The sequence below is a fragment of the Sycon ciliatum genome, chromosome 4, assembly GCF_964019385.1.
Source record: "Sycon ciliatum chromosome 4, ocSycCili1.1, whole genome shotgun sequence".
NCBI lineage: Eukaryota > Metazoa > Porifera > Calcarea > Leucosolenida > Sycettidae > Sycon > Sycon ciliatum.
Genome location: NC_088646.1, coordinates 3921268 through 4065446, shown reverse-complemented (window position 1 = coordinate 4065446; position 144179 = coordinate 3921268). Strand labels below are relative to the sequence as shown.

At 48.1% G+C, this 144179-nt stretch overlaps 9 protein-coding genes across 9 annotated transcripts in view; 4 read left to right on the top strand and 5 right to left on the bottom strand.

Moving 5' to 3' along the window:
• The window catches only part of LOC135813981 (non-structural maintenance of chromosomes element 1 homolog), a 14219-nt gene extending 12448 nt beyond the window's left edge, over positions 1-1771 (bottom strand). Inside the window, exon 1 of the mRNA XM_065327027.1 lies at positions 1461-1771. Coding sequence (XP_065183099.1) covers positions 1461-1584 — 124 coding nt within the window. The 5' untranslated portion in view covers positions 1585-1771. The remainder of the gene's footprint in view (positions 1-1460) is intronic.
• Positions 1772-1987: 216 nt separating this feature from the next.
• LOC135813980 (nuclear inhibitor of protein phosphatase 1-like) lies at positions 1988-9646 on the top strand. Its single transcript, XM_065327026.1, has 7 exons — positions 1988-2197; positions 2282-2342; positions 4985-5138; positions 5716-5924; positions 8011-8140; positions 8401-8471; positions 8817-9646. The coding sequence occupies exons 1-7, from the start codon at positions 2172-2174 to the stop codon at positions 9171-9173; spliced, it is 1008 nt and encodes a 335-aa protein (XP_065183098.1). The 5' UTR covers positions 1988-2171; the 3' UTR covers positions 9174-9646.
• Positions 9647-10617: 971 nt separating this feature from the next.
• On the bottom strand, positions 10618-14170 carry LOC135813979 (rap guanine nucleotide exchange factor 6-like). Its single transcript, XM_065327025.1, has one exon. The coding sequence runs from the start codon at positions 14007-14009 to the stop codon at positions 11469-11471; it is 2541 nt and encodes an 846-aa protein (XP_065183097.1). The 5' UTR covers positions 14010-14170; the 3' UTR covers positions 10618-11468.
• Positions 14171-49376: 35206 nt separating this feature from the next.
• LOC135813373 (uncharacterized) lies at positions 49377-53660 on the top strand. Its single transcript, XM_065326472.1, has one exon. It carries the CDS (start codon positions 49377-49379, stop codon positions 53658-53660), a length of 4284 nt encoding a protein of 1427 aa, XP_065182544.1.
• Positions 53661-63085: 9425 nt separating this feature from the next.
• LOC135813978 (lysophosphatidic acid phosphatase type 6-like) lies at positions 63086-64947 on the top strand. The gene has a single exon (XM_065327024.1). The coding sequence runs from the start codon at positions 63275-63277 to the stop codon at positions 64751-64753; it is 1479 nt and encodes a 492-aa protein (XP_065183096.1). The 5' UTR covers positions 63086-63274; the 3' UTR covers positions 64754-64947.
• Positions 64948-67546: 2599 nt separating this feature from the next.
• LOC135813977 (GTPase-activating Rap/Ran-GAP domain-like protein 3) lies at positions 67547-94174 on the bottom strand. Its single transcript, XM_065327023.1, has 27 exons — positions 93789-94174; positions 93643-93703; positions 92081-92149; positions 91006-91108; positions 90032-90147; positions 89295-89359; positions 88092-88152; positions 87780-87806; positions 87484-87559; positions 86579-86677; positions 86344-86447; positions 82899-83004; positions 82570-82615; positions 81499-81611; positions 81114-81217; positions 80368-80454; positions 79892-79963; positions 79542-79605; positions 78918-78965; positions 78468-78557; positions 76998-77099; positions 73950-74113; positions 72819-72986; positions 71999-72062; positions 70394-70483; positions 69421-69542; positions 67547-68533 (listed from the first exon to the last, which is right to left on the bottom strand). The coding sequence occupies exons 1-27, from the start codon at positions 93842-93844 to the stop codon at positions 68426-68428; spliced, it is 2385 nt and encodes a 794-aa protein (XP_065183095.1). The 5' UTR covers positions 93845-94174; the 3' UTR covers positions 67547-68425.
• Positions 94175-94596: 422 nt separating this feature from the next.
• On the top strand, positions 94597-98946 carry LOC135813976 (small ribosomal subunit protein bS16m-like). Its single transcript, XM_065327022.1, has 4 exons — positions 94597-94824; positions 96255-96325; positions 97609-97666; positions 98331-98946. Exons 1-4 carry the CDS (start codon positions 94705-94707, stop codon positions 98703-98705), a joined length of 624 nt encoding a protein of 207 aa, XP_065183094.1. The 5' UTR covers positions 94597-94704; the 3' UTR covers positions 98706-98946.
• Positions 98947-99537: 591 nt separating this feature from the next.
• LOC135813975 (BTB/POZ domain-containing protein 9-like) lies at positions 99538-110913 on the bottom strand. The gene is made up of 8 exons (XM_065327021.1): positions 110302-110913; positions 109275-109815; positions 107945-108299; positions 107610-107722; positions 106749-106938; positions 104465-104572; positions 103136-103214; positions 99538-100427 (listed from the first exon to the last, which is right to left on the bottom strand). The coding sequence occupies exons 1-8, from the start codon at positions 110644-110646 to the stop codon at positions 100275-100277; spliced, it is 1884 nt and encodes a 627-aa protein (XP_065183093.1). The 5' UTR covers positions 110647-110913; the 3' UTR covers positions 99538-100274.
• Positions 110914-119468: 8555 nt separating this feature from the next.
• On the bottom strand, positions 119469-131617 carry LOC135813974 (transmembrane 6 superfamily member 1-like). The gene is made up of 9 exons (XM_065327019.1): positions 131261-131617; positions 128312-128409; positions 127160-127263; positions 126539-126621; positions 125537-125652; positions 124368-124472; positions 123653-123745; positions 120223-120342; positions 119469-119875 (listed from the first exon to the last, which is right to left on the bottom strand). The coding sequence occupies exons 1-9, from the start codon at positions 131460-131462 to the stop codon at positions 119684-119686; spliced, it is 1113 nt and encodes a 370-aa protein (XP_065183091.1). The 5' UTR covers positions 131463-131617; the 3' UTR covers positions 119469-119683.
• Positions 131618-144179: the final 12562 nt, after the last annotated feature.

Sequence of the window (144179 nt, the reverse complement as noted above, 5' to 3'; positions counted from 1 at the left end):
ACGCAGTGCCCATCGTACCAATGCAAAGCTGTTCATGTTGGAAGAATTCATCCTGGTTGCTCAGCTTCCTCAATCGCAAAATGGTGCGAAGACAAGCAAGTGATTGTACTGAAATGCTCCGTTTCAGAGACAAAGTATGTTGGCCTAGCGTACGCGCACTTAGTCGTCACAGAAGATGACTGGAAGCTGTGGAAAGAACTGACTTTTGGCCTGACGGAGTGACAGCTCGAGAATGGCGATTCAAGGCTGACAGAATAAGTACAGCTGACAACACAAAAAAAACCCAATGACCACTCAGACATTGAATCCTAATGCTCAGTCATTCTGCTGCCGTTCTTCCGGGACTACTCTGAACCATAATGCACCCCCGTTCGTCCCAAGCCTCACCAATCACAAAATTGTCAGACGTGATCGTACGTCAGACACAGCGATTCGTGGTGGTTGCGTAGCATTTCTGCTTCACCCTGCTGTTCAATATACACACCGACCTGATCTCCGCCCAAATGACTCCACAGTGGAAATAGACCGTATTCAGCTCGGTCAACCCAATAAGGACACCTTTATCTTCTGCTGCTACCGCCCCCACTATCAGGACATCTCCACATTCCGTGACGGTCTTGAAGCAGTTCTGGCCAAAGTCATCACCCTAGACACGCACATCATCCTAGTTGGCGACTTCAATGCCCGTCACACCGTCGGGACAATAGCTTACTATCTTCGAGCCAGTTTGGCTTTTGGCGCCACCGATCAACTGTTGATCAGATCCGATGCCTCGCTACCACAGCTGGCGAAGCATTTGATGCCAAAGCACTGTGTGATGGGGTGTTTCTCGACCTCTCGAAGGCATTCGATCGGGCCAGCCATGCAGTCATTTTACATGCCCTTTCTGGCTGGTGCAGCGCGTCTGCCCGTGACTGGGTTCAGGACTTTATAGAGAGATAGAGGGATATCTGGTCGTGTCCTGCGTGTTCGTGTCGGCGACACGGTTTCAATGCCTTCTCCCTTATCTGCCGGAGTTCCCCAGGGTTCACATCTTACCACTTGACGCTCGAAAAGAAGTTTGAATTTTCATTCTCCCCACATGTGCAGTGTGATCGCGATTCGAATCCTGGACGCTTTTCTTTTTTCGTCAGGCACCGAAAATCTGCCGCAGTCTGACCAGACCCTTACTCTTGTTTTAGTGTCTTTCCAGTATTCTATTTGCATCTCTGGTTCTAATCTATTGATTTTCTTCCTCTCCTTTGATTTAAATTCTCAGATTATATTCGAGTTTTATTCCTTCTATTTTTCATTATTCTATTGGTTTGGAGAGACTCCCATGATAGGTATCCATTTACCTCTGGAGAATCCATAAATAAACAATACAATACAATACAAAATCTATTCAGAGGTGTACAATCATGTACTTGAATAATCAGGGGAAACTTCGCATCCGCAAAATGCATTTATGTACTCCTTACTATCGTTGAACTGCCGTGAGCTGTCCACAAAGAGCTGTACTGTGTCAGCTTCATTCAGAATACTCCGAGATGTGAACGTCTGCAAAAAGTACCTATGCGAATCGGAGAGTTTGGTGGCAGGCATTGTAGCTCTGATTCGACAGCTGCCTATACTGCTCAAGTACGGCTAAACAAGGAATGGAAACTGCACGAGACGGGAGGAAAGAGCGAACCCTACAGACTTGACTTGTTCTGCAGTCGAATATCAAATCAGGAGGATCTACAAGTAGGAAATGTGTTTGCATGAGAATACAAACCCGTGCATGTCTACACCTTTCCCGCGGTTGATTTTATCTCTTTCCTTTTTTTGCATTTTTGGCGCCGAAATCATGCTTTTTGTGTAAAAGCAACGAAAAAATGTTCCGTTTTTGTGCAAAATGATCTATGATCGACATATGGATATGACGTACTCGTACCGTGACGTGTTTGATCGGGCCGGGGAAAGTGCGAAATTAATAATCAAACGATTTCAATGGTCCATTATTTGCATAAATCTTCCTAAATCATCAGCAATTTTATGGTAGGCTTCAAGGATTGAATTATTATTTGGAGAAGGAGTAGCAGGACATTGCTGGTAGTGAATGAAGATTAAACAAATTCCACAGTCCTATGTGTGAGCGTTAGCCGATCTGGTCGTCGTGTGGAAATTGTGCCCCGACGGGTACTTTTATCATGTCAGATTTCGAACTTCCGAAATGGTATGTCCCACTTGGACAGGACATCTCTGGTGGGTGAAATACCGAGCGTAGATAATAGCAGAATAATTCGTGTTTCTTGCATAGGGCTGGCCAGGCTCCTTCGGGCCTGCATCTGGATGTGTACAAGAATGATCAGCTGATTCGGGTATGTTGGCCTGAGATGATAACATTTCTCAACAATTTTTTTAAATTTACATCTTCAGCCTTTTAGGTATACAAATGAGGACCAGTTAAGTGTATTAAATGGAAGCATATTATCCAAAGGCCAGGGATAGCAGCGATACCCAGTTTCAGTGATAAGGGCACTTCTTCACGCAGCAGTGCACGATGTTTAAATTAAAGCTGTATGTCCACGCTGTAGCCCACGATTACAAGTAGAGACACCTTTGTCTGGAACAGATGCGTATTGATTGACCTGAGGTCTAGATGGCATGTAACTGTGTATACGTGCATGTAATTGTATGCTTCTATATACGTGTGCCACTGCGGTATGTGTGCGCCTGCGCTCATTTGTGTGTGTGTGTGGGGGGGATTAGGTTTCTATAACCCTTTCAGTGCCAGACCACGTACTACATGGTTGGCCAGCACGCGCGCTGGTACTACACGCAATGTTCACATTGGGCACTAAAAATATTGTCACCAGTGATGGATTTTCATCATCTTAGGCTCTCTGAAAAGCTGAGGATCTCCCCTGTCGATCCATGGTGCTCAGTGCTCTGCAGGCACAGGAGAACGGCCTACAAACACATCGAAAGCCGCTCCAATGCGCCTCTGTAGTGCTATTCTACACTCAGAGACAATTTCTTTCGATTTGCAGCTCATACTCAACGCACAGCAACGATTCAAACACCAGCAGAATCAGACTGTTCTAGCGCTCATTTTGGTATTCAGGTAAAACCTGCTCCAAAGACCACCTGGACTCAGCGACCACCTGCTGTGGACGACCGTATTTGTCTGGCACCGTCCGTTTCACGTACATTCTGACTCGCATTCAGCGACCACTCGCTCGACGCGACCAGCGACCGGCTTACAACTGGTACCGATCGCCAGTTCGCCAGTTCAACGACCACTTCACGACTTCAGTACTCGATCTGAAAATCGTTTTCCGAAGTTTTGCGACCACGCCGTTTTTTCTGTTGTACGGTGCATGTACAAAGTACAAAGGTCAAATCGCAGGCTAACAGTAGGCCTAAACATCTGTGCGTGACACGTGCATGCATACACATACATGTACTTGTACACTACAAGTACATGTAGTACAGTGCACTAGTGATGTACATGTATCAGTACTTCAGTATATCACTCCCCCTTATGCACTTCACCAATGCACAGCATGCAGTGCGAGGATTCATTTGATACCAGTTATCACCGTAGGGAGATCACCTGCTTTGAAAGACCACCTGTTTATGAGACCACTTTGGGCTGGAACCATGCGTGGTCACGGAAACCAGGTTTCACCTGTATGTCACGCATGGGCTGTGCAGTGTGCACTGGGGAAATCCCCCGCATTCAAACGCGTCGGAAACTTTAGCATGAAGTGTTTCACAGTCACACGCTTGAAAATTGACCCTCGCCCGTTTCCCGGACTTCGAGCGTCAGCGCTTGTGTATTTTACTTCGTGCTATATCGAATGGTATAGCACGTTGGAAAGCTGCGTTCAATACCTTTCCAATGAGCCGTCATATGTTCAGTTGAATTTGAAGAAGGGAGACCGAAGATATAGCTGTGTGTACAGTGGTCTATGCTCGTTTCCATATGCTCCGTGTGCGTAACGAGTTATCTCGTCCTTGGCACTGAAAGGGCTAAACGCTGTGAATATACCATTGTAGCCATGCATTACGTATGGGCATCGTCAGTGGGCTTGTCCTGGTTGCTGCACTCAATGTGCATGCAGGCCAGAGTATCTTTCCGTGGCAAGTCCCACACTGACAGCACATCAGCTCTCTCATCTAGTCTTGACTGGATGCAGTGCAGGATGAGCCCGCATAGCAAATACTGAGAGATGCGGAATGCACGCATGCTGAAGATACAGGCCAGATTGTGCTATTGGGCTCTCAGACATGCCAGTCACCCAGTGCATCTAGCTATTATAGCTGTGTAGAGCTTTTTCAAGGATGCGGCGCCGTGCCCACCAGGGGCGCTCACCCCAATATTGTGGTGAACGGGTCGCGCAGTGAAAGGGACACAAAATGTGACAGGTCCGTCTCCAACAGCGCTTGGAGCGATTCTGAAGCTTGTTCTTTTTCGCCCAAGCCATGGAAGGGCTTCCTAGCAGCTGCTCTAAGTCAACACGAGTGTCGAACATGAAGTTGAGCGCCATCCTAGTGCTTCTTTCACCTCCATGCCTCCATTCCCATATGAACTGAATGCGACCTGGGCTTTGCCTGTTCACCAGCGATACAACAATTTCTCGCACGTGATCCCAAAAAGCGACCGTTGGTCCGTCCTTGAAAAAGCTCTTTAGACCATAATATCCCATAATTGTAGCTATGCTAGATTGTGTGGTTGCCATGGTTGTATTCAAGTGGTGTGCAGTGCAAAGATGTTGTCCAGGAGAAGGTTGTGTTGGCTGTAGTAATGTTATAATTATGTGTTAGGACTTTAGCATTGCTCCCTGTCTCATAATCTACTCTGTCAGGCTGGTACATGTGATAGTGAGAGTTCATCATTCCATTGCACTGTGTGTGGGTGGGTGTGTGTGGGTGTGGGTGTGTGTGCACGTGTGTGGGTGGGTGGGTGTGTGGGTGGGTTGGTATTTGTCTGCTGGGTTGCATGTCAATGTTGCAGAAAATCATGCTGGACGACAAGCAAAGCTACTACTTTGGACGAAATCGTGACGCTTGCCAGGTGGTGGTTGAGCACTCGTCGTGTTCTCGTGTTCATTGTGTGCTGCTGTATCACAAGCACTTGAACAGGTCATTTCTTATCGACCTTGGCAGCAGTAAGTTTTTCAGATGATTGCCTGTGTGTACTGTGGTACAGTGTCTCCATGTGCGTAGAATGTGCATGTCCACCAGGGAGTCGTAGTAGGGGGGACACCACAGGATCATGGTACCGGAAACGTTGTGCCTTTCAATCTCGCAGTTGGAAGTTCAGCATGAACCGTGGTCTGTACAACTTGCGATCGCCATTGCAGCCTTGACCTACTGATCCCAAACGCGACACAGTCCAGCGATGTCATATGCGGGTACATAGATCGGCCCTGCATAGATAGATCCAATTCCGTCAATTCTGAAGAGACTGCGGAATTGCTAATTCTCCCACCAGAATTGGCGCGCTCGACGTACACGCCATGCTAGGTCCACGTGTGCGCGCGATGGTGTACGGGGTCCCACGTGATCCCCTTTTACGATTTTACGTGTGGTCGTTCGTTTATTTGCCGCAATCCGTTCCTTCTGTTCATTCGAGAATTATAAAACCTGGACCCAATATGTGTAATCGAAAGCACCCAATGTAGCCTTGACTTTATTTTGACTGTTGTGTTTCTTATAATACGAATACACTGTATGTTCCTACAGCGCATGGCACATTTCTTGGCAAAATTCGGCTGGATGACAAGAAGCCAACGCCGGTGCAAATCGGCAGTACGTTCCGACTGGGTGCATCCACGCGCAGCTTTGTCATCCGTGAGAAGCCCAAGCAGGCTGCTGCGGTCAGCGCTGATGGGGAGACAGAGGAAGCGGCTGAGGGCAGCTTCCTGGGCATTAGTGAAAATGTGGACTATGACGTAAGAACTGTGTAATGTGTGCTTGGACATTGTTGGCTTAGGCCTCTCAACATGGGGAATATTGCTCGTTATGAGCTGACATTGCCTGGCCCTCATCTCCACACACGCATTATAATTACTTGGTCCGCGTCAGCGATATTGTCGCTTATCTTTCAGCTTTGTTTATATGTCGCCAATGCTCACTTGGCAGCCCATTTCATCCCAATTTTGGTTAGTAAGTTAGTTTACTAGTACCTGAAAGGTCTAGCTAGATTTCGAGTGGATTTCGAGAGCGACGTGTGGGTGATTCTGATTGATACAGCGCCGCATCAAAATAGATTATCTTAATACACTGAGTAGGCAAGAGCAGCGCAACCCACAAGAAAGTAATCGGCTACTCGGAATCAGCTCCATTTTGCTAAATAGCCGAGATCGCTCACCTCAGGGATCGCTCGTGAAGCTGAGATCGCAGTTCCCTCACCTCCAGCTCAACGCTCGGAGTATCCAGCGCATCATGGAGATGTGCAAGTACTGCACGCGTCGTCGTCGTCGTTCAAAATAAAATCTTGCAAAATACGGCGTCTGATTTGAACCACACAGGCTTTTGTGCTGCCCACGCGAAGTTCTGTAGAGAAGGCGACCGTCACGATCGACTTCTCTTTAGACAATAGCCAGGCAGCGGAGACGAAGAGAGATGAGCTTGCAAAAGCAAGAGTCGATCCCGAGCAAAAATGTTTGTCACCAGCGCCGAGAGCAGCGACGAGGAGGACCGAAAAAAGTATGAACCCTTCCTTGGACAATAAATTCCTCATAGCTAGTTGTCATTCTATACATTATCTTCCATCGTACCAAGTTTTATCACTTCAAGTGCATGCGTTGATGTCCAAAGTCTCAGTTCAAATTGTCGAAAGATAAGCGACAATATTGCTGACCCGGACCAAGTATGAGAAAGGATTATTTTCGCTCGCTAAATAATATTACTTTTGATGTACTGGATTTTGAATTTTTGATTGCGTCAGATCACTAACCATTTCACTGCGGGGTCAGTGGTGAAGGGGAAAGACCATCAGACTCTTCTACGGCACGTACACGCACGCACACCGCACAATCTCAGGACCTGGTGTTTCTTGTACTGGTTCTAGGAAGTAGTGAAACTCACTGACCTAGATTATTATTGAAGACTATTCTAAATACACTGTGAGGTATACCAGTTGCGCAGCAAAAGCCCGCACTCGCACTTGCTATCGAAGGCTAGTAATTAAGGTATTAGAGTAGTCCAACCAGCTGAACACAGCAGCACGAGAAATTACATGACTAGGTAAACACTAGGATCTGACCCGTATGATCAACAATGTTGTTAACAATGATGAGAGTGTGCTCTTAACGTAATTGAGCGGCCCAGATGTTCCAATCAATTATTTCTAACATGCTATCCTTGCAACCCAATCTACTATCTAACATGAACAATGTAATACTTGTACCACAAAGCAATACCGTGCACTAGACTCTAAATACATGACACCACAGTCATCAGTATTAGACCAATGCATGCAAGCAAGATCAGCAGTTATCCTTCATCGGTAATGCCCAGAATGAGAGCACGTGTGCAACTGTACCCGACTACTAGTATTGTGTATGTCCGTAATCCCGTATTCATTCTCTGTGTACTGGCCATTTGTACATGTGCATGCTGTACTGGCCATACGGCCCGGCTACTGACTGACCATGTACATCATTGCCGGGCATGGTGCATGGGTGAACTTGTGAGAAAACATCCTAAGTTAGTCTTGAAATTCATCGCGAGGGCATGAGACAGACCGCGGAGTCATGAGTGTCACCGTCAAATCGAAGAGTGGCTGCGCAGGTGGGGGTGCCTCTGGTGCATCACCAGAGCTGCTGCTACTGTACAGTCCTGCCTCACGTACCCAACGCTCGGTGGAAGCTTGTGTCGTTCAGATCATCTCATGAATGAGAGTGCACTGTGTACGTGTTACAATGGGGACAATTCAATTCGTATAACAAGTTAGGTTCATGTAATCGCTTTTTGGGGAACTAAAAAGTGATTGTTTCTGGCTTTACCCATGCGTGTGCATCCACGTGTTTGCAGGAGATTACCGAGTTCAATACAGCCCATAACCGACGCATTCCCACAGTGATAGATATGGCGGCTGCGCGGCCCAAACGCAAGCGCAGCCTATCATTGCGCTTTGCTGAGGAGGACACCATCATCAATCCAGGTATGCTTATGTTTACCGTCATCACTTTGTTGTAGAGCTCGGATATGAGACTATTTTCATGTGTTGTGGTGTATTGTCTGTAAGAGCTCCAGAGTCTCTCGTACAGGGACACGAGATAGATTGTGTGTTACCAAATGTGAGAGAGATCAGAAGAGGTTACTGGCCCTCACAGGAATTGCATAAGGGACCCATGGTACTGACCAGGAAAAGTCATGACTCGTGCTCTTTTCTTCTTGTTGCTCTCTCCCTGTTTTCTACAGAGGACATTGACCCAAGTGTGGGGAGGTTTCGCAATCTTGTGCAGCAGACAGTTATCATAGGCCCTAACAAGGTTGGCATTCTCTCTCACTCTTTCTCTCTCTCTCTCCTCTCTCTCTCTCTCTCTCCTCTCTCTCTCTCCTCTCTCTCCTCTCTCTCCCTCTCTCTCTCTCTCTCTCTCTCTCTCTCTCTCTCTCTCTCTCTCTCTCTCTCTCTCTCTCTCTCTCTCTCTCTCTCTTCCCCTTCTTTCCAGGGCTGTCGGACCTGATGCAGCCGGTTGGCCGCACCAATAATTTCATCTGCCCAGTGCTCTCCCTCTCCTGTCTTTCTCTCCCCCCCCCCCTCCCCTCTCTCTCTCTCATTTTAAAAGTGGCTTTCCTAATATTGGTTTTTGTGTTTTTCTTTGTTTTGGTTACAGAAGGTGAAGACAGAAGGCCAGACGTCTGCAGGTCGACTTCCATCACCCACTGGAGGTGCAGTTCGACGGAGTTCGTCCGCGTCTGACCCTGGTGCTGATGGCGGCAAGGATTCGGCCTCCCTCTACTCGGACATACCGGGTGCCATTACCGGTGGCCTGCGTAGCTTGCCAAACAGTGCACCGGCTGTCAGTATGCAGCCGGTGAATGCTGTCAAGGAGAAACCAGCCCCGGCGCCCCCTGTATTCGCTGCTGTCTCCGAACCGGAGTCTAAGAGAAAGAAGTATGCCAAGGAAGCGTGGCCGGGCCGTGCCCCAACGGAACGCCCCGCTGTCTCCAACAATTTCCTGATGTCTTAGTCGGGATGGGATGTTGGCGGTTGCCACGCTGTTGTGATGAGGTGATGAAGTGATGCTGCTTGACAAACTGTACATGATGTAGAAAATGTAATGCTATTTTGCTTGTATATACTGCTTGGTGTTAACATTTTATCCGTTGTTACTGCCCTGTCTTTTCTCCCCGGTTTGTTGTGTTGTGGCTGGTTGACTTGTCTGAAGCTTTTTGCCTTTACATAGCCTGTAGTTTGCTTGCCATTTGTCTTTAGACATGTAGATAACGTTGTAGTAGTGAAGGCTGTGCGGGGGATTCCCCTCCCATATTCATTAAAATACTATGCTTGATTTTGGACTGTTCCCGTATCATTTTTGCCGCTTCAAATTCTACATATGTATAGCTGTGTTTCTTTGTGCTATATGTTTTGGTTTACCAGACTGTGTATCTAATGGCCTGGGATTCAGAAACATGCATCTGTAACATTTGTATGCGTCCACTACGGTCTGCTTGCAATGTTGTTGCGCTTCCCGGCTCTGGTGGTGGGTGAGTCCATATGAAGGGAGTTGTCTGTCCGGCATTCGACACCTCTCCAGGTGCAGCCCTTTGTTGGGATTGTGATGTTGACTACAATCAGAGTAGATGGCTGTCAAAGTGCCTACACACAGAAAGTTGCATTTGCATGTTGTGCAAATGCTGAGTGCATGCAATGTTATGCACTCTTGCTACTACAGTCACGGGTAACACCTTCAAAATCCCACCTAACCTGACTTATGCAGACACACAATTGGATTCCACATGAAGATGGCATCGTATGAGAACTACAATAATGTACAGTGTTCTGTCCCCGAGGAAAATCGCAAAAAACGCGGGGTTAAACGCGGCATAATGTGGCATAATTTGCGGTAAATATGCGGTGAATAATATTGATGTGCGGCAATTTTCAGTGAGTACCGGTATGTAGTGAAATCAATCAATTACAAGTCTCTGGTGTAAGCACTCGTCATATTTGAGTAAAAAGCCGCCACGATGAGACGTTGCTGACCGAACAGTGCACTGTGTGTACGTGTAGTGCAACAAAAAAGTTCAAAAAACGCGGGAAAACCGCGGAAAACGCGGTCTTTTAAAAAATCCCAAAAAACGCGGCCACGGAATCGCAATTTTCCCCGGGGACAGAGTGTTACCGGTATATCCGGAGTCAAAACCCCAGCTCATGCCTAAACTTTCCAAGTGCTGCGACAAGTCTTTTGCTGAGGACAGGATGAGTACACATCGATATGAGACACTATTTGGCAGCATCTGACTGTTCGGATAAGCAGGAAGAGGTCAATATTGCCACACAAACTTCAAAACCTGAGAGCTAGCAGCCACTGCTGGGAACAGGTCTGTCTGCCCTCCACACCACATTGTACCTCCAAGCGAGGATATACAGACACACACACACGCGCGCGCGGAAACATAAGAGTTTTGGCACTTAATAGATTCAACTATACAGTTCTTAACTCGACCAAGTACAGTAGAGGATCAGCTGAGAGGAAAAGGGAAATGCTAGTGTTTCGGGAAGGACAGGTATAGACGTAGACAAGATTCTGAACACAAAAAAAACAGCTACAAATATTGTACAATAATATACAAGAGGGGAACAGCGATAGATAAATCAAGAAAGGGCACAGAGAGAAAGAAGGAAGAGAGAAAGAGAGAGAGAGAGAGAGAGAGAGAGAGAGAGAGAGAGAGAGAGACAGAGAGAGAGAGAGAGAGAGAGAGAGAGAGAGAGCGAGCGAGAGAGACAGAGAGAGAGAGACAGAGAGAGAGAGCACAATTACATAGACAGATAATGAAAATAAAACCTATTGACAAAGGGACAACACATGCTAATAACTAAATGAATATAGGCGCAAAAAAAGAACGTGAGGAATAGCGTTACAATGGGATCAGATGAAGCAATCTTGCAAAAAAAGCTGAACTGAATAAATGAAAGCAAAAGGCTGGGTTAAGTCTAGGCACCTGGCAGGCTCAGTAACTGTGTTATGGAGTGCTGGTGGTGTATATGATATGAAGAAAAGTACTATAGATATATAAGGCCATGAAGGTGGCGATCACAAGAAACAATGGCATCTGTATCTTCTCATGATCATGGTCAAAACCATACTCCACTGCAACCAGCTGAGTGGCTCATATTTCGTATGCGCGCAGAAAATATAGAGTATAGTTGTATGCTTTGGTGAGAACTTGGCTCTGCGCCAGGCTTTTGTGTAAAAATATATATTTTGCGTGTGATGCCTTCAGGCTAACTAGTAAGCATACATCAAGCGGCATCATCAACTCTATTTGGATATGTATTTGGAGAACGCTTTGCGAAGTGACGAGTACTGACCTCGTCTGAACGATCCGGGTTTGTGGGCAAAGATCTGTGTGGTGGACTCGGACCGCGAGGTCCCAATGCCGGTGTTGCTGCCATCAGGAGGCTCAAGCTCACGCGAAAGTTGTAGCAGTGTTTTTTCATCCTTGTCGAGATTATCAAACACCTTGACATAGAAGGTAATGGCCTGGTCGGCCATGAGGTACTGGTGGGCTTTCTTCATGGCGTTCATCTCAAACTGCTCTGTTACCAGGTGCGAACCAAGTGTGGGAAGACCCGTCAGCATGTCATTGCCTGTGTAGGAGCGGGACGTGCACTCCACGACTTTGCGCACCTCGCTGGCAATCATTCGCAGCTTGTCGATGTTGATCAGTCCATCCACCTTTGTCTTGTTGCCCAGGTGCAAGAAGGTGAGGTCCTTCTTGATGATGGGAAAGAAAGGAATGAACGGAGGCTTTATGGACTCACTGGACAGTAGCTCACGGTAGTTGGCCATATTGCGGGATGGATCTAATAACTGCTGCATCTCATCGAGATTGGTGATGAACTTCTTGGGAACTCTCTCCCACGTCCTCTTGAGTCGAGATACAGCTGTATATGACAGGCCACTGATAATCGCCAGCATGGAGTTAAAATTGCGCACCCGACGGAACATAACAGCCAACTCAATGAAGGTGCGAATCACATGTGCACGCCTTGCGACATCGGGCTCCAGGCACACTTCATGAACGACCCACATCATCTGTGCATTCACAAGGTCAGAAGCATCCTGCATGCGCCTTTCGCTCGCGAGTGATGACTGCATCTCAAACGTGTCGAAAATGTAGTCTGACGGTGTGATTTTCTTGAAGAGGCAGAAATCGGACATGGTAATGTGCCGCACCAGCTCTTTCAGGTCGATCGTGTGCAGTGATATCTCAGCATTGCGAATCATCTCCTGCGTCGTGTCCTCGGAAGTCACATGACCAGATATGCTGATATCCTTCAGGTAGATGCGGCTGGACGTTTTCTGGTAGCTTGACATCTTGGTCATGTGTGACTGGATGTTGCGTTGCTTGACGATGTCTGGCGGTGCAACGCTGACATTGACGAGAGTGAATTGCTCCGACGGCCGGTCAATAACAAACGCCTTGACAGCCATGGCCAATACCTGTGCACATGAGTAATCATCCAGAATGGGTATGATTCGATAATGGCCTTCAGAATTGAAGATTTTGAGGGGCACTTTATCTCCACACATACGACTCTGCGTCCGCCGCCGAAAGCGTGCACTTCTCCGACTTGACGACGTCGATGGCGAGCGGAAAAACGAGCCGGATTCCTGACCAGCTACTGCCAAACCATGGCCGGGAGACGGTTGCGGTGTAAGGGATGAATGTGTTGTGGGCAGCTGAGCGTTGGGAGTGTTTATCGTTGTAGGTGCAGCAGAAGACACGGTAAGTGCTTCTTCAGGCCCTGTTGTAATTGGCACATGTGCACAAGCAGGCACCTCCTCCTCAAGCAAGTCACCGCCACTCTCACGCGAACAAGTCGAAGTGACAGACTGGGATTTCGTCAGGGAAAATATGCTAAGCGAATCCATCTCATCGTTGAGCAGGCGCTTTGATACTGCCTGCAGGAACCGTGTGTTCGGCGTGGCAGGGCAGGAGTCTAATGACTGTATGATATACTCAAGTCCTTGACGCAATCCAGGGCGCTCTTTGAAGTCATCACTCTGCGTTCGCAACCAGATCGAAAGGATACTGGCTACGCGATCAACATGTTCCGGAATGCTGTTTGTCAGGAATTCTATCAGATCCTCCGACTCTTTCATAAATACTGGTAATGTCATGAGGAAATCCTCAATAAACTGTGGGCCACCCTCATCACCAAGCAGATACTCCTGCAGCTTATGTGGTGCTGCTCGCACAACAACCTGCTGGAATTTCCCTTGGCCAACAGCACGATATGTGGTCATTGCCACCAGATCTCCATTTACATCCTCTACACGACGTACGCTCTCGGTGTTCGGATGGGCTATTCGCAGAACCTCATCACGATTCAACCAGAGCAGACTACTGGAAGTCTTAGCTTTGAAAGTTGAAGGGGATATCATACGATCCTCAGTGGCTGAGCATTCCATCAGAGGCACGCCAAAGGAGTCACCAGCGGAGTGTGCCGTGTTCTTCTCGCCGGAAGTCGACTCGTCCGTGGACCCATCGGCTGATGCTGGGCCATCCTCTACGACAGATCCCTGCATGATATAGAAGAAGTCCAATTCCGTGCCTTTCTCAATAATAACTTCATCGGTCTTGACCTCCTTGGCATGCAATGAAGCACATAGCTGCCTGCGAACTGTCGGTGGCAAGGGTAAGAAGACTGGGGCATACTCCAAAGACTTCATGATCGTGTCTATATCTTCCTCAGTCCTCTTTTCAGGCGGATGGGTTATGGCAACCATCACAGGCAGCTGCCGAGTGGCCCGCTTGGGTCCTGAGTCCGAGTCAACGGACTCAGACTCCTCCATGGCGGATTTTTTCCTCGCTTCACTCAACTAGAAGTCTACATTCCGTGGCCATGAAGGAAATGACTCCTTGCCATGCCATGCCAGGCCAGGAAATGAAGGTAAATTACGCTCTTCTGCCTGATCTTGAACCAATCTTCTCTTGCCGGTCTTGAGGCTCAACAGTTGAGCCTTGTAGCTCCCAGGCCGAGTCGCTTGATCTATCTGGCATATGACCGTTGACGTCTCGACGTCATCACCATTCATACAGCAGTCATGTTGCCATAGTTATGGCAACCAAAAGTAACAGCTCAGGCGGACACATCGTACCGCGTACCGACCCATCGATCGACCGCAACCATGCAAATGTGTCCGCGTGCGTATCCACCGTAGATTACGATCACGATACGGTACGGTTGTATTGACCCACAGAATTTTTTTATGTAGTACGAGACTCGTATGGTGGTGGTTGTTGATCCCTGCCAGGGATCTTGGGAATGATACCCAAACCAGCCTCGTACTCGCTCTTTACTTCTTTACATAGGTTTGCGGTGTCACCAGGTCACCGACACAGGCCCATTAAAAGGCCATTGACCTTCACAGGAGCCCGAACTGGTCCAATTGGGAGCTAATTCAGCCAGTTCGGGCTCCTGTGAGTCAGGAAGCTTCGAAGGGTCACGAAAGAGCTATTTACAGTGTTTTAGTATTTTTCTACGTGTGGTCGGAGCGGTAGTTGTGCAGTATTCGCACTTTCGCATACAACTCGAATACTTCAGCTAGTACTTTCAACAGAGAGTTTACCAGCACCAAGACTACACCTCTCCTCTGGGTACAAGTATTCAGTATTCACCAAGTCGAGTTCATGGACTCTTGGTATAGCTCATAGTACCGGTGCACACAAGTAAAATGTACTCACAACAAGAGTTCACCGGTATGCGGTATGCACATGTACTGCACTGCTGCTGCATCCTTGCGGCCAATACACTCTTGCCGTCTTGGACCCCTCCACCTACAGATGGTTTCCTTCGTATTCCCAATTATTTGATTTACCAATACCGATATTTATTTATTTATTTATTACAGCATCTCATAGCACAGTGAGAACACCGGCCAATACAAAGAGAGAGGGTGTTAGCCAACCACGGCAAGGAAGGGAGAAGGGGAGGAGAAGAAAAGAGGAACCGGCATGGATAAGCAGTGATTGCAACAAAATGAGAAACACAAAAGCAAAGTCAAGGTGCGACAAGGCTCTTAAAAAGGCGGAGGGAAGAAATGTCCTTAGCTTCTTGGGGAAGTGCCAGCCACGCAGAGTACGCAGTGAAAAAGGGAGAGTGAAGTAGAAAGGAGGACTTAGGTTTCGGAAGGGAAAGGGAGTTTCTCGTGCTACGGGAAGAGAACCAGTTGAAACAGTGGAGGTGAGGTGGACACAGATTGAGTTTGAGAGAATGGATAAGGGTGACAAGATGTGAATTACGTCTCTTAGACAAAGGGGTAGTGTCAGCAAGGGCATAAAGGGTGGAAGATGGGAGCATGCGGGGTTTTCGGAGGAGGATTTTGAGAACTTTTTTTGTGGTGAATTTCGAGCTTGGCAGCACGGGTTGTGGAAATTCCAGCCCAAGCAGTATCTGCATAATCAAAAATGGGGCGTAGGTAAGCTGAGTAAAAGAGGAGTTTACACGAGATTGGGAGATGGTAACAGTGAGAAGAGAGGATTCCTAAAGATGAACTTGATCGTTTACATATGTAATCGATGTGGGGTTCCCATGAAAGGTTAGAGTCAATGAAAATGCCAAGATGCTTATGGCTGGAGACTATGTCTATAGGCTGGGGGAAAGTGGGATGGAGGAGGGGCGGAACATCGGGCTGAGAAGGAAAGAGCATGATTTTAGTTTTAGACAGATACATGTAAGATCTACTCTTTTTGGAGCTATGCTGGGCCCCTGCCAACTAACATTTTGCTTGGGAAGTGTCCTCTTCCCTTGCTCTTCCGACAGCCAGTCGCTATGGTTTATTTTCTGTCACTTTCCTTGGCTCTGACCGCTGGAATGCCCTCCCAGCCGAGGTCCGCTCAAGTTCTTCCCTGCATACCTTCCGCAATTCTGTTCTTCATTAACTTAGGCCAAGTTAGAGTACCCTGTCAAAAGGCCTTAGGCCTGTGGGGATTGCCCTATCAATTTAAAAAAAATAATAATAAGTTAGTTCCCACATCGCAAGCAAACGACAGTAGATTATCGTCTAGCTACGCACATCTCATTCAGGGACAACAACAGGTTTGGATGGCGCACCCGGCCGCCTTCCGAATGTAGAATAGTAGTAGTAGTAGTAGAATTTAATATGTTGATACTGATAGGGAAGGGCAAGGCCCGACAGACGTTGCCGTCTTGTTACAGGGAACCCTAGGTGCAATGTCACTGGTAATGAACACCACAACCACAAGCTATAAATCTCAGGAATTCACAACTACATGTACATGTATGGCCAATAGTTGAACGACTGATCCGCGCTGGCGAAACCCAAGCTGAGGGTTTTGGAGGTACCCGCGGCGTTCAGTCGTGTACCGGACTACTGGTACATGTACAGTCATGTATCTTTCCAACGATGTCAGGGATCCCGGGAGACTGGTTGATAGCTGGCTGGTTGCCTGTTGACTGAGTCACAGTGAGTGTTGTCAGTCATAGCAAGAGTACGTCATAACGGTTATGTACTCTTGCTCATAGTCAGTGTGTGCCGTTACCATGGTTACTGGCGTTAGTGGCTTCAACCCCCCCCCCCCGAATTACCGCCCCGTGTCTTTGTTGCCCGTTATGTCGAAGGTAATGGAGGCTATTGTCAACCAGCATAACACCAACTTTGTTGAGAAGCACCACGTCCTCTCGTCTAGGTAGTTCGGGTTTCGCAAGGGTCTCGATACTGCCGACATCCTCACTAAGCTCCACACCGAATGGTCGAAGACAGCCGGCCTTGGAGGAGCTGTCCGTGTACTTGCCACCGACATCGCCGGTGCCGTTGACAAAGTCAGCCACCCTAGACCGGGCCTAGTCTGCTGCACACGGCTTCAGTTTCTGGACTACATGTGACATGGTCACCTCCATGGCTGGCTGTCCAGCTACCTTCGCGACATTCGCCTCCAGGCGGTGGTAAGTGGCCAGCAGTCTTCAGCACAACCTGTGCAGTCTGGTGCCCCGCAGGGTAGCATTCTCGGTCTCACATTGTCATTGTTTCTCCTCTACGTGAACGATTGTGAGGACCATTACATCTCCCTGCGGGCTCCGAACTTGCCACCTATGCGGATGATACGACCCTCTACCAGTGCCTGTCTGCCACATCCGACATCGCCGACTCCACAGTGCAGCTCCAAGCCGCTATGGACAGCGTCGCTGAGTGGGGTGCAGACTGGAGAGTGACATTTGAGCCATCCAAGTCTCAGGCGACGACGATTGACCACCGTAGGCCACTCCCACCCAGCTGTCCTTCTTAATCTACCTCCACTCCATTGCAACCAAGGCTGCCCAGCGGCTCCACTTCCTTGCCAATGTTGCCCCCTCCTAGACGCCAGAGGTCGCACAACTGTGTACAAGGGGTTTGTCCGTCCTCTGATGGAGTACTGCTCCTTGGTGTGAATGGGCTCCAGTACCTCCCGCTTGGACAAGATGCAGCACAGGGCGCTAAAAATCATCGGCCCGGGAGTTTGGCTTCCCAGCCCGCAGCACCGCAGAATGGTTACATCCCTGTCGCTCCTCTTCAAGCCATCATATCTTCCCCCGACGAATCCGCTTAACATGCTACCAGCCCCAGCCGACCCACGCCCTCCGTGCAGACCATCGACCAGGCTGGCTACTAAGACCGCTCAGCAACATCCGAATCAGCTTAAATCAACACTCCCGGCACGAACACGAAGCAGCCTCCGCAATGGGTTCCCCGATTGCGCCATCCCAACGTGGAACAGCCAGCCAGGACACGTCTTACGATCCGCACCGGACCCACAGCAGCTGCAGTCCTTCAAGGAAAGGTGCCATATGTACATGTACCTGCTGCGCCTTGACTGGCAGAGAGCAGCTGACGCTCTTTGATTTTCCTAGTGTCCGGAATTTGCTATAACCAACTCGTTCGCACAGCGGATCTTGTCCATACGAAATTGTCATGCCATCTTACCCTTCTGCAGTGGATGCGTGGGCGCCAATAGTGGGCGCAGCACTTCCGTATACATGTCTTGCTCTCGTCTTGTTTTTCCCTCTCTCTTATGTCCTTTTCTAATTGTCCGCAAATTCCAACGCAGCCACTTTTGTATTTGTATTTGTATTTATATCATTATCTCATGGCACATCATGATGACGGCCAATAAAACTGAGACAAGGGTGAAAGCCAACCACAGCAGTAAAACAGATAAAAGAATACAAATAAGAGGCAAAGAAGGCAAAGGAGGAGACAAACCAGCAGGATATACATGAAACCTATAATTGAGCAGAGATTTTAGCAACAAAATTATCCATCGACGTGCTGGTCTTGGCCTGCGTTGGTAATGTTGCCCAAAACACATAGCCAGCAAAGATCGGGGATCTAGTGAATAGGGTGGAGGCAGCGCGTGGGAGACTGAGTGAGTTCCGAGTATTCCGTGTTTCGGAGAACCAATTATAAGCCTGCATATGCAAGGGTATTTTATTTAGTAATATTTTATGTATGAGAACACAGAGGTGGTACTTATGTCGAGTGGAAAGGGGACTGATCTTGGCAATTTCGTAAAGACTAGCGGAGGGAAAGCGACGATCTTTTCTAAATAAGATTTTAAGGAGCATGCGGTTATGGGTTTCTAGCTTGTTCAATACAGTAGTAGTTATGCCAGACCAAGCAGTATCACAGTAGTCAAGTAAGGGCAATATATAGCAACGATAAAACAAGCGTTTGCAAGAAAGAGGAAGATGTCTACAGTGGGCTTGAAGAGCCCCAAGGATGGAGCTTGTGCGCTTGCAGACATACTGCACATGGGGTGACCACGACAATTTAGAGTCAATAATAACGCCAAGATGCTTATGCTCTTCAACAATACGAATAGCAACACTTGAAGAAGGAAAACAAAGTGGCAGGGAAGGGGGAGAAGGGGAAATGTACATAGCTGCCGTTTTATCAACGTTTGGCTGCAACTTCCAATCATGCATCCAGGTTATAACTTTCCCAATGCTATCTTGCATGGCTTCGTGCAGTCGTATAGGGCAAGCATTGGAGCAAAGCAGAGCTGTGTCGTCAGCGAAAAGGCTGACACCAGGGGCAATATCGGGGAGGTCATTAATATACAGGAGAAATAGCAGTGGCCCAAGGATTGAACCCTGGGGGACTCCAGAAGTAACGGGTAAAGGCTCCGATAACACAGTTGAGAGGCGTACAAGCTGATGTCGGTTAGAGAGATACGATGAGAGCCAGCCGATAGCCTTGCCATCAATGCGATATACTGTTCGCAGCTTAGCTAAGAGACCCCTGTGCCAAACAGTGTCGAACTTACACTTCACGTATCTTCTTTTGGAGTTGAGAAGTGAAGTTTCTTATGCCCTTCTCTATTTTTCCTGGCGCGCTTTGTCTGTGCAGTGTGCAGACGCCGAGACCGCCAAGGTCGGCTGAGCAGCAGGGCCCCGCCACCACTTTCCGCATCATAAGTTATTCGGGAGCATGCATAGTGGACTTAGTAAAAAAAACATAAAACAAAAACAAACAAAAACACTGGTAACTTGAGTGGTAAGTCTAAGCAGCCTTGAGCGTTGAGGGTTATGCGACAGCCTCAGTTCACAGAATCCAATTTCACCATGTGACGTTTCACAGATTCCCAACTCACAGAATGACACTTCACAGAGTGCCAGTCTCACAGAATGCACTATTCACCGACACTCAATTCAATTCAATTCTACCGAACAAGACGGAGGCAATGTACGAGCAAGTACTCCAAGTTCTCCTCGAGACTCGGAACGGACGCTTTGCAGCCGTCCACTCTCATTACAGATTTTGAGCTAGGTGCCATCAACGCATTAAGGGGAAGTTAAGGCAAAAATTAAAATTTCACCAGTTGTAGTCTTCGGGGTGCTGAGTCGAATGGTCTTGGTCCGAGAAAGCTGAGACGCTCCCTTCCTACTTGAATCCCAATCGAACTCGCGCACTTCCACCGAAACTGGGTGACTGCGCCCTACGACTCAGGCTACGAGATGGGGATTTGTATGCAAAATGTCACTAAAAGCGCCATTTCGTTCTTATAAAAGCACGGATGACCGCGATTGGCCCATATGTTGTAGTCTTTTGGACGCTGAGTCCACTGGGTTTGGTCCGAAAAGGCTGCGATGCAGCGTTCCTCCTTTATTCCCAATCGAACATGGTTGAACAAGCGGTCACGTGCTCCTGGGTGCCCAAATCACCTGGTCACCACGCCAGCAGGCGACAACTTTCACACCAAGGTTCAACTCGAGTGACAGGACTGCACCCAAAAAAGGTCAAACAGGCTAGTAAGTAATTAGCCCACCCTGGGACCACTACTATTCACGATCTATACCCATTCCCTGCCCCGTCGTGTTAGGCAGCCGACCACGTTGCTGTACACAGAATGCCAGATGATACTGCACTACTATGCAGCCCATGCACAAACACAGAGAAAGCCGGAGTTCCATGTACCTTAGAAAGAGACATTGCTAATGTTGCCCATTTTTTGTCTGAGAGCGGGGGCTCAAACTCAATACAACAAAGACACTGACATTGCCATTGTCACAGAGAGCAAGCTAACCCCTGAGAAGGCTACTGATTCCGAACTGTCCTTGCCTGGGTACTACTCCCCACTGCGAAAGGATCGAACAGCTCATGGAGGAGGAGTTGCGGTTTGGGTTAAAGCCAGTCTGGCCCTCCGAGAACTCGATGACATCCAGGTCGGTAATGAGGAGCTAATATGGCTGAGTGTCAGAACTGTGGATAAGAAGTCAGTGCATGGCTGTGTGTGCTGCATATCGCTCTGGCTCCTGCCACGACAATGACATCAGTACCCTTGAAGCCATCAGTGCTGGCATAGACCTGGCCCGTAAATCTTGTCAATATGTGGTATTGGCTGGAGATTTTAACGTACACAACGTGGATTGGCTCGGCAGCACCAAGACAACTCATGCAGGTGTGTACACTGAAGACATGTGTGCTTTTCACTGCTTGGAGCAGCACGTGCATGAGCCCACCAGGGGCCTTAACCCACTCGACTTAATAATGACTGACCTACCGGGAGATGCGACCGTCAATACCTTAGCACCTCTGGGAAACTCTGACCATGCCTGTGTCCTAGCTGACTTTCATGTAAGCACAGCAGAGGAACCACCAGTGACCAGAACTGTCTGGCGTTACCAACGCGCAGACTGGGACAGACTCCGCCACTTCTTTAGAACTACAGATTGGCAGTCCACTGTCAGTGATGATCCTGATGCAATGTGTATGCACTTGACCCAGAATATTCTGGAAGGAATGCGCCGATACATACCGTCTAAGCAGTTGTGCATGAAACCATCTAACCCCTCTTGGTGGACACCGGAATGCACTGAGGCTGTAGCACAGAAACAAAGAGCATGGAGGAGACTCTGCGCCGACCGGTCAAGTGCCCAGCTGCAAGCCCGTTACAATGTCGCCAAGCACTCGGCTAACCATTGCCTGGCAACTGCCAAGCAGGCATTCACAGCAAGCCTGGCGCAGAAGTTAGCCTCTGGGTGTATGGCGTCTGGTGAATGGTGGCGAACCATCAAGAAGGCCTCTGGCCACGGAAACAGCCCATCCATACCTACTCTCCGCAGCACCGATGGTACGGAGCACGACACCAACCGCAGCAAAGCAGAGTGCATGGCCGAACACTTCGCCAACAAATGCAGTCTAGGGGCAGACGACCTATCCCCTCCATTTCCTTACGTCCGACCACGTACTGACCGCAACCTCTGCACCGTCCGGTTTCGCGAAACCACAGTCGAGCGAACTCTCCGCCAGCTCAACCCCACCAAGGCCACTGGTCCAGATGGGATACCTGCCCGCGTCTTGAAAGCTTGCTCTGCAGAATTGGCACGGCCGCTTTCTAAACTACTAGCAGCACCCCCGGCCAGCGTTGCCTGGCCGAATGTGGCATATGCGGGTGAAGCAAGTACATGAACAGCACACGTGCTCAGCACGTGGTGGTGGCCAGACCGCTGAAGTCCTGGTGAGCATGAGGGAGGTTCTTCATGGTTGGAAGGAGAAGGAGGGACGTCTGTTACGCCTTCGGGAGGCTGGTCAGGGTTGTCCATCACCTGGTGGCGGATGAAGCGGCTCAAAAAATTCATAAACTTACGAACAAAAGTGCGATGCGCTCTTCACTGCAGATCAGATGCAGAGTGCAGTCAGTGCAGATCTTTTGTATCCTTTTGTTGCAGATGTTTCTATTTGCAGAGAATGGTTCACGTGGTCCGCAGCGCTTGTGCGGCTGCTAGTGCTACCTATGGCCTAGGTACACGATTCGCACGCTTCGCGTGCTCAGTGCTTCTGCGGCCGCTAGCTACACTGACTGTAACTGTGCTACACTGTTCGCACGCTTCGCGTGCTCAGGGCCAGGGCAGCGCTGCTCCGCAGCGCTTCAGCGTGACACAAAAACACACGTCACAGGTGCCTCTTCTAGTATAAGGAGCGTGACACACACACACACACACACAGACACACGTCACAGGTGCCTCTCTTTTATAAGTAAAGATTTACATGCTGTCTTCGCTCCGGTATCCAGCCACAACAGTGGAAGGTTGCAAACGTAGTTCCAGTCCACAAGCGCAAGTCTAAATCGTCGCCATCAAACTATCGACCAGTGTCGTTACTGAGCATCCTCTCCAAGGTCATGGAGACCATAGTCAACAGGGCAATGAGCAACTTCATGGAGACGAATCACGTCCTGTCAGAACGGCAATTTGGATTCCGTCGCGGCCACAGTGCAGCAGACCTGCTGACTGCTCTCCACCACCAGTGGGTGCACACCGCCGGAGATAAAGGAGCTTCTCGAGTGCTGGCCATCGACATTGCTGGAGCATTTGACCGGGTGTCTCACACTGGTGTGTTGCACAAGGCTAGAGTGTATGGCATCTCGGGAGACCTGCATCGGTGGCTCCAAGACTACCTCTGCAACCGCACACTTCAAGTCCTCATCTCCGGCCAGACATCAGCCAGACGCCCAGTTAAGGCTGGGGTGCCACAGGGCAGTATCCTGGGGCCCACCTTATTCTTGGTCTACGTCAACGACCTTGAAGACCACCTCCCAATCGGCTCCAACCTTGCCTCATTCGCCGATGACACAACCCTATACGCCGAAATTGCAACGCTCGCTGCTGTTCCTGACAACGCTAGAGTACTCCAAGCTGCTGTCGACCTAGTATCCAGTTGGGGCTCGGATTGGAAAGTGCAGTTCGAGCCAGCCAAATCTCAGGCCCTTACAATTTCCCACCATCGTCGGGACTGGCCAATACCCCCCATTGTCTTCAATGGAACTCCTGTTTAGGAGCAGCCCTCCATCAAAGTACTCGGCGTCACGTTTGACCATCAGCTAAAATTCAGCCAGCATATCCGAACTGTTGTAGTCCGAGCAACGCAGAGACTTGGAGCCTTGCGCAAGGCATTTCACTTGCTGACTATTCCTGCCCGGCTTCGAGCCTACAAAGCCTTTGTCCGGCCGGTTATGGAGTACTGCCCAATCGTCTGGATGGGGGCAGCTCCTTCCCACTTGATTCGGCTGGACTGGGTGCAGGAGCGAGCCATCAAGGCAATACATCCGCAATGCTGGCTTCCTAGCCTCATAATTCGCCGCACCATCGCTGCCCTCTGCCTCCTGTATAAAGCCCTTTGCGATAATTCTCCCGCTCTTCTCTCGAGAATGGCTCCACCCCCGACACACCAACCCAGGACCACACGCCTCACCCGCCAGGCTGTACGACTGTCCACCGCGCATCCCCATCAGTTACAGAATGTTCTTCCTGCCAATTCCCGGAACAATGTGAGCCGAGCCTTTCCCCACTCCGTCATCCCAATTTGGAACCAGCTGCCTACCTCTATCATTCCCCACCCATTTCACCCAAAGAACATCCAAAAGTTCAAGACAGCAGCTTATCACCATCTCCTCAGAACGAACTGGCACTGGGCCACTCATAGCATACGCGAGTAAGAGGGTACAGTGTCCTACCCTGCTTGTACATGTAATCTCTCCTCACGGGCAGTCTCCTCTTGAATTTAAAAGTCTAACAGCGTTCACATCAATACTCAACTTATTCTTTTGCTCACTGAGCAATACAATCTTTCCATTTTCTTTCTTCTGTTTTCTTTTTCAATTCAATCCTCCCCACCCAATATCCCTTTGGTGCGTCCATGGAGCTATGAAGCCGAGACCTCTGGTCGGCGGAGCTTAATGGGCCCCACCACCACACTCCATCATTCACCCCAGTGTCTGGAGATATGTGGATTTTGTAGAAAAAAAACAGAAAAAAAACACAGTGCCGGTACGTGCATATCCGCACTCCGACCACTCCCGCTAGCCACAGCGTCCCCTAATGCTTGACGGCATTCAGTATTTTCCCAACTGTGAGCGTACCATACCTTGGCTTGATCACAGAAGATCACCTGTACTTTAAACTACAAGTTGCAGCCCTCCAAGGAAAGTTGGTGCCAAGCTAAGCACCATGTAAATACCATGTACATATTTTAATTACATGACTATGATTATACCGGTCACCGTCGACTCGTGAAAACCTGACCTAGACATACCGGTGTGCGTTCTACTTATCCACTCTTGCGTACACTGTACAATCACTACTGCAAGTGTATGCGAGCAATCAAGAGCACATACCCCCCCCCCCCCCCCCGGGATTATAATAAATTATTATTATCATACTCTTGGAGTAATGCATTTGCCTTCGCAGTTCGCACCACAGAGTATGATCGCCTGATCAGGATCAGCAAACGTGCATTCAATACGGATAGTTTTTTTGGTTACCAATAATATTATTGTTTTTCGTTGCGTCTTGCGCCAGACCAGTGTCCTTCTTCGGGACCTCTTTCTACTCCGCTCTTCAGCAGCTAACACCGTACAATGGCTGACCCAATGACCTTGTCCTACCCCGCGTTTATTCACGATACGGTTTGTTTAGCTTTCATATGGTCGAGCTGCTGGTTGCCAAGTGCATAACGACAAGTATTACCTTTTTAAATTCCCACCTCAGCCTTCACATTACCTTTCAAACCTCGCAGACGAGTCGCTCAGTGGTGTGGGTTCAGAACCTTTTTATGCTGTGGGCGCTGGCCAAACCATATCTTTCTCCTTTCCTCTCACATATGCACGTTGCACTATTGGCACATATCATTTATTCACGCTGTGTTACCCACAAACATACAAGAATATCCTGGAGCATGGAGAGATCGGGTTTAGCGGACAGAATCCATGGCAGGAGATTCCAGTATTACGGACATAACACGAGTGGATGTAGCCTGGAGAACGATCTGATTGAGGGCATGGTGTCGGGGATAAGAAAGAGCGGACAACCAGCAGTCAAATGGGCGGACAGCGTGAAAATGGCAAATGGAGCAGACAAGCTAATGCAGCATGACAGGCCAAGCGCTGGACAGAGACAAGGACAGAACGGCGTGACATTGTTGCCACAGCAATCCGAATGATAATGATCATAATGATACGATGTGTTACCCACGTTTTGCTGCAGCCTACATGTACATGTATATCAAACACATCCTTAGGATATTGTAGTCAGTGCCGCCTGATGATCGCTAACGCATGAAACTCCGAGTAACGGCAACAACGCTTTACCTTTAGTTTCTCTTCTCCCGAATAATGGAAAAGTTTCCTGGGAGGCAAGAAAGATGTTAACGCCATGTACTCAGCAGAAGGATTGTACTGGCGAAGCCAAAACTAATGAAATACCATACCGGTACTAAAAGGATGCAGTGAAGTAAAGAATGAACTCGGATGGAGAGCCAAGCATTATTTATAAAAAGTAAAAAGGACCAAGGAACTACAAGTTACACTATAATGTCCACTATTAATTAAACACCACTGGTTGGACATTATAGTGTAACTAACTTGTAGTTCCTTAGTCTTTTTTACTTTTTATGAAGTAAAGAAATGCAACACAATCGGAGAGCTAGCTGAGAGTGAGAGATATAGGTGCTAGTGAAAACACGATCACAAGCTATGAGATAAATCAACCTCTTTAGCCTAGTTTAGGAGTGCACGACACAAACTGAGAGAGGAGCTATTACATGACTGTACTGCTATTTGACGGACCTATTGAAGATGGCAACAAAGAAACTGAGAACTACTGATCCAAGTCAAAAGTAGCGCCGCGTTTCCACTTCGATGATATCTTGCATGTTCGCAAAAATGATCCGAGGGCCACAGCGGCCGCATAAGCCTTGGAAGTAAGTTGGCACCGCTTTCGGCACGTGGGTTGAATTTCTTTGGCCACAACTGATGACTGATGTAGATCTACACTGCTGAGTTCGTAGCGCGGTCGCTGATGGTCTAAACAGCATGGACCTTGTTGGCTTGTAACACTAGTACTGTAGTAGTAGATCTACTAGTAGTGTTACAAGGACTTAGCCTTAGGTCCATGCTGTGAGTAGTGACTACTCACTACATCTACGACTCGTACCGTAGATCTACTTCGATAGTAGCCGGCAGTAGTAGATTTACCAGGATCTGCGGGGGTGTGGATCAGCCGGGGGCGTCTGCAAATAATAATTACAAGTAGAGGTCGACCATTACGATGGCAACATAACTCCATAAGGATCGATTGGTGCTAGAGCATTGGCCCTTGCCAGTGCGGCAGTGGGCGACCAAACGGTAGGTAGCAAAAGTAGCACTCCACATGCTAGGCTCAAACTACACTACTACTAGTACTACTAGTCTTGTTGCAGTCGAAGTCTTTTTCTTCCGTCTCCACTCACGTCACGGTGCCTGTTTGTCGAGTCACAGAATGTACTGGTCAGTGGAAAGCTCGAGCTGCTTGAATTCTAGGAATATTAGGACATAATAGTTATGCGGTTGCGCTCGTCCGTATTCAGCTGAGCTACTAGCAGGAGTTTGCGGCCTTGCGTGTCGACCGTGTTGTCGGGTCATTCGTCCGCTCTGGACTCGGGTCCGAGCCATAATGGCCAGACATACATGCCTAGCCAAGCTCGAGTGCCGCGGCGTTGGCGAAGTACGGACGTACACGGGCATGGTGGTTATTCCACGCAGTGCACAGCGCTTGCTTCGCTTCTGAGTTTAGATTGTGTGGAAGCGCTACTAAACTGGAGTCATCTTTCCCAGATTCAGTTGTGCTTGTCTTCAAGCAGCAGTCGACTAGTCATGTCAGCAAAGCAGTTACCAGGTCATCCGCACCCGTGCTTGTTCCAGTCGTGTTTCCTTCACAAGGCTTCGGGAGGACAGACGGCAGAGGAACCTGGGCCTTTGACTGGGCGAGAGGTAGGTACATGCACCGTGATGTGGACTGTCTGTTCAGTGTTATCAAGAGTCCAAAAAAAACCAATACCGGTAACCATGGTAACTCCCCATGGCATGACTGCAGTGCGCACTGACTGGATTGCCCCATGGCCCAGCGCTCGATGAAAGTCCTTACGTCCGCTTCCTGGCCCTCGGGGGGGGGGGGGGGGGGGGGGTATGGCCTCCTGTTGCTGGTTGTCTGTGAATGCTAGTGGCGTAACCTTCATTCTCTTGTTTTCGACCCTTGCCACTGTAGCGAACAAGCACTGTGTACCTTCACACATACATACCGGTGCACCCCTCTGCAGACCTCAGTCAGTGAGCAGTGTGTTGCGCTAATGAGTAATAATAATGTAGACCTCTGCATTCTCAACGTTCTCCTTGGCGATGTAGATAACTTGTACTACCGGTTTGGGGTGCCGGTCCTACTCAGTAACTCAAAAAAATGTAGCTAATAATCAGTCCGGAGGACAGGCTGGGGACAAGGGGCATGACCAGGGCAGGGGCTTATACCCATCTCTTTTCTGTGATGTGTTGACTGTTGACTGTTCAGTTGCAGCAGTGACTAACAGCATGACGTCACCATGTGTGTTGTGACAGTCCATCGCTAGGATGCATACGCAGTGAGTGAGTGAGATGGACTGGACCAGCCAGTGAGATGCTCATCATGCCAGCGTTCATCAGGGTGGGTAGTGGATGTGTAATGAATGTGTAGTGAGTGTGCAATGAAGGTGTACTGGGTGTGTAATAAGGAGTGTTTTACTAGCATGCATTCTGTGCGTCCATGGACACATGTTGTGGCTCTATGAGCAGAAGCTATCATACTAGCTCTCGATCGTCAGGCGAAATAGCACGTCATAGTACATTTGAGATCAGCGGGAAGAAGATGACGACGTCCACTAATTTAGTATCTGTGCACACGAATCTGCTGTGTGTGTGACTCTGTGTGTCAGCTATGATATCATCCCATGTGGTTCCATCATCTTCCATGCCTAGCATGTATGTCTGAACCACCCTGCAAAGTTTGAATGCGTAGGTTGAGCGATCGCTCCGCGGAACATACTTTTTGAAATTCTCTTCATAGTATATCTTCCACCATTGAAATTTCGAATTTCTTGCTGAGAGGGGTGGCTTGCAACCTCGTTATGGCTTGTTCCAGGCATGCTTTGGAGCCATCCCCTGTTGAAGTAGTGGCGGGGCGATCTGCCCTGTAACTGCTACAACAAAAAATGATTCGATCTGAGAAAGGGTGAGACCGCGAATCTCGGCTGAATGTATTTCAAGCCTTTCACGACGAAGATGAAGTTCTGGAGATGGACGTCGCGGCAAAGGACATGGTGTCCGACTTCTGGTGTCTGGTGAAGCCAGGGATCATTATTTTGTCCAGTCAGGTCGGTAGCCTAACCGTCGATAAGCTTGTGTTTGGATCCCGTTCTGCTCGAAGTGGTAGATCACAAACAATTTGATATCACACAAATTGATCTCAGCATCGTGCGTACGGTGTTTTATATTCAGAAAATCCCAAACTGTCTCTGTGTGGCCGTCCTATGCCACGAGAAACTCCAATCAGACTCCTATGTCCTCTGCCTTCATGATTGAATGTCCACTTCGTTTGAACAACGAACACAACAATCGAGGATGGCTTTGCAATGAAAAATACAGCTATACTGGAGCTGAAAAAAAGAAGAAAAAACGTGCTCAGGATGAGACACGAATACTCTCCCAGCAGGTGAAACGCAATTTTTTGTGAAAAATGCGTGTCGCCGACTGACCAGTAATTTCGCCTGACGTGGCCAAATGACTGCTGTCCTAATACTGTCGTGGACATGGAAATCCGTTCGGAGGTCAAGTGGCCCAGGGCGCTGGCCATGCAGCCGTGAGTATGCATATGATCAACATGTGCACTGCATGCAACGTTCTGTACGCACTGAGGACGCCGGCCCCGACCTCGCGTGACTCAACCAGATTTCCACACCCACGATCGGCAGTATAACTATAGTGATTAGCATGCAACAGATGACGATCACCCTGCCTGGCCGACTAGCCAGATGACGATCACCCTGCCTGGCCGACTAGCCATCTCGTCAACGCTTGATGAAATGCATAGGTCTCCGGTCGTTTTGCATCCGGAAATGCTCACCTGTCCGCTCCAACAACCCGATGACGGCTGGGGACAGTGGCTTGTTTTGTCCTCGAGAGCCATCACAGCCTATCAGTGGAGGTAGATCTCCCAACATTGGGCGAAGCTCCGTCTACCCGCTGTGGGTCTGGGAGGGCCAAAAGACTTCGTTCAGGTCAAACTGTTTCCGTCCTTGCAGGCTTTGTGGGCGAGACAAAGACTTTGTCCCGTGACTCTTTTCACTGGCTGCGATTCAAACCGCTGCATCCTGGTTGGTGCCATTGCTGTTACCAGGTTACTGTTTTTGTTTGTCATACATGTGGGTGTAAGACTAGAAATTATTATTGCAGTCGGGTGCCAGTTCTAAGTTATATCAGCAGAAGAATACACGCGCAAATCTGACTTGTACAGGTGAATGTAGATTGCCTCTAAACGGCACATCACAGTGAAACAAGAATCTGAGCAGGACTGATAACATTCAGGATGGGCTACCAACTGCCTGTAAATGCCTGTATGCAGCAGAGTTCTACAGCAACCTCCAGGTCGCAACCACACTCCTCCTCCACTTTACCATCATCCTCGTCATCACCATCCTCTCCATCACCTCCTCTCACTGGCTCATGAGCCCGCTCATCCTCATCTGCTCCCTCCACCGTCCGCCCTGTTCGTTTCAGACCTCCTGCTCCATCAAAGTCCAGAGGCATAGCCAGGATTATGATTAAGGGGGTGCCCACATTTTCTCTGTGAACACATGACCGTGGCAAAGACGGAGCAACACTCATCTTGGAGTACACCTACTCCACTTGCGTGTACCATTGGTCATGGTGCCTGTCCACAGCAGTGCGTACTCCGGCGATCGTTTCATGCACCGTTTGAACGTCAGCCATGTCATGGACAATGTCCTTGGCTTCGGCCTGGAGGCTTGAGGTTATGCCCGAACATAGCCAAGACACTTGTTTGTGATGACGAAAGCACTCCCAAATTCCTAGCTACGCCCCTTGTATGCGGAGGTCGTAGGCACATCTGGTACGTAGCTGGCGGAGTAGCTGGTGGTGGTCACGGGTGATGAGAATGCTGTTGGAGGCGCACAGGCACATCCTCAATGCATCCGGATTGTGCCTGTTCATTCTCCCACATCCTAGATGACTCCAATCTCAGCCTCTTGGATGGTCTCTCATCAGTTGCTGGTGTTGATGATGTTGTGTACCGTATTTTTCCGGTTGTAAGTCGACCTTTTACGTGATCATTCTCCACGGCCTCCAGACTTAGATTGACGCCGGCTCTCACACTACGCCCCAACATCTTGCTGCTTGTGCAGAAGTTGCTTGCTGAGCGGTCGGGGTGTTGCCGCTACTTACTGGAACCCCGGAATTTTTTGTGAAAATCTCTCCACTCATTCACGCGGCCAAAGAGCCCATGCAGGGGCAGCACTGTGAGGTACGTCCATTATTACCGTGATGTGAGATAACTCGCTGGCTAGTTGCAGCTGGCAACATGCGCAACTGAATGCAGTACGCGACATACGGGTACCGACCGACCGACAAAGCAGGCATATACGGATGACCACCAGCAGGAAAATTAGTGGCTGACTGGCTGTGAAGGGCGAATATGGGTGCCCAGCAACATACTGCATTGTGAACAATGTACGAGTGATTACTTATACATGGTCGATGGTTTTACATGTTGACTGACAAACAGCAACATTCACCAGGCCTGCAGCAGATGCCACAATGGTTGGCTGACCAGCTGCACTGGACGAATCATTTGGCAGATTCTCCGCAGATAATACTGTATGTGACGGACTAGAAGTAGTAGCAATGGCCAAATTTGGCATATTCGCAGCAGATGACACTGGATTTGGCTGATAAGACGCAGCAACAAAGTTGGCTGGACAGCATCAATGGACAAACTTGGCAGCCCCGCTGTAGATCACACTATTATTTGGATGAACACTCGCAGCAGGCCGGCCGTACGTAACAATGACATGCTTGGCCGGCCGTTGACGTCCAGGGATCTAGCTGTTCAGCAGCAGAGGTAAAACGGCCGAAGCTGAAGAAAAACTAACCTGCCTACGCCCCGGCAGGGTGAATATTTGACTTGCCAACATAAAACAGCCAAGAAATCGTTCAATCACGTCTTCCCTCTGACCACCAGCATCGATTTTCTTTCCTGCTGTAAAGCTACAGTTGAAGCCCTGTTCTCGTCGAAAGAGCACTCTTCCATGATCATGTTAGACCCAAAATGTCATAGAACTCCAAAATACAAACTGCACCAACGAAAAGCCACTGCGAAGGAGAAAGGGTGGGGGTCGACTTACAACCGGGATTCGACTTATAACCGGGAACTATCAGTATCTTACAAAAAATGACCTGCACTGCATGCACGAGTGCACCATGTTTACACATTTTGCCAGTTTATTGGATTTTTTCAAGGATTGGGACGTTATATCCTCCAATAAGGAATGTTTACATGATTTGTTGATGTGTTAGTAGCAGGAGGTAGTTAGTAGTGCTTCTTTCGGTGAAAACTTTAAAACGCAGAATTGAGACCTCCAGATAGGGAGGTCGACTTATAACCGGGGTCGACTTACAACCGGTAAAATACGGTACATACTTTGAAGTAGCTGAAACTCTGCTCAGTACTCCACTCCACGCCAGAACACAAAGCAGCGCCAGCAAAAGGTGACGCCGCAGGCAACTGTAACGTCCTCCGTCTACCACGTCCCCGGCGCGTCAGGATCGATGTTAGCGGTACAAGTACCCTCTGTAAAGCACACGGTATGTCTGGCTCGACAAACACCACAGTCACGTGTGGAGGTGGCGTTGGCGGATGGAGTAGCGGCAATCGCACAGGAAGCGACTGGGGTGGATGGTTTCTTTCTCGGTCTACCGCGTCCCCTGCGCTCCACCAATAGCGAAGACTCCGTTTCTTGCCCCTGCACTGGCTCGACAACCAGAGGCCCAATCACGGTTATTGAGCGCATAGACACTACCGGATGGCCGGTACTGGAATTCCCCTATCCGAATTTGGCACAGGGTTCTCCTGGGTCGATCACGTCTATGTTAGGTCGTGATGCATGCTGAGATGAAGGTAGAATCCTCACTAACAAGGAAACGTGTTGTTTGATGCGTGCGTACGGGTGTTGAACAGTCCTACCTACATACAGGCTACCACACTGCCGGCATTCGAACTGGTAGACCAGATGGCTCGGTTGGTTGGTTGGTAGAACATCCTTCAACACTGTGAAAGCACGCATCGTATTTAAATACTGGTCGGAATTTGACCGCACAGGAGGTCTTCCTCATCAGCCTAGTTTTTAGTTTTTAGTTGTCAGTACACATTTAATATAGACTCGTGTCCTTTCCATGGTGGACACCCTTCCATGGTGGACTTCCATGGTGGACACAAATACAATATAGGTCAGCGATCAGGACCGATGATCGACTCTTGGTCCATCATCGTGGCACTAGTGGAATATCTTATCAAGCACATGATCTGGGTAGCTGCTTTTAATGAGCGCAGAGCTGAGGAAGTCCAATTCCGTCTGCAGCTTACTCTCAGAGCACGCGGTATGCGCTTTGCGTGGTCCACAAGGTTGCGAACAACATTGAATGTGTATTGTGCCGAGCAGTGGGAATCAAAGCTATCTGCTGTCCTGTGAATATTGGTTTGCGGTAGACACTCTCTGTCAGGATATCAGTATTAGTCTTTTCAACTTACACATACGAGAACAGTTGTTTACCCAACTGTTTGTGCTCACAAGTGAATTACAGAGAAGGATGCAGGCCGGCTGTTTAGTAGCTTCAGAAATTCTTCACTTTGCTCTTTGTTTTGGAAATACATAGTAATTTTGACACACAATAGCCTACAAAAATGTTGGCCTGCTAGGCCCCGTCTAAGCCAACATTTTCGCAGGCTATTGCGAGTCCAAAATTGATGCGTCTATGAAGCCAGATCTCTACATTAGGTTCAAGTGTTGATGATTCATTTACGTAATTCGATAACAAAGAGCAAAGGGAAGAGTTTCTGAAGCTACTAAATAGCCTGCATCCTTCTCTGCAATTGACTTGTAAGCGCGAGCAGTCCGGAAAACTATCGTTCTTGGATGTGCAAGTTGAAAACATGTACTGGTATCCTGACCTCTGTCTACCACAAACCAACAATCACAGGAGAGTATTGTATGGCTTTTGATTCCTACTGCTCAGCACAATACAAATTCAATCTTGTTCGCAATGCGCATAATTATGTTCTACTTGAAGGAACTTCCGAGAGTAAGCTGCCGACGGAATTGGATTTTCTTAGATCTGTGTTCATCTATTTTCTTTAAACGGCTACCCAGATCATGCGCTTGATAAAATATTCCATGCCACGATGATGGACCAAGAGTCGATCATAGGTACTGATTGCTGCCCTATATATTTGTGTCCACCATGGAAGGGACACGAGTCTAAAAATGTGTGCCGATAAATGAGCGTTAGCATGCTAACGCGAGTTAGCAGCCAGCCCAGCGAGCTGGCCCAACCTGCACGCATGCGCGAGTCACGTGGGCACGCGCCCTTCAATATCCTGTACAATGTCTCTTTCATGTCATTGCTGTTTGGACTTTCGAGCGTGCAACTTGCGGAACAGGTGTTCCCTCACTCAACTAACTGGGATCCATTGAATTTAACACGGTCACATGCTAACCCAGATTATATTTCTGCGCAACGATCCGTTTCTTGCAGCAGGCTTGAAACAGCTGGCCGATCCGTTTCTTGCAGCAGGCTTGAAACAGCTGGCCCGTGTTCTTCACCCCCTTTCTCGCCTCTGTGCTGTTCCGGCGTAGATGCGGTTCCTAGACGAACGGGAAGTTACACACGACACACCCTTTGTAAAGCCTGGAGGGTCGAAGTGTCAACGATTACATTCCAGCAGACCGTGTCTCTCCACAATGTCAAGATGACAATGCTGCAAACATGATTAGACAATTGCTCGCCCCGCTGTATCTTGCTAAGCTCAATGTTAAAAGTGCATTCTGCCGAATTCCCGTCTGCCCGGAGGAGTGGCCCTTGTTGAACCGCTGGCAGGATCAATACTGTTATGTGAGCGTCCTGCCCTTCAGACTGTACTACGCTCCAGGCCAGCTATATGGAACTCTGTCGCATCCGCCAGTGAATGGATTGTGTGCGGGCAGTTCGCACTCCCACGCCTGTTGCATTACGGGGAATACCTCAATTAATGTTACTTCCTCAATGCATGCTCTGGACTTGTGTTACCTCGCCAGCAACTCGCTATTCTGCTCCGAGCGTTTACATACCTCGGTGTTTCTCTGGCCCCAGCAAAAGTGGAGGGTCCAGCTCAATTCCTGACGTTATTGGCATCTTCCCATTACGGGAAATACCTCGACTAACGTTTCTGTCTCCATGCATGCTCTGGACTTGTGTTAGCTCGCCAGCAACTCGCTACTCGGCGCCGTGCGTTTACATACCTCGGTGTGTCTCTGGCGTCAGCAAAAGTGCTTCCTCGATGTATGCTCTGGACCTGTGTTAGCTCGCCAGCAACTCGCTACTCGGCGCCGTGCGTTTACATACCTCGGTGTTTCTCTGGCATCAGCAAAAGTGGAGGGTCCAGCCCACGTCCTGACGTTTATCGGCGTCATCCTGGACACCCGCGCGCTCACATCAGTCTGCCGATGGACGAACTTGCCAAGCTTCACGACCTCCTACGGGCCACTCTCAACACAGCTTCAACTACCCAATGTCAACTCGAGTATCTTTTGGGAAAGCTCTCGTTTGCTACAAGAGTGATAGTCCCAGGACGCACATTGCAGATTGTGGTCACTTGCCAACTGGTACCGGCAGCCGTATTACCTGATCAAGCTCTCCGAAGAGTGCCTCAAATACCTTCGCTGATGGCCTTAGCTCCTGGAATAGTAGAACGGCCGGTCCTTCTTCCTACACCCTAAGTGGACGCCGTCCCCCAACTTGCTGCTATTCACTGATGCAAGTGGTGCACTTGGCTGGTGCGCAAACAATTGCAACCGGGGATAGGGCAATGGACAGTCAATCAAGCAGACCAGCCAATCGCAAATAGTGGTTTGCAATTGTGGCAGCACCTGGAAAAGCTAGCGGCACCAGCAGCAGATGCCAATCGATCGGCTTTGCAGCAACTGCGAAAATCTTGCTCATCAGTTGTGGCTATGGCCTGGCGTCATACACCGGCCACTCGTTTCGAATCAGCTGCCGGACTCGATATTCAGAGAGGCGGGAAGGTGGAAAGCCATGTCTGCCCGAGTAACATTCAGAGGCCACCAGCAGCCAAAGCATGGGTGGCTGTGGCAATGGCCTCAGCCCATGATATCGAGTTCCTGTTAGTCAATCGTTACCGAGCTTGCACTGCTTACAAATATCACAGGTAGCTGCACTTTGTGATCCGCTCTGGGAGTGCCGATTTATGGAATATATGCTCTCAACTGGTTATGCATCTCTATATATCTAGCATTTGGCGGCTCTATTCAGAGTCATTGGCGGCTCCATGCGGAGGCATTGGCGGCTCCATGCGGAGTCATTCGGCGGCTCCATGCGGAGTAATTGGCAGCTCCATGCGGAGTAATTCGGCGGCTCCATGCGGAGTCATTCGCTGGCTCCATGCGGAGTCAATTGCCGGCTCCATGCGGAGTCATTCGCCGGCTCCATGCGGAGTCATTCGCCGGCTCCATGCGGAGTCATTTGCCGGCTCCATGCGGAGTCATTCGCCTGCTCCATGCGGAGTCATTTGCCGGCTCCATGCGGAGTCATTTGCCGGCTCCATGCGGAGTCATTTGCCGGCTCCATGCGGAGTCATTCGCCTGCTCCAAGCGGAGTCATTTGCTGGCTCAGCTGCGAGCCATTATACCAGTTGCTCGAATCGGCACTCCCAGCTTAATGCAAAACTCGGTTGCTCTGTTGTGAGGTGGGGGGATGCTAAATGAGCGTTAGCATGCTAACGCGAGTTAGCAGCCAGCCCAGCGAGCTGGCCCAACCTGCACGCATGCGCGAGTCACGTGGGCACGCGCCCTTCAATATCCTGTACAATGTCTCTTTCATGTCATTGCTGTTTGGACTTTCGAGCGTGCAACTTGCGGAACAGGTGTTCCCGAAACAATTTCCTTCCCACCCTCCCACCCACTAGCTCAACTCATGTTTCTGGCGCACACATGACGGTATCTGTATAGTCCATGAGAATATATGCTCTCAACTGGTTATGCATCTCTATATATCTAGCATTTGGCGGCTCTATTCAGAGTCATTGGCGGCTCCATGCGGAGGCATTGGCGGCTCCATGCGGAGTCATTCGGCGGCTCCATGCGGAGTAATTGGCAGCTCCATGCGGAGTAATTCGGCGGCTCCATGCGGAGTCAATTGCCGGCTCCATGCGGAGTCAATTGCCGGCTCCATGCGGAGTCATTCGCCGGCTCCATGCGGAGTCATTCGCCGGCTCCATGCGGAGTCATTTGCCGGCTCCATGCGGAGTCATTCGCCTGCTCCATGCGGAGTCATTTGCCGGCTCCATGCGGAGTCATTTGCCGGCTCCATGCGGAGTCATTTGCCGGCTCCATGCGGAGTCATTCGCCTGCTCCAAGCGGAGTCATTTGCTGGCTCAGCTGCGAGCCATTATACCAGTTGCTCGAATCGGCACTCCCAGCTTAATGCAAAACTCGGTTGCTCTGTTGTGAGGTGGGGGATGCTAACTGAAAACTCTGGTGAGGATGATCGATTACGCGGTGAAATTCCAACCAGTACTAGTATTTACTATGCCGGATGTGTGTGTGTGTGTGTGTGTGTGTGTGTGTGTGTGTGTGTTCACGGTGTTGAAGGATGTCCTACAAACCAACCAACTGAGCCATCTGGTCTACCAGTTCGAATGCCGGCAGTGTGGTAGCCGGTATGTTGGTAGGACTGTTCAACACCTGCATGCGCATCAAACAATACATTCCCCTGAGGATTCTACCTGCATCTCGGTATGCATCACAACATAGATGCGGTTGACCGAGGAAGAATGCTGTGGAAATTCCGAATTCCGGCTCCAACAATCCGGTAGCGTCTATGCGTTCAATAACCGAGTTTGGGTCGCTGGTTGTCGGGCCTGTACAGGGCAAGAAATGGAATTTTCGCTATTGGTGGAGCGCAGGGGACGTGATAGACCAAGAAAAAATCCACCGCCCCAGTCGCCTCCCTGTGCAATTGCCGCCGCCCAGTCCACCCATGACACCTCCACCCGTGACTGTGGTGTATGTCGAGCCAGACCTAGCGTGTACTTTACAGAGGGCACTTGTACCGCAGACATCAATCCTGACGCGCATGGGGACGTGGTAGACCGAGGCCGTTACTGTTGCCTGCGGCGTCACCTGTGCTGGCGCTGCCTTGTGTCCTGGTGTCGAGTGGAGTACTGAGCAGAGTTTCAGCTATGGACACAGCATCTTCGACACTGGCAACTGATGAGAGACCATCCAAGAGGCTGAGATTGGAGTCATCTAGGCTGTGGGCGGATGAACAGGCACAATCCGGATGCACCGAGGATGTACCTGTGCGCCTACAACAGCATTCTCATGACCAGCAGCAGCAACTCCGCCTGCTACGTACCAGATGTGCCTACGACCTCCGCATAATTTTATATCGCTTGACTATGGTGTTAGCCGTAATGGTGGCACACTAACTAGGAGTTGGATGGAGCAGGAGGTCTGAAACTGTGATGAACAAGGCAGTCGGTGGAGGAAGAAGAGGAAGATGAGCCAGTGGGAGGAGGTGAGACCAACGATGACTGGGATGATGATAGCGAGGATGGTGGTGAAGAGGAGGAGGAGTGTGGTTGCGACCTGGAGTGCCGCCGTGCCCCATACGAGCTACGCGCCTGCCACAGCACTCCCTTTGGTTCCGTTCATGCATTCCTGTTCTCTTCACTTACTCGTATTGGTGTTATCTACACATGCTTGTATTCTTCTGTTGGTTTATTTTTTGCACTATGACCATGATAGGCGTGGTGTGTTGTACTATCGTGTTGAACTTTTATCACCTTGTTTCTTCTTCCAGTTGTCGCATTTACGTGGCCATCATTTTGAGAGTTTTTTTGCGATCATGGGTAGTTCCTCTTCCTTTGCTACGTAGTTCACTGAGGATCGTTACAAGAAAACTGTTCTGAACCAATCCTTTCCGTATTTTCATTTTATGTCCTACTCCCCATTCTTGTAGTACAATCATGCATGTTGACAAAGAAAAAAAAACAATGCTTAGAGGCCATCTGGAATTATCGATAATTTTCTCGAAATGAAAAGGTTTAGTTATGACCCTCCCCCACCCACCCACCCCCATGAACGAAAGATATTATTGGCTTGACAGCTAGAATGTGCTGATGCTTCAGCTATCAATGTTTTTCATAACTAAACTCTCCTCAACCCACCCACCCATGAACGAGACTTTTTCTCTTCGTGAAAAAGATCGATAATTTCGGATGGCCCCTTATGGCACATTTTGTCCTTCTGTATTGAAACTTTTGTCTCCACAATTAATGGTGATAAAGGTTTCGGGACCATTAGTCATGTTGTATGGGTGAACTCGTGCTAATGATAACTAGCAACTAATCAAAAGAAGCTCTCAATTTATTGACAGGTGCATACCCAATGCCAGAGTCATCGGGGTAGTTTTTTACAGACTTGTAGTATGCAGGGACCATAGTCCCAACATCGAACGGCTAGTGCAGTGCTCCATGATCTTGCTACTTTTAAGAAATGATCCGCTTGCATTTTTGTATCTGATGACTTTGACCTGCAAGCCTTCTAGCTAAATCCTGTTGCTACATGTTATACTGATATATTTTTTTTGTGGCACAATGATTATAGCCATTATATTTGGTCGTCTCCATTCTTGTGCAATCATGCATATGTAGGTTGGTTCTCTTCATGTTATTGTGACCAATTTCATAGATGTTGGTTGCCTTGTTGCTTTCTCTCCCCTCTCCTCTCACCCAAGCCATTCTGCATAAGCGAAGCTGTGGACGCAGCATCGCAGCATACTGCTGCTACACTTCAATGCGGGAATGCGTATAATAATAATAATAATAATAATAATAATAATAATAATAATATCGTTCCTGGTGAGAACAACATCAATAAGAAAATGGCTGAAAAGCGCTCGAAATATTATGATTTGAAGCGGGAGATTTCGAGGATTTGGTCCCTCAACCAGGTTGACGTGGTCCCTGTGGTTGTCGGTGCCCTGGGAGGCTTGGTGGGGGAGACTCCTCAATGCCTTCGGACTGTGCAGGGAGGAGACCTGGCTATTGTGCAACAGGAGGCTATACAAGGTTCGATTAAAATACTGAGAACTATCCTTAACATGTAGATGCACCTCTGCTGCGTTTGCATGTTCAATAGCTAAGAGACTTGAATAACGACTGATAAAGACTGATATTTCCTTTGTTACTACTCCCTTCATTGGTTGATGTATTTTGCCTGTCGCTGCAAATTCTTTATTATTGTTTTGATGTTGGAGTTCGGATTGAGTTTCTTTCCTTTCTTCCTCTTCCTTCAGCTAGTTCTTGTCCCTTTGGTTTTTAGGTTTTATTTATTTATTTATTTTTGTTTTTGTTTTTTTCTCTTTCTTTTTGCTGTCCCACCCATGGAAATATTTCCCGGTGGGTCTGGCTTATCGCCTTCGAAAGAAGTGAATAAAGGAGAAATAATAATAATAATAATAATAATAATAATAATAATAATAATAATAATAATAATAATAATAATAATAATAATAATAATAGCCACATCTTAAGCCTTGGGCTCCACGCGTCCGTGATCCAGCGGCTGCAGCAATGTGCTATTCTGGGCACCCTGAGAATTGTGCGGTCGGTGACTGGTCATGGATGGGAGAGTGGCATGGTCGGAACGGTCGGTTGACCTTATGTTAGCCTGCCCGTAATGTCTCGATGTGTCTCAGTCTGTGTGTTTTATGATTGTGGTGCATCATGTGCTGTGTGACGAGCCGAGAGGCGTGAATTTCTGCCATATGCCCCCAGTCATGTATTGTCTTTCTCTGCATATGCCGTTTTATCTCGTCTGAGTTTGTCTTGCTTGGAGTGTCCCATGTGCAGCATGCTTGGTGTTTACTACTTGAGTAGTTCTGTGATACATGACTGTGATTTTATGTGAGTATCGAAGTTGGTATACTTGAATTTTTCTCTCATGAAGTTTATCAAAATTTGGTTCAGGATTTTCTTTTATCTTCATTGATTGGTGCTTCACCCTTGGGTCATATGGATCCCGGTGCTGTGCTTCATGCCTCCTTTCAAGCTTTCTTTTTCTGCTTTGGGAGTGAATAAAGTCGTCATAATAATAATAATAATATAATAATAATAATAATAATAAGCTATTTGCCGCTAGCAGTACTGGACTGGACTCCTTGATCAACATTGTGGAGTGCGTTGGTGGGGCGGTTGGCATGCAACTATCTCCCACTAAGTGCTCGAAGATTGTCTGCCCGGCCGCTAACCCAACCCAGGATGCAGAGCCTTCGTCAACCTTGCTAACAGAGTCGATCATTCATCCTCTGCAAGATGGCGCGGCGTACCTCTACCTTGGCCTGCGGGAATTCCTGGGAATCGAGGCTGGTGAAGTTAAACAATCTGCCATCGCTGAGTTCCGTCGCCGTCTTCGCTTGATCACGGATGCTTCACTATGTGCACCAAACCTCATCAGAGCAATCAACACCTACGTTCTGCCAGTGGTGTCCTATGGCCTTGGCACAGTCGTTCCTTGGACTGCGGATGAGCTCCGCTCGCTGGACAGGACAGTGAGGAAGGCTCTGACTGCTAGCAGGGCCCACCACCCACGTGCCTCAATCCGTCGCCTATATCTACCGCGGAGTGAGGGAGGTCGTGGCCTAGTATGCATCGTAGATCTCCATGACCGTACTTGCATCCGGCTCGCTCAGTACCTGAAGGATCGGGAAGATGTCCCTGCCCTGGCCGCTGTTCTCCAGCACCATGAATCACGTCCCTCTAGAAAATCAATACCAAAGCTGGCAAATACTGTCCTGCAGCGCCTTCGCCTGACGAGCCTGGACACCGCTAACAAAGAGACTGTTAAACAGGCCCTCAATGACAACCGCCGCTGTGAACTTCGAGCGATGCCTCTTCATGGTCGCTATTGGGCGCGTGTTGATGGCATCCTGGACATGCAGCTCTCGTTTTCCTGTTTCAGATCCCAGACAATGCGTCCTGAAACGGAAGGCTTTCTCATTGCTTGCCAGGATCAGGTGATTGCCACGAGAAACAATATGCGCCATATCCACAAGAGGCATGATGTCGTGGACCTCTGTCGTGTATGTGGTGCACCCGGAGAAAATATGGACCACATCATCGCCTGCTGTCCAGCCCTGGCACGGAATGCATACATTGCCCGGCATAACTTTGTGGTCCAGGCCCTGCATCGTGCGCTGTGTAAGCAGCATGGATTACCCAGCAGTAAGCAGCTGGTGCAGGTCACAAGTTCTGCCAGTTGCAAGCTGATGTGGGAGATTTCCATTCCCACAGATCGAGTAATAAAAGCGAACAGACCAGACCTGGTGCTGGTTCTGGATGATCGGGCACTGCTCTTGGACGTCAGTGTCCCATTGGACCACAGGGTCAATGAGAAGGTGCAGGAGAAGATCAGCAAATACCTGCCCTTGGCAGCAGAGCTGAGGAGGATCTGGAACAAAAAGATAACTATTGTTCCAGTTATCATTGGTGCTCTGGGTGGTGTGTCAGGAACGAGCCGCAGCCACATCTTAAGCCTTGGGCTCCGCGCGTCCGTGATCCAGCGGCTGCAGCAATGTGCTATTCTGGGCACCCTGAGAATTGTGCGGTCGGTGACTGGTCATGGATGGGAGAGTGGCATGGTCGGAACGGTCGGTTGACCTTATGTTAGCCTGCCCGTAATGTCTCGATGTGTCTCAGTCTGTGTGTTTTATGATTGTGGTGCATCATGTGCTGTGTGACGAGCCTAGAGGCGTGAATTTCTGCCATATGCCCCCAGTCATGTATTGTCTTTCTCTGCATATGCCATTTTATCTCGTCTGAGTTTGTCTTGCTTGGAGTGTCCCATGTGCAGCATGCTTGGTGTTTACTACTTGAGTAGTTCTGTTATACATGACTGTGATTTTATGTGAGTATCGAAGTTGGTATACTTGAATTTTTCTCTCATGAAGTTTATCAAAATTTGGTTCAGGATTTTCTTTTATCTTCATTGATTGGTGCTTCACCCTTGGGTCATATGGATCCCGGTGCTGTGCTTCATGCCTCCTTTCAAGCTTTCTTTTTCTGCTTTGGGAGTGAATAAAGTCGTCATAATAATAATAATAATAATAATAATTTTAAAGGACGCTTCACGCAGCTTCATTATACTTGAATTGTTTGCAGGCAACCTGCCTACACTCAAGAGAGCACTGCATTTCACACAAATCCATTGGTATCGTTACAACGTTCCGCAAACCACCATGCCGCAGGTATGTAGACCCGTCCAGGCCCCGTAAACGGGGGCGGCCCAAAGCTGCTTGTGTCGCCTGCATGTCCGGTTCAGGGGCATGCACGGAGCGAAATGTTGTATACCACCTCGAGTGCAGGTGTGGTGATAAATATGTCGGAGAGACGTACCGCAGCCTCGCTACCAGGACAAAAGAACACAACGACGACGCACGCAACACAGTGAGCGGCACCGCGCTGGGTGAGCATTTCGCGGCCAAGCATGCATCTGACCCATTGCCATTGGGAGCAACGGCTTTCTCAGGTATCCGGGTTCTCGGTTCTGAGCGTGACCGCCCCAGGAGGAGGATCCGGGAGGCCATCAATATCAGGGAGCGATCCCCGGAAATTAACAATAACAGTGGCTGGGATCTGCTATAACACCACCTTACTGCGAGTGGCGCGGGGCTCTAGACACCTCACTGGTGGTGTGAGACTGGAACTGGGCTGTTATCACTGCTGTAGCGCAGTATCTACTTTCCTCACCGTTTGTGCTTGTGTTGTCATGTATATGTAGTAATGCACACCCGCCATGACGCGCTTTGCACTTCTCTACGCGCGCTGTCACTATGTACCGCGCTTTGCTTGCTTGCCTCCTTCTTTTATACTGCTGTTCTTTCCATGTCCACTTCATTCCTGATGATGGTCATAAAGACCGAAACGTTGTAACGATACCAATGGATTTGTGTGAAATGCAGTGCTCTCTTGAGTGTAGGCAGGTTGCCTGCAAACAATTCAAGAATAATAATAATAATAATAATAATAATAATAATAATAAGTGGCAGATCCGATTGACAAAGGAAATCGATCAACTCCGCTCGGATGTTTCCCGACTCACCAGCATGCTACGATATCCATCGGAGAAACATCATGACTTCTGGAGGAGATATGAAGTTGAAGTCGGAAACACAGACGAGTTGGAAATGAAGCTACAGGGAAAGAAAGATCGACTTCTTGCGCTAGCAGCCAGGATGCGTCGATACCGAGAAAATGAAAAGGCCAAAAAAGCCAACAAAATGTTCCAAATGAATGAGCGTGCTTTCTACCGGACGCTTCGGGAGCCTGCACACCCTGTTAGTGGTGCTTCAAATCGATTGGAGACGCCGCAATTTCCAGAGGCGGGTGAAGCCACCGAATTCTGGAGTGATCTTCTGTCTACACCTGCGCCGTTCACCGCTGGTGAGTGGTATGTAAGGCAAGCAGAATATTATGAAGAACACGTCCCTGTGCAGAGTAGCGCAGTTATCACCCAGGACATCCTGGCTGACTGCCTGCGCAAACTAGCCTTGTGGAGGGCTCCGGGCCATGACAAGTTGCATGGGTACTGGTGGAAGAGGCTGACAAGCCTGCACTCTTACCTTCGGAGAGCCTTCCAGAGGGTGATAGATGGCCACAGTGACATTCCGGGATGGTTGACGTCTGGCGCTACTACTCTCCTTCCTAAGACTTCTCCACCTTCGGCAATGCCCAAAGATTATAGACCAATTACGTGTCTTCCGATACAGTACAAGCTCTTTACCGCCGCCATATCGAAGATTATGTGGCAGCACATCAATCAACATGAAATACTTGCAACGGAGCAGCGCGGTTGTGCAGCAGCTGGTCTTGGTTGCAAGGAGCACCTGATGGTGGATAAGATGATTCTGGAGGATGCCCATACGAAAGGGCGAAATCTTGTCATGGCATACCTGGACTTCAAAAAGGCATTTGATAGTGTGTCGCATGAATGGATTCTACATGCTTTGACGATGTATCGATTCCACCCGTCTTTGGTCACAACTATTGCTCGTAGCATGCGGAACTGGAGAACGACAATGCACATATGCGACCAGGGAAGATGCAGGGTCACTACCGGCAACATTTCAATAAGAAGAGGCATATTTCAAGGTGACACATTATCCCCGTTACTGTTTTGCCTGGCGCTAAACCCAATCAGTTTTGAGCTCAACCGATTGCCTTTGGGATACAGAGTCAGCTGCAGAGACGCCGAGTTGTCTATCAATCACTCTTGGTACATGGACGACATTAAACTCTATGGGAAAACTACAAAGGATGTGACTACCCTCATGTCTACCGTGTGTGGCGTTGGTGATGACATCGGCATGAATCTCAACCCGGCCAAGTGTGCCGTGCTGCACGTCAGGAGAGGAAAACCAGATGAAGGATGCTCTATCCAGGTTGGCGATGAGACCATTGCAGAGTCGCTACGACTCAATGAAACATACAAGTACCTTGGAGTAGTGCAAGCAGCCATGATACCTCACCCGAAGCTCAAGACGCAACTCACTGCAGAATACAAAAAGAGATTGTATTTGCTTCTTAACAGTGGATTGAATGCGCGAAACATGATCAAGGCCATCAATACGTATGCTCTGCCGGTTATGACATATAGTTATGGAATCGTAAATTGGACCGAGGCTGAAATCAAGACCACAGATCGAGTGACAAGATCAGCCTTGACTGCGTCTGGATTTCACCACCCCAAAGCCTCAGTCAACAGGCTCTACATGAAGAGGGGAGATGGAGGCCGGGGCTTGGTCTCTTGTGAGGATATGCACGGCCGGAGCATGTGTGGCCTGGCCCGCTACATGAGTACCAGCCCAATAGACAGAATAAGCCTGCTTTATCAGTATCATCAACAAAAACCTACAACAAAAAGCCACTCAATAACTGCAAAGGCCGCTAAGTTCCTGTCGAGTTTGGATCTGCCAGCAGCTGGACCAGCTTTACCCAATAAGCATACCATTAAACAAGCGTGCGCTGAGCGAAAATCCAAAACACTTTCCACTATGCCGCTGCATGGGAGATATTGGAGCCGATTGGAGGAGAATCGCCTAGATAAGGAGCTTACCTTCATGTGGTTGAAATCAAGGACACTGAAACCTTCAACTGAAGGCATGATTATGGCAGCACAAGACCAATCCCTCAAAACGAAAAATTACCAATACGCCATAATGAAGTCAATTCCTCGAACTGATGCCAATTGCAGGCTTTGCAAGGGCAGCTTAGAAACAATTGACCACATTGTCAGTGCCTGCCCAGTTCTTGCTCGGACCAGTTACATTGAACGACATAACCGGATAGTAAAGTATGTGCACTTCGAAATGTGTAAAGCACGAGATCTACCTACTGGTGCTTCACGATTCGACCACCAGCTCAAGGCATTGGTCAAGAGTAATCAGTATCGCCTCTATTGGGAGTATTCGGTCCCAACTGACCTGAAACTATCAGCAAACAGGCCCGATCTGCTCCTTGTTGATGACAAGGAGCGCATCGCCTACATTATAGACATCAGCGTTCCTGGTGAGAACAACATCAATAAGAAAATGGCTGAAAAGCGCTCGAAATATTATGATTTGAAGCGGGAGATTTCGAGGATTTGGTCCCTCAACCAGGTTGACGTGGTCCCTGTGGTTGTCGGTGCCCTGGGAGGCTTGGTGGGGGAGACTCCTCAATGCCTTCGGACTGTGCAGGGAGGAGACCTGGCTATTGTGCAACAGGAGGCTATACAAGGTTCGATTAAAATACTGAGAACTATCCTTAACATGTAGATGCACCTCTGCTGCGTTTGCATGTTCAATAGCTAAGAGACTTGAATAACGACTGATAAAGACTGATATTTCCTTTGTTACTACTCCCTTCATTGGTTGATGTATTTTGCCTGTCGCTGCAAATTCTTTATTATTGTTTTGATGTTGGAGTTCGGATTGAGTTTCTTTCCTTTCTTCCTCTTCCTTCAACTAGTTCTTGTCCCTTTGGTTTTTAGGTTTTATTTATTTATTTATTTTTGTTTTTGTTTTTTCACTTTCTTTTTGCTGTCCCACCCATGGAAATATTTCCCGGTGGGTCTGGCTTATCGCCTTCGAAAGAAGTGAATAAAGGAGAAATAATAATAATAATAATAATAATAATAATAATAATAATAATATACATGTATCATAAGCAGCAGGAAGTAGTACTATACTCGACACAAAGTTTGTATTACAATCAGCACAATGTGAGAACAACAATGGACAAAGAACTCAACAGATTCAAATGTAGTTGAGTCTTGTTTTCATGGTGAGCGTGAGTGACTACTATTGCCAATCATTCAAACGTACATGTCTGTTACCCGAGGCAGAGTGTTACTGCCGACCAGCCCCCAGCCAGCATTCAAACGTACATGTCTGTTACCCGAGGCAGAGTGTTACTGCCGACCAGCCCCCAGCCAGCATTCAAACGTACATGTATGTTACCCGAGGCAGAGTGTTACTGCCGACCAGCCCCCAGCCAGCATTCAAACGTACATGTCTGTTACCCGAGGCAGAGTGTTACTGCCGACCAGCCCCCAGCCAGCATTCGCCTGCGGCGGTAGGATGCTCGAGTGCCCCTGAAGCAAGTGACAGCCCATCGCATTAGGCAGAACGATACCTTGCAGCGCAGGTGATTCATCACCACAGAATACTCCCTCGGCGTAGTACTCCTCCCCAGTAGTAAGAAGGGCAAGTTAGGCATGGTGATACTGATAAGAGAGGTTGCGCACAACAAACATTCGTAAGATTTGGCCTTAACCAGCAAAAGACACGACAACGAGGTAGGCAATGCTGGACAACGAGGTAGGCAATGCTGGACAACGAGGTAGGCAATGCTGGACAACGAGGTAGGCAATGCTGGACAACGAGGTAGGCAATGCTGGACAACGAGGTAGGCAATGCTGGACAACGAGGTAGGCAATGCTGGACAACGAGGTAGGCAATGCTGGACAACGAGGTAGGCAATGCTGGACAACGAGGTACGCAATGCTGGACAACGAGGTAGGCAATGCTGGACAACGAGGTAGGCAATGCTGGACAACGAGGTAGGCAATGCTGGACAACGAGGTAGGCAATGCTGGACAACGACCTGCATCCATGGAGGAACAATAGTGGCATGAACCTTCGTCACCTTTTGACGGAAAAGGAGCTGAACAACGAAAAATAATACTATCGTTGCAATCATCGAACTGCCATGCAATAGTGTATGATGCCTACGTACTGTCTTACACTAAGTCTTAACGCGTGCTTCCCTTAGTGTCAAGTCCTATTTTCCCGTACATGTCCTCTGAAAACGTGGACGTAATCACTTTTGCGCAAGGTAGCACCAGACTGACAAGGAGTACTGAGACATTTCACGGCAAAGAAGTGAGCTTGAGCACTGCTCGATAGCGCTAACCAACGGCCTTCCAACTTGGAAGGTTCACGGATATTGGTGATAATTCCAAAGAAGGTTGCCATAGAATATCTCAGTACTCCTTGTCAGTCTGGTGCTACCTTGTGCACGTCTGACTGTAAAAAGCCTGGTTTAGTTGGTGGACGCTTAACGCATAGCTTGTGTCCCACCGTTTTCCTTGTTTCAATTTAATGTTGAGTTTTTTCACCATTTTTTCTGCAATCCCCCATGGAATGCTCTTCCGATTGCGTTTCTGAAGTCCAATTCTCCGAAAAGCAAGCCATGACAAGAATAGGATTTTGGCCAGGTTTTGTCTTGTAATCATTGAATTGGGATTTCGGCCAGGTTTTGTCTTGTAAGCACTGAATTGGGAAAGGCCATGAAGATCTAATCCGTTTCACTCCACTGAAGAGGAACTGTAACCGACTTGTTATAGTAACAATAGTCCTGCCAATACTCATTATAGTCTTTCTGCTAGTACTTCTATTCTGATGAGTGGTGTTAGTATTCTTGTTGTCTGGCTCTCCCAGAAGTGTTGTTGCCTTATGCTGTCATTCCAGACATATTTGTAGAGTGCTGGAAGCCTACCAGTTATTAGATAGATGAGTCATGACCCGTTCGTGCTGTGCACGTAATTCACTCTATCCTTTAGGTGTCTTGTTTCACCATGGACTGCTGTGTCCATTGTCCACCTGTCACGCTGCATGGCTTCTGTATCCCTACCTGGCTGTCTTTGCTTTCATCCTCGCTCCCGCTGCTTGCTGACGATCTCCGAGTCACGCGAGGAGTTCCCTGTTAGTTTTTCCGGTCTTATCTCTGAGATAGGGGAGTCAGTCTACTGCCTGCTTGGAAGTGTTCAGATCATACATTCTATCTCTCTTTTTACAAACCTTTTCTAACCGAGAACTGGTGTTGTGGTTGATTGCGCATGCCAGAGCGTGAGGACTAGTTCGCTGCATAGTCTAGTAGTAGTTCCACTACAGCGTGGTGCCGAAACCCGGGACCTGGGGGCTGTGGCTGCACTGTCTGGTGTCTGTGTGCGGTCGGTAGTCGGTACTACTAGTGAGCGTATTCGCAGTCCGTGATGTCGCTGAAGGCAGATAACTATCTGCGCGCATTCCGTGGAAAAGGTGAAGATTTCGGTACGTGGTGGCTGAAGTTTCTGGCACTGGCCGATATCTCTGGATGGGATGATGACGCCAAGAAGACGAAGTATATCCCATTGTTTCTCGATGGAGATGCGTTCCTGGTCTTTTCGAGGATGGCGGATGCGGACAAAAAGAAAGTAGATGAAGTAAAGGCCAAGCTATCGTCCGCCTTTGCAGTCACGCCTTCGCAGGCGTATGGCAAGTTCGTAAACAGGAAGCTCAAGGTCGACGAGTCCGTAGATGCGTACGTTGCAGACCTCCAGCGGCTGCTCGCGCTGTCTGGCCACGCAGCCGGTAGCGACACTGACTCAGTGGTGATCGAGCAGTTCATCGCTGGCCTGGGTGCAGAGTTCGCTCGCTCCGTGCGGATGTCCATGGCTGGCAAGACGCTGAAAATCAGCGAGTGCGCTGAGCAGGTACGCGCACTGCGAACGGCTGCGGAAGCGTGTGGTGCTGTTTCCGAGGACGTTTCTGCCGCTGCTGGCCCAAGTGATCGCCCTGCCAGATCAAGTGCGACTGATCGCGGGACCGTGACCTGCTACTACTGCCACGAGGCTGGCCACATTCGTCGCAACTGCCCCAAGCGCAGCTCGAAGTCAGCCAAGACGCCCTTGAACTCTTACAAGGGGAATCAGGTGACATGCTACTTTTGTGACAAGCCTGGTCACACGAAACCCGATTGTCCTGACAGGAAAGCGTGGCTGGACTCGAAGAAGCGTCCTGCTGCTGGCGTTACGGAGCAGCAACCCCGACTTCCCAAAGGCGAGTGGGACCCCAGCGATCCCTGTCTGTGCACGGTGACAGCGCAGCGCGGCGGCCTACCGCGGGTCTTCGTGGAGGCACGCAAGAACAGTGTGAGTCATCATTCTGACGAGTGGCACCGTCTGCGATCAGTATTGGACACCGGTTCAACGCGTACGCTGATCGATAAGAAAACTGCAGAGCGAATAGGAAACTTCGATTCTGACAGTGCGTACTCTGAGAATCTGATTGCACTGGATGGGAAGTCGCTTGACGTATGCGGCACAGTGCAACTTCAACTGCGCAGACTGGATGGCCCAGTGCTGCTACCAGTAACCGTAGTGACAGCGGTGGTAGTGCGAGATTTGACTGCTGTATCGGCTAACATCCTGGTGGGCAATGACGTCGTGGTCGGTAATGGTGGCGTACAGCTTCGCTACGGGGAGGACAACTCCTTGAGTGCCGTGACGTTCGGTACGACGCCAGCAGCCGCGTGTACCACGGAGCCAAGTAAAGATTCGCACCCATCTCCACATGTCAACGTGATCCGCGATGGTAAGGACGTTATCTTGCGGGTGAATGACGGCGAAGTGAGGTGGCACGCGGAGCAAGGCCACTGGAGCCTGAAGTGGTATTGGCAAGATGGTGTCGAGCCCTGCCACCGCATTGGTCCGAACATTGGAGAGTACTCCAGGAAGAAGCTGTCATCCAAACAGGAAGAGCAGTTTTGCGCTGAAGTTAAGAAGTGGATTGATGAAGGATGGCTGGTACGACACGATCCAGATGTCCATGGCGAACCAGCGGCGGTGCTCCCTCTTCTCGCTCAGGTGCAGGAGCACAAGGCTACAACTCCGGTGCGTCCCTGCCTAGACTACCGCTTTCTGAACGCCCAGCTCATGTCACAACCAGGCCAGGATGCCCCGGTGTGTGAAGACACGTTGCGAAAATGGCGGCAGGACGGCGATGCAAGCGACTTCTGCCTCCTGGATGTTCGGAAAGCGTACTTGCAGATCCGTGTCGAACCTGAGCTCGTCCGCTATCAGACCGTGCTATGGCAAGGGAAGAGATACGTTATGACTAGAATGGGTTTCGGACTCAACATCGCACCGAAATTCATGGACATAGTCATCCAGTGGATACTTCAGGGCTTCCCGATGGCCGACAACTATGTCGACGATATCCGAGTTCCGCGCAACAACGTCCCGGCGGTTGCTGCTAGGCTGCTCGAGTTCGGCCTGCCGACAAAGCCCGCCGAGCCGATGGCTTCCGCTCGGGTCCTTGGGCTGCAGCTCAGCACGGGCGAAGGAGGTGACACACGCTGGACTCGACGCGACGGCATCAGCCTTGATCTCCAGCGACCAGCGACAAAGCGGGATTTGTTCAGCTGGTGTGGACGCCTTACCAGCCATGTGCCTGTCTGCGGGTGGCTACGACCTGCTACCAGTTTCCTGAAGCGTCTAGTCGGAGGTGACACGCCGTGGGATCACCTCGTGTCGGAGCAAGTGCTTAAGTTTTGCGAAGAGGTGATGGCCCGGCTAGCAGATGATGGGGATCCAGCCAAAGGTGTCTGGTCAGTGACACCATCGACCAGTGATCCAGAGCTCGTCGTGTACACCGATGCATCCGATGTTGCCTTAGGCGTAGTGGTCAAGGATGGCAGCGGCGTCATCGAGGACAAGGCTTGGCTGAGGAAATCACATGACAAGCGTCACATCAACGTCACGGAACTGGATGCAGCGCTCAACGGCCTTTCGTTAGCAGTATCATGGGGTGCGAGACGCGTCCGTCTTGTAACCGACTCGAAGACGGTGGCCAGCTGGCTGCGCGATACTTTGGGTAACATCCGGCGCATCAGAACAAAGGGTCTCAACCACGTGCTGGTGCAGCGCCGTTTGCAGATCGCTGCTGACATAGTGGCAACAGCCGGCCTGAGTGTGTCTGTCGAGTGGGTGCCGACAGATCAAAACCCCGCCGATGCGCTGACAAGGGTACCGCGTACCTGGATCAAGTACTTCAAGGAGCAAGAGGGAAAGGGTAGCGTCTCCGTGAGTGCGGCTGTTGGCGAGGCCCACGTTGTTAGCCCAGTGCTGCGCGCTAGGATAGTCGAGGGTCAGGCGAGTGATGAGGAGATCCAGTCGGTGATCCACTGCCTAGAGAACCAGCTGCTCGTGCCCTCATCCTACAGCAAGGTGGCAAGAGAGCTAGTCGTCCGAGACCGAGTACTCTTCCGGAGTGTCAAGCTAACCCTGGATGGACAGGTCGAAGTGCCGGTAGTTCCCGACGTGCTGGTCGGCGAAGTTGTAGCCATTGCCCATCACAATGCCGGACATGCTGCCTGGGAGGCGACCTACCAGATGATTCGAGCTCGTTGTTTCTTCAAGGACATGGCCCGTGTGTGTCGCAAGTACATCGCCGATTGTGAGCAGTGCCGAGCCGCGAACCCGTCTGGAAGCGGACAGGCGTCACCTACACGCCCTGATATTCCTGGCCGACCCTGGAGTGAGCTCGTCCTAGACACGCTGGAGCTTGGCGAGAACAGCAGCGGACAGTACCATTGCGTCTTGGTCTGCATAGACACATTCACGAAGTGGGCCGAGATCTGTCCACTTCGTCGTCACGACGCCGCCTCCGTTGCCGCAGCATTCACCTCAATGTGCGTACGCTGGGGAGCCCCCGATGTCGTCAGGACGGACAATGGAACAGAATTCCGGAACGCCATCGTGGAGTCGCTGTTCAAAGTTATGGGGGTTCGTGTACGAACAGGAGCCGTACGACATCCTGAGTCTCAAGGCGCCGCCGAGCGTATGAACCGGTCGCTGCTAGGCCTCATTCGCAAGGTGCTAAGCACGACGTCTGACTGGCAGCAGGATCTTGATGTGCTCCTGTTCTTCTACCGAAACCGGCCTCACCACGCCACGCGACTGTCCCCCACCGAAGCGATGATTGGCTGGTGGCCACGGCATCTTGTTGTTGAGCCAGCTAATGATGATTGCCTCCTAAGCGAATGGGTGACGAAGCTGGCTGATCGCACGGCCGTCGTAAGGGACTTGGTAGAGTCTGAGCTAGCCAGCGCCGACTTCTTGGAGTCTCCATGCCGTGCCAACCCCTACTGCGTGGGCGACCATGTACTGTATCGACATCCAAGTCGCCGTCAGAAGCGCCTTCCGCCGTTCCAGACAGGATGGACCGTGAAGCGGATTGTGTCGCCCTCCACCGTTGTGATCTCTCATAAGCACGGTGCAACAGGCGTGAAGGAGAAGACCGTCAACATTGACCTGTTGAAGAGTGGTGTTCCTGAGGAAGACGACGCCGACGCCGACGCAGAGCTGCACCCAGACGTCGATGATGACAACGATAGTGACGACGGCGGACCTGTCTGGTGGATCGAGGCTGACGCAGGTGATAGTACTAGTGATGTGCCCCGTTATGGTCTGCGCAGCCGCACCAGCATACGACCACCGAGTCGCTACACAACCTAGCTCGGTTTGGACGACAGTCCCTATTGTTACCAGGTGATGGGGTGAAGAGGAACTGTAACCGACTTGTTATAGTAACAATAGTCCTGCCAATACTCATTATAGTCTTTCTGCTAGTACTTCTATTCTGATGAGTGGTGTTAGTATTCTTGTTGTCTGGCTCTCCCAGAAGTGTTGTTGCCTTATGCTGTCATTCCAGACATATTTGTAGAGTGCTGGAAGCCTACCAGTTATTAGATAGATGAGTCATGACCCGTTCGTGCTGTGCACGTAATTCACTCTATCCTTTAGGTGTCTTGTTTCACCATGGACTGCTGTGTCCATTGTCCACCTGTCACGCTGCATGGCTTCTGTATCCCTACCTGGCTGTCTTTGCTTTCATCCTCGCTCCCGCTGCTTGCTGACGATCTCCGAGTCACGCGAGGAGTTCCCTGTTAGTTTTTCCGGTCTTATCTCTGAGATAGGGGAGTCAGTCTACTGCCTGCTTGGAAGTGTTCAGATCATACATTCTATCTCTCTTTTTACAAACCTTTTCTAACCGAGAACTGGTGTTGTGGTTGATTGCGCATGCCAGAGCGTGAGGACTAGTTCGCTGCATAGTCTAGTAGTAGTTCCACTACACCACTTGCATCACTGCGTTGTCCGGTTTGAACCACTGTTGAGGTACCCTTTTTTTGGACCCTTTTCTAACCTCAAATCTTGCAACACTGCACCATGTACGATAAAACCACCAAAAATCGCCGAATACGGGAGCTCGCCAGAGCCAGAGTCAGCGCCCATCGTACCGTACCGTGCAGCGCGCGGCGCAATCGTATACAAATATTTTCAGGAAAAAAATGATTTACATGTTTGATCGTGCCAAGTACGCGTACTATAAAAGTACTATAAAAGTACTTCAAAGTATAATAATAGTACTCATCATCGTGTGCAATTCAGCAAGCCACAGGGAGGGTCCCTCCAACTGTGTGCAGGCCAAACAGAGCGGCATCGAAGCAGCCATCCACGCTATGCTGACACTGAGGCCGTGCTTCTAGTCGATGCATCCAATGCGTTCAATCGTATCAACCGCAACGTCTGCATTCGCAACATCCAGCATCTGACGTACTGGTCCCCATCTTGGCTGTTCATCGGTGGCGAGGCCTTTCTCTCCTGTGAAGGAACTACGCAAGGTGATCCGCTCGCAATGGCGATGTATGCGTTGGGCACCGTGCCTCTCATCCGTCGTGCAGCCTCTAGCAAGGTCATACAAATGTGGATCGCGGATGATTCCACAGCAGCAAGCACTCTCACCGTGGCAAGCTTCATAAGTGGTGGTCCATTGGAAGAAGAAGGTCCATCCTTTGCTTACTACTTCGAAGTACATCAACGCCAAAAAGTCGATACTCTTGGTGAAGCATGAATGCTTAGATCGGGCCAGGGAAATCTTCCAGGACTCCAGCATAGACATCCGGTCGGATGGGTGTCGCCACCTAGGTGCCGTCCTAGGATCACCAACATTCTGTTCGACATATGTGTCGAGCAAGGTGGATGAGTGGTGTCGCGAAGTGGATGTTCTGGCTGAGTTCGCCCGCACCCAACCACAAGCAGCATTTGCTGCCTTCGGCCAGGGAGTTCGCCACAAGTGGTCCTTTGTTGCCCGGACAGTGCCAAATACGGCCGACGTGCTTGCACCCTTGGAGGAAACAATCCATAGCAAATTCATCCCTGCTATCATCAACCGCGTTCCACCAGGAGACTTCAAGCGTGCCATGCTGGCCCTACCATGCAGGGATGGAGGGCTGGGGATCGTCAACCCACCCTCCCTTGCCTCCCAGTTCCAGGACTCCATGCATTTCACCAAGTCTCTTGTGCAGAAGATCCTCCAACAAGATCAGTCCACAGAAGGCGTCCCGGCTGCCACCATCACAGCCAAGGCAGAGATTGTTTCCCAGTCCCGGCGCCTGGCGAAGGAAGCTGTTGCCTCAGTCATTGCCATCTCCACCAGCACCGCAGAGCGCACGTTGCATCTTGCTGCCGAAAAGGGCGCCTCCAGCTGGTTGACCTGTCGGCCCCTTCGACAGTATGGTTTCAACCTACACAAGCAGGCGTTCTGGGACGTTCTCTGCCTACGGTATGGTTGGACCCCTCCAGGCCTGCCAACGGAATGTGTGTGCGGCAAAGCGTTTTCACCCGAACATACGCTGTCGTGCCCAACTGGTGCCTACCCCGCCATGCGGCGTAATGACCTACGGGATCTCACCGCATCTCTCCTGCGTGAAGTGGCCCATGATGTCCAGGTCGAGCCACATCTCCAGCCGCTAACCGGTGAGACCTTCGTCACCGCTCCGCCATCTCCGAGGATGGTGCCCGCCTGGATGTGGCTGCATTGGGTGTCTGGGGTAGACGTTTCGAACGGGCACTACTGGACATCCAGGTGTTCAACCCTCACGCCCGCTCCAACTGCCAGCAGTCCATCACGGCTACCTACTGGAAGCATGAGGCCGAGAAAAGGCGTGCCTACGAAGAACGCGTCCGCGAAGTTGAACACGCTTCATTTTCTCCCATTGTGTTTAGCGCTTCTGGCGGCTACGGCAAGGCCGCCTCCGCTTTCTTCAAGCGTATTGCCTCTATGCTCGCCGACAAGAGAAAGGAGCCCTTCTCTTCACTTCTTGCCTTTATAAGGTCAAGGGTTTCCTTTTCTCTTGTTCGTGCCTCCCATGCCAGCCTCCGAGGTCACTGCAGGCCACGGTCTCAAGATGCCCGCCAGAGAGTCATTGATTCTGATGCTCCTGTGGCGCTTGCTGCTGCAGAGTGCTTTCGGTGACTATCTGTGGCATGTTTGCCGGGCTACTGTTCTGTTTCATTCCCCTCTTCCCCTCCCCCCCCCCCCCCTTATGATTTTGTATGCTATTATTTTCTCGGATTCCGGTTTTCCCCTCCACATAATAATAAGCGCAGTTTAGCGCCGTCAGGCTTATGATTTTCATTTTTTCTTACGTTCGTTTTTACAGTGCTCGACTGGTTCATGGTTATTACCAAGAGTTCATAACCAAGAGTTCATAACTGAGGACATCGCCAGCATCAAGACCTGGACTGTGACCAAAGTCACCAAACCCTGTACAATGGACTGGAGTTGTTCCCCGTCAGCCTCCACTAGGCCACGGAGAACAGCGTTGTTGCTGCGGTCCCGCTTCGCCACCTCATCTGCCATGACTCACGCATGACATGCACTTGCTGTGTGCGCGAAGAGGTCGTTTCGCGAACCAATGTAGCGAGGTCAACCTTATTTGGCAAATTATCTACCACGTCACTGAGTTTGGCAGAGAGGCCGTCAACCTGGCGCCTAAAGTCGACAACAATGGCAGATTTCCCGCCTTTGTCGACATCAGACTTGGCCTTATCACCTGCTGCCTTGCATTTGTTGACATCAGTCTGCAGCTTCTCACTCTGTTTTTGCAGTTGCAATATCTCTCTCTCTAGCTTGCCCATGCGGTTTTTGAGAGGAGCTAGGAGATCTGCAAGTGCAGTTCTCATATCCCCCCGAAATTCCTCTCTAAACGAGTCGAGAAGCTGCAGCACACGCGACACAGGCAATGAGCTGTCGTCAATGCTATCACTTACGTGACGCTCTTCGTGTAGTCGTTTGCTCGCTCCTGGACCTGCTCTCTGCGTGGATCCATTGTCCTTGCCTAAGAGACTCTGCGGGACTGCAGGGCTTCACACTGCGACCGGCTTTTCGGCCCCGCCTCGGACTTGGGCTACTCTGGGTAGAATCCACGATGTTATCATTGCTAGATACACTACTTGCGGATGACTGGTCCCTCCCACGACCAGCATGGGTAGGGGAAGTCATCCGACGTATAAAATTGCCTACTGCTCCCGGCATGATGTACATGTAGGTACTTTGGTTAAAGTGGGTGGTGACTCTGATGAGGAAAGCAAAACTGCAAGTGGTGTCAGTATTACGGATTTTGTAGCACGATTCTGAATTGATGTACCCCTGACAACATGCACGAGCTATTTCAGGACGAAATCGGTCCATTGAAACCAAAGAAATTAGAATAGAATTGCCAAAACACACCCGGATCCTCTATAAGTTCGATACAGTCGACCTACCCTTATAACGATATTTGCGTCCGACCAAGAAATATTGTTATAAGGGTAACTGGTTCATTCATACACATACGTCACAATGCATGAATTTAGTTCGTTTTTTACACTCTTCATAGCGTCAACAACTCTTAAGGTATGTACATGCACATTATGTACACAGCAAGGTGCCCACTGGTGCCCCCATTGCATTTCGTCATGTCCCAGCGACTTATCAAGTGAAGCTTGCCCTACCTTGACAGTGGATTTTACATATTCCCTGCTGAATATTGTTATAAAATGGAAAATGTCGATTGGTCAGCCCATTTTATATTGTTATAGGGGTAATATCGTTATAGCAATATTGTTTTGAGGTAAGGCATTGTATACAAAAGTCAATGGAGTGATTTGGTTTGACAGAAAAATATCGTTATAAGGGTAATATCGTTATAGGGGTTATCGTTATAAGGGTAGGTCGACTGTATTTTGCTCGGAATTTGCCAGCAATTTCTTTTCGTGGGAAATTTCAATATTTTTCTGGAAGCATTGCCGGCAGGTTTGGGCTATGACCAGTCACCCAAAAGCGCCGGTCTCGTTGCACACTACGTATAAGAGTCTACGATGTTTTTCGATTTTGACAGCATGTTACAAGGCGAATAGCAGAGGTGAGCAGTTTCAAGTATCTGGGATCCTGGAAGACAACAAACGGTGATTGCAGCCTCGATATTCTGTCAAGAATTGCCATGGCGAAAGAGCGTATGCTGCAGTTAGTTGACATCTGGAAAGACCATGACATCTCCAGACAGCTGAAAATCCGGATAATGCATGCCCTTGTGTAGTCTGTCCTGCTGTATGGAGCTGAGAGTCGGACTCTCCGGAAGACAGATGAACGATGAATACAGGCAGCAGAAATATGGTGCTACCGACGTCTGCTCAGAGTATCCTGGATGGAGAAGCGCACAAATGACACTAGTATCCTGGTGGAGTTGGGAGTACAGAGACAGCTGCTAGCCAGGGTCAAGATACGCAAACTGACCTATTTCGGGCACACCTGCCGCCCATCTGGCTGCGAGCTTGTACGTGACGTGATGTTTGGTGTTGTGGATGGTAAGAGAAAGCGTGGACGTCCGCCGATTTCCTTTGCTGACAATATCGTTTCGTGGACTGGTATGTCTCTGCATGAGAATTGCCAGTTGGCATCTGACAGAGATGCCTGGCAGTCACACTGTGCATCTACTGCTTACACAGCTGCATAGTGACGTTTATTATTTTATTTTACTATTATTATTTTTTCGGCAACGCAGATGATGATGATACATCGATGATAATGATGATGACGTTACAAGGCGAGGACGCGTACTGCTCCTGACTACAACCATAACCCGGTTGGGAGAGTCCCGGTCTTGCGACCATTTGAACCGTATTGGGAAAACCCAGGTTCGGACCCTCGTTACTCTAGGGGTTGGTAGGATTTAAAAAAGATTCTTTTTTGGTTGTGTTGTTTAAATCCTTCCAGCCCCTAGAGTAACGAGGGTCCGAACCTGGGTTTTCCCAATACGGTTCAAATGATCGCAAGACCGGGACTCTGCCAACCGGGTTATGGTTGTAGTCAGGAGCACTATGCGTCCTCGCCTTGTAACATGCTATCAAAATCGAAAAACATGTTAAACCAAGAGTCCATAACCCCCAGAGTGTGCAACGCCACATAAATGTCTGTCACGACTCGTTTTCAACATTACGTCATTTTCATGTAGCTGCGCGTGCAGGCCGCGACATTCGCTACATGAAAATGACGTAATGTTGAAAACGAGTCGTGACAAGACCCTATCGCGCGTTGCACACTCTGGGGGTTATGGACTCTTGGTTAAACTACCAAGCAAGGCTTCTGTGTATATATAAAGAGTCTACGAGCGCAGTCCAGTATAAGTTGCTCATGAGTTCAGTCAAGAGTACATGAAAACCAGAGTGTGCAGCTTGGGCCTTTTCTGCTATGGGTGTCTGTCACGGCGGAATTCCATGATTACATCATATTTGGTGCAGATCTGAGGCGGTAAATGACGCAGTGCGTACAACTGAGCTGCAGTTAAAGAGGAAGTTAAGGCAAAAATCAAAATTTCACCAGTTGTAGTCTTCGGGGTGCTGAGTCGAATGGTCGTGGTCCGAGGAAGCTGAGACGCTCCCTTCCTACTTGAATCCCAATCGAACTCGCGCACTTCCACCGAAACTGGGTGACTACGCCCTACGAGATGGGGATTTGTATGCAAAATGTCACTAAAAGCGCCATTTCGTTCTTATAAAAGCACGGATGACCGTGATTGGCCCATATGTTGTAGTCTTTTGGACGCTGAGTCGACTGGTTTTGGTCCGAAAAGGCTGCGATGCAGCGTTCCTCCTTTATTCCCAATCGAACATGGTTGAACAGGCGGTCACGTGCTCCTGCGTACACCAGTCACCTCGTCACCGTGCCTGCAGGGTACAACTTACTAGCCTGTTTGACCTTTTTTGGGTGCACTCCTGTCACTCGAGTTGAACTCGAGTTGAACCTTGGTGTGAAAGTTGTCGCCTGCTGGGGTGGTGACCAGGTGATTTGGGCACCCAGGAGCACGTGACCACTTCTTCAACCATGTTCGATTGGGAATAAGGGCCGAACGCTGCATCGCAGCCTTTTCGGACCAAGACCAGTCGACGCAGCGTCCAAAAGACTACAACATATGGGCCAATCGCGGTCATCCGTTCTTTTATAAGAACAAAATGGCGCTTTTAGTGACATTTTGCATACAAATCCCCATCTAGTAGGGCGCAGTCACCCAGTTTCGGTGGAAGTGCGCGAGTTCGATTGGGATTCAAGTAGGAAGGGAGCGTCTCAGCTTTCTCGGACCAAGACCATTCGACTCAGCACCCCGAAGACTACAACTGGTGAAATTTTGATTTTTGCCTTAACTTCCCCTTTAAGTTGTGCAGAAAGAGACTTGCTTGAATCCTGCTTGTACGCACTACATCACTAAAATGATGTAATCACGGAATTCCGCCGTGACAGCAACCCATGCGAGCTGCACAGTGTGGCCTAGGGATGTCCACAAAATGTTTTCGAATTTTTTGGCATTTTGGGTAATTTTCACACTTTTTTGCAATTTGGGCAATTTTCACACTTTTCCATTTTGAGCCAATTTATCCAGCACACTTGCCGCAGGAGTCTCACTCACGGCTTGCCCGGAAGACTCTACGATGGAGATGGTGTCGGATTCTTCCTCGCTCTTCTCATTGGAGTCGGAGTGGACCTCCGTCAACACACTTGGCTCGCTGCACGCCATTTCCACCGATGGTTCTGTAACAGCTGTAGCTATTCTGGCAATACGGCTCGATGACTCGTAGATCTGGCCAGATCTCAGACTGTCAGAGATCTGGTACATGAAGCGCCATTTTGGTTGCCATGGCAACAGTCACATTTTTTCGAGCAATTTGGGTGATTTTTTAATGTTTTAGAGAACTTTCGAAAATATCTCGAAAACATTTTGGGGTTTTTCTGCACATTTTACATTTCCATTTTAGGTGAAAAAAATAACATTTTGTGGACAACCCTGCACACTCTAGTACTCTGGTTTTCATGTACTCTTGGTACATGGTTTTCATGTACTCTTGGTTCAGTGCACACTGCACATAGCTCACTTGCTGTTTACGTGAATCGTCATGACAACGAGGATGCACGGCAATTTTTGCTGTCCTTTTGTGCTGTTCATAGCCTTCGACCTTTGTACTTTGGCGGACTGGTGCACCCTGCAGCTGCGCCTGCGGTGGAGTCAGTGGTTTACTTACTGCTTTTTTCTTCAGTTCAAACCTTGATTTTGTCGCCAGAAGATCGAGATCGAGAAAGAATTGCTAGAAGTCGTGCACACACCTGAAGAAATGAAATCTGGGATGACGGTAGAAGGGCCAAGGCGGAAGGTGGCCATCGCCACGGTGTCCTTGTTCAAAACCTTTCAAGACCAGAATTCTACTCCTGACTCAGGAAAAAGCAACAGTTGCTACAACACACTATAAATATTACCGTAATATTATTACTTACTTCTTGATTTTCCCGCTACATTCCTTTGATTTCCATGGGAACATACAGTGTACAAGTATGCGCAGCATAATTTTGAACGTAGTGCAGTGCAGCTAGTGTGCAACGGCGTACGGACCAAAATTAATGCAATTGCGCAAAGAGACCCAAAACTGGCAAAAAAGGCGAAAGTCGTAAAATCTGCTGATCCTGTCTCTGCTGAGATTGCAACGTTGTTGTTGCAGAAGCTGGCGTTGCCCGTTTTTGATAATAGAGAGGTTCCGGGGTAGACTACGATTTTCCGTGCCAAAATCCATATGGGCGGTACCAAGAGTCCATAACCCAGGGTTATGGACTCTTGGCGGTACGGATTTTTTCCAGGCGTGCTCCATACGATTTTTCGGCACGGAGAATCCGTGTGGATTGGCTTTCACACGAACCATGTTTCGTATGGAGATTTTGCGTCATCGGGTGCAGAAAGATTTTTCGCGTACAAATTTGGTACGAGAAACATCGATTTTCCGCGGGAAGTTTTGATTTCGGTACAAATTTTCAAAATAAAAAGGCATAGCGCGGGAATGTGACGTGTTTGCGATCGTAACCTAGGCAATGACGGCAAACACATAAGTTCCGTACTCCGGAACATTTCACTGCTCAAAAACGACGTATAAAAAATCCGTAGCGCCTCTACGGATTTTGGCACGAAAAATCGTACTCCGGAACCTCCCATGGGCATGTGTTTCTGTGGAGAAGACGGAGAGCCGGAACGCAAACAATATTACTTTATCATTTTGGTCATCTTTTGTATTTTCATGACATGATTGTATCGGTTTATTAATTTTGCCCGTGCAAGAGACGCTACAGTGCATTTCAAAACTATAGACGCGTAGGGTTTTTGAAATATTTCAAATTTGGCTGGAACTTTTTGAGAATAGTTTTCGGAATATTGCTCAGGATCGCTCCACAATTACTCTCGTATAGTTTCTAAAGGATTGGATAACAGACGCCCAATTTGGAAAAATTTATGCACAAAGTGATCACAGATTTTATGTGGTATAGATGCTGGCATAACGGTTTTTGCCTAGGTAGACCTACGCGTCTATAGTTTTGAAATGGACTGTAGCGTAGGCTTCGTAGCAGGGATCCGGGATCGGGCCGCGGGAGTCGTAAAATATTTTCGTAAAGTATTTTATCGACTCCCTGCTTCGTACGCGATCGTAGAATACGGTAGATCGTAGCTACATGTGGGGAAAAAAGAAGAAAAAAAGTCGTAAAATCATCGCGTGTTTTTGGCTTTTTGAATGTGTTGACCAGGGAGTCGATGTACGACTCCCTGGTGTAGACTTTGTCAGAACTAGAAAGGAACCGACGGATACTTATTATTTTGCTTTCTTTGACCATGTACCAGTGGTGGCTCTCGCCTCTGCTACCAACAGCAGTGTAGCACCATGCTGACGTTCGGGTGCATGCAGCAGGCGAGCAATTATTTTTTTCTCTACCATCAAGCAATATGGTAGAGCGCCTACGTTTACTATGCCGGTTTGGACAGCTGCATGCTCGCCGGATGGTGGGCTTATTCATTGCCCTCATGGCTGTTGCTTTGTTTGTCCACCTGGTTACGCTTTCAGAACAATCGCAGCATTTGCTAGATTTGTGTGTTGGAGTTCCTGCTGCCAAATATCCAGAAGCATCACGAATCGATGGATATTGCAACGATGTAAATTCTATTACAGTGGACAGTGATGATGGGAGAGAACTGGCATGCCTAACAGAGGCCGGCGAGTACCACCTGGTGCAAGTAGTAGGATTGTATCGACATGGCCAACGTGCTCCACTCAAACACGTGAAGCATCTTAGCAATTTGGAGAAGTTTGTCTGTGGGCTGCCAAGTATGGGAGGTGGATGGTCCGGACTGGACGACGTCCTGTTGAAACGTCTCTCCTCAAATGGTAAAGGAGTGAGTGGCCAGTTAACTTTCCCATTGCATCCTGGAAAAGGTGAAATGGCTTGCCAGTTGGGGCAGATGACCAGTGTCGGTTTTCAGCAGCTATCAGCACTTGGCGAGCACTTTCGCCGCCGCTATGTGGAGAGCGGTGTTATTGCTGGCCTGGGCAAGAACATGCGCGCATCAAACGTGCAAGTCCGCTCCACAGCTGCAAACCGCTGCATGCGCAGTGCGGCTGCTTTTCTGACTGGCCTACTGACGGATCAGGAGGTTAGCGTCTACGTGCATGTAGACGGTATGTTTAGGGTCTTATCTCACGGTCTTCATACTGCTGCCGACATGTTTAAAGGTGTCGATCTGAAGTGCTCTCGTCACTTATCGACTCTGAGTAGAACAGTAGCCAGTAGCAGTGAGTATCGAGCCATGGTTGAGACGAAGCTAGAACCAGTCATGTCCAGCTACTCCAAGTTGCTCGATACAGCCCGGGAGAGCATGCCACTGTTGATGGAGATCTGTGACAATGTACAAAACCAGCAGTGCATCAAGACCGAGTCCAAGCCATCGGATTGTCCGGACCCTGAACATTGTGTATCGCAGGAGTTGCTGCACCAAACCCTGGCAGCATGTGATGCAGCGTTTGCATTGAACTACTCCTTAGCCCACTCCAAATATCTTGCTCACCCGCTCCTGCAACAAATAGTTCTTGAAATGGAGAAACGTCTTGAGCAGATCCAAGTCAATCCCACTGTTCAGAACTATGACACGCCCTTCGTTCTATTCTTTGGTCATGAAACCACTCTCTTAGCTGTCTTGACTGCTCTGCATTCGTTCGACGGAGTTTGGCCACCCCTAGCCTCCCGTCTTTTGTTTGAAGTTTGGCGATGCCGCCTGCCTGGCTGTGCTCTGCACAAGGTCCGTATTCTGTTCAATGGCAAGGCGTTGCAGGGAGAGCTGACAGATGCTCAAGGCTTCATTAACTTCCCCGCCTTCACAAGACATATTGAGCAGCATCATAGTGACTTTGTTCGTGAATGCAGCGCTTGACGTCACTTTCTCCGACTCTGGTTTTTATCGAACTCCCACAACTACTTTTTTTTTTTTTCAATAGAAACGTTTTCTAGGGATATCTGTCTCCGGCCGTATGTGGTATTGAAAAGGTTCAAGCTTTACGTCGCCGTGATGTAGATTATTTCCTCGTGTTAGTATTGATTATGTGATCCTTGACTGGTCCTATATTACCCATATCGCCGTGTTATCGACTGTTTATAACTTATATTGACCACTTTAATAGGCATTGTGATCTTTCAACTTTGGAGGGACTTAGAAATTTTCTCTCCACTTCAAGAAGAAAAATTGAAAGGAAGAAAGAGAACAAGCAGAATTCGAACGCACAACAGTATGAATCTCAAGCAACCCCAGTAATATGCCACAGTACTGCAGATGCTGAACCCTGTTGTTCTTACATTACAGTCTTGTACCCTAAATAGGCAACATCTTATGTACACTATAGTGCAAATTAGGGGTGTCAACGAGTAGTAGGGTACCCGTGCTACCCGTAATTTGATTGGGTAGTAGGGTAGCAATTTGCTCGTGAGAACCCGATCGGGTACTAGTAGTTGGAGTACGGTGTTTTTGCAACGGTGCATGTGAACAGCACGGCTATGTGCTTATACTGTGCACTTTCTATGTAGCACACGTGCACACTCACAGCCGATAGGGTAGGGTACTCGTGCTGCCCGGATAAAAATACCTGACCAAACCCCCACCCATTGCAGCCCTAGTAGAATCTTCGGCCGGTGCAGTTGGACTCACCTCCCACCTTGGCGGTTGCTGAGGCAGGCATTCGCATTTGATACCATTTGCCTCTGGTTTTGTCTGTATTGGCTTCGTCTGTGCTCTTTTCATCCTACTACTAGTAGTTTTCAGTCCGCTATCGGGCGGCTGCACTCCCAGCTCTGCTTTGCACTTCTCTTAACTTCAAAAAACAAAACCTGAGTATAAAAAAAAAAAAAATTGCAGCCCTAGTACAAATGCTATACTGAAAAGGCTAAAATAGTTCCTTTAATAGGCAAGACCAAAATTAAATCGAGATTCCCGGGCAGGACCCATACCATGTGAAATTGGTGCGGGCGGGCGAATTTTATTTTTTTCCCATGTGTGTACATGACTATATGCGTGCATGCCATGCTGAACCTTTTTTTACAGCATTTTCCGGTAAATTTTTATTCTTTTTTTACAGAAAACAGGTACGCGGTTTACCCGTTCAATTTTTCTACAATTTGGCCAACGATGGCCCTGATCTGTACTTCTGGGAGTCGTGCACTAGAGGGCAATCATTCTCTTCACTTTCTTTGCCCGCTGCTACCACTAGATATGGCATGTTCTCTATTTCTTTCCTTGGCGCTGATAGGTGGAATTCTCTGCCTGTCTCGTGTCGTCAGGTTGAGCATCTATCCGTTTTTGTTTCGCTCTGTAAAGAGCACTTAGGGTTCCCTGTAACAAGACGGCAACGTCTGTAGGGCCTTCCCTATCAAAATAATAAATTCTACTACTACTACTACAAGCTCGGCGGGTTTGTGTGACCCCACGTCACAGATCTACTCACACGATCAGTACTGTACATGTATGAACTGTTCAAAAAAAACAAACTGGCTTTGGCTCGATTTTGGTGCGGGAGGGCCCGGGAATCTCTATATTTTTTGGTCTCGCCTTAGGAGAGTCCAAAAAAAATAGAGATTCCCGGGCCCTCCCACACCAAAATCGAGCCGAGGTCAATTTTGTTTTTGAACAGTTCATGCACATGTATGTACATGTACATGTAGTACAGTACATGATGATTGTGCAGTACTGTTGACAGTACTGATCGTGTGAGTAGAGCTGTGACCATGGTGACAGGGAGTCACTCAAACCTGGGCTTGTAAGACTCCCCGAAGTAGTGGTGGCCTGGCACGAGCGAAACTTATCTAAGCTGGTTGTGTTTCTCGACACAATCGTAAGCCGGCGGTTATGATAATTATTATGTGGATATACCAACTTTGCTTTACTTACTTTTAAAGGGGAAGTTAAGAGCAAAAATTAAAATTTCACCAGTTGTAGTCTTCGGGGTGCTGAGTCGAATGGTCTTGGTCTGAGAAAGCTGAGATGCTCCCTTCCTACTTCAATCCCAATTGAACTCGCGCACTTCCACCGAAACTGGGTGACTGCGCCCTACTAGATGGGGATTTGTATGCAAAATGTCACTAAAAGCGCCATTTCGTTCTTATAAAAGCACGGATGACCGCGATTGGCCCATATGTTGTAGTCTTTTGGACGCTGAGTCGACTGGTTTTGGTCCGAAAAGGCTGCAATGCAGCGTTCGGCCCTTATTCTCAATCGAACGTGGTTGAACAAGCGGCCACGTGCTCCTGGGTGCCCAAATCACCTGGTCACCACGCCAGCAGGCGACAACTTTCACACCAAGGTTCAACTCGAGTTGAACTCGAGTGACAGGACTACACCCAAAAAAGGTCAAACAGGCTAGTAAGTTGTACCCTGCAGGCACGCTGACCAGGTGACTGGTGTACGCAGGAGCACGTGACCGCTTGTTCAACCATGTTCGATTGGGAATAAAGGAGGAACGCTGCATCGCAGCCTTTTCGGACCAAATCCAGTCGACTCAGCGTCCAAATGTGTTCTGCCTGTGCAAGGAAAAGATCACTCCCTTCCATGCGGCTTTCGAAATTCTGCAAAATAAACCGATGCTGTACGCTGCACGTCGTGACTTGATAGCAGCAGGACACGTGTGCACTCAGTAGCCCAATGCAACACCAACATACTACATTCACATAGCCTGCTGCATAGTGGGTTGAAAAGTACCATGTACTGTGTACCTACTGATTGTCGTCACATGGATGACAGCGATAATTTAGGATGGCTGCAAGCAACAATGATAAGTCGAGCATAAATTTCAGAAAAAAGCTCAAAATAGAGAGACAAGTAGTGTAGAGGCATTTGAGCATAGCCGGCACCAAGATTGGACACGACAATGAGAACAGAGTTTAGTAGCACAGTGCGTGGAATGAAACAAAACAAAGCGGATTCCTTGATAACTCTCTCCTACACATAGAATAGTATAAAACATTAGCTTGTTCGCTAGCATCCTTGCCTGCTGCTGGCCGAGTGGCCACAAACTGCAAGTTGCAAGCAACCAAGACTACTATTGTTGTGCGGCAGTGCATGCAAAACATAAAAACACAAAGAAGGCGCGCGGCTGGGTGGCGGATAAGCAAAATATTATCGCAGAAACCGAACCTAGTATTGCAGCAGTTTAAAAAGGGCAGGTAAGTGTGCATTTCGCGACTCAGAAGAAACTTTTAAATTGAGCGGAGACTACAATAAATATAACAGGCTATGATACAGAGGAGTATTTACGTAAGGATGTGGGGAGGGGTAAGCATTACTGGTACAAATAAAAAGCAAGACTGCACGGGGAGGGGAAGCACCAGAGGAGCGTGCAAGTAGCTACCTAAAGTCTCATGTTGAACCTTGAAAACGCAACTGGATCAATGGGCAGGGAAAGTATTTGGAGTATTATTGATTATGTATGTGATGTATGTACAAGCGGTGTGCACCACGGAGAGTGCTGCAGCTGCTGATAATGTGATGAAACCGGAGGAGTAGCAGTAGCAGCACCGCACCGGTTGCTGTCTTCTGGGCTCCCGGTAAAGGAAAAGAATTTTACAGTACTAATGTGTAGATCTGTGAAGCTAATGCCTGACCTTTGCAAGGGCTTGCTTCTGGCGCATCGCCGTTCTGAACATGGGATGAGGTGAACAGGATATTCCTCTGTGGGTACACACACACATATACGCACACACACGCACACATACACATACACACATACACACAAACAAACACCCGTATTTCTGAGAACTTTGAAGCTGCACCCATAGTTGTCAGTGTTTTTCAAAAGAAATTTGACGGGTCGCAGCAGCAGCAAAGCTGGTGTTGGCAGAAGCAGCGGTAGCAGCGGTAGCAGCACCACCAACCACCACCACCACCAGCAGCAGCAGCAGCAGCAGTGGCATGTGCTCCCTAGGGCATAGTTTAGCTACAGTGTATTACACGTACCATCTTGTGGTGGGGTGATCATGTTACAAAATTAGTTTTCCGGCATCCTGAAAAGCTTGATTTCCCTTTTGTAAGAAGATGCACAATGTGCTGCTTGCATTTTGTGTTCTAATAATGTTGTGATTTCTCTTTTTTCTCTTCTATAAACATTGCTGTTGCAATTCTCACTTTAGTCACTTTTACTGTTCTCTTCTTCCATCCTTTTATTTTCCTGCATTCATATGATCAGTGGTTTGTGCGTTCAATAAAACACGCTTAGTAGCAACAGCAGCAGCAGTGGCTGCAGCAGAGGCAGCAGCAGCAGCAGTAGCACCAGTGGTGGTTGTAGCAGCAGCAGCAGCAGCAGCAACAGCAGTTGCAGCAGCAGTGGCGGCAGCAGCAGTAGCAGTAGCAGCAGCAGCAGCAGCAGTAGCAGCAGCGGGTGGGGTGCTTGTGGTTTGTGGCAGTAGCAGTAGCGGCGGTGGCACATCACCGCCACTGGCAGCAGGACCTGAAACAATCCACTGACACCCTCACCAACAGTCCTCACAGCAGCAGTACACCGCTTTGAGCAGCAGTAATGACAGTCATTGTCACCAGCAGCAATGGAATAGGGTACCTACCTTTGAGGAGAGAAGCTTGACATCACGCAGACCCATCATGTTCTTGACGACAGTACCGTTGATGTATAGTCTAATCTCAATGCTATCGCGGCCGAATGCAATGACGTACGGGAACTTGCACACTGCCACAGGAAAAGACATGGCCAGTGGGAGAACATACGTAGTCAGTGAAAATCTGTCACCATGACTAAGTGTGTGCGTTTCGATTTTGAAATCAATTTACCGGGACCTACTAGTACTGTAGAGGCAGAAAATTTCGTCAGTCAAAAATTTCGTCCAACTCCAAAGAAAAGGAGTTCGTCCGGTTGAAAATTTCGTCCATGGGTCATAAGAGTGTATAGAAACGCTGGACAAATCGATATTTGTCCTACATTTAATTTAGTCCAAAAGCTCCTTGGACGAAAAAGACGAAATTAAATTCCAGACGAATATTTCTGCTTATACAGTACTACATACCGCCGGTACATTACTAGAGTGACAATGGAAGAGAATAACAAACTACTGTGCCTTTGAAAGCACACTGTAGCTGGACCAGCATTACCTGGAGAATCACTGTACACCAAGAACGTTTTGTATGCAAACAATTTTGGTACTGCAAGTACATTTTCATCTCAAGCCCGTTTACATTCACAATACTTCGTACGGATGAACAGCCGCACCATGCCATCTGTGCAGCACACAGATCGGTTAAGGTGCATTTATTTCGTACACAGCCTAGAGATATTCAATACAAATTTAGTGAGTCGGTTACTCTTGACATACAAGTACAGTATTGCGGAGTTTGGCTAGTGATGCCATCCCACACTAGCACCCCCCCCCCCTCCCATAAGCATTCTAAACCAGCATCCGAATAGAACGATCCAGGTGCGCCAAAACCTTTCTGAGATGAGATTCATTGGCGGGGGCATGCAAGCAAGCCCAGTCAGTCATGGTGAGCAGATTAGCAACAACAACAGCATTGTCTTTGTCTTACCGATATTATGCGGCATGCATGTCCAGTGGAACATGGTCTGTTTGCGCCCCACACCGTACAGTGCAGAGATGTCCTTGAATTCGGTCATGTCTGCACAGAAGGTAGCACGCAACGTAAATATAAAACAATATTTGCAAGCAGATATTGAGGTGGTGCACGTTGCACTGTATTGTCCCTGGGTCAAGCGCAATGCAGCTGACATGTTAACGCTCCCGTTAATCTGTCTACGTATATAGGATGGGTTGAAAACGCTCGCATAAACACAGCCGGAAGCAAAATGCACAATAGCACGTCTGCCATGTGATGAGCGTTGAGTGATAATTATGCTGATTTTGCATCGCGTCAGGGTCTCTCACGAAACAACATGCACAATGCACGGCACATATCATTATAATTATATTTCCATCGCAAACGGCGACTGAGCTCTATGGCTTGAGCTAACTACCATCAGTGGTTTAGGGAACTGCAAGAAGAGCCGCATCATGCGACTACCGTAAAGTACCGTTGATCCGCCCCCACGCCATGTCGCTTCCCAGCTGGATTTTCGGCAGGGGGCGGGAATTAGATCAAGGCTGTCAAGTGCAGTACGATGTACAACAACGTAGAGGATCAGACTAGATGTGCTGGATTGTGCACATTTTCATCCTGGTTTGGCACGTATTTTGTACAGCAGTGCATGCGTCGGTTCAACATCGTATTTCGTTGTATACGCGAAGTCGCTTCACAGGTAGAAATCGACAGGGGGCGGGAATTAGAGAGGGGGCGGATCAACGGTACTTTACGGTACTGGTACCCTTTATCTGCTGTGCACCATGCCCCGCCTCTCTTTCCTTTATCTGCTGTGCGCCATGTCCCGCCTCTCTCCTTTATCTGCTGTGCGCCATGTCCCGCCTCTCTCCTTTATCTGCTGTGCACCACGCTACATACCCCATTGGCTAGGAAGCGACTACAAACATGTTGGTGCTCTTGGTCCTGGGGCACTCCATGATAATATTGTTACGCACTGAGCAATCTCACATACTCAATGTTACAATACAGCCAGACCTCGCATAACCGCACACATCTGTTTTCCACAAAAAATATCCGGACAGGCGAGGGAACCGGATAATCGAACACACTAACTGCATGACTGTATGCATGGCATCTGCTGTAAATCTTAACCAACGATTTTCTTCCGGATGGCGAGGGATCTGGATAAAAGAGGACCGGATAAGCGAGGTCTGACTGTACCGTAAAGTACCGCCAGAGCGCCCCGTCTCGCGAGAGTGCCCCACCTTGATTTTACAGCCAGAGAAAGGAAAATTGTATGGCAGAGTGCAACGAAGTGTGTACGATGTGAGAATCTTGGTGTACTGTCACACTTGGCAGGTTTTTGTGTGGAGCTTGTGTCCGCTTGAAGGTACGGATTGACTGCAACACGTGCAATATGTGTACAAGGTTCATGTCGTATGACCTACAGACAGCAGACCACCGCCACAATACGACCACGAAAGGATGAGATGGTGGGGCGCTCTGGCGGTACTTTACGGTATATCCATGTATTGGCAGGTGGTCAGTTTCTGAACATTGAAGCCCAACCAGAAAGTGTATATGTACTGTGCTTACTATTATATGTGACGAGAAGTTCCACTTTGTCCTCCTCATAGTGATCAACAATGGGTGAGGTCACCTGCAACAGGCAGTATAACACACACACACACACACACACACACACGCACACACACACACACACATAGGAGACATGTCACCCCACTTCGAATTTGAAACACACTGAAATAGATTGAATATGAACAGCCTGGCTTTTGAGGAAAAACATCTTTGGCTTGCAAATACATGTTGAACCAGGACACAAAACGAAAATGCAGCAGAGAACTGAATGCAGGAGACAAGCACAATTTGCAGGGCATATGTGCAGTTAGATATTACCGTATTATCTCTAATATAAGCACAGTCTCCAATAATGGCACGTCTCCAATAATAGAACACCTTGGGGCGGCATTCAAAAAATAAAGTGCTCAGTCTCCATAATAAGCACACTGTGTAAATTCATTATCTGTACTGGCAAAAAACCATGAAATGTGTGTGTCTGACATGAATTTGGCATGGCAACATGCCTCTGAAATGAGGGTGAAATAATAATGGAACAGTCTCCAATAAAGGAACGTCTCCATTAATAGCACGGGGCGGAGGTACATTGAAAAGATAAAGGACCGTGCTTATATTAGAGATAATACGGTATGCAAAGGGGGCAGGCGTCAGTCTGATAATATTATATGTGTTGTGAGACTTATAGAGTAAATACGTACTGCAGTGTATTTTCAATCTACACAACCATGTACAGAGCTGCTACCCCCCCCCCCTCCCCCTCCCGCAGTGTTGTTTGCGGGAGCAGGGCGAAGTGCATGTGATATGTTCTCGTCCTTACCATTGCGTTTGTAGGATTCTCAAAGAGCCGCTCCACATCGTGTGTGTGCTCATCGACTACATCATGAACATTGCGATAGCTGACAATGACCTTGTTGTGCTGGTAGCTCTGCACTTGATGATGATCAACAAGCAGCATTGTGGAGGGCGTCTCTTGAATGTTTATGGACTGAACAAGAAAATACAGCACACGCACGCACGCACGTACACCCCCACACACACAAATACACACACACACACACACATGGGGAAAACGCACACAAAATTACAATACATACTTTGAAGTAGTTGAGCATCAATTTAAATTAGGGGTGTCATTGGGTAGTAGGGTGCCCATGCTACCCGTAATTACAGTCCATTTCAAAAAGATTAGCAATCCTGGCAATCGCCTGGGGAGTTTGCCGTCTTACCGTATGCGCGCTCGAGAGCTGGCTGGAAAAACTCACTGTGAACTCGAAGAAATAATCCGCGCGAAAGCATGAAAACTGCTTGTAGAGCGGAGCGGGTATTCGGGTAGCAGTTTGCTCCTGAAAACGGGATTGGGTAGTTGGAGTACGGTATGTTCGCAACGGTGCATGTAAAAAGCACGGCTATGTGCTTACTGTACATTTTCTACTACGGCGCATGTGCACACTCACTGTACAAACTATGTCAACAATATACCCGATAGGGTACCCATGCTACCCAAACTCGTTACCCGACCAAACCGCTACCCGTTGCAGACCTAATTTTAATTGAGCAGATGTTTTAGAATACACAGACAGCACGCAAACAAAACACGTTGCGCCATGAGCGTGTAGCTCTAATGTACAACTAATGTACAAGGGTGAAATCCGACCCCAGGTGCATATTCGGCACCCAGCACTTGCATGGCCCTTGGCACCCTGCAAGTAACGAATGCTACCGAATTCGTGCAAACCCTTTCAGTCAGTACTTCCATGCAGTGTGCGTGCTGAAGGTGCGTACAGATGAGAACTCATGCATGCAGTTAGGTGTTGAACTGGTTCGGGGCTGCCATCTCTGTACTCTGGCTCGTTCGGTTCCGGACTTATACTCCTAGCGCAACTGTACACAATCTATATCTCTCCCACGCCAATGCAGACTTGGAAACCTTGCCAGGTTCCGTACTCACTTCGAGTTCAAGGAATCCTTCCGGTCCTTCAAATGCCACCTCGGGTGCGCCTGGTTGATTGGTCGCCGGTGTCTTCCAGACGAACATCTGCAGCCGCCGGCCAATCGCCACAGCCAGCCGCAACATGATGTTCACACCTCTACACACGGCTATAGAGCTTGCTCCTAATATGGATCAACAGCAGCAGCAACAGTATGGAAGAAAAAAGTCAAATACGGCCTGTCCGAAGCAGGAGCATTGGCAACTGGGGGATAAGTACACATGTCATGAATGTATCCAAGCTTTAGACTTTCCACTATTACGATGTAGTAAGGAAGACGAAAATCAATGTTAGGTGCAATTCCTGTACTTGTACATGGACTTGAGTGGTAGTGTCTGAAATGGCGGGTGTACCACCGGGAGCCCAACACGCTGTGGGCAAGACTGTAACTTATTCAGCTCACACACACACACGCACACACACACACACCTGTCCTGTCCTGTTGAGCCACTGCCATGAAGGTTACGTGGGCCCCGGAGGGGCAGCTGAGAGAGAGGAGGAGCACACAGCCCTGTGACGATCCAGGTGATGCGGTAAGCGAAATCGGCGGGAGCAGGCGCAAACACACGTGAAACCCTGACGGTCCTGAACGGTCGGACGACTACAAGTCCGCGAGCAGCGATGACGGGCGCGGCCACGTGTAGACGCAAAGCAGCGGTCACAAGCCTGGCAGTGAGCGACGCAGCACAGCGGAGAAGCAGGCAGCGGCAGGGGCGCACCGACTGCTGACTGGGGGTAAGTACACTTGTGCCTTGCCAGACCTCCACGGGACTTCAGCCAACGGCCACACTCTCCACACTGGCATGCACCTTTCTGCTCCGCAACCGGCTTCGCACGCTCAGCCTTACACTTGTGGCGTGCGCGATCACTGGGGCGTGTAAACTGTCGGTCGCAGGTGTAGCAGGTGACGGGAGGGGTATGCTGGGCATCTACCGGTGCTGAGTACGCCGAGCGCCAGGTGGAACGCGACTCGCATTCAGCTCACCATTCCCCCTCGAGGCCGCGAGAACGAAGGTCAGACATGATACAATCCTTCCAGCGCCGACGAGGGCCATGAGCTGGGCGACGCGACAGAAGCGTGCCAAAGAAAACTTGCTTCGGCAGCCGGTGGTCCGCCATCCGAGCAACATGCCCGAGCCATTCAAGGCGGCGGTGCTCCACCTTCGTGCGGATGGTGTCGGGATCACCCCACCTCACACGTAGTTGGTGATTGGTGATGTGGTCATCCCAGCATTCTTGGCGAGACACTCCCATGATTGAGCGGATGCATCGGTGGTGGAAGACAGAGAGCCGCTGCAAATCCCGTTGAAGAGGCGTCCAACACTCCGAACCGTACAGCAAGAGCGACAAGACACAGGCGTTGAACACACACCTCTTGATGTGGAGGTCCAGGTGCTTGTTGCCAAAGATGGACTTTTGCAAAGCGCCACACGCTCGGGAAGCATTCGCAATGCGGGAGTCAACATCGCAGGATGAACGGCCGTCGCTGTGAATTACCGAACCCAGATACTTAAATTCGGTGACACAGGCAATGTCGACACCAGCTAGACTGAGGGGTACGCGGTCAGCAGCAGACACATCAGCACCAGCAACCAAAAAACTTGGTCTTTGTGGCACTAACCGCGAGGCCAAATTCGGACGCTGTGTTGTCAAAGGTTGTCAATGCGACCTCGGCACCAGCTCTTGATGTAGCGAACAATGCCGAGTCATCAGCGAACTGAGCCTCCGTAGCGTGACAGGGTCGGTGCGGTGAGACTTCCTGTAGAGGTTACCAGTGTCAGAATTGTGCGAGAAACTGAAACCAATACCAGGTACACCACTAACGCGCTGCTGCCATCTGCTTACCACGGCCCACATGAAAATGTTAAACAGCACGGGCGCCATTGAGCAACCCTGGCGTAGGCCATTATGAACGCTAAAGGGATCTACAGTTGTACCACTCATGCGTAATACAGCAGCCATTGAGGTGTGAAACGACTTGATCACCGCCAGCATGGGTGAAGGGACGCCAGCTCTAGCCAATACCTGCCAGAGACACTCACGAGGAACCGAGTCGTAAGCTTTGCGCAAATCGATGAAGACAAAGAAACCCTTGGTTTGATGTTCTACTGTCTTCTCCAAGAGTTGGCGGATGGTAAATATCATGTCGGAGCATGATCTGCCACGGCGGAAGCCACACTGCGATTCCGGGAGGAATTCCTTGGCCAGAGACTGGAGGCGTAGCTGAATGACTCCTGCTAGAGCCTTGCCTACGACATCCAGCAAAGATATCCCCCGCCAGTTATCGCACCTGGAGAGGTCACCTTTTTTGGGTATTGGCACCAGCATGGCATCTACCCACTCCTGGGGGACACGACCCTCACGCCACACATCGCCAAACAGCCCATGAAGGCTGAGGAACAGCTGCTCCCCACCAAATTTCAACATTTCCGGGAGGATACCAGAGGCTCCAGCCGATTTCCCGCTCTGGAGCTTGCCAATAGCACGACGAACTTCCTCCAGTGTCGGGGGACTAGCGAGATCTTGGGCTACCGGCAGTTGTGGGATGGAGTCCAGTGCACTAGGTGACCACGTGCTATGGATGTTCAGCACTCCAGAGAAATGTCTCCGAAAACGGTGACCCTGCTCTTCTGGTGACGTGCATAGATTTCCGTTTTCATCCATGACTGCCGTTGTCCGAGCCGGTTTCAAACCTTCCCCTGCAGCTTGGAGATCGTGAATGCACTTCCATATGATAGCTCCACACACACACACACACACACACACACACACACACACACACACACACACACACACACACACACACACACTCTCTCTCTCACACACACACACGCACACACATTCTGGCAGGTGATAAATTGCTACCTTACATGTTAATAATACAATCTTGCATAATGGCTAGCATGTACGTGTACGCTGACAATCAAAAGAGAACATCCGCATGCACTCCACTGATAGTGTGATGTTGCATCACATCAGAGTATGCATTCACGGACAGCTTAGATTACCTTTCGTGGCCTCCACACGCTGTAGTTTCATCTCATTGCGCCCGATGGGAGGCATATCTGGGTCATTGAGGGCCGATAGCCGAAAGCAGTGAACGTACTTGCCTGGCAACACACCAAAAAAGAACAAAATCCGACGTTAGTATTCAAATATCAAAAGCAGAATCTTGTTTAAAGCTTTTAAAGTTAGAAGGAGCGATTTTGGCGGTGATATCTGACGAAGTTGCTCCAAAGCGGAGCTCACGCTCTCCTCCTCCTCCTCCTCCTCCTCTCTCTCTCTCTCTCTCTCTCTCTCTCTCTCTCTCTCTCTCTCTCTCTCTCTCTCTCTCTCTCTCTCTCTCTCTCTCTCTCTCTCTTACAGCAGTTCATCAAATTACTTTCATGCATTCTTACTGTTGCGTAGTCAGCAACGGGCTCGACTTTACTAGTATACATACTGTAGCATGGGATCTTAGAAAACTTGTAAGTGCGTATATGCATTCTGTGCTGTGCATTCATTTCATCTGTTTCTGCATTGGGCAGTTGTGACTAATCATACAAAGCACCCTAGAAGGATATGCTAGCTGGTGTACTACCCAAATGAGCCAGATTGAAAGGACTAACGAATTTTACCGTCCAGTTTGGGTAGAGATACACTGCTTCACGCCAGTGTATGCCATCATCAGGAGAAACTGTAACAAGCATTCCTTGCCCTGGGCTCAGTGCATATCGGCGTTATGTGAGTTAGCCCTCAGCTTCCACGGCCCATTTCCTACCAGGGAGAACTAACACAAAAGCCCTAATGGCATGCACGCACGCACACCTACCCACCCACCCAATACAATAATGCCCATCCGGAGATGATGGCAGGTCCTAAAAGGACCGACAGTGTTTCAGTCACGCGGAACAGAACTTCGAGTGGCGAGTGAGGTCCTGGCGACGGTGAACATCTCGGCCGCAGTGGCACCTAAAATCCCGATACACAGGTTTAGGCGGCTGGATGGTGTTGCAGGCCAGTCTCCACGCACGACGGTCCTCGGCTAGGCTGTACCAGTCATTGATGTGGCGTTCCTCTAGGTCAATCACGACGTTGTCACGCCAACGCTTGCGTGGCCCGCGGCGAGGGCGCGTCTTCTTGAGCTCACCAAACAATACGCACTTCGGTGTTCTGTCGTCCGACATGCCCCAACCTGCGAAGACGGCGCGTCCTCAGCATCTCCACCACTGATCGCAAACCAAGATGACGGCATTGGAGAGATGCACATTCCATTGTTCTGACTTGCTGACGTCCAGGATAAACCGAGCACAGCGGTTGTGGAACACTGACAGACGGCGGGTGACGGTTGCCTTGACAGCCCATGACTCACAGCCATAAAGTAACGTTCTACCCCCCCCCCCCCTCCCCCCCACACACGCATAGACACACACACACACACACACACACACACACACACACACACACACACACACACACACACACACAGAGCAACTCACTTCCGAGTACAAGGAATACATTGTGCTCTTCGCACACAATGACATGCTTGACCGTTATTGACTTCTCGATGATGGGCCGTGAGGTTTTACCTGAAGACCAAGAGAACGAGAGAGAGAGAGAGAGAAAGAGAGAGAGATAGATAGAGGTAGATATAGATAGAGAGAGAGAGAGAGAGAGAGAGAGAGAGATCACATGTACTGCACTGCAGTGAAGCCAGGACTAAAAAAAGTGTGAAATCTTCAGGCCACAACAGTCAAATGTACACTCTATGCGTCCATGACCCAGTGCCACTACAAGCAAAAACAGGGCCATCAATGGCTGCCCGACAAGGGGTACAGAGAGTGTGCCAGGGGTTGGATTTCATTCACTAGCACTGGACTACTGCACCAGATCTGTGACATTGCAGCAGGTCTAATACACACATATCTCAGCAGCAGCCTCACACTCACCATCCAGAATGAAAGTTCCTTCATCACCGTGGACGACCAAACTGTTACCTGTAGGCACAGAGTGGCAGCAAACACTGTCGATGTGAGTGAAGGCAGTGTTGACAAATCATGCAGCATGATTTGAGGGCATAACTCCAGCCAGAATGGACACTGTACGACTCACTCACCTCATCACACTATATAAGAGGGAATCAGAAGGAGTTGGCGACACGATGTGCAGCACGATGCAATGAACAACCCAGTAGAATGGTGGGAACTCGCGAAATCTCAGGGTTGTACGCCTCCCTGACCGTAACATAGCTGGGGTACACTAGTAAGTACTTTGAAGTAGGACGAATGCAACTCTTTTAGCTGATGTACTACCTTTGATATACGTTATAGAAAACAACCTCTCCCCACAGAGATGACCTGTAGTATCTGCATTACTGGGAAAAGTTGAGTCAAGCCCAACGTCTCGGTACGTTGTTGAGCACAAAGACCTTGATAGAAAATTAGAAATGGGGTTGGCGTGTTTTAGGAAGCCAACAACATGCCAGAAACAAGAGGGAATTAGCCAGTGATTTATTGGAGAGGATGTGCAGACCAGCAAATACTGAATGTGCAGGACAAGTAGCCAACACTCACAATGCTGCTCTGCGAAGTCGATTGGCCGAGAGAATGTCATGAAATGAGATACATCCCAGCTTTGCTGTGAACACAACATAAGCACAAATACACACGTGAATGCATGCAAACACACACACATGCATATGGCAACAACCTGCACATAATACTAGTAAGTAATCTCATGCATGTTCTCCTGTTGTTCCGGAATTTTCGCGCACAAAATATTCTTGATTTACAGTATCAGAAGTTTGGACTTAAAAGTTTAAAAAGAGATTTGGGTCACTCGTGTACCGCTCTTTTATTTGTGAAACACAACATCAGCCAGGCGTATAAGAACAGTCCTGACCAGCCATGGGGTTCACACTCACAGCGGCATCGTTGACATCGGGAACTTCAGCTATTGGCACATCACCTTTCATCATTTCATGTGCCTTCAGCTCCTGAATCGGCAAACACCACAAGCACACAAGCAAAAGCACAAGCACACACACAGACGTTATCATACCAATGGAGAGAGTGTGGAGTTAGATCATTGTGGAGTTTGTGTAATGGTAGACCAGGAATGTGCAGTACAACTTACTTGGGTTTGTGAAGACTGTGTCACAGCTGTGTTCAAAAATGACGCATATGACTGTATACCCCCCCCCCCCCCCACTTTCTTGGAAATTGCAACCAAACCACTTGCAAGTCTAAACAGGCATATTCGAGGTAACATTTAAACTCATGCATATATTCTCATGTATTCAAACATGAGTGTACCACAAAGTACTGTTGATCTCTCCCCCCCCCCCCCCCCCCCCTGCAGCACAACAAGCCGACACGATTCACAAGCAAACTCACTCACCTGACCAATACGGATGAACTCAGACTCTTGCTCCTTCTTCTTTTTCGTACTTTTCGATGACACCATGTCGGACAATTTCGAATGAGACTACACATGGATAGAAGAGAAGAGGTAGTAGACCAATCAGCTTGGTCAGAATAAGGAGCAGGTGCTGCACAACACAGATACAGCTCACGAGATAAGCCGGTTCAGCAGTAAGCGTTGGATTCTAAGGGTGTATGCTAGGTGAAATGCCACCCAAAGTGCAAATTAACGCGCCCTGGACCAGCTCCCATCGCACAGAGATGCTTGTACACGACATGTGTACGTTGAGCAGGATTCGCACCACTTCCAGGGCGGTAAGGGCCGTGCAAGACCAGGGTGCCAAGAATCACCTAGTACAACTGTACACAGATGTACATGTTGGAGACAGGTCTGTCCCTTTGTCTCCAGGATGACGGACGTGCGGCACAACATGTATGCACTTGCAATACAGCGTGACGTTGAACATGTATGCACGTGATACTGCGTGACGTTGAATATGTATGCGCATGATCCACACAGTTCTCTGTTATAGGTGTTGCGCTTCTACAAGAGACTGCACTTGCAATACAGATAATACAGATAATACGGTGTTTGTGTGTGTGTGTGTGTGTGCGCGCGCGCGCGCGCGTGCGTGTGTGTACATGCATGCAAAGTTAACAAGTGACCATCTTCACTGCACAAGGAGTACGTGTACATGTAGCCGCAGCAGGAGGAGCACTAACCTCGCCATACTGTTCCTCATAGCCAGCCAGTAATGTGCTGAGCGTGCGCTGACGCTTCTCGCGGAATGTCTGTGACTGGTAACATGCCTTCTCTCCATTGATAACTGCACAGCATAAGGAGGGTAGCAACAGAGGTTTAAGGAATTGTGCACAACTTCATTCTGTAACACTCACTGGCTGAAAGAATGAATTTCTTGCCAGTTACTAAACACTCTCACCTGAACAACAACTGTACAGTGGATAAGTAGCATGGCATGATGGCAGTCATAGCACATGCACACACACGCACACATGCACGCACGCACACACACGCACGCACGCACGCACACACACACACACAAGCCACTTAGTTCTGCAGACCAGGGCTTCCTTTAAATTATCTTACGTTTGACAAGGAGAAAGGAGCGGAAGAGCTGGAACTTGTCCTTGGTGAATATAGCTGGGTTTGGAAGTGCAGGGCTGAACAGTGGTACATTTCTATCAGAATACAGCTGGAGCCTACAGAGAAAACATCAACACACACATGCACACACACACACATGCACAGACAGGCACACACATGTATCATTTTATGGACCATCAGTACTCAGTGCACATCAAGAAAATTAATCGTAGTACGGTAGGAGAGAGGGCATGATAACACACAGCACCAGAAGCACTGTAGTAGAATACTACGGACCTGGCTCGCTCACACAACGTCGTCTGGAGAGTCTAACTCAAAAACTAATCTTTCATGGATATGTTATGCATTATATCATGTCATGGACTACGGAGCTTAGGCTAGGATCAGTACGGTGCTTGCACATAACAGACAGCAGGCTGACCAGGAATAGAAAGCTACATTACACAATGTGTCGGCAAGAACATCAGCAGACCTAATCGACCCTAATCAACTATATTTCTAAGGGGTCGTCACAAGGAGGGAAATCTGGCGACCATCTGGTGGAATAGCGATACCTACACCTACATAGAACACCAAACAACGCACATCTATGGTTCTAGCACAAGCACGGCAGGGCATGTACCTGTCAGCAGTACGTAGTACAGTCATAGTCATACATAGATGTACCATGCAACTGAGTTACTCGCTAGTCAATGCAGGACATGCAAGGATGGCACCTTGTCCAGTACAGTACAATCACAGCACTCAGCAGAACAGCCATAGGAAATGGAAGACAACTATCGGATCAACAAGTGCTGCAAAGCTAAACGTACAAACCGTGTCTATTACTAAGAGTGATGGTGGGCATGGGGTAGTGGCAGTAAGTAGTGCTGAGTAGTACTACCGTACGGTCTTGTGAATGGGCAGGACTCGTATAGAAGAATGATTGAGACAGAGCCGTCAAGTTGGAAGAGTGTGTTGACACATATACATACCTCTGTGCATCAATTATGTCTAGAGCTGAGATTTCAGTAGAAGCTTGGCTTAGACAACATGCAGCTTCATGGCACTTACTTGTACGCTTCTTCTTTTTTGCTGTAGCAAACGGCGGCGAATATATCTGAAATATTTAGCAGTCAAGGCCACTGAACAAATTTAGATGCTGCAAGAACGTGCAAATTTAGATTCGCATACTCATTTCTATGTACGGTGGAATGAGCGCAACTTTCACTAACATAGCTCTCTTCTGTGCGGACTTCGGAAGAAGAAAATGCGTCAGCATGAAGAAATTCAAAACTCAAGACCATGCCCACTTCAAATGCCATTCAGAGGATGTATATCCGAGCAACGTCAATATACTGGTATGCCATGCATGGGGTTGTAGGCAACATGAGAGAGGATACGGTTAAAATGAGACTTGATCTGGGCTGGCTGGAACTCTGGAAGCTCGTCACCATCAAAGAAGACGATAACAACGATGTCATTGCCAAGATGTCGCTTCCGCTCCAACTGCAGAAGACGCAAACACACGCAAAGATCACATTGAAATACGGTAGGGTGTGTGATCCCAATAGACTCCCAGAAGACCCCTGGCGCAGAGCTATAAAAGGACCATGCGACCATGGCTATTGTTTGGTAGTAGCTAGGATCACGAGTAATACTACAGACGTGTGTGCAAATCCGTGTGTGTACCGCATTATACCACTCCCATGGCAAAGTTTTTGTTTTGTTTCAGGTCATCATGAATGATAGGAATTATAACCCGTCATAATGCAGCTTCAGGGCAAACTCACCCTATCACACAGGGTGATAACAGGAAAACCACTTGGAATAATTTTCCACCTTTTGTACCACATGCAACGATGCGCAACAGAAATTGCGATTAGAGTCATTTTCCTCGGTTCCTTTACTACAGGTCTACGCTTCGCGCAGGCTTACTTTTGCGATTTCACACCCATCGCAAAAAGCGCCAAGTATTCCGGACCGCAAAGGTTTACAGCAAATAAACACTTAGCTGTGGGATCATTCTCCCGGATTTGCACACTCAGCAGTACACATTCTGCATTAAATTTTAAAAGGTGCTTTGTGCATTCAAGGGGTTGTAAAGTATTAATTCGATACCGTAGCTCACACCGTCACTGTTAGTACAATCAGCAAGCTCATCCCCACTCTCTTAGGTGGCAGGACCGTACACTATGGCTGTGTTTACATGAGGCGTTTCAACCCGGGTTGAGTTCGACCCGGGTCAGATTTCAACCCGCCATGTGCACAAAATGAATGGCGCGTTTACATGACGCATTGCGCTTGACCCAGGTTGAAATTTCACCCCGGGTTGATTTCAACCCTCCCCCCCCCCCCCAAGGGGAGGGTTGAAACCAACCCGGGTCAAGAAAATCGTACAAACGTACTTCTGTGCGTATCTCGCGCCAGGTTTGAACAGCAATGCACATGCAATTTTCGCGCGAACGGATTCACGTGACCATACAGGACTCTAGAAGTGGACTTTTGGCGGCATATCAGTATTTGACCCGGGTCAACTGTCTTCATGTAAACGCTCACCTATTTTGTCTATCGTACAGACTTTCAACCCGGGCTGAACTCGACCCGGGTTGAAATTTCTCATGTAAACACAGCCTATGATGAGCGACAGCTACTGGCTCTACCCTGTCGACTTTGATGACTCTGTACAAACATTGTAGTACTTTGACCCCATTTTTGACCCCAGTTTTATGGTTCAGTACATTAGTTCAGCTGGTCCAATGGTCTTACTAGTCTCGTCATCATCATCCCGTAACGTTCGACATTCTTTGTTGCCGAAGTACATAGCTCGTGCATATCTTCGTGGCGCATCCCTTCCTCTCATTGGAACTTTCCGCACCCGAGCCTTCCAAGTTGGAAGGTTGTTGGTTTGCGCTTCGTAGATGCGTTGGAGCTAGGTGTCAGGTCGTCGAATGTTTCAATATCCTTGTCAGTTTTGTGCCTCGTTGTCGCACTATCTGACTGTATATTATCTCGTTACCTTGGTGGACTGTTAGTCATAACTAGTAACTTATACACGTAGGTGCTTTTCTCTTTACATAGTACTATTGGTTCAACATCCGAGTTTTATTGCACAACTTTGTTGACATTTTTATACTTGTCTACAGCTCAAGATTATCGTGCCTTTAAACTTCCTAAATAGCGCATTAACCGCCCAAGCACTCATCTGGCCCATAGAATCAAGCCCTATATAACTACTGGTCTTTATTCATTGCATTCCATCCTTGTCTCTGACGAAGCCCACAAGGCAGAAACGCGTAAGACAATAAATGAATGGATCATATACAAAGACTTGACCTCCTTGCTGTGTCGGGGGACCTTACCATCCCACGTCAAATAAGCAGCAGGTGAGGGCGAAGGCAAAGGCATCGCTCCATGCCGAGACACGTCATCCTGCTGCATCTCCAGAGCCACAACGTACCATCGACTTTGCTTCGGAGCGGGGCATCCAGCTGGCTCACCTGCCGGTCCCTAAAGGCTCACGGTTTCAAACTCACCAAGGCTGAGTTCCGTGATGACGTGCACCTTCGCTATGGCTGGCGCCCCGAACGCCTACCAACATCGGGCCTCTGTGGACAGCAGTTCACTGTCAGCCATGCCCTCTCCTGCCCGTTAGGCGGTTTTCCGACCCTCCGCCACAACGAGGTACGCGATGTGACAGCTCGCCTTGCAAAGCGTGTTGGCCACCAGGTGGCTATTGAGCCACACCTCCAACCGCTCACTGGGGAGCAGCTCCGCTACCGCATGGCTGTGGGTGATGATCAAGCCCGCCTTGACGTGGTGATTAGCGGTATTTGGGGAGGGCGGTTCGAGCGCACCTACATTGATGTCCGGTTTTTTAAACCCTTTTGCGTCCTCGAATCGCCTCATCTCACTTGTTGCTAGCTACACCTGTCACGAAAAAGCCAAGCGCCGTGCCTATGAGCAGCGAATCCGGGAAGTGGAACACTCCAGCTTTGTTCTTGCCGTGTTCTCCACTACAGGAGGCATGGGGAAATCTTCCACTTTTCTCCACAAGAGGATAGTGTCCCTGATCGCCGACAAGACCGGAGAGGCTTACAGTGCCGCCATGGCTTCAATCCGGTGCCAGATCAGCTTTGCCTTGGTCTGGTCCAGTGTAACGTGTCTGAGAGGTGCTAGGCGGCTCTATACACCTGGCGTTGCTGCTGACTCAGCTGCGCTTACTGTTGCTAAGGCAGCTATTCGCGGGTCTGCAGCTTTCTCTTCTCTTCTTTCTTCCCTTGGCTTCTCCAGTTCAGGAAGTTATCTGCATGTATGTGTTTTTCTGTTTTGTTGTTGGTCTTGTCAATTTGCCGCTCTGCTGCCGTAGCGTCAAAGTACAATTGCGCTCACTGAACATCCGACCCAATGTGCAAAGCTGGCGCCCTCAACTTCCATGGCCCTTGACACCCTGGAAATGGAACGAATGCGGCTGGATGTACACATGCACACAAGCAATGATGTAATGGGAACTGGTCCGGGGCGTCAGCTTTGCACGTTGGGTCGGATTTCAGTGAGCACAACTGTACAGTGTTGAGCCGACGCATGCAGTGTCGCTCTCTCTCCTTTACTGTGGTTCTTCCGCCTATCATTATTTACCTTTCCCCGTTTCGAGTTTGTAAACAAAAACTTCTACCAGCCCCACAATCGTGTCATAGCAAACACACACACACACACACACACACACACACACACACACACACACACACACACACACACACACACACACACACACACACACACACACACGGGCACATGAACTGAATTCATATACGCATACACAAACAGCGTAAAACCAAACAAACTCACCTGCTGTTTATTCTGCTTGGAGAATGGTAGCATTGTCGACACATGGAACATGACCTCATGACCCTGGAACTTGGTGTGAATTGAATGTGTGCCCGTTGTACCAGCTGTAACACACAATGAAGAGGGCAGAGTGGTGTGAACCTTACACACACTACATCAAGAGTGCACAGGTGACCACCACAGCAATCAACATTACACGACTGTACACAGTAGCTCTATTGAAGAATGAACTCACTTCGCACATCAAGGCCACCCCGAAAATCTTTGAAACCAAGTAGCTCCACCTTGTCACCGAGGAGTTCCACAAACTGGTCAAATTCCTTGCTGCCCGTTTCTGAAAACACAACAAAGGTAATCAGCGTTGTTAGTTTCTTACATTGGATACCAACTGCAGACTGTTGCACACTATCATAATATATATTATACGAACCTATCCAACAAACATAGATGCGCATGGACGAACGCGCGCACACACGCACGCACGCACGCACACACACACACACGCACACACACACACGCACGCACACACACACACACACACACACGCACACACACACACACACACACACACACACAGAGGAATAATACGCCATGCACTGCTGTACATGCTGGGCAAACCAGCATGTACAGCAGTGCTTCGTGCCACTGTCTTTCGACGGCGACATCTGCGGTGAGAACACACCTGAATGGAGAGGATCTCTGCTGTGCCTGGTAACACAGAGGTTGTTCGGGTGCGAAGGCAGATCCTGTGATCACGGTGCTACCGGATAGACACCCCAGTCCCGGGACCCAGCCCAAAGCTTACTTTTAAAGGCACGGTCGGTGCTGGTAGATTCCCTTCACATAGATCATTTTAATATAGAAAATAAAATTTCATAGCAGACAGTCAGGAGGTTTAGAGTCCCCATTGACGCTGAATAGTACCGCTCCCTGCCTAGACTATTGCACTGCAGTCACGCTGGAGCGAGCTCATGGCTTCGGAAGTGGTCGCTGGCCAATGCTTGATGTACTCTTGGACTTGCAGGGGATGAGATGTAGCCAAGTCTTCGAAAAGAAGAAAAAAACCCAAGATTAATTTGGTGTGCCGCATCGTGACCATGGAGGAAATGCATGCACACATCACAGTGTGCATGTACTCACCGTTGCTAAAGAAGTCATCATCTTCAACCTGATGTGCCTGACAGTACAGCACACCAAACTTGAAGTTCTTGGAGCCCTGCAGACCGTAGAAAGCAAAGGGGAACCGCACGGACTGATCAGCCACTATCACTCGAAATGATGTGTGCATATCGTCAGAATGGGTTGTGAGGATGATTGAATGAATAAACTGCACACAGGTCACTGTATTACAATTTCCCCCATTGAAGTGGATGTTGTTCAAGCGCACACCTGTTGAACTTGTCAGAAGCCCACTTCACAACTAAAACAGATCTTACCTCTTGGTTCTCCAGCACGACTAACTCCTGCATTAGGCAAAGGAAGAGCACAAGATAAAATAGGAAAGAACACCATGGAATAGCTGTTATGACCAACACAACATAGAATTAAATTTATCACGGAAGCTACAAACTGGACTTTGTCGTTCCGGACATAAAACACTGGTAAGCTGCAACCTGGGGGAGGTATCCGCACCTATGTGCGTCCAAAGAGGGGAACAGTTCCAGCACAGTGCGGTTAAGAGTACTACACAGCTCCATACAGTGATCAAAGCTGCCATGACTCGTGCAACTACAATGTACGGGACTTACTTTCTGAAACGTGGGACAGGTGATGGGTTTTGGGTGCTTGACGGCTTGCACCGAAAAGGACCTATAGAAAAGCAGAACACGCACACACACACATACACACATGCACGCACGCATACACCACACACATACACGCACACACATACACACACATACACATACACACACATACCTCAGACCTCAGACATGCCCATCGCGGAAGCGATGATAGCGAACAGCTATGTTAGACATAGCAACTTGTGCTGGGATTACACCATTCAACAGCTTGCAAGGCTGATGAATTGACCGCCACTATTTTTAGCCTGGTATCCACCACACAGCTGTTTGAAGTGACTTTTTCTGGCCAGTGAATCCCTATTTTTCATTTTTTCCATTTTTTCTTTTTTTTCACACACATACACACACACACACACACACACACACACACACACATACACACACACACACACACACACACACATATGCACACACAGGTCACATGAGACAGCCAAAACAACTCTACAGTCACACGTCTTGACGTCACTAGATCAACATTTCGCGCCACATGTAACCAGGTCTGGACATGGGTCATGTCTGTTTATACCTGCCGAGCTCATTGCTGTGAAGAAAAAACCTTTATTAGTCTTTACCACATTGCACCAGCTTTATCTTTCTTAGTGGGAGGTTGTGGCCACTGATGGGAAAGTGCTAAGAGCTTCGGCATGGAACTGATGGGACAGTGCTAAGAGCTTCGGCATGGAGCTGATGGGACAGTGCTAAGAGCTTCGGCATGGAACTGATGGGACAGTGCTAAGAGCTTCGGAATGGAACTTTAAGTCACAACAGATTGCAATAGAATCTATCTCTCTCACACATGTATTCCCTATTTCCTCCTCTTTCTGTTCCCTGTCTGTATTTCTCATTGGATATACTTGAAGTAGAAACCCATACTGGCTATAGGGCTTGAACGTGATGATACCAGAAATCAATAAATTACGACTTCTGGATGAAGTAATAATTGGACCCACTCTGGCCATAGCTTTAGGCCATTTCCTGGAGAACAGCATCGTGGAAGTGAAATTGCATATGTGCATGCACCCGGCTGGCTGTTTTGCGCATGCGAAAATAACTCGCCTCACAGCCTGACCCTGTTCTCCACTGCATCATTCTCCCTGGAGAGTGCAGTTGCGACTGCCTAAATGCGCATGTGGTGGTAAGAGCACTCACTGTAGAAGCATCTTCACTGGGAAAGGTCTTTCACCCTTGCATCGCAGCGCTAGACGAAGACAGCCCTGTAGGAAACAAAGCATAGGTATCCAGTCATACAACACCCACATTCAACACACCCACATTCAACACACACATACAACACGCACATACAACACCCACACATTCAACACACACATACAACACGCACATACAACACCCACACATTCAACACACACATACAACACGCACATACAACACCCACACATTCAACACACACATACAACACGCACATACAACACCCACACATTCAACACACAATACACACATTCGACACACAGACACACATTCAACACCCCCCCCCCCCCCCCCCCACACACACACCATGTATCATGTATACACCTGTCGCAAGAGAAGCACTCAAATCTGCAAATACACTGCCACTGGATATGATTATGATTGCTATTCAATCACGTGCTGTATCTGAAACTTTTCCATCACTGTAGCATAGGTACTATTCTGTGTGCATGCTGTGCAAAGTGCTAGGAGGATCTGCAAATCTTTGACGCAGCTCTGCAACCGTTGTACTTCGAAGTAAGTTGACTTCAGGACAGTGGTTTAGTCGACAGTTCGACACATGGAGTTCATCGTACCGGGATACCTCACTCACACGTACCAAATGACCATCCACCCCCAACAAATTTGGTTTTCATAGTTTTCTATGGCCCATAGTGCAGCATAACTAGCATCACACTTACGGTTTTTCTAAACAGGACACTGCGCAGTAGGAACTCTTCGCTCGCCGTTTTCTCTAAACATGTGGCTACAACAAAAGCATCCTTGTTGATGTCAACTCCGATATAGTAGTTGTGAACTGCAGCAACAAGACATGGCACCGTATCAATCACACATGTCAAAGCGGCATGCACACTGCACACATAGAGTGTTGTACATCTAACACTGGAAACTGTGCACATACATGTACATGTATAGGCTGAAAACTAAACTAATGAATAGAGGGTCAAAGCAAGTTCATATTCTCTGGATCTCCCACCCCTGCCTGGCTCCATTCCAACTACATTTCTGCACTTAGCACATTACGTGTATGCATCAGACAAAATCGCTGTAACCCCAGCTTCCCTTGCTAGCCCTCCTTTGGAAATGCGCTGTGCACATCGAGCAACAAACGCCAAGCCAGCGGCCAGCTGTGTAGCGGTAGCTACTTAGAGTAGTTTCGCCTGAATCTTTATTGCAAAAGGGGGAACATTATCGGACACGGAAAAGCACAACTAACTACAAGGAGAGCAGAAACGAAGAGTGATTCCAAACAGGAATCACTGTGTAGAGAAGACAGAGAGCGGAATAGACTACGGTGCTGAGTGCACACAACAGCGACCGGAAGCAGCGTGCCCAGTACGGGATGCCATGTATAGATGGAGCCCGAGGGCAGTGCACTCAGACATGAATACGCACGCGCACCCGAGTACTGCATTCAGTGCGGGGACTGTGCCATAGCAGGGGAAGGGTTAGTGATGCGCAGCCAGCAAGTGCAGCGGTACATGAATGCATGAGTCAATGGTACAGCAGACAGGGTGCGGTTCTTACACACGTACATACGTTAGATCAATGCGAGTGAGTGTAGGGAGTAGGAAGGAGAAACCAGGAGACAGACAATGCTATGCCTAGGGATAGAGTTCCGTCATGATGCTACTCATTACACTACAAGCTGTACCTTTTCCAAGGAAATGTTTGAAGTACCATCTTGTTTCAGTCTCCGGGTTCTCCATCTGAGCTAAGATCCAGGAATTCTCCAGGCCATCGACGGTCGTGGTGCCCTGAAGTCAATAGAAGAGAACACGCAGCAACTGTTATTAACAATATTCTACGGCATGGGGAAGAGTGAACGTGAGCGAGGCACGGCAAGAGCAAGACAAAACAACGAATGCGTGGAAGGTTGTAAGGATATTGAAAGACTAGAATTTCTGAATAGCACTCCTTTATAAAGAGAATAGCTGTGAAAATGAAGTAGCGCGGTCGAGCGCTTTGACGTAACATAAGTGCTAACAAACGCAGAATAGGTGCAAGATGACACTGATATGCGAAGGTACTGCTGCGGACATAGATGCATGTGATACTGTTAGCACGAAAGATCCTAGAACATTGGAATAACACACTGAACTGTGAACACACCGACACTGGGTGAGAGTTCAGACTTTGGGCTCCAGCACAGCAAAGTACTGCCCTAGTATCTTCTAGTATTGTGTAGTATGATTACCAAGACTTTGTCACCCCCTATGAGATAGCTGGGATCGGGTGATCAGTTAAAAAACCCACCACCCAAGAGGTAACTATGAAGGCAAGGTCGAGAGTGCTCCTCTGAGCAGTGATAAACAACATGAATATTGCACGGCCTTGGTGATAGCGGTGTTCACAGAAGTGGTTTGGGGCCATGCTGGTTCTACAGTTTGATCAACTTGCTAGTCTGAGCAGACGGTGCACTGTATGCCAGCACTGCATGTGGACAATTTAACGTCTAGTCCAGTTGAGTTGAACTGGCGTTTAGGAACACACTCTTAAAAGAGTGCGTTGCTAAACACCAGTACAACTCAACTGGACATGACTATGCCTTGAACACTGGTTATACTCTATGGCCTCCAGATGGCTAGTGCTCTGGCCAAGAAGGAAACGCCAAGTGGGCCAGCTATCATTGTAGCTCTTGATGCACGGACAGGCCTGTCAAGCTGAGGAGGCTTGACTGCATACAGCGACATGCCACACATGTACATAAGTGTACGTGTTGCACTTACACAATCACCAGCTTCCACTCGGTACTTGTGACAGGGACTCGCTGTGCCATCGTTGCTAGCTGATGTGCTCTGCAGCAGAACAAAATGGTGAAAATTAGAAAAAAACAAAAAAAAAACAATTAGGGCTATGTCGGCTAGCAGTTTCTTCCAGTATCTAGCCCTCGTTTCTAAGGATAACATGCTCTATTGTGCACCAAAACTTCAGTTCTATCTGGCCTGCTGAAAAAATGGCCTGAAATCTACCCTGTGGCTTTAATATAAACCGAATATCCATTTCACAAGCGAGCACACAAAGTTGAATGTGACAATTTGCGTCCCATGTATGTGTGTGTGTGTGGGGGGGGGGGGGGGTGCGTGTGTGCGCGCACGTGTGTGTGTGTGTGTGCGATGTGTGTAACGTGTATGGATGGTTTTGCCAGTACGTGCGCAATGCATCTTATTGTATGGATATGACAATGTACAAGTGGTACACGACGGTAAGAATGGACTACACAGTTGTACCGCCATATGCACAATTTTGCACTTTATACATCGCGAGCAGTGAACAGAAAAAAATGTACGTCAAGAAGTATCTTCCCATGAATATGTACATTGTATACGTGTGTGAAAATGTACACTAAACCAATGGCAGCTAGACACCCTTGCATAGTGATCGCATTCTACCGCATAATTGCCGCATAAACTGGTTTCGCCTGCATAATAATGCACAAAGCCCCTAGCGGGGAAGGTTGATAATACCAAGAGTACATAACCCCCCCCCCCCCCCCCCCAGAGTGTGCAAAGCCTGATCCAGCTCTGCATAGGGTCTTGGTTGAGCGTAATCGGATCTTTGCGTCATATTACTGTACACATCTGAGGGGAACCTGGAGAGTCGCGGGGACTCTCGGATCAAACAACATGGTGCCCTGCCTCGAGACCGGCCTTGCGCTGGTGTGGAGTGTACACATGACATCAGAAGATCCGACTATGCTCCACCACGACCCTATGCAGAGCTGGATCAGGCGTTACACACTCTGGGGGGTTTTGTACTCTTGGTAATACTAGTCACTTGATATCACCCTGGGTCAAGAGCAATGCATCGTGAACATGCTCCAGTTTTAATAGGCTGAAACCTTTGTTGTGGCGCACCAGATTCCCAGTTTCCTATCTCATTCAGGTAGGGAGATTGACTAATGGACGGTCTCAGTGTCGAATTAACAGAAAGTCGGAAATCATGGCACTCATGAAAGGTACATGCGCAACATGTCTGCATGCATCCCCTCCCTCTGGGCACACCACAGCCATGTAGTGTACTGAAGCACTGTGGAATACCCACGCCTACATGAGCACTGACTGTCCACTGTGGTGCTGCACATCATGTACAATAATTATGATTATTAAGGTGTTATTCACAATTTCAGATTCGAAGATCAAAGTTATCTGAGTATCAGCTGGTGAATATTCAAAACTCCTTTCGGATAAATCAGTTTTTTCAGATAACCTTCAATCTCCATGTCTGTACATGTACTTGAGGATAGTCAAGATTGTTGCAACAGGAGATTTATTTCAGATAAAGGATGTACCTTGACAAATCCGTAATGTTTTCTTCCTGCAACCTCCGGAGGAAGGAAACCTCGACTGAAGCTGAAAGGAAAAAATGAGCATAAATTGATCTTCGTAACCGTGGGCCATCCGCGAGGTTCTTGTCAGCGATGGCAGTACCACTCACCACTGGCTAACTTTCTGGTTAGTCCGATCGGTCTGGTCTTTCTCCGGAGTCTCCATCAAGAAATAGGATGAAAACAGGCCTCTGAGGCCCGCGACCAGCGCATTGAGGTACTAGTAACACTACAGCTGCGAGGTCCTGTCCAATACCCCTGCGTGGGAGGATGCGAGAAGCTCACCGCCAGCTGTTCGGAGTGAGGTAGAACCCAAGAACTAGTATGCGGGATTTCTCTAGGAACGTAAGTGAGTCTTGGCCGGCTACTACAAATACTTGCAGCAAAACCCACACAGAAAATGCACACAAACTTCGCTACTTGTCTTTTCGTCTCCAGACTCCAGCACTGATCTTGTAGATCTCAGAGTAGATCTACGAGTACGAGTGTCAGTGCATGTGGAAGGTGTAGTGATGCAGGCGGCCGCAAAGGTCGAACGTCTTTTATTTTGACGTTTTGTCTGCTTGTGACCAGTGGTGACGTTGTGTGTTCGCATGATTTCAGGGTCGTGGATCTATGCGTACTGCGTGCTGACCGCGTACAGCGTAGATCTACAGCGCGCCGCTACAACCCGAGTACGCGAGTACGAGGACTCGAGGGACCATGCGCGCTACGGCCGGTGACATGACCAGGACTGCATTCAGCTATATCAGACTTTCAGTGCGTGTCCCCAGCGAATGCAGCGCACGAGGCGCAGCACAACTAAGTAAAGTTACTAACTAACTACGCGTACGTTGTAAGTACTTTTTTGTAGCTACTGTCGTCTAGCAACAAGAGAATGGCGTTTAGATGTGGAAGCCCTTCAAATACAAAAAAATAATCAAAAGTGCACAAAACATTTCTTGTTCATGTAGTTTGATAATGGCAAGGACAATTCTAAGCTTTACAACGTGAGGGAGGATCTCCTCCCATTAGCTCGCTTGAAAGATGCCTCACCAACATAGTATGAGGATTTCCCTGCAACTTTTCGGATGTACGAATCGCCCGTTTTTTATTATTGCCGCTTCAAGAATACACTCGAAACGCAAAGCGAAATTTGTTGAGCAGGTAATAGTTGTGGACCAGCATGTATTGTTTTGTGTTGCACATCACAGCAAAACACTTCCTTATTTCAATAGGTGGATTAGGAGCTTGCGAGGCGTTCTGTATAACTCCATTCCGCTGACTATCCATTGCTGTTTACTCGGTCCCTATCACGATCCCGTATTGGATGAACGTGGGGCTACAGCGCTTCAGGACACCTATCTCCTATCTCAGATTGAACTGGTGACATGCAGATCTTTTGTTGCATGCCTTGAAGAAGAATTACCATGTGTTGGAATATGTCATGGCCACCGTTCAGTACATTCTGTGTGTAGTAGCATATTCATAATTGTTGATTCTTTGAAGGCACACAATTGCAAGATATAAAAGTAAATGAGACTACTTGTGGAAGTATTTTACACCCTCCCAATCCTAGGTTTTCAATTTGCCTTTGTGAGTGTTGTCGGACAGTGGAGTACATCTATTGTTGGTGATCATGAACACTGGTATATCTCGATCCAAACTATCCGGTACAGTCAGTGTAACATCCTGACTGGTCTATGCATGGCTAGGCTGTCTGCAGCACTGCAGTTACTAGCACGTGTACGTGAGAGCGGTATGATCATTTGTGTTAAGAGTGGGACTTATCTCTGGGTGAAATTGTAGCAGGCCGTACTGCATCGCTTGTAGGTGTCACCAAGAGTCCATAAACAAGAGTATGCAACTGTGATCTCTTTTCTATGGGCCAGATGCGCGGCGCGCTGCCTTCATTACATCATGCAGCTGCAGTCCGCGCACTGCGGAAAATCAAACACCGCAATTTCCCTCTGGTTTGAAATGAACTTTCGTACGGAACTGGAGTTCACGCGCCAGAATTTAGAGATCGCGTAGGTACTGGAACGAATCGAGCAAAAACGGATGGGCTCGTACGAGAAATAGTGAGTTTGAATGCATGCTTTCAGAGCGTGATGAAGGAAAGTTACGTAATGAAGGCAGCGCGCCGCGCACTGGCCCATAACCACTGATATCCACAGTTGCATACTCTTGTTTATGCACTCTTGGTGTCACCAAGAGTACATAACCCAAGAGTGTGCAACTCCAGCTATGGGGTCTGCGACGGCAGAACTTAACATCACGTGATGAACCCGTACACATTATTTGCACTCTGTGCATGATAGATACAGGGTTGTACGCAGCCCAGCTTTGGGTACAACTCTCTTGTGGTCACTTTGCACTGTTTGCCAGCATAACCTTTTGAACCATGTCACGTGATGTGAAGTTCTGCCGTCGCAGCACAGCATAGAGGTTGTGCAGGCAGTTGCACACTCTTGGGGTTATGTACTCTTGGTGTCACTGTGTGTGTGTGTGCATGTGCGTGCGTGTGTGCATGTGTGTGTGTGTGCCACCTTGTATCTTTACCAGTATGCCTGTCTTGTACTTTGACTAATCTTCAGCTCGGTTCTTACGATCCCCTCATCAATGTCCATGGGGAGAAACTTGTGTCGTTGAAATTTAGTCGGGTCAAGTAAGTTGTATCCTTTTGTTCATAGTGGTTTGTTATACAGTCAGACCTCGTTTATCCGGTCCTCGTTTATCCGGATCCCTCGCCATCCGGAAGAAAATCGCTGGTTACCGATGTGCAGCATATGTTATGCATACAACATAACCGGACCTCGCGATCCGCATACCGGTGCATGATTTTGTGTACAAACTGGTTAAAATGTGTACAAAATGCTTCGTCGTATCCGGTTGCATGTGGCTGGCTAGCGCTTGCAGAAGCTAGTATCAAGGAGTTGTACAAGCAAATGAGGTCCTTGACCTGCTGGGTGTGTGCGGACAGCACTCAGTTGCATGCACTTGTCATTTTCTCGCTTGTTTTACATAATGCTAGTTGTACTGCATAGGACCTGTCTACATGTACATGTATGTATGATGTCACTGCTTTTGACATGCCACATGCATGTACAGTATGTGCGTTCAGTTATCCGGTTACCTCGCCTATCCGGATATTTTTGTGGAAAACAGATGTGTGCGGTTAAGCGAGGTCTGACTGTATTTCCACTGCGTATGCTGCAAGGCAAGTTGTCTGCAATGTCAGTGCAGAAGTTTGCCTGCTCGTTATGTGTGGGTCCTAATCTGATCATGAGCAGGCTAAAAGTTAAGTGAAGCGTTCTATGAGTCAGCTTCCACATCATCCACATCAATCACTGTTTTGAGCGTGTGGTGGATTTGGTTGCTGCGCTTGTGAAGTTGTGAGTTTTGAGCCTTTGTTCAACTGCCTTAGCTAGAAGCTGAGCAGGGCAGTAGCTAGGCATTGTAGCACACACATACCACCCTGTACACTTGGGGTCACTCGCTCTCATCAGGACAGCTAGTCTGTCTCGACTGACATCACTGGGTCACTGGGTGTAACTCGCTGGAAAACTCCTGTCGCATCACACCCTGATGCTGCTGCCAAGCCACGAAAGTGTGAATAGAATTCTAATTGTGACCGCTTTTCATTTGTGACATGCTAATCTGCACACGCAGCCTGGCATTGCTATCTGGTGCGAAGAAAACTATTTCAGAAAACAGTCTGAAATGCTGGGTAGCCTGTGAGAATGACCTTGATGTTTCAGCCAACAGTATTCATGTGTATACCGTACCCATGGCCAGTTGTGTTCTGCTTGCCTTTTCTCTTTAGTGAGACTCACAAACAACATAATTATGTTGTCCTGTAGGTTTAAAAATTATTCACATCTACTCTTCTCTTCCTTTGCACACATGCCATTGTGCATGTGTGGTGTGGTGTGGTGTGTGTGTACACAGATATTGGTTGTCTGAAGGTGCACGGGCAACACCAGCTATTCATGACATACTCGCGTTTGTAAGTACACTGGATAGAGAGAGAGAGAGAGAGAGAGAGAGTGTGTGTGTGTGTGTGTGTGTGTGTGTGTGTGTGAGAGAGAGAGAGAGAGAGAGAGAGAGAGAGAGAGAGAGAGAGAGAGAGAGAGAGAGAGAGAGAGAGAGAGAGAGAGTGTGTACATGTAGCTCATAAGAAGACAATCCCTTTTCAACTGCCTCAAACTGCATCGTGGTACCCCACATCCTAGTTTGTGCAGGCAGTGCGAGTTTCAAAAGTGGCCATGCTCAACTCCACATAAATCTGTCACCGCTCATGTTCAGAATTGCGTCACTTCTCCTGACTGCACAAAAACTACACTGTGTGCAGCTGTGCGCAGTTGACCTCAGAGGCTCAGGTCTCATAATGATCTATGGATACACTCTATACATAGAGCTGCTTACATTATGGTAGTGTCGTAGTAATTCTGAAAACGAGGCGTGAGAGCCGACCATCAGGAGCTGCACACCTTTGAAAGTCATATACTTTGGCTGTTCACTATTTGCGCTTATAATGATACTGATGTGGATTCTGTAGCAAACATTAGATTTGGTTCCTGAGCAGTTTAGCTGGCATTGTGTGAGTGTATGTTGTTTTTGTTGTTGTTGTAAGTGTTGTTGTTGTAACTATTGTTATCTTCGTCGTACAGGCAGGACTTGAGCCACCGCGACAACACATGGCTGTCGTAGCACCGTACATGAAGGAGGCGCAGGAACACATGAAAACACAGGAGAAACAGGAACTGGACACGTGGAGAGAGTCAATCCTTGACAAAGGTCTGGACCCGGATGAGCTGCTCATCCTTGCATCAATCCCCAAAGCAGACACACCTGCGGCATTGCATAAAAGAGATGTCATTGCCAAGCTGAAGGATGCAGGGTTTGAGGAGTCTGAATTGAGTCCACCGCCGAAGGAATACTGGGACGGCAGTGAGCCAGCGTTCCGTCAAAGAATACATCCGCGCATGCTTAGTGTCATGAAGGATGGCCGCCGTTTGGGCAAGTATGTCACACCGTCATGGTAAAAACACTTTGCTGTGTGTTTTGCAGCTTGGAGTGGTATGCTTGGGAGGTTTCTTTTGCATTGTATTGCTGCATCTGTATATAGACACAACTAACTATTTCAAAGCATTTTCAGGATTTCAATTGTACTTCGAAGTACATGTACTATACAGGGCAACGCAGCATGGTGCTATGCCATTTCTTTCTTTTTTAATCCTGTTTGAGTATCTTGATATTTTGGACTTTGAGGTACTGTACATCTTAGTTCAGTGTGGTTCCTTGTACTCCGTGTGTGTGTGTGCGTGCGAGCATGTTTGAGAGAGAGAGAGGAGAGAGAGAGAGAGCTGAGAGTATCTTGACAAATGACAGTCACACTTCTGAGCAAGACATGACGAAAGCTACCTTCTTGTTTACGACTGCAAGGAGATAATATAGATGATAATCCCAAATGAAGACGACTATCGATATCGTGACTTCAGATCAAAGCAAAACAAAGAATGAAGATTTGCGAAAATAGCTGAAAATAAAGTGTTCCCGTATGTACAGACTTTAAAAAAAGTTTAAAAAACTGACATACCGTATTTTCCCCATTAAACGTACACGTCTCCATTACTAGTACGTCCCCAATTGTAGTACATGTTGGGTGTGGATCGAAAATATAAAGACACGTCTCTATTAATAGTACGTGACGGGCATCAGTGGGGTACAGATACCAGGGTCCACCTTACTTCGTTTTTCTTACCCGTTCATCATCTTTGTGTCTTTGTACAATGATTCTTACCATGGTTGGGTGTATTTACAGCCTTACAGCATCATTATCACGAGTTGTTTGCCACCCAACCCAGGCAATCAATCTTTCCAGAAACAATAAAAGTACACGTCTCCAATACTAGTACAGGTTTGACCACCTTTGAAAAAATAAAAGCACTGTACATTTATTGGGGAAAATACGGTACATGTACCGGCAATACCGTAATTGTCAGTGGTCGCGGCTGGTAATTAATCTATGTTACAATAATAAGATATTAAGGCCCTTTATGTGTTGTCATGTTCGGACAGTTCCATCATATATATAGCAGAACAAAGCAGTGTGAAGAAAAGGAACAAAGCAGATTTAAACAAATTTCTTCGTCGTTGTGCCCGACCAATATCAAGATCTTTTCTGACGACCGGTAGTGAATCAAGTCCTCGTGAGTGCTATCCTACAGCCAGGCAGAGATGGACAGCATCAATGTTGGCCGCGCCGTGCGAAGTGAGAATAAGCACGAGCTGAAGAAGGCACTGCTCCTGTATGCTGCGCACGAGAAAATCTAATTATTACACTACTCGCCTACATGCACCATATCTACATAATGTCTCCCCCTGGGACTAAACCTAATGCTCTATGCACTACGCAAAACTACTTAAAAAAGAAAGAAGAAGCAACTAAGATCTCCCGGCATAATTATATCGACAGTGCACTATAAGGAGAGAGCCAGCTTCCACTACATTGGCTTTTTGAAACGTTTGCAGCACACAGCCATAATTACCCGAGCAGCACCGGTACATCCGCTCAATGTATCCACCATGCCAGCAGATATTAGCTGACGTGGTTATGGCCCCGTGCTGTCCATAAGTTGCTCCGCTTGCTGTTCATTGGCCACAGATTGGGATTTTAAGACGTCTGGTTTAGCCTCGGCACTGGCTACGGCCAGAGCGTTGGTGCTGGGACTTGCCGGGCATTCAAAGTGCACACAGTGGAATACCTGCAAAGAAAATGTGTGCACACATACACACACACACACACACACACACACACACATGCACGCACACACGTCATGTGTATATTCTTACGGGAGGGATTCCCAGAATCGTTTACATTCCAGGCATCCTAATGTGGACAAAGCATGTGAACCTGCAAGTTACAACATTGGATGGAACATGCCGAATAATATGTAGGGCTGAGTCAGGTAGCATTTTCTTCGGGTATCGGGATGCGGATAGTTTTCCACGGGTAGCACGGGTACCCGATCGGGCAATGTTTCCATGGTAACACCACAGTGCGCCCCTTCCCTTGCACACTGGGTAGACATGCGGAGTGTTACATGAATTTGTACACGTGCACTGTACATGATGTCATCTGGGACTTCGGGCTTTCGGGTACTATTCTGTACCCGTCTACCCGAGGTCCTCACGGGTAGCACGGGTACCCGACTACCCGTGCACACCACTAATATTAGGGAGGTTTCGCTCTACGGAATTACGTATGAAAATAACGTAGGAACTGCACGGAATTTTCATACGTAAAAATCAGAGCAGCTGGGTTTCGCTCTACGTGATTTATCCACGACTGCTAAACATGCGTTATTGCTTTGGAGACGCGTTGGCTGCATGCGCCCACCGCATGCACCATGAACCGAAACCGCGTTTTCCATCTTATTTTGCACGTGGTGTAGACGCGACGGTTTCAAATAGGACACAGGTTGCAAACCGGAACGGACTCAATATTCACTTTCTCTCTTGGTATTTTTATTAGAAAACATATGTCACAGTGAGACTACGATGTGTTATACTCCGAGCCAAAATTTCATGGCTCTGCGATGACCAGAAACGCCATAACAAGCAGGTGAGTTTTTGACGTGTTGCTTCGCACTGCGACTTGAGTTTTACGACTTTCGAAAAATCAACTTCTTGTCACAGGTAAACAGCGGCTCGCCTCTCGCCAATAAAGCACCGCATACCAATCAAAACTAATGGAAGCACACACAAGGCTTATTGTTACTCTGTACTGGCCATCGTGGAGCGATAGCAATTACCTAATTTCAGACCCAGAGTGAATTTGACGTGCACTCTAAAACGTGTCCGGTTTGGAGCCACCTCTGATTTGAACTTTTTTGAAGCGAAAAATTGGGCAACTTGGAGGCAATGGGTCAACACAAAGGAGTGGCTCAGTTCGATTGACTCTGGCCCCAGAGCAAACTTCAACATGCCAGTTTCCTTCCACAAACATATTTCGAGTGAAAAATCAACGTTGATGATCGGTTTGGGTCTATACAAATTTGGCTGTCAAGCCGTTCCCGTATCGAACCGTCGCCTCTAGTACGGTGTGTGTACCTTGTGTTTCGTGCGGCTTGAACGTTGCCATGGACAAATGCGAAAAAATATTTCAAAAAGTCCTACGGAGGACCCAACGTAGGAAAGAGCTTTCCTACGGAAATCCGTAGAGAGATTTACGTATGAAAGCTGTCCTCGCTCCCCGGCGCGTACGACATACGGATTTTCATACGTAATTACGTAGAGGGAAACCTCCCTAATAACCCTAAATTTTCTGGGTCTGGAGAAAAAGGGGAACCTGCAACAAGCAGAATAAGCAGGAATGAAAATAAAACGAAGTTGAGTACAAAGAAAAGAGCAAGATGGCACTCAATCTACAAGCTTTAGAGGACTACATGTGTCAAAGCAGTACTCTATCTTCAGGAGAACTTACTTTCAGAACGTCACGTCCAAAACAGAATGTTGAAGAATGTAAAAACATGTGTCGTTGTCCAGAATCGACCCGATTCCCAGTGTGGTGTAAACACACTGCTTACATATTCCACCAAGGAATGCTGCATCACATTGGTCACGAAGCATGACCTACCCATTCTGGTCCTCAGGACTAATACCAAGCGAACATGAAATCCAGAGTGTGCAGCTCTGATGGGTTGCTGCCATGGCGAAATTCCGTGATTACATCATTTTAGTGATGTAGTGCGTACAAGCAGGATTCAAGCGGGTCTCTTTCTGCACAACTGCAGCTGAGTTGCACCCGCTACGTCACTTCCCGCCTCAAGTCTGCACAAAACATGATGTAATCCCGGAATTCCGCCGTGACCCATAGCAGAAAAAGCCCCAAGCTGCACACTCTGGGTTTCATGTACTCTTGCTAATACCGTAAAGTACCGCCAGAGCGCCCCACCTTGATTTTACAGCCAAGGGAAGAAAATTGTACGGGGTGAGAACCTTAGTGTACTAAGGTCACACTTGGGATGTTTTTATGTGGAGCTCGCAGCCGCTCGAAGGTACTGTAATTTCACAAATTTTCGGTTTACTTTAATTTTCGGTACTTTCGGTGTATCTGTTCCGTACCTAAAATTTTAATACACCGAGCGAATACTAACACACATATTCCAATAAGGGACTGCTTCTCTGTACCTAAATTTTCTGTTCACTTAACCCGGCCTTTTGCCCTCACGCCGAAAATATTAAGCATCAAAAATTTCTGAAATTAGAGTAAACTGGATACGGATTGACTGCACCACGTGCAATGTGTGTACAAGGTCCGTGTCGTATGACCTTCAGACAGGAAATCACCTCCACAAGATGGCCACGAAAGGATGAGATAGCGGGGCGCTCTGGCGGTACTTTACGGTACATGACATTGTACTAGTACATGAGGTAGCAACACCTATTGAAGAGTACGCTTCATGCCTACCTCGTTTTCAGAGTTGTAGGTGCCGATAAGTTTGATATAGGAGAATCGCTGAGAGTCAAAGCGAATCGTTTGCCATGACCTGCAGCAGAGAATCAATATACATCACTGTTAGCGTATTATCTCTAATATAAGCATGGTCCTTTATTTTTTCAATCTACCTCCGCCCCGTGCTATTATTGGAGACGTTCCTTTATTGGAGACTGTTCCACTATTATTTCAACCTCATTTCAGAGGCTTGTTGCCATGCCAAATTCATGTCAGACACACACATTTCAGGGTTTTTTTCGCCGGTACAGATAATGAATTTACACAGTGTGCTTATAATGGAGACTGAGCACTTTATTTTTTGAATGCCGCCCCAAGGTGTTCTATTATTGGAGACGTGCTATTATTGGAGACTGTGCTTATATTAGAGATAATACGGTATACTTAGCACGAGATGGTGTTCTCACCATCCAGTTGGACACTGACTCACTACTATCTGGTGTTCATGAGGTGTTTGTCGCGCTGGAAGCGGAGCGTCTCTGTAAGTTTGTATCCCTGGTGATGGTTTGGCCTGGAGAGCACTATAATTATAAGTGTTGCTCTTGAGACACAATCTTCTTCAGCCTACTCAAGCTCAACGGATGAGGGGGAAAACTCCCGAAACACTGTGTGTTGAGCAGGGGGTGATGCTTTCTTGCAGGTGTGCCGAGTCGAATGTTCGATGGACTTCTCGTGTGCTCTGGATGGCAGTTGTGAGTCAGTCAAGTGTCCAGTCAAGTCGGCGGAAAAGCGCGAGCTCCGGTGGGGGGGGGGGGGACATACACCTTTCCTGTTATACTGAGTTGCGAGAGTATTATGATACGGACAGATTGGCAATACGCGTTGTTCTACACCACACACAATTACATCACTGTATTTGTGAATGTAGGTGTACATGTACATCCAGCTGCATTGTACCACTTCCAGGGCGTCAAGGGCAGTGCACGTATAGGGTGCCAAATATGCACCTTGAGTTGAATTTCACCGAGCGCAACTGTACAAGGCTTAGCATTAGTTTAATCAAGCAGCATCCATCTGGATTGAATGAACGTCTACATATGATCATGACAATTTGCACATCATGTCGCGTATATTTTCGTACTGTTGCCAATAGAGAGTAGTGGGTGCTAGTCTCATGAATTGTGCTTGCTGTTTGACAAATCTCAGGGTCTGTGGAGATTGGGGCACGGAGTCAAATGTCCTTGGTCCGAGAAGGCCGCAATGCATTGTACAGTACGTCGGGCATTCCCCACACGGACAGCAACACTGTATGATATGCACACACCAAAGCAAGGCAAGGCCTACCTGCAGAGGTGCTTAGTCTTGTCACAGACACGATGGTAACTCTCATTGTCCAGGCTGACATCCACACAATAGCTATACTGTCGTCCATCACAGTCCCACAAGAGAAGCCTGCATCACACCACAGCAACAGCAGCAGAGAACGACCATGCATAAAGTTGGTGCAAGTCACGGCAAACAACAATGCTCAACGCTCCCGGGCATGTACTGCGCATCAACTCTCAAAGTCCACAGCTACTACATTCATCTACAGCACTGGCCAACAAAATACTGAATAGGCCGTCGAAGTCTGACGTCACAGCTTCTTGACAACGCGTAGTTACTTGGCCGAGTGGTGACAAACAAAAGTCGCGGCACCTGCACTTGTCGTGTTTCCAGTGGCAGCAGCATGCAGTGAACACTGCTACAGCATCATTTTGACTGAGGAGCGCGCGAGCGAGACTATACTTCAAACGAGAGAGCTTGGAAGCCCAGGGCCCTACGGTATGGGAGAGAGCTTGGAAGCCCAGGGCCCTACGGTATGGGAGAGAGCTTGGAAGCCCAGGCCAGGGCCCTACGGTATGCTTTTTTGCCTACATAATACCTAGCTCATCATGCATGTTATTAGAACTGATGGAAATGTTGTTTTTTTTCATCGATTGGCTACATCAACCTTTCTCTTTGCATTCGAGGGTAATACGACACCGTCTACATGGTCTACCACCTTGATGACCTAGGCAAAAAAAGCATAGGGATGTTAACAAAATTCATTTCTTCTATTTTCTTTTTCAAGACATAAGGCCATCATTTTTATATCTATGTTTCGCGTCAGTTCAACTTCCAGAATCATATGCGAGAGGCGGAAAGAAATAAAAATTTGCAAAATAATAAAAAAGGCTCATCAGAGGTGTATAGCACTGTACATACTACATAGCCTATTAATTATTGTCAATAGCTCGTGCATGGTGTACATTAGAAAGAAAAATCGTACATCGAAGCACAAAATCTGAGTTATCAGCAAGAGGAAATATTCGCTTTGGACAGAGGAGGCAACCGTTGGTGCCCATGCTTCGCTGGATTATTGTACTCAGCCTTCAGCAGCGGTGCAAAGAGCTCCGAAACGACGCATCCTCTCAGCTTGAGGCGATCGATGCGGTCTGGTGTAAGCTCAAAGAATTCTGCTCGCAGATGCAGAACAAACGATCTATCAACGCTGGCCTCGAGGCCAATTCTGAATCCCAGCTTCGCCGTTTGCAACCAGTCCACACTGATGACTCGCACGATCGTACACTCACTGTGCATGTTTGATTTTTTGATTTTTTTCCGAAAAAAATCAAAACGTATGCGTGCGGACGACGCGAAACATAGATATAAAAAATGATGGCCTAACCTGGGATTCGAACATGCACTATCGCCCTGCATGCATCCCCCGATACACTTCGCATACATACTAATTCTTCCAAGTTGCTTCACATTATGATCTTGCATTAGAAAGCCCTATTTGAATATTGTGGCCAGCTGTCTTTGATGGTATGGTACGGTACGGGATAGCGCTAGGCGCATGCCGATGGCACAAACAAACAAACACAGAATTAAAGCTGTGTGGACCCTGGCTACCGCCAGCGCCAGCCGTTACTGAAGTAACGTCTTTGCATAGCTACGGGAATAAACTGCTATTTGTCGCAGAGTTTGTAGTTTTCGCTTTGTAGAGAAGGGGAAGCCGTAGCTGATTTTTGCTTGACCACTGCTGTGCCTGTACTGTCGTTTGGCTTTACATGTAGTCGCCGGCCAAGAAGCAATGATGGGTGTCTCTGTTATTTCTATCGCAGCGATCGCTGATTTCTTTTAGTTCTGAGACCAACCAACTCTGGGCTGAGCTCGTTTCCTTGTCCAGCGGCAAGCGAAAATCAGAGCTCCTATCTCTCAGGTGCTGGTGAACACTCAGCAGGAAAACACTGCACGATGGCTTGAGAGAGGAGATACAAAATTTGAAATCGCGATCTGCACCAGCGCGCCCCAGTCAAAGTGATGCCGTGACCGTTGGAAACACGACAAGTGCAGGTGACGCGACTTTTGTTTGTCACCACTTGGCCTTGTAACTACACGTGTACGTGTAACTACGAGTTTTCAGGCAGCGTGACGTAGGCACTTCGACAGCCTATAGGCAATTCTTTGTGGAACTATGCCCAGTGTATAGCATACAACAAGCACGAGGCTGTGGTGCGCCTGGCACTACTCCTCAAGCCGTTTCCAGATTTCATTGGCAAGTGCTGCCTAGCTGTCAGAACAATGTGTGTTCAGAACTCACCGCATCGACGTGGCAATGACTGGTTGTGCCAGAGCGATGATGATACAGCCATTCTCGATCTGGTGGCACGTGTAACCAGCGTCCCAGTTGAAATCGTGATACTGGCCGTCGATCACGGAATTCCTTATTCGGCTTACGCCTTCCAACACAATGGCGTCCTTGTGGATGTGAGCAACATTCTCCTCAGGAACTTCGGTTACAAGCAGTGAATCACAAGACAGAAAATCAAACAATGCCAGAAAATTTATACAAAAGACCAAGGAACTACAACTTACGCTATACTGTCCACTATTATTAAACACCACCAGTTGCTTAACAATCAGCTCATGCGATAACATTGCACGACACTGACCGACGGTACTGACGTTCTACAACTAACTGGCTAACAGCTCTAACACATCTTGGATGCGCACTCCAACAGCCTTCCAACCTTCCAACCTTCCCCTCCTTATGTTATTTCTATAACTTAGAACCTGCCAAGTTGGAAGGCTGTTGGAGTGCGCATCCAAGATGTGCTAGAGCTGTTAGCCAGTTAGTTGTAGAACGTCAGTACCGTCGGTCAGTGTTGTGCAATGTTATCGCATGAGCTGATTGTTTAGCAACTGGTGGTGTTAGTGGACAGTATAGCGTAACTTGTAGTTCCTTGGTCTTTCTCTTTTGTATAAATTAAACCTTGGCTCTCCATCTGAGTCAATGCTAGAAAATGAAGAAAAAACACACGACAGATGCTTGACATTACTAGTGCCATTGACTGTAGACTATTCTCGCTAGATATGGGTTTCTAAGAAAGACGTGGTGCTTGAAATGATATGCAGAGACCAAACAAGTACTTCGAAGTATTAGCACTAGTTCTAGACATACCTTTCAATCCATCGCAGAACGGCACCAACTTTGTCGTGTACATAGCATCTAACTTGAGCAGCTGAAAATCGCGCTGTGAGTACGATGCGGACATCCCAACTACACGGATATACCTAACAAAAACAAAACAAAAAGCAGACCAAGCAAAACTTTAAACAGTCAGCATTTGAGGGAAGGCCCCTTGGCACAAACAAGTTATAAAGCAACAATATGTACTCACTATCCACCAAAGACATGGCCAGAGGGGTTTGACCTCTGGCCGCATAGTGCGCACTTGCATCACAGGCAGTGGCGGTACAGGATCACCACTGCCGACAGTTCACTACACGACCTACCGTGCAACACAGGGTTCAAAATGCAGGTGTTGGTGCGCTCGGCAGTGGTAGCGCGAGTAATCAAACAGCTGCCGATAGACAACCGGCTGCTCTTTGTCGTTGGAGTCCAGGCCCACGAACACGCGGTAGCTTGAGAAGTGCGCCGGCTTGGCTGATAGTTGCAGAGTGACCAGGTTGATAACATGCGGGCATGGCAGACAGACTGTAATGCCTGCAGCAGAGTCCGCCTCCGAGTCAGCTGGAAAGCGATGCATGGGAATCTCAGACGTTGCATAGTTGATATCCGACAGCAACAGAGCAGCATTCTTTCCACTGATCGCCGTACAGCTAGTGTTAATAAGCCACTTGTTGGGAACTGTAGAGTGGAAACAGACATATACAACACAGTAGAAGGAATGAGTACAATACTGAAATGACAACAGGCTGGCATAGTCGAATCCGACAACAGCGTAACCCGGTGTGCTGCTTCTCGTGCTCATGCGTAGGGTCACAGGCCCGCTCTCCTCTTGGGCAACTTAAATCTTCGCTTGCACTGACTTACGCCAATGCACCTAAACATATTGTAATCCCATTGCAATTGTAGTGCACACACTTATCCCAGAACAGCTTTCATGTGATAAAGAGGTTCTTTTACGTGCAAACGTGGCTTGCAGTCAGTGTAAAAAACAAACAAACAGGGCTACAAAAGCCACTGGGACTATTCAAATGCACAGGTGCATACTTTGAGATTTGAGTAAGTAAACATTAGTGGTGAAACGAATATACCGAATATTCGAATATTCGTTCGGTTTGGCACATTCGAACAAATATTTCTCATGGCGAATATTCATTAACCCGGTATGCAGAGTTTACCGGGCGACTTCAAACTTTCGTAACTTCGCGAAGTCTTGACCGAATTGCTTCATCGAAAGGTCTATCGGCATTAGAAAACTCTCAGCTGTCATCTAGAATCAACCCGAACACAATCCGAGGTCCAGGAGTGGAGTTATGACGCTTGAACGAAAAATCACGTCTCAAGATGTTTTTGAGCCTGTGAAATGCACTTCAGCTGGGATTTTGTGAAAATTGACCTAGAAATGATGGAGAAATATGTGCCTTCGTTTGTCATGCCTAAAAATAGAGACAATGTCCAAAAATATGAATGAGAGGAGGGCATGTGATGTCATCCGTCTTAACGAAAGAATATTCATTCGTTCGTTCGTTAAGCCAAAGAATATTCGGCTACTGGGTTTTGATATTCGTTTCACCACTACATTGAGTCACATTGCTTAATTTTTTTCCACATCCCTTGCACAGCATCTACAGAGAAAAACAGCACAGCAAGACATACCCATTCTTCCACGGCAGTGAGGCTTGGCGACATCGTTCGCCAACCTCTTCTCGATGCTGTCCAGTAGGAAGGTGTCACTGAAGAGCTTGCTGGCACGGACTGCACCAAACAAGTCACTGATGCTGATTAGCGGCAGTCGAACGTGACCGAGAACATCCTCATAGCACCCAGTACAGGAGCTAGCTGATTTCTCACTCACCTCCACCGATGGTAACGCGGATTCACTGTTGGCTTTGCACCACTCTGCTACTGCCTTGAAGATGTCAATCTCGGGCGCGAAGAACGAATCACGCTGCAGCATCTCCACCAGTGCTTCTTTAGATAGCTGAAATAGCCCAGAAGTCTTCAGTATGTTCTCAGCATTCCTATCGATGTATGCCGAGCAGCTCTCGCGTACATGCTTCAGTCCAAAGAAGATGGCCATGTCCAGCGTGGAGCAGGCATTACTCACCGTCAAGTTGGACACCAAATAGTCACACACAGCGGTTTGCAGCGGTGGCAGATTGAACTGGTTTGCCAGAGCCACAAGTTCCAGCAGTGTCTGCGACCAAGCAAGTAAACACACATTATTCTTCACTACATGTAGAATGCGTGGACGCATGCACACACAGTAAAGTGACAAACTAAGAACTAAGCTACAGTGCACATGGTTGAGCACATTGAGATTCATGCCACTTGTACGTGAACTGAAACAATCTCTGAAAGCACTCTAGTGCGGAACTCAGTAACCAGCTTGCCATCCGCTACGGCCAGCGACCGCTCGATTTATCTGCGCAACTGCCAACTTGATGCTTGCGGGAAGCCTTTCTTTATCCAGCATGGCCTTGACTGCCCCAAAGGTGGGCTTATCAGGAGGGGACCCAACGACAGCGATGACAAGCAGACTTATCTTGGGCTATAAAATCATGTAAAAATTGTTCCCCATTATTGCTTTATTGACCACAACATTCACTGAAATAAACTCAGCTTTGCTACTAGTTCAACATAGCTCATAAAATTATCAATCTATGTAGCGCTACAAGCTTACCTGGCTGCTAAGTGAAGACAACTGGATTTGTCCTTCATAGACATAACAAAGCAAATGAGAGAATGCTTCAGACGGAGTTTCCTTCAGCTCTACTTCATTCGACGGATCGCGCGCAGACTCGAGCATTCCACCATAAAAGAGGGCTCGAAAATATTCACACCGAGCAGCCAAGACCACTCGATGAACAGGAAATCGCTTCTTCTCAACGATAAGTACTGCATCCGCCAAGGAATCAGACAAACGCAGGTTCTGCAGGTCAGTGGAGAGCTCAGATAGGTGCACCACCGATCCAGTAGGGTCGTCCTCCCTCTCCGAGGAGGGGAGGATTTGTGAATCACTGCTCATACCTCTATTGTTTCCAACTACACGTTGCACATGCACATCTAATTCACTTGAGTGAGACTGAATGGCCCATAACCATGATAACCATTTGTCACCAACACCGTCTCAGCTGCTGTGCAAGGGATGGATGCTCGACTCTACTCCAACTTGTCCAAGCGGGGTTTCATAATGAAGGCAAAGCAGTAGGAAAGGACGCACAAAACTGATTTCACAAAAAGCAACAAAATAATCACAAAGCCTTGTTCGGTCTGATCATCATTGACATCAAAGGCTTTCCTTGCTTCATCTTCAACAACCTTGCCTTGTTCGAGGATTTGAATTACATACATGACATCACCATGACCATGATGACGAATGATCATCTGGTCGATGGTGTACGTCACAGTAGACCCGGGTGCTTGAATGAGAGACAGGGTACCAAAACAGAAACAGCCTGAAATTGTACCTAAACTTATTCCGATTTCGTTTAGTTTTCACAAATACCATCAACATAATGGTAATCATACGGCCCGCTAACGGTATGCCAAATTTCAGCTCTGCCCGGTAAACGGTTTTTGAAATACTCACTGACCATCTTGCTCTCAAAAACGAAGTAGTAAGTTACTACTCCTTGCCCTCAACTGCCATACCAAGCGTAGACGATGGTAGACCCGTGTGCTTGAATCGGAGACGATCTGACGAGTTTGCTGTTTCTGATTCGAGCACCCAATTTTCAAGTAAAAAATCCGAAGGAAATACGACTATTTTACTGCGTGCTGTAGCGTGTGTTGTAGCGCACCCAGGTTCTGAATTCCTGCTAGGTGGGTCAAGCCAGACTCTCTTCCTTGTTCCATCGCCTCTCCGAAAGTATATTCTGACATTGTAGAGATTTACAGATGAGAAATTGCACGCCTCTCAAATCGTTTCTGATTCGAGCACCCGGGTCTACGTGTCTACGTGACGTGTAGTACTAGTACTACGTCGCCCCTGATGTCAGTGATGAGCGGCAGTGATGGGCCATGGCACTGCGATGGCAGGGGACTCGATCGGGACTCGGGAGAGATTCCACCATCGCACTGCGATCCGAGTGGATGGCGCTCGTCTGGAGTGGATGTAGCGGCTATGCTAGCGGAGTGTGGGGTGGCCGGTTTGAGCGAACCTTTTTCGATGTGCGGGTTTTAAGAAAGGGTTTGCTCCCCACACCGGAGCTCGCGCTATTCCGCCGACGTTACTTGACACTTGACTGACTCACGACTGCCATCCAGAGCACACGAGAAGTCCTTCGACTCGGCAAACCTGCAAGAAAGCACCACTCCCTGTTTCGGGGAATTCACCCCTCATCAGTTGAGCTTGAGTAGGCTGAGGAAGATTGTGCTTGAAGAGCACCACTTATATAGTGCTCTCCAGGCACAAACATCACCAGGGATACAAACTTACAGAGACGCTCCGTTTCCAGCGCGACAAACACCTCGTGAACACCAGATAGCAGCGTGGGTCAGTGAGTAAGTACAAGTAAGTTTGTATCCCTGGTGATGTTTGTGCCTGGAGAGCACTATATAAGTGGTGCTCTTCAGGCACAACCTTCCTCAGCCTACTCAAGCTCAACTGATGAGGGGTGAATTCCCCGAAACACTGTGTATTGAGCAGGGAGTGGTGCTTTCTTGCAGGTTTGCCGAGTCGAAGGTTCGATGGACTTCTCGTGTGCTCTGGATGGCAGTCGTGAGTCAGTCAAGTGTCAAGTAACGTCGGCGGAATAGCACGAGCTCCGGTGTGGGGAGCAAACCCTTTCTTACAAATCATCGCCGAAGTCGCAACCACTCAGTGTCTGCTCTAGGATTGTAGGACAACCGGGTACACGTGTACCTGGCGCAACCATTTCAACCGGGTAGGAGCCGGGTACACATGTACCTGGCGCTGTCTCACCAGTCGAGTCACATTTAACTGGTTGGTTGGTTTATTTTAATTCGGACAATAAACGGGAACTAGGCCCAATGATATAAAGGCGAATGGATAAGCCGCACTTAGAAAAGAGAGGACAGGAATTAGAAAATTACGAAAGAAGAACTTAGTATCTGACACATACAAGCCATGTAGTCAGTCATTTCAAAGTTCGAAAGTGTTAAGTACCAACCGGGTCACAGGTGACCCGGTACTATATTTTCAACCGGGTCCAAGCGCCGCCCAACCGGGTGGATTACCCGGCTCACCCGGCGCTGGAGCAGACACTGCCACTACTTCGTGGGGGTTTTATTATAATTATTAATTATTATTATAGACAACACCTCATGCCTGTCATGGCATGAAAAGAAAATCAGCCAGTACGGGAGATGTGGGTGTTAACCAACCATGGTGAATAAAAGAAGAAAAGAAGAAAAGTAATGGTCAAGACGGAGAAGCATGGGAGGGACAGGTTTCAACCCTTTCATTGCTTTGGCTAGCTCAAAGTCAAACCTGGCTCACTCCCTAGGCCCTCTCTGCTACCTACGCCAAACATGAAGGAGAGAAGCGCCGACACTATGAGGAGAGAGTGCGAGAGGTGGAGCACGCTGTTTTTGTTCTCCTTGTATTCAGTGCCATTGGAGGGCAGGGGAAGGCAGCCAGTGCTTTCTACAAACGGCTTGCAGCGATGCTCAGTGAGAAGCTACACAGTGGGTCCATTAGGCATCTGCCTGTTTTGGTTTCTCCACTATAAAAAAAGAATACTACTGTACTAGTACTAAGTACTAAGCGGAAAGAGCCCTTCTCTGTCATGATGCCTGATGCATGATGGCCTACGTCAGGTGCCGGCTCAGTGACAGTACCGCCCTGATTCGTTCAGCCATCGCTTGCTTGAGAGGCCATATCGAGGTCGGCCGCATGCAGCCGTAACCATGGTCTCCGCAACCCTGGTTGCCTCAGAATGTCACTTGCCTGTCTGAAGCTATTCGTGGCAGCATTGTGGAGGACTGACAGTCTGTGTCCAGGTGGCCCCAGAAATCAGCAGTTGCATTTGGTGGGCGATAGAGGCAGCCAACGAGGTGCCGGTGTTGCCCTCCGCCAATAGCTAGGTAGCCTCCAGGTGGCTATTATGCAGATCCGAACGATCGGTAACTGGGAGTGATGTCTTGTAGTAGAGGCATGTGCCCCCACCCTGGCGCGATCGGGCCGGTCACAGCGAACAACACTGAGTCTGTAGCCAGGAATACAAATTTCGCCATCCGAGATGGTACTATCCAGCCAGGTCTCGGCAACGCCAACGACGTCCCAGTTGTGCTGGTGCAGTGGTGGGCAAGGCTGTCCAGTGCATGCAGCTTGTAGCGCAGGCTACAGATATTCAAAAATCCGATGTTGAGGCTCAGAGCAGTTGAGGCGGTCATTGTGAGGAGGCTGGGGCACTCTTCTTGTGATCAGGAGCTGCACTGTGAGGGGAGTCGTCGTGACGTCGTCCCTGTCCCTCTTGAGGCTCAGTGCCTTGCTTGGAAGGACAGATGGAAGTGAGGTCTCAGTTGAAGTGGTTTCAGTCTGGGAACCTTCCGTCTAAAGTAAAAACAGAAACTGTATGATTGACTTGGTCTTGCGCGCGCATGCGACCACCCGATTATAATAATGAATGGTCTGGGACTTGGTCCCTGATACGGACCTTCTATATTCTGATCCGGGCGGAAATTTCGGGGGGGGGGCTGTGGGCCCGCTGTAAGATACCTCAGTGGATTGTACACTACGAGATACTAGTACGTCTCTACACTGTACACTGTACTCTTGCTCAGGTAGTGAATGTGACGGGCATAGATCTCTCCGAGATACCAACCAAGCCGCTTGAATGCTGGAGTGTCGCAGAGCCAACAACTGCTAAGTCCCAGCACCGGGCTTGAGCCGGGTACAACGTTACATCAAGAGTACTCTTGGTTACATCATGTGTTCGACAGACTTGCCCGCATCACTGTAGCATGGCGCTCGCGCTGCAGTGCTGGTAGATCTACGAGCGACTTCATCATGCTTGACATATTGAAGTATCCATCGATTCCTGTCGACGTCGTTGTCCGTCTTTTTGACCGGAATGTTTTGGTTACTTTGGACACCACGTTGTTTTCTTGCCGGGGCCACTACATATTTTTTTATCTTATTATTTTCTTCCTTCTAAAAATTGCACCCTATTGTACACATATTGTACACGTATAATTATTTATTCTCGGAGACTCCCTTGATTTAGGCTTCGGCCTTTGGGGAATCCCTCAAATAATAATAATAATAATAATTAAAAAGCTTCCGTGGAGATAAAAATGTAATCAACGCAATCAATACGCAATCACATTCACATCTTATTTACAACTTCGAGTGCCGGCAATGTGAGAGCCGGTATGTGGGTAGGACCCTTCAGCACCTGGAGGCACGGATCCACCAGCATGTGCCTTTTCACGTTATGCCTGTTGAGGCACGGTCGTCAAGGCCTAGACGAGGTCGTCCCCCAAAGATTGGTACTGCGACTGGAGGTGCACCCTCGCTGGGGACGGAACCAACTGGGGTGTCGTTGTCTTCTTCGTCGGCATCGGCTTGTTCGTCATTGCCTTCGTCTTTACCGTCTCTTCCTTCTATCCCGTCATCATCGTTTGTATCTGCGGTTTCGTCTTCTTTGACTTCCTTTGTACCGTCATCCGGTGTGTCCACCTCCAGTGGCAAAAAGCGTGGCCGGCCACCGAAGAAACCACCGGATGGTGTGTCTGCGGGACCAGTGACTCGCTCTAGGGCGAGGTTAGCAGAGTCTTTATCGTCTCCGTCGTTGTCGTCATCGTCGTCGTCAGCGTATTCCTCATCTCCCTCCTCCTCTTCATCAACATCAACAGCCATTGGAACGTCAAAGGGAGCATCATCGCAGCAGGCAGTGCCAGTAACGGACGTGCCTTTGGTACGGACATCTACATCGGCCTCGTCTGGATTGGCAGTAGCGGCAAGGAATGTCAGGTCGGTTTCATTGTCACGTAATTCCAAAGTATGTACTGGTTCTAGTAGCGTTGTTAGGGTGTATGAATCTTCTATCGCCAACCATCTTGTTCAGAATAGTGATTGTCGTTCTAGTTATGCTGATGATTGCTTTTCTGTTTGGTCTCGTTCACGTAGTCAATGGTATTTGCGTGTATTGGAGTCTATTTACATTTTTACCACCAAGCCGATTTTGTGTAGGCAGAAAAAGAATTTGTTTACGTTGAAATTGTTTGTGAATTTAGATCAGTAGTTCTCGTTTGTGGTTGCATGGTAACTTTCTAGTGGTGAATTTATCGCATCTGTTGTCACCTGATATCGTTGAATGGTGTAATGTTTCTTTCAGCTCTCATTTTATCGCGCTAGTTAGGGTCTAAATTATTACTTTGAAGTACTTGCATTGTGCGTATATATATTGAGTTAAGAGCTTTTGTTGATTTGCCAGTAATCCTCTGATGAGATGGCGACGAAAACGTTTAGGAACAAGCTTCTTTATTTACATGAAAACAAGTTTTGCTTATGGTGTTTGTACTGAGTGCGCAGCTTACTCTATTTATTGCGTTGAATAATGTTTGACACCTATTATGTAATAATAATAATAATAATAATAATAATAATAATAATTTTGAACGGATTGGGAGAACTTCAAATTCAATGGATCAGTTGGGGAAGTGAACTGCCTGAAAAGAGAAAAAGCCGCCAGACCCACCAGGACCCGAACCCGGGACCTTGCTTGTCATGAGCAATGCTCTAACCACTGAGCTATGGGACCGGGCTGAACCTAGAAGGCGCTGACAAGATTTTCACTCCAAAGGCAGCTCACAACACGTGCCACACATACTGATGGCACTTGGGTCTTTCTCCCTCCCCTAGGGGACCAACCACGGTCAGTTTCTGGACCCTACCAGAAGTGAAAGAGAGTGATAAATCTTGTCAGCGCCTTCTAGGTTCAGCCCGGTCCCATAGCTCAGTGGTTAGAGCATTGCTCATGACAAGCAAGGTCCCGGGTTCGAGTCCTGGTGGGTCTGGCGGTTTTTTCTCTTTTCAGGCAGTTCACTTCCCCAACTGATCCATTGAATAATAATAATAAATATAAATTTTAGGAATGGGTTTGCTTCCACACTGGAGCAAACCCATTCCTAAACAAAAATCATCGCCGAAGTCGCAACCTCTACTTCGTACTTAATAATAATATTAATATGTGAAATGTAGTTCACAACAGGGAGTCGTAAAAAATATTTTACGACTCTGGCCTGGTTCACAGCATTAAATGCATCAAGAGCTAGTCAGTGATATCTACTCCATGGTAATAATATCGATAGCAGGCGTCCAAAAACTGGCCCTGAGAATATAATCAAATCAATAACTCTTTTAAAAATAGATCAGGATACGTTTGTACACGTGTGCTAGTTGAGCAACAAATCTACCTAGTAAGCTCTACAAGTCGTTGGGAATCTACATACATCACATTCAGTCCAAACTGGCAAACACTCCGGGCATTGCTAAACAAACCGTTGCAGCATACGTATAGATGCCAGTGCTGGCCAAACCAAGCCAGGGCCCACACAGGCACCTGATCGGAATCCGGCATCGTTTCGGGCAGTGAACCACCACACCACCACAATTAAGAGAGCATGTCTGAGAAAACCAGAACATATGTGCAAGTCGATCTCTCAGATTTCGCTCAAATTTTGCAGGTAGGTTTGCTTTGGGGTGTAGATCGACATTCCAAAGCCCGCACAAAATCTTTTGAAGGGAACCATGAAATTGGCATACCCCTCAATATTGGCCCAATATTGGCACGATTTATGGGTCTACAAACGAGCTACGGCACAGCGTACAAGAACAAGCTACGAACAAAACTCCATCAAGTCAACATTACCTCACCTTAGAAGAGTTCTTGGGGCAGCACCACTTAGCCACACCAGCATCCCAGAAGACGAGGGCAATCATCCCTTGACGCCACAAATGATCGTCTTGAAAATAGCCAAATTACAAGCGCTGATAAAACTGCGAGCTACGTCCTCAATTAGCAAACACTATACACCGGCAGATAGTAGAACACCTCTTCTAGCACTGAGGACATGTCCCCCATCATCCTTTTTGGGTTTTCTTGAAATAAACAATTTTGAATTTTCCACTCGACCATTCTGAAATACGTCCAAACTCATACCTGCGCAGGAAAGCTCGCCCCTCCGCGACGTCTAGTCAGCAATTTCTACTCCAACACCACTCCCAGCGGTGCAGAACAAAGTGTATTGTTGGCTCTGACAAGGAAAAGCAGCGGTGATCACTTGTCACTCCAAACGACAAGCTTCTCCTTGCGCCACCAACATAATTCGGTGCAACATTTGATGCAAAAGTGACTGAATTTTTGCGTGTAGTTTTTGGATTTTACTGCAAGAGGAATGAAGAAATCACGTGCATCGTGACGTAGGATAATGCTTTCTGGTGCACGACACAATGCACATGATCACGATCGTTCCCGAGGCGCTATTCGAAACGGACCATGAGGCAGGAGGTAAGATGCATTATATTTCTTGCATGCTCTGCTCAGAACATTCAGACACTATCGTTATAGCACTAGCAGTATTGCATTGGCAAGAATTCTTTGAGATATTTCCTCTTGCAGTAAGAACAGGGATGCATTTTTTCACACTAACCTCGCTCATCCCGAACATGGTTCAACAGGAACTACGGCTAGTTTACATGCTGATGATCCACGTAGATCTGCAACAGCAAGGAATGACCGTTGTCCATGCCATCAAGGTCGCTTGGAGTTGACCAGCGCGCGGCCTACACTGGTTGCATGGGGTATGTGGCGCGCCCACATGGCAGATTTCTTACGTCATGAACAACGTGATTTGACCCTACTCGCCCTAGTCTGTGTGCTGCATATTGAGGGAAAGTCCCGGCTGGAAGGCCTACAACACGACATGCGTGCTCTTGAGCTGGACATCAAGATGCACTTGATCCGATCTTGATCATCGGGTGATCCATGTAAGTGCGCAGGTGCGCTTGATCAAGGTGACTCGGAACAACTGCTGAACCGTGATCTACGAGACCTGGCATTCTTGTGTCACGAAGCACGTGATTTCATCATTCCTCTTGCAGTAAAATCCAAAAACTACACGCAAAAATTCAGTCACTTTTGCATCAAATGTTGCACCGAAAAATGTTGGTGGCGCAAGGAGAAGCTTGTCGTTTGGAGTGACAAGTGATCACCGCTGCTTTTCCTTGTCAGAGCCAACAATACACTTTGTTCTGCACCGCTGGGAGTGGTGTTGGAGTAGAAATTGCTGACTAGACGTCGCGGAGGGGCGAGCTTTCCTGCGCAGGTATGAGTTTGGACGTATTTCAGAATGGTCGAGTGGAAAAATTCAAAATTGTTTATTTCAAGAAAACCCAAAAAGGATGATGGGGGACATGTCCTCAGTGCTAGAAGAGGTGTTCTACTATCTGCCGGTGTTTAGTGTTTGCTAATTGAGGACGTAGCTCGCTGTTTTATCAGCGCTTGTAATTTGGCTATTTTCAAGACGATCATTTGTGGCGTCAAGGGATGATTGCCCTCGTCTTCTGGGATGCTGGCGTGGCTGAGTGGTGCTGCCCCAAGAACTCTTCTAAGGTGAGGTAATGTTGACTTGATGGAGTTTTGTTCGTAGCTTGTTCTTGTACGCTGTGCCGTAGCTCGTTTGTAGACCCATAAATCGTGCCAATATTGGGCCAATATTGAGGGGTATGCCAATTTCATGGTTCCCTTCAAAAGATTTTGCGCGGGCTTTGGAATGTCGATCTACACCCCAAAGCAAACCTACCTGCAAAATTTGAGCGAAATCTGAGAGATCGACTTGCACATATGTTCTGGTTTTCTCAGACATGCTCTCTTAATTGGGTAAGATTATCACGATACGGTGGCCAGTCGGTGGCACAGTGATTCGTAGGCAGATGATCTGCCATGCAAGTCACCATGCTGACGCCATAATATCACCCAGTGCCGGACATTGCAGGCTGTGGAAACAAACTGTCGAAATATGTTCAGATGTCAACATGCATCATAAAACCGTCGCAAGCACGCCGCAACAGGAAAGCAGCCGTTTCAACAGCATTACGACGTCTTGGTTGACTTTGGAGGGGTAGCAAAGAAGCGTGGCAATAGCATAGTGCGCACTAAGAGGAACTGTGGTACCAGCAGGACGGCAAGGTTGACACACCAGAACACTGGCAATGCATCACCGGGTACCCGGGACAGAGGGTCGGTGCGCTGGGCCAGCGATGAGACAATATACGAGAGCTGACCCTGTACACAGGGCAGCGCATGTCAAAGTAACACAGAGATCGATAAGAGAGTGTGTGTTTTTGCATGTGTGTGGATGTTTGTAAACTTTGTGTGTGCCTGAGAGAGAGAGAGAGAGAGAGAGAGAGAGAGAGAGAGAGACCATTTTTCCCAATGATCTGCCAAATTGAACTTGCGAGTTGCAGCCTATGCACACTTCAGCTCTGTAGCCGGGATTCTCAGCCTGTCAACACATCTGTATCAAAAGTGTACTGCACAGGTCTCCAGCACCAGATCATGCAAACATGTACACACCCTGAGCACGGGGTTATACAGCGGCGGTGGACAAGTCACGTCTATCAATGGCTTACCTGCATGACACCTCCCGCAACGAGAGCCGAGACGTCGGGCAGCCAGGCACAGCCAGGTACGCACAGGCCGTAGATCACCGCAATACACCCTGGTATATAGTACGCTGCGTACTGGAATGCCTGTGGGAGAAAAACAAACACGAAAAAGTTATACACTCCTAACAGTTACCTCGGCAATCAGCCGGACCCCGACTGAAGTAACGGGTATTTCGGTCTCAGTACCGGGCACCATTTGGGCACGTTACAGTGGAAATATTACTACTCTTTCACTTTGTGGAAATAGTGACGCCAGATGCCATTTCTATGGCCTTTCACCATCACAATGTATGTGATTCGGAGCTACGAACATTTCTAAGTTATAGGCAGTGGCCGGTCCCGGACTGCCCGGATAAACGACGTATGAGTGTACGGTGAAAAATCACAGTGAAACTTCAGGATGATGCATACACCTACCCAGGGCGGGATAACATAATTATTTTTCTTTCATAGGATATAGAGAACATGTTTGAGGCTTCTGAACATTCTTTTTCCTAGTCATTCGACTTCGGATAGAGAGTAAATCAGCTATTATTGAAAGTACTGATTTTACGTTCACTGGAGGCATGTTATAATTGGCCAGCGCTCTGCAAATACCTACCTTAGGTGCTATTTTGGCGAAATTGAGTTTGTGCTGGATTGTTGACCCATGACCCTTTCTCCAACTTCTGGTGAAGTTTTAGGTGGATTGCATACATATTCAGTTAGATACAAGGACAATTTCTTTGCACTTTTCCTGTAATATTTTGGGGAAAACAGCAAAAATCCTAGATTTTATGCTACATTTTGGAACCAATGCTGTGAGAATTCAAGCAGCATGATTGCAACCAAACTTTGCAGAATAAATCTGTATGTCATGATCTTCAAAAGGCCGGAAAGGCTTATGATGGCATTGGATCTTCCTGTTATGGAGATAGACACATTCTATCTCTGTTATGTGGATGGTGTTGCTCACGAATCTCCTGGAAGAGGTATTTGGCTCTGTATTAGGATATGCCAGCCGGAGTGATGGGTAGAGGCAGGTGCTAAGTGGTGAAGAAGCTAGGATCATTGCCAGGTTAAAGGATACTGATAGTCTTATCTGGTACTGGTAGTTTGAACATCTAGTTATGTCTACATCTGCCGCACACAGTGTTTCATAATCGGTGATATCATGGCAGTCTCCTTTCCAAATCTTGCCAAACGTACTGTATGCGGCTTTGCCACCAGGCTTTGTGAACGCCTGGTGAACAAGTTTCTTCGTAGTGATACAGGGCAAATACATGTAGGTTGGTACTGGCTTGTTGTGTACATGTGGAGCTGCAGGTTAAGGGAGGCCATGAACTATAGCATAATGCTCTACAAAATGCTTCAGCTCCACATCTTCCACAGGCAGTGCATTCCAGAGTTCATTCCCTTCCTGTGTTGGGCCGCTGATTTCACTTGCACTGACAGCAGCCTGCACAGATTTCAGCACCCAGGGCTTGATACTGGAGGCATACACAAAGACTTCCTGACATGCATGTAAATTGTACAGTAAAACCTGGTTTAAGCGACCACCCCACGTGCAAGCAAAAGCGGTCGTTAAAGCCAGGTGGTCTTTAGAACCAGGTCCCACAGTTTCTGCTTAGAACTGTTGGCGCATGGAAAAACGGTCGTAAAGAGCAGGTGGTCGCTAAACCCAGAGGTTGCTTACACCAGGTTTTACTGTACATGACTTCCACACCAGCCACTGACTGTACTTCAGAGTTCAGTAGCTCAGAGTAGAAAGACTTAGTATTGTTGAGCCCCATCTATCACATCTCCTAGTATGCTGGATGCGCTGGGTAGCCTCACCACGTCTCCTGAGCACGTCTGAGCTTTCCGCCTACACACAAGCAGCGCTCTGACTTGGTCAGGACCTGCGCTGGCTGTGTGCACTGTCAGTCACAGTTAGTGTCAGCAAGGGGGTTTCAAGTGTCACGCTCTTCAAACAGCACCAGTGCGCAACAACTACAGCCCTTGTCAAACTTGTCGCGAGCCTCCTGGATTGTAGACAGTACTTGAACCGATTTTTCTTGGTCTGCACTCTGTTTATTGCCGGCATTGAGGGGCTGGGCTGGTGGCAGAACTGACACCTGATCGAAATTCTCCTCCGCATCACCGTCCAGCTCCGATCAGCGTTGTATCCTGCGATTCCACATCCGACTCTCCTCGGCACTGCTGTCATCAGAACTGCGATTGGACCAGGCCAAAAAAATGACTATTCATCGCGAAGGAGTTCGGATGAAACCTCTGGGGAGAAGCCCACAGCAATTTGAGCTAGCGACCGTCTTCTGCTTCGTTCTGCCATGACTCTCACCTTGTGATCTTCAAAAATCGACAGACCGTGACGTTTTGTTTTTTTCTCGAAAAAATTACGAAGCACCTAAGGTCGGTTTTCGCAGAGCACGGGTCTTATAGTGAAATTACTTACTAGTAATTCCACTGTATAGTAGAACCCCGCTAATCCGGGTAGATTGGGACCGAGCACTGCCCGTAACTAGGAATTGCCCCTAACTCAGAACATACATACCTATTGCATGCAAGCAACATTTTGTTATACCAATCAATAGTTTCTGGGGCCGTTTTCCGGGCCTGAAACGCCAATTTTTGTGCCTCTAGATGAGTCAGAAAGTAGCCCGACGGTAGACAGACGTGCCCAGATTAGGGGCATCCGGATTAAGGAGTTTTACTGCGCATGCAACATTTGTGGATAGGACGCTTTAGCCTGTTTTGTTGGGGTCAACACCATAACACCATAGCAGCTAAGTGCATTGATCATGCTATTGATCATGCTATTGATCATGCTATGATGGTGCCTCCCTATGATGAGCAATGATTACCTGTATATTTAGACAGTTGCAAGTTTCAGTGAATTTTTTCAACCCAGTGCGGATACACACGGCGAATGTAACCGCTAACATACACCTGTAACCGCTCACACAGACCCATCGCAGTGAGTGCGTTGTTCGAATACGCACTTGGATCGATTCATGAATGGAATCTCGCCGTTCGATTTCATGCCATTCGCCCTGGAATCGATTCGGAATCCATTCGCCCTATTCACATGGGGTGATGTGAATAGCCAGGGGCGATTCATGAATAGATTCATGAATGGATTCATGAACCTACTCGTGGGCATAATCGAACGCACTCGCTGTACATGTACAGTGAAACCTGCCCTAACCGGACGCCCTTGGCGCAGCGGAAACTGTCCTGATATGACAGGATTCCGCTTGGTCCAGGTATGCGTGTTCAATCCACAGCATGCATGAAATTTTGTCCGCTCAATTCCGCTTGGTACAGGGTCAGGCAAACACAGGTTTTCTGTATCGTAGTTAAAAAGGAATAACCACCTGGTTATGTGAAAAGGAATCCAGCTGGCAAAACTGACCTGGATTGTGCCAAAGTTGGTAGCGTCCAGTAGGTACGGCTCATAATCGCTTGCATACAGATGAAAGTAGTGGGATGGTGAGCCGCTGGCCGCCTATGTCACAGAACAGCGGGAGCACAGCAACACACAATGTCCCCACATAGGCTATCATGGTAGCATAGCAAGTGTACTACATGCCATGTACATGTACAAACTGATGAACAGCGAGCAGTGCCAAAACGATGGATAGGTTTATGAAGGTGACAAGAGGTGGGGTTCCACCAACAGATTACACCTGGCCGTAGTGCCCACTGGGCACTGGCCATACAGCACACAATAAGGTGTAGCCTGTACTACCAACCAAGTCAAGTGCATAATGGTGGATAGCCTCGGTCTGATGGCCGGCTTTGAAGCTTAGTATCAACTTAGGATGACCATTAGCCAGCACCACGTGATCTCTTGTCGTGGCCGCAATCAATACAACTTGCAAAACAAAACAACTTGCAGTGTGCTAGCTGCTGATGTAGAGTAAGACCTGTCAAGATGACCACTCGGATAAGGCGACCGCCTGTCCCAAGACCACTGCAACCAACACCAAGGGATGCTATTTCCCGCAGTCAAATGGCGACCACCAGGTAACAGAGACCACGTTTTGAACGTCCCTTGAACGGTCGTCTTAGACAAGCCAGTTTCACTGTACAGGTAATTGAGCATGATTGTACTGGTCAACACTTACCACTCCTTTCACGATGAAAACGAGGATACAGATCAGCAACTCAACAATCAGAATAGCATCCAGTATCCAAACAAACGCTGACCGTGCTCCTTTGACCTTGCCCGGCTAGAGAGAAGAAAAAAATCATGCGTGTAAACCAGTGGCGTCTAGCCTCATTCTATCATCCATATGCTCCTGTAGTAGCTCACACTGTACCCCATAGTAACCCTATCCCTCTGCAATGCGTTGGCTTCCTTACTTGCTAGGCTGATTTTATATGATCGTGGACTGATTTGAATCATAACTTATCTTCCTTATTGGCCATAAGCCATCGTGGAAATAAAGAATAATAATAAATAGGTACACAAGGGACGCACAACACAGGTAATATCTTCTTTACCTGGGATGTCCATAAATATCATTTTACACGAAGAAAAACAGTTTTGTTTCTGGATAGGTGGGCCGAGATCAGCTTCGCTTTGAAACAAATCATATTTGAAACATCAATCCATTCTGCACTGTAGATCTGTCAACTCAATGTGTTTTCGCGCAGGGATTTGAATGCCGGGGTGGATGGGTGGGCGAGGATCACAACGTAACTACTTCAAAGAAGCATTTCGTTTCGTTAAAATTATCGATAATGCCGGATGGGCCCTTACCAAGTGTATGCTACCAAGGTTGAGGTGAAACCTGGCCAACGTCATACACATTGTGTCACGAACAACCTGGTCTGGAAGACCACCCAGTTTCTTTGTCACTGGATGTGCTGGAAAGTCGAGGTTCAAGTTTCTGGCCACTGCCTGTATTCAAAGAGCAATCCATGATGGGGCGGCCTAATGGCTGATTGGTGAAAGCAGACTTTGCCTGTAGCTATCAGGGGCGGATCCAGGAGGGGTTCCAGGGATTCCGCGGAACCCCCTAAATTTCGTAAACGCACTACTGGCAACCACAATAATTATTATGCGTGTCCATGCACATGTATCAGCTATTCACTTTCGGCTATACTGGAACCCCCAGTAGAGATCGCTGTATCCGCCGCTGGCTGTTCTCCTTGCACACATAGCACAGTGCGGCGGCCACACCGAACACAACAGCTGTAGGTGTATCTTGTGACCGCCGGTGAATCTAAGCCACGTGCAGCAGTCTTCACGTGGCTCGCACGGCGGTGCGGGCAATGGTGACGGACTTACTGCGGGTTTGTACTCTGGCCGGGGAGACGTGAGGATACGCAGGCCAAACAGTATCGGACACAGCACATACGGTGTGTTCAGGAAGAATGATGGCTTCACTTTATGACCAAACTTTCCTGTTGGCAAAGAAATTTCAGAAAGAAGGCAGAGAATATCAGAAAAGAGACAGATGGCATCGGAAGGATCAAGTAAGAAGACTTGCACAGGGGAAAGTGTCCATGGGTCAAGATGAAGCACGGCTGTTATGTGCTCAGAGATTCTTTTCGAAAAGTAAACAAAAAGCACATTGTGGGATTAGAGCCTTTTACATTTTCAAGATAGGGATATTTTCGTTTTCGGAACTGAACAACACGATATTGGACAATGTGGAAACTCACATTGCTACACTTTAGATCCATTTTCCCCGAAGAGCTACTCTAAACGTGACCCGTGGTGAAGTGTCGTACTGCACACATGACACTGTGACTACGCAGTGATCACGTGTGCCACTTGCAACGGAGGCAATACCTTGTACGACAGCACGGCCATGCTATGGCAATCACAACATCACAACATGTTCTAAGCCAGGATGTTCAAGGTGCCATTGCTGATTGTGAAACCGTTGCACAATACAGCATTCTATCCAGGTCGAGGCCGCATGCTCGAGTCCACACGTTTTATGCTTGGGTTAAAAACCAACCGGAGGCTGTCCAATCCGACCAAAGCATTGTCAACTGGATGCGATATCGGTGTTAGAGGTGGGGGCACTATTGTTGTGGCCACTGTGGAAAAGTTTCTAGGCTCAACTTGCATGTTCTTCTCACAACTAGCTATCCGAAAACCCAAGATTGTGCAAATCGTCCAAAGGAAACCAAAGCTATGGTCCAAGAAGTGTCAGAATTCTGGAGAGCTGGACTCACACTTGTGATTTCGCTACAATTTAGCGGTCGATGAAGGGTTAAAAAGAGAGATAGCTTGGCTAAGGAGAACAAGTCTGTGATCCTAGGAGTTGCTTCACTGTACCTGTTAATCCACCCAGTAACAGTACTGGCATACTGTTCATGATCGACCCAACCCAGTAGAGGCCTGTGTATCGATGCTCCAGTCTGCGGCAAACACAATAGGGGAGCAGTACAATGTGATCGGCGCTTGTGGTCTGCAACGCGAATGGCCCTGTTCCGATTACGTAATTACAAACGCCGGACACTCCACGGCCTAGCTTAGATACAGCTCTGTACTTTGCACCGTTCAATGACTCCGATGAGAGAACCTACATTGATCGAGCCCTATTCACTATCACCTGTGCATGTGCGTGTGTATGTGTGTGTGTGTGTGTGTGTGTGTGTGTGTGTGTGTGTGTGTGTGTGTGTGTGTGTGTGTGTGTGTGTGTGTGTGTGTGTGTGTGTGTGTGTGTGTGTGTGTGTGTGTGTGTGTGTGTGTGTGTGTGTGTGTGTGTGTGTGTGTGTGTGTGTGTGTGTGTGTGTGTGTGTGTGTGTGTGTGTGTGTGTGTGTGTGTGTGTGGTGACGCACATGTGTGTCTGTGTGCATGTATGGGCACTGTGTGTGTAAGTGCGTGCAGTGCGTGTATGATGCTACAACTGTATTCGTACATGTGTAGAGTGTAGTGGCGATCGGTTCACTGACCTATTTGTGATACAGTAGAGCAGCACCAGAGCCAGGATGTAGTGACCAGTACCATCCCAGTAGTTGATGATCATACCATGTGAGGTGTAGAGATAAGGCTCGCCCTGAGCATACGTTACACATCACCAAAACAGCAGGCTTGGCTTGGCTGAGCACCTGAATGACCAACCCGGCTGGGCCACCAGCGTGTACCTTCAACAAAGATACTTTACAGCTCTGCCTAGTGAGAGCTCAGGAAGTGTGAGTGTGTTGGGTATGGTGTCACACTACAGGTACAGGTATTGCTACAATGGAAAGCTAGACTATTCTAGTGACTGCGGGCAATCTGGCAGAGCGGCTTTCAAGTAAACAGCAAAATCATGGCACTGAGAGAATTTCAGCTGTATCATGACAAACGGGTATCCCAGCATCAAATCTAGAAGGACAAGTCCTCCAGCAACCCGTGGCAACAGGTTACCTGGTCTGGAAGCCATACACTATACCAATGCTGCACACACATACACTGAGTGCACTTCCAAGATAGGTGACAACCTGTTCTCTGGCATAGCTAGTAGCTACCCATGGGCAGATGGCTGTCGTGTTGGCTGAGAGCCTTGGAACTGACGTCCAGACATCCGGGCTAGGATCGGCAGAAGCAGTTTTCGACTGGTTCAGCCATAAACCAACCTCCCACAGTTTGAGGCAGTTCTCGACTGATCCCTGCCGTAACCCAATCTCCCACACCTGGAGTATCGCAAGGTAGCTACATGGCTTCCTGTGGCAGATAAACCCATGGGCGGACCAATGTTGGTCTGGCCCCATGGCCGGCCCAACCAGAATGTTTCCAGCCATGCAACAGTGACTTCCGGCTATCTCCCCCCCCCTCACACACACACACACACACACACACACACACACACGCACGCACGCACGCACGCACGCACGTACACACACACACACACACACACACACACACACACACACACACACACACACACACACACATACACACACACACACACACACACACACACACACGCACGCACGCACGTACACACACACACACACACACACACACACACACACACATACACACACACACACACACACACACACACATACAGACCGCAGACTTGCACATCGTAAACCTGCACATAACAGCATGATGCTCACCTCTTTGAAATAGAACGCCATGTACTCCTCCACAAAGCCGTGCAGTTCCAGGCCGATGAACAAGTCCACAATCGACGTGAATGCGAAGACAACAAACACTGGCAACCGGTTACCCATAAGTACACAGGAATCACAAGGCAGACATTGCAGAGGATATAATCATCACCATACAAGTTACATGTACAGTGTGTACGTTGCTGCTACTTTAAGTACTTCCTACTGTATAAGGGGCCGTCCGGGGTTACCGATTGTTTTTACAAAACGAAAAGTTTTGAGTAGAAGCAAAAAACCACACTCGCAGCCACATAATAGATAAATAGCCGAAAAACATCTATATCCATCAAAAAACCGCCAGCAAGCGGGAGAAAAGGCCGTGAAAACTGAAATCAAGTGAAACAGCATGGCGCGTATAACGTTTCGTTTCTTCGTATCCACTCGTTTCTTGAATACAATAAAAGCCTTTGTGAAATGTCGGTTCAGCTCGTTCTGTTGATCGCAATTCTAAAACTATTGTCGCCTCGACGCCTATTTACATATTTCAGATTGAGGTACACACAAAATCAGATAGATTTGCTGAATGCTGTGCTGAGGAAACGTTTCTACTGCCGTAATGTCGCGTATAACGTTTAGTTTCTGACACGGTGTCTGAACACTGGTGTTTTTGTTCATCATTTTCTCCATATCACATTTTTTCTTTCTTCCATGTTCTTCACTGCCTTCGTATCCACTCGTTTTTTGAATACAATAAAAGCCTTTGTGAAATGTCGGTTCAGCTCGTTCTGTTGATCGCAATTCTAAAACTATTGTCGCCTCGACGCCTATTTAAATAAAATATTGATGTCAATTTTCGACATCCAGAAGTAACTGGGCATTCTCCATCAGCATTCAATAATTATTTTCAAAACGAAACTCCATCAAACCCACCCACCCACAAACGAAAACATTTCGTTTTGAAAATGTTATTGGTAACCTTGGACGGCCCCTAACACAAAGCCACGCCACCTGGTAAGATGTGTCCGTCGCAGCCATCCTTGGCTTTGGAACACCAAGAACGACCACTGTCTGAAGACAGAATTAATGGTCCTTTACTCCTTTTAGTCCCAGGTCTCAAAGACATGTTGAACATGGTGATGGCCCCAGCAGAGTGTCACTTAGTAGTTGTTGCGTGGCTAGAGGAAAGGGGCGACCATACCGCTATTTTGAGCCCTCGCCTATTGGCGCTCGGGATTCACAAAGCCAGTTCAGTTCTTCTGATGAGATCACTGTAGGTATGCTGCTAGATAACTCACGCTCTTCACTGGTGCAAATCACGGGGTTTGTGTCCAGACAGTTTGGTTGTGGGTGACTGCATAATTATGAACTCACAACAGGCTAGCTAACTAAACGGCTTTACCATCCACAGGCAACTGCAGCATGTCGCATCGTGCCACAACAGGAAAGACCAGAAGGCGGAGGCAAACGACCATGCCATTAACTACTTAGCTGCGTGCAGCTTTGTAGCTGGAAAACAAAAACAATGCTTCCACCGTGCTCCCTGTGACTGTAGCCTGTCCAAGCAGCAGTCAACTTGAATGCATGGCAGCTTTTCAAGACGAGGACCGCTACGGTCATAACCCCCCTCCCCCGACAGAAATCACACTGAGCAAGATCAATGATATTGTACACATGGCGCCGTCCATGTCTTTGAGGTTTGGTCGTACTGCACCTCAAACATATACCATCATCACAGCACCCAGTGGAGAGGTTGGGTGGGAGGAGGGGGGCATGGCAGTCCAAAATGCTTCAAGGAGTTTGAGCAGCACACTCTGAAGTGTCTTTTTGATTGTAAATCAGCTGTGTCAGTGAAACATATCCAAGCACCAAGGAGAGAAGCAAAGCAATGGAGTTCCCTCTCGCCGTCTTGTAAGTTATGTTCAAGGGAATTGTTCCCTCGGCAGCCGGGTTATCTGGGCTGACGTTGAACAAGATTCTCAGGTAAAATGAAAGATCTGGCAGAGCTGGGCTTCAAACACTGATCATGTAGTTGCATTTACTTGCACACAAACACACACGCACACACCGTGACACGCACCCCCCCCCCCCCCACACACACACACCGACTTCAGTTATTCCGGGTGCCAAGTTAGCCTCGAGCCGCGTCGTGTCAGAGAAGCTACTTTTTTAAAACCTTTCTTTACACCCACATGAACCGCCTCCATGTACGTATTCAGTGTTGTTAGACCAAAAGTCACTTTCCAGAAGTCAGAGTTGCGTGTTACACTCGTCAATGTGTTTTTTCACACGAGGCTCAGACGAACGGTTACGGATGATGACTTTTGGTCTCTGTTGGTTTGCCTTTGCATGGTACACTCTGCTCCTGCTTCAGTGCTTGGGCACAGAGCACTTTGCGCAGCAAGCAACCCAGACACTTGGTCTATATTGTTGTTAGAAGTGTTTTTTGCAATAAGACTAGTGCCACGCAGTGCAAAAAATAAACTCGACAAAATAACATTGGCAAACGAACAGAACATTAATTCTTTTCCAAGTGGACAACGTATACTAGTACTAGTACTACTACAGTGCATTTCAAAACTATAGACGCGTAGGGTTTTTGAAATATTTCAAATTTGGCTGGAACTTTTTGAGAATAGTTTTCGGAATATTGCTCAGGATCGCTCCACAATTACTCTCATATAGTTTCTAAAGGATTGGATAACAGACGCCCAATTTGGAAAAATTTATGCACAAAGTGATCACAGATTTTATGTGGTATAGATGCTGGCATAACGGTTTTTGCCTAGGTACGCGTCTATAGTTTTGAAATGGACTGTAGTACTCACTACTGGTGCAGTAACGATCATCACTGACATCAGCCAACGTTTTGTTGCGCAATATTGAGAAAGCCGTTGCAGGAACATTACATTTTGGTCTACATGCTGCAGATCATGCAGACTGCAGTCGCTAGCTTACCGTACACGAACTTGTCATTGACGGGATTCTTGTCTTGGGCGGTGAGAAGTTTATTCACGTAGACGATCAATGCGATGAATGCCAAGACGGCTGCGGCAGATATGAATATGGCTCGATGGTCTGACATTAGGTCTAGATTATTGAAGACTCGCATTACCGGAATAGCGAGCAGGGAGACGAGAAACGCTGTGATCACATTCATCTTGAGCAGCAGCTGCTAAAGACGTAAGCAAACAAGGCTCTAAATCTCTACTGCCAAGACTACACTGTACTTCTTTCTAATTATTTTAGCCTACAACTAACAATACGATAATTATTATTGTCATACTGTAACTCACTCCGACATAGCCTCGAGGCCTCAGATCAAATCAGATCAGGTATATCATGAGCTCAGTATTTGCATCACTTTTCGGACGCCGCATAATTTTTTTCGCCTAGCGCACAGGCGCTGGGCCATGGGCCGGCCGGCTACCGGGCACAGACATGTCTAGATCTAAGACTGTATGAATTGTACTGTATTTTTTGCATTTTGGCAGCCCGGAACCGGAGACCCCGGCGCGGCCTGGAGTGGAGGTGACCTAGTACCTGGAAGAAAGCAGCATAATCCCCAGCATCCAGCCGGCCACACACTGACGTCTGTGAGTGTGACACAGAATAATATGCGCGCTACTCCGCTAGGCGGGTCTAACTGTGGTCTTTGGATCATACACTGACTGTCTAGACATGTCTTGACGTCTGTACATAACCTGATAAAGTCTACACAGTACACAGTCGTGGTTCATGACCACTCAAATTTTAGTCTGGCGCTGTCCAGTTTTACAGATCACACAACAAATACATAGCGGATAACAGCATGCAGGTGGCTTGTTGTGGACAGGCTAGGCTAGGCTAGTATTCAGTGCAGTGTGATGTACAACATGACAGACATGTACAATGTACAATCGTTTTAGCTGCTGCACTGACCATGCTGACTAGCCAAAAAAATATACAAAGGCACCCCACAGGCCAACTCTTGACTGACTGTGCTGTTACATGTATGCATGTATGTGTGTGGGGTCGTGGGGTCGTGGGGATCATGGACTGTGCAACAAGGATATGCGGATACACACAGCAGACATGCCTGTCGACCGTGAGGACATGGAAGCATTTCGCAGGGGAAAATCAGGGATGGCACAAGTGCCAGTGGTCAAGTAACAGTTAGTTATGTTGGTGACCATGGCGACTTGTGATGATTTTGAGGCGCGACTAGTCGACAATGTACCAGTGACCTGTAGACCCAGATACATGTACATGTACATGTACTCCCGGGTACAACCTTTGTATGATTCCCTGGGCGCTACCAGGGACTCAGGGAGTTATACAATACAGTCATGTACTAGTGTTGTACTACACCCTGGGCGCGATGTTTGCAAAAACCAAAACATCCACACATTCTTCCCTGAGCTTTCTGTGCTACATTATTGTGACTTTTCAAAAGCTTCAGTTCCTGTGGATGGAGAGTGTTCGCGGGCAAAGAACAGTTCAACTCGCATGCACATTTGAATTCCCGCCGGGAAAAGTCTGGTTGGCCGCGGGCTCTGAAACGTGAGAATGTCTGTCGTGTGAATCGCCTAGAAAAAAGGACCACTATCACTGAGTTGCATCCATCACCACACAATATAGAACTACATGTTAGGGGTGAAATGCCGCCGCCGATTACTCGTCCCTTACTCGTTATGGTTGTACTCGATGCTCACTAACAGTTGCAGAACGTACTAATCGAGTACTGGGAACGCTTTTCACAAGTTTTCAGACACCGAAAATGCTGGATCGGCAGGCCTGGTCACTCACGATCCTATAATTGTAGTAACTATACAATCATGTACATGATGTACATGTATACATGTATCTACAATTGATAACTGTGATTCTAAGTGGTCTGGCATCGGTGGCCTCATGATCCGAACCTGCTTCGTTTCTATTTTCTCACAAAAGGCAGAAGAAAGTAGCACACACTCAATGAAATTATGTACTTGAAGATAATCGCTATGACCGCCCACTCGATTGTTAACCCATTGAGGGCTACAGGGCCTTTCATCTGAGGCTCTGAAGAAAATGCTAAAAATAGGGTCAATGTAAAGCTCCACAACTTCATAATCTAAACAACTAGGTTGTTGAACTCTTGTGAAATGTTGACCAAGGCTATAATCATCACGCTGACCAACTCGATATAGTTCCTAGAAAGGGGAACAAAATGCTATATGACACAAAAAAGTATCCAAGCGGGATTCCTACCCGCATCCTCTCGTACTGAATGCAGGAAATGTACCGCTCGACTCTGGGGTCTCTTGCAACCCTACGCTGGAACACGGAGCTTAGTACGGTAGGATAGCCTGTCAGCCCGAGTATATTCGGGCTCAGCGCCCTGACGTCATCCTGAATCCCGAATATATTCGGGCTCAGCAGTCAATGGGTTAACAAATATAAAAAATATAAAAAAGTAAATTATCGTGTCCGTTCACAAAGGGAACTCACGTCGGCCGCTAACACCCGGTAAACCCTAGCGGCGTATGCAGCGCCTAACGGTGGGGGTGAGTGGATACGTCTCACAACCACTGGCACAAGTGCCGAGAAAGACCCCATTAGCTGCATCCATGGACCCGTAATAGATAACCAATTTTTAGTGATCGCTTCACCCTACTACATGCACATGTACGTGCACTGTATATCACCGCGCTATGTTGTGTGGCGATGTCTGCAACTCCTTTACTTCTTATCGCACTTTAAGTTAAACAGTTCTTAAAATGTTAAAGTTATGCTTAAGCAAATGCAGAACCCCAATCACTAGTTCGCATTGAACTAATAACAATTGCTGGTAAAATGGTCCGAAGTGGTTTTCAAATTTTACATTGATTATTGGCCACCTACTACGGTAACAGTGACTATATGTATAGACACCACGGCAGAAAGACGTGTGATGCTACACTATACATGTATCATGTGTATAGACACGGCAGAAAGACGTGTGATGCTACACTATACATGTATAGACACGGCAGAAAGACGTGTGATTTGTATTTGTATTTATGGATTCTCCACAGGCCTTAGCCTAAATCGAGGGAGTCTCCGTGATGCTACACTATATAAAGGGGTGTCGGACACGCTACAGTCGCTATCATATTGACCGTACAACTCTTTGCCCCGGGTACCACGTGAATAAAAAGCACTGATCTGGGCTGTAATTTTCGAAATTATTCAGAGGAGCCACCCCAACGCCACAAGTAAAGTTTGCTCCAGCCAGTTCAGGTGGCTGACAGTACCACCCTGCACTACCTCCCGCGGCCCCTGCCCTGGATGCTGTACACTCATACCCTGGATGCTGTACACTCATACCCTGGATGCTGTACAGTGTACACTCATATCTCTCTTATCCAGACCTTGACGTTATGGGCACTTGAACATGCACTCACTGTCACATGATTTACGCCATGCACCTCATTTCACAACATTTAAAAACCATTAAGACTGAGAAAGTGTTTGGGTTTGCCACACCCATAATAACCATGTATGTACATGTACATGACTGGTATGGGCCTTTGTGGCATCACTATTGCTTGTGCATTGTGGATCAGTGTGACCATCGACCCGCCTGTAAAGCTGGTTCATACAAAATGTTTTTCCCATCCTCCACTCCAGACAAAGCCCTTGAATGGCTTGATCAGTCAGTGAATCAAGCCGCAGCTCTACCTCTGCCCTCCATCCGTCAACATGGTTAGTGCTCCTGTCAAGCAGAGCCAGTTTAAATTACATGTGCTCTCCAGCTGTCAAGGCTCACTTGTACTTTGTAGGCAAAGTAAGGAATACAATACAGTAGTCAGTACTAATCTGCTGTGTTTGAACTGCTTCTAGAGTCCGAATGACAGTCCGTAGACTCCGCATGGACCACCCATGCATACCTGTACATACTGTGCATCATGCATGGGCTTGCACCAATGACAAGCACAATAGCTGGTGACACCCTTCATGCATAGCCATACCAAACATGGCATGCTCTCTGATAGGCCTATCTGTAAGATTCTGTTCAGGAAAACCCCCCGTTGAAACGTGGCTAAGCCTGTGTGACTGGATGCCCATGTTCTCCATGGGGAGTACACTTCGAGATGAAAATAATGATCTAAGAACTGCAGAGCAGTTAGCAACAAAACCACAGTTGTCTATTCTACACCACACACACACGCACGCACGCACGCACGCACGCACGCACGCACGCACGCACGCACGCACGCACGCACGCACGCACGCACGCACGCACGCACGCACGCACGCACGCACGCACGCACGCACGCACGCACGCACGCACGCACGCACGCACGCACGCACGCACGCACGCACGCACGCACGCACGCACGCACGCACGCACACACACAACACACACACACACACACACACACACACACATACACACACACATACACACACACAAGCACACACATACACATGTACACAGAGACAAGCACACACGCACACGCACACACACACACACACACACACACACACACACACACACATACACAGGCACACACACACACCACATACACACACGCACACACACCTTGACACACACTGACAAGTGACATAAAGGTTGTGAGTCACTTCTAAACACACACACACTTACCTATACTACATATAGATGGCAGAAACAGATGACCACTCTGAGTAGTTGGTACTTCAAGTATAATGTACTAGTACATGTAGATGGGGCCATTGAAACGGAGAATGAGACCATTCATCTCAAGCCCTGGGCAAACTTACGACAGTAAGTGCATACAATCATGTACATGTACATTCAGAATTTCTGTATTGTAATTAAATTTATTTATAATTGCTGTCTGATGATTTATTAGAACAGTGAAACTCAGAGTTAGGCCACCCTTTGTTAATTCATTGTTTAACGTCCTTTTTTCCGCGAAAAGGTACGCGGGAGGGCGGAAAAAAAACAAAAGCCCATTCCAAAAACTGGAAACCCCATCAGACATTTTGACCAGTAAAGCATGTTGATATATACAATATTTCTGGGTCTAACGGCACTTGCAGGCATAGAACAACACTCTTTGATGGTACATTGGAGCACATGCCTGATGAATCCAACAAAACAGGTACATAGCATGGAGTTAGCATGTCATGAATTCATTACATCTGGATTTTTACTAGGACACACACCGTACGATATTTAAAAGCCAACAAAAAAAGAAAAAGAACACAAGACAAAGGCATGCCCGGGAGGCAAGATTATAAGTTTAAGGTCATGATCAGCACACTGTGAAACTACACAATCATGTATTTACAACTTCGCATATTATTGGTACTACTACTTTCTTGTGTTTTTTTCCGGTCGGAGGCAAAAAGGTACGCGTGCGCGGACGTTAAACAACGAAAAAAGAAAGGGTGGCCTTACAGCAGAAACGCTTTTGATTCCTCTCAAGTCACTGTGTGTACCATCATGTGCATGTGCGTGTGTGTACTGTTGAGTGTTGTGTCCCGTAAACAAATTAAAATTAAAATATCAATGCGACCACTTTGATAAGGCGGCCCGTCTCAGAGGACTATGTTCAACTAGGACCAATGGATGTAACATCATGTTATTTCCAGTCAAATGACCCTGGATAAGGCGCCCAGCACCAGTACACGATGACCATATTTTTGAAGGCTCCTTCAGCCGTCGCCGAGTGCAAATCTCCAAGTCCAGACAGCTTGTATCTGAAGCACCATGACTCGGATTACGCAATACTGCCAGCACGGGTACATGTACAGTACATGTATCTCTAAACTCATGTCTACATATTCACAGTCCGTACTTCATAAATTGTCGTTCTTCTGAATGAAGTTTTGAGGTGAGAGCCACACTTTATTGTTGACACTAAAATTGGGCCAAAATCCCCTCCCCCCCCCCCCCCCCCCCACATGCCTTCTACATTGTTATGGCACCCCAAGCATTCACATCTACAATGTTTGCAAACAAAATTCTACAAACTGGAGTTACGACTTGTATGCATGTTACATATTGCCCCCCCCCCCCCCCCCAGAGGGACAGGGGGCAGGTTGTTGGGTGGCCATGCAGCCTTTTCGCCCATGCCCAGCCCAGTGCAGCGGTGTTTGGACATACATGTACATGTACATGTAGTCGTTCATTGGTGCTGGTGAAGTGGTGGTCAGAAATATTCTGCGCCAGTGCATAGTGCCCCAGCTGCAATGCACACACGTAACCAGATCTGTGTATTGCTAACCCTTGCTCAATGTACCTCTACTGCCGGTCTCTAGCTCTGTCCACACATTATCCTCAGACGTACATGTAAGTGCACTACATGTACGTGTACCAGACAAAAAAGTCGTCATGCAAATCAGACACCAGGAAGTGAGTGCAAGACTATTTTGAACTTATTGGTGCACAACCGTTAATACTTTGTAGTAAAATTATTAATTAACCTGGACATTTTGCACTTGCAGAGCCAACAGGCTCAACAACCATTGCAACATTACGTGGCGGCGCCATATGACCCAGCAGCTGATGAAGGGCAGTGCGGATCACAAGCAAGACGACCTGCAGAGATCTGGCAAACATATGCTGAGCTCTGCCACATCCACCGCCATGGACCCGGGGACAACTGTGAACCACCTGCAAACTATAATAGAACGGCAGCGTGCTCTTCAGGCAGCCGGGCCGAGTTTAACGTTAACTTCACTATACTTCCACAGCTAAGAACCCAACACGCACACAGCTAGAATGCACCTGGCCACCGTACAGTTCTCACGCGCAAAGATCAGAACAAAACATTAGGCATTCTTCTACACATACCCATAGCTAATAGCAAGTGCAATGTAGATATTCACTTGGCTCAAGCATGTTCAAACGACGCAGTGAATACCATATTCCAAAGGACATCAATTCACAGAAGTGAGAAGAAGTTGGTGTACTGTAGAGGCAGAAAATTTCGTCGGTCAATAATTTCGTCCAACTCCAAAGAAAAGGAGTTCGTCCGGTTGAAAATTTCGTCCATGGGTCATAAGAGTGTATAGAAACGCTGGACAAATCGATATTCGTCCTACATTTAATTCAGTCCAAAAGCTCCTTGGACGAAAAAGACGAAATTAAATTCCAGACGAATATTTCTGCTTGTACAGTATGCAACAGCATTCGGATCATGCATTTGCCAGAGGCCATGCACCCAGTAGCAACTCAGCCATGAACTCGGCGCCGTGTATGTATACACATTGCGCTTGTGTGTGTGCGCGTCGAACATACGTACAGACACACACACATGTAAGCCTATGCCGACGCACGTGTACGCCTATGTCGACGAACGCGCGCACACACACACACAAACGCACACACACACACACACACACACACACAAACGCACACACACACACGCACATTGCGCAACGGTGATCATGCACCCATAATTCAAGGCTTTCACGGCCACAGTTCCTGTGCAGGCCAAAGACTGAAAAAGTCACGAGGAGAGTGGTGGAGGAGCAGTATCAGCAGCAGCAGTAGCCGGGTGCCACCCAAGCAGTGCACATATTACAGTAGAGCTAAGGCCCAGTGCATCATAGAAACACCGCAGCCGCATTAGCAGTATGGAGCAGAGCGATTTCTCGCCATGTCCACGCCGACGAAACATTCAGTATGAGAGGAAAACAGGGGCAGTGGAAAGAGGACCAGCAAGACCGGCAAGGAATGGGATACCAACAGGGGACGGTGGAACCAGTAGTACTGAGCATTGCACTGAGCCAGTGAACGAGCAGGTACAGAGCACATCCCCACGCTGTGTTAACGTGCGTGCGCGGCTAAAAATAATGATAAAACAGGAACGATGGGGGGTAAACAGACACACATACACTGGCAGGGATGCGGCCTAACCAGCGCATAATATGAACGGCATCTCCCGAGCAAAATCCGTCAATTCTCACATTCACATTAGCGATCTTTTGAAGAAAAAAATAACGTGCACAAAAACGCGAGGAAGCGATTGGAACGAAGCCTACCTAAAAGAAATAGCGGCACGACTCCAAGCATATACAAGAGAGAAGAACGCACCGTAATAGAAACAGCTAAGGAGAATCAGGGAAGAGCAAGGCAAGAGGCAGAAAGACAGGGAAACCAGAGAGTGAGAAAGAGACAGGCAAATTACAAGCTGTCGTACCTATGAAAGCTGAAAGAGCAAGGAGATTGCTGCTGGCTGGTTGGCTGTGATGATACTGCTGCAGTTAGCGACCCGCCCAGCGCGCCATCGCTATCGCTCATAATCGCCATCACGTCGCTACCATCTTCAATAACCCGCTGATCGAAGGTAGTCAGCAATTTTTTCCGTCTGGACATTGCATGGGCCGGGCTGCTGTCCCTCCACGTACAGACCAAGTACACAGCATGTGTTCGTCTTTGCGAATATTCCACCAGCGTTTCCCTTCTTGAAATAGTACGAATTGCCATCTCCTGATTCCCGAAGGAAGAAGAACTTCTGGCCCTGGAATTTCACACCGTGCTCGCGGAGAATGCTTGAATCGGCCGATCCCTTCAAAAGCGTTGCGACTTCACTGGTAGTGAGGGTGAGGCCCTCCGATTGCGCCCATGGTGAGCCGTCTAATCCATAAATGCCAGCGCTCTTGACCTGGCCTGTGGCGACCAGTGTGTCGCAGTACGATGTCCAACTCATGCTTGCAGTTACTGAAGTTCGAGAAGGAGCAAAAGGAGAAATGAACTGCGTTTCCTAGCGAAGCGAAAGACACAAGCAACGCTCTGCAAAACTGTGTGCTAGGTCAAGATAAGCTCTGATCTGGCGGACCGGCTGAAGGCTGCGCACTGCATGCAAAAATGGCGGCGCCAATCTGTGTCGTGTTACTACTTGTAGTTGTACCAGCGCTACTACTAGTACTACTACTACGCGCAGCACGCAATACGTCTTTTTTGACGCGTGTGACAACTGAGTTCCGAGTCTCGAAAAGGTCAAGCTAGCTGCTATCTATGCGCCGCTATATTACTAGGATCACGTTCACTAGGGCAGTAGGGGTTCACTGCAGTACTACACATGACATGTGCAGTACATTGTACTACATGTACTGCAGTGCTGGCAACTGAAATCCGACCCCCGAGCGGTGGGTTCACATTCTTTGCGATGTGAGCGCACCGCTCAGGGGTGTCGGATTTCATTTGCCAGCACTGTAGTAGTACTAGTACTGGTACTACATGACTGTAGTACTAGTACTACTAAGTTAGTTCTAGTGCTGCTCAGCTCAATGAAATCCGATCCCGTGAGGTGAGTTGCGCCCTACAGTACATGTCACATCCCAGCGCTAGTGAGCTAGTGAGTGTTCGCAGAAAGGTGGCATATAATATACCCTCTGCCTGGATGGATTTCATTGAGCAGCAGTCTGTGTACAGGTTCATCAGATTCATAATGACCTACATTATTATAATTATGAACCTTTATTTATTCAACATCTCCTGGCTCGTCGTAAGACTGCCAATATGTATGAGAAGTCGGGTGGTAGCCAACCACGGCGAACTCAAATAATAAGGAGAGAAACAAAAGGGAGTACGGCAAGGATTTGATGATCATTATTGAAAATAGTACAATCATGTACATGTACATGTAGTCATAAATAAGACTACGTAAGTCCTTGTCAGTCATGGTCGTGACCATGGTGACAATCATGGTACTCACTGTAGTGTGGGACATGTAGGGATGGAGCATACATACATACAGTACAGTACTGACTCTGCATGTGCTAGTACTTGTATACATGTACTGACTCTGCATGTGCTAGTACTTGTATACATGTACACTAACTGATCATTGCAGATCTACCAGTATCGTACTCGCCTCTGCCGCTGGGGGCCGGGGCACTCTTCTGTCTTTTGTCAAAGTCCATTACAGAGCTGGAGGGGTAGTATTCCAGAGACAGCACTAAGTTATTTCCACAATCCTGGAACATTTACAATGTACATGTACATCATCCAGCATACATGTAGAAAAGAAAGCAAAGAAGAATTGAGTCTGACGTTTTCTGTAAACTATCACGACTCAACAGAAACCCGGGTGATGAGCCAATACTCTACTCTACGTAAAGAGAAAGGACCAATCCGTCACCTTGGTGGATTGTTAGTCATGACTCGTAACTTATTGGGTCTTTCTCTTTACTACCACTCCAGACCGAATACTTTAGTATTCAGAAATGACGAGATAACTCACCAGCTATTATCAATGAACTAATAATTTTCACCTTTCTGTAGTGCATCCAGTCGATCACAGCTATTCTGCTCTACAGCATTGTTCCTCAAGATTCTGAGCTTTCTGTTTGTCTTTCTCTTTATCATCATCCTGAATGGCACAAGTGAAGTAGGCATCCCCGCTTACATCGCGATAGCGCTTAATAATAATATTCTCTTTACTCGACAGAAACTGCAAAAAACTGCCCATTGATCCTGAAACCACCAGTACATTGCCACGGGCAAGAACTTTAGCCAAACGCCACCAAACTTGGACATGTGCTTGATTACGAGCTGGAGGGGGGGGGGGGGCACTATTCAAGAGAGGGCTTTATTTTTCCATTGGCAGTGGAACCCAGCTAATAAAGACAGGGCTCGTACACAGGGTACACCAGCACATGCAAGAGACAGTGTACACGCGCTTCGCCCGGCCAGTCGGGTGGCTTGTAAAATCCTGTTATGCGAGAAACAACGCTATTCTTGTCTGACTATAATTTTCCTTGTCAAGTAATCATGCCTCACGGTGACTAATCTTCACCATGACAGCCCATTTTCAACAAAGTCAGACCACTTGGTTTGTTATCACTTCAATAACCACTGTTTTGTAGGGAGCTGTCTGCTAAACCATCCTTGCCACATAACTGTAGTTGCATATATCTGACAAAGCTGAACAGCACCAGTGTGTAAGTTCACACTCTTCCTGCTGGCAGTTGCCTAACTATACTGATAGATTTGTGCGGGAGACATCCTATCTGGCAAAAAGGGAAGGCAGAACCAGCACACTTGGATGCGTACAATCCATGCTTTTACAGTGTAGCCACTATTGCTACCCTGCAGGTACAGTCAGACCTCGCTTATCCGGTCCTCGTTTATCCGGATCCCTCGCCATCCGGTAGAAAATCGCTGGTTACCGATTTACAGCATATGTCATGTACACATACAGTATGTGTGTTCGATTATCCGGTTCCCTCGCCTATCCGGATATATTTCTGGAAGACGGATGTGTGCGGTTATGCGAGGTCTGACTGTAAAAGGTTCACGAACAACTTGTCGCTATCTATCATGCACTGTTGACAATCCCAACTTGGGCATTTTCCCTCTGCCCTTATTTTTCAGTTGCCTGCAAATAACTGTTAGCATGTCACAGACACACCGTGTTATTTACTGATTTACAAACTATTTGTTTTTGCACAAACTATAGCATGTAACGTCACCACCACCACATTACACTCTTGACTGGCAGGTCTCGGCAGCACCACAGTGAAAACACTCCTGATGATCGGTGACACTGATCCGCAGTATTACGATCCTCTAGAGCTCTGCAGACCGTTGTTTTGATCCTGCATGTTGAGCTGCTCAGTATCACCGGCGTGGCAAGTCTTAGTGCCTTCGGAATGGTGGGCGTCACGCTCACTGTGCTCGCAAAGATGGGTCAGTCAAGAGCACAGTGACAATATCACAGTGGGTGTGCTTTCATAATCCCCTTATAGCCCTGAGCTCTGCCACACCACCTCCAATTATAACATGGCTGTAGGTAATATCAATGGCAGTTCCTTTCATTGCAATTTCGTGCTCATATCTTGTCTTCCTTGCTTTCAGTCATGTCCGGATCATGCATACATGTGCTGGAATACTGATGTTGCGATCAAAACAGGATTTCACGCCACGCTAGATGTGATTGAGCCACTGAATACGAGACACAAATTCCGATTCACGGATAACTTCCCACAACAGCTGAGCACGTACAGCAAAACTAAGACAACTGTTCACTGCATGTACTGCACTCCGCAACACAGAGTCATACAATGCTTTTTATGCACACCACCCCTAGCCATCTGCAGCTGGCTTCCTGACATCCACAAATGTACATAATGTCATTGTACATGCATGGCACCATAGAGAAGCCAAACTAAACCGAACCAGTTCCACTGAGCTACTGGCAGTGCAGTGCCCCCCTCCCAGCCCATATCAGATGAACTCAGGAAGCTATTTTACGACTTGCCACAACTGCCCAACTCAAGTCAAGGCAAATCTTTCTTGTATTGTAATTTGTATTTGGCTAGCGCTGACCTCCCTCCAAGTACAATATTGCCAGTAAGTGAAAGCTTTTCATCTCAGTGCTCACACTGTCATTATAAGACAACCCCTCACCCACTGTAGCACTGGCTTACCTTGCAATAATTATATGTGTGGCCCCATATAAGGATGTCGTCACATGGTATGGATGCTCTTGAATGTTCGCACTTGGATGCACGCTCACATGGCCATGGGTAAGGCAATGAACAATGACGTATGTGCTCATCCAGATCAGTGGTATAGGATGATAGTATTGATAGGAGGACTGGTCTAGGGGGCCCAGCTTGCCCTGACTGCCTGAGCTCAGGCAATGCACTAACACTGGCAGTCTCCCATTGCCAGTGGATCATACTTGATAGTAGTGTAGATCTACTGAGTCGTACTGGAATGTGGAGTCCGTTTATAGTGTTACAGTGTTTTCAGGCCCTCTGTCAATGATTTATTATGTGCTGGCAGTGTGACGTATTAGATAGGGTGTGCTGCTGCCGGCAGTATAGTACATAATGGCAGTGTATTGTACTGTGTATTGCAGCTGCTACTTCTACTACTAGGGATCTGATTGTGTTCCTTCCAGTGTTTCTGTGTTAGTGCTGTACG

What these genes read in the sequence shown, in the direction of transcription:
- LOC135813980 (XM_065327026.1), top strand. Translation starts at nt 2,172, where the DNA reads ATGTCAGATTTCGAACTTCCGAAATG. An exon ending in GTGAAAATGTGGACTATGAC is followed by an intron (nt 5,925 to 8,010) that starts GTAAGAACTGTG and finishes ACGTGTTTGCAG; the next exon opens with GAGATTACCGAGTTCAATAC. An exon ending in TTATCATAGGCCCTAACAAG is followed by an intron (nt 8,472 to 8,816) that starts GTTGGCATTCTC and finishes TTTTGGTTACAG; the next exon opens with AAGGTGAAGACAGAAGGCCA.
- LOC135813976 (XM_065327022.1), top strand. Translation starts at nt 94,705, where the DNA reads ATGCCTCACCAACATAGTATGAGGATTTCCCTGCAACTTTTCGGATGT. An exon ending in TTGAAATTTAGTCGGGTCAA is followed by an intron (nt 96,326 to 97,608) that starts GTAAGTTGTATC and finishes GTGTGTACACAG; the next exon opens with ATATTGGTTGTCTGAAGGTG. An exon ending in TTCATGACATACTCGCGTTT is followed by an intron (nt 97,667 to 98,330) that starts GTAAGTACACTG and finishes TTCGTCGTACAG; the next exon opens with GCAGGACTTGAGCCACCGCG.
- LOC135813977 (XM_065327023.1), bottom strand. Translation starts at nt 93,844, where the DNA reads ATGGAGACTCCGGAGAAAGACCAGACCGATCGGACTAACCAGAAAGTT. An exon ending in TCGTGCTGGAGAACCAAGAG is followed by an intron (nt 87,560 to 87,779) that starts GTAAGATCTGTT and finishes TACGGTCTGCAG; the next exon opens with GGCTCCAAGAACTTCAAGTT. An exon ending in CCGATGTCAACGATGCCGCT is followed by an intron (nt 79,606 to 79,891) that starts GTGAGTGTGAAC and finishes TTGTGTTCACAG; the next exon opens with CAAAGCTGGGATGTATCTCA.
- LOC135813975 (XM_065327021.1), bottom strand. Translation starts at nt 110,646, where the DNA reads ATGAGCAGTGATTCACAAATCCTCCCCTCCTCGGAGAGGGAGGACGAC. An exon ending in GTTCTGCGATGGATTGAAAG is followed by an intron (nt 106,939 to 107,609) that starts GTATGTCTAGAA and finishes TTGTAACCGAAG; the next exon opens with TTCCTGAGGAGAATGTTGCT. An exon ending in CCTACAACTCTGAAAACGAG is followed by an intron (nt 100,428 to 103,135) that starts GTAGGCATGAAG and finishes TTTTCTTTGCAG; the next exon opens with GTATTCCACTGTGTGCACTT.
- LOC135813373 (XM_065326472.1), top strand. Translation starts at nt 49,377, where the DNA reads ATGTCGCTGAAGGCAGATAACTATCTGCGCGCATTCCGTGGAAAAGGT.
- LOC135813974 (XM_065327019.1), bottom strand. Translation starts at nt 131,462, where the DNA reads ATGAATGTGATCACAGCGTTTCTCGTCTCCCTGCTCGCTATTCCGGTA. An exon ending in TGGCGTTCTATTTCAAAGAG is followed by an intron (nt 127,264 to 128,311) that starts GTGAGCATCATG and finishes ACGTATGCTCAG; the next exon opens with GGCGAGCCTTATCTCTACAC. An exon ending in CCAACTTTGGCACAATCCAG is followed by an intron (nt 120,343 to 123,652) that starts GTCAGTTTTGCC and finishes TTTCTCCCACAG; the next exon opens with GCATTCCAGTACGCAGCGTA.
- LOC135813978 (XM_065327024.1), top strand. Translation starts at nt 63,275, where the DNA reads ATGGTAGAGCGCCTACGTTTACTATGCCGGTTTGGACAGCTGCATGCT.
- LOC135813979 (XM_065327025.1), bottom strand. Translation starts at nt 14,009, where the DNA reads ATGGAGGAGTCTGAGTCCGTTGACTCGGACTCAGGACCCAAGCGGGCC.